At 49.0% G+C, this 144,179-nt stretch overlaps 1 protein-coding gene and 1 long non-coding RNA gene across 3 annotated transcripts; one reads left to right on the top strand and one right to left on the bottom strand.

Annotated features, from left to right (window-relative positions):
* Positions 1 to 48,006: 48,006 nt before the first annotated feature.
* LOC147123975 (uncharacterized) lies at positions 48,007 to 69,776 on the top strand. Of its 2 annotated transcripts, none has more exons than XR_015074653.1 (2): positions 48,007 to 48,178; positions 69,577 to 69,776. It is a non-coding gene; the product is annotated as an uncharacterized LOC147123975 (long non-coding RNA). The 2 variants fall into 2 exon arrangements; XR_015074650.1 differs by lacking the exon at positions 48,007 to 48,178 and adding an exon at positions 48,217 to 48,897.
* tnip2 (TNFAIP3 interacting protein 2) lies at positions 69,733 to 104,379 on the bottom strand. The gene is made up of 6 exons (XM_085973968.1): positions 103,173 to 104,379; positions 91,580 to 91,888; positions 83,251 to 83,331; positions 81,213 to 81,542; positions 77,263 to 77,382; positions 69,733 to 76,057 (listed from the first exon to the last, which is right to left on the bottom strand). The coding sequence occupies exons 1-6, from the start codon at positions 103,539 to 103,541 to the stop codon at positions 75,794 to 75,796; spliced, it is 1,473 nt and encodes a 490-aa protein (XP_085830094.1). The 5' UTR covers positions 103,542 to 104,379; the 3' UTR covers positions 69,733 to 75,793.
* Positions 104,380 to 144,179: the final 39,800 nt, after the last annotated feature.

Raw genomic sequence — 144,179 nt, forward strand, 5'->3', positions numbered from 1 at the left:
ATTATGAGGGGCATAGATAGGGTAGATAGAAAGGAACTTTTCCCCTTAGTAGAGGGGTCAGTAACCAGGGGGCATAGTTTCAAGGTAAGGGGCAGGAGGTTTAGAGGGGATTTGAGGAATAACATTTTCACCCAGTGGGTGGATGGAATCCGGAGTTCACTGCCTGAAAGGGTGGCAGAGGCAGGAACCCTCACAACATTCAAGAAGCATTTAGATGAGCACTTGAAATGCCATAGCATACAAGACTACGGACCAAGTGCTGAAATGGAATTAGAATAGACAGGGCTTGATGGCTGGCGCGGACATGATGGGCCAAAGGGCCTCTTTCTGTGCTGTATAACTCTATGACTATGACTCTAACAACTAGAAATGAAAAATAAAATAATAAATAGCATGGACTTCAAAAGGGAAAGTCTTGCTTGACCAGTTTATTGAATTTTTTGAAGCGGTAACAGAGAGTAGACAAAGGTAATGGAGTAGATGTAATTTATCTAGATTTTCAAAAGGCCTTCGATAAGGTACGGCAGAATAGACTAATGAATAAGGTCAGAGAATGCGGAGTCAGGGCAAGTAGCAGAATGGATAGCCAGCTAGCTGGCTTCAAGACAGAAAGCAGAGATTAGGGGTAAAGGGAAGCTGTTCAGAGTGGCAGAAGGTAGGAAGTGGTGTCCCACAAGGATCAGTGCTGGGACCACTGTTGTTCACAATTTATATTAACGATTTAGACTTTGGAATCAAGAACACAATTTCTAAATTTGTGGATGACACCAAATTGGGGGGGATAGTCAATACTGAGGAGGACTGCAACAAATTATAAGACAACATTAATAAACTTGCAGAATTGGCAAATGAAATTCAACACAGAAAAATGTGAGGTATTACATTTTGTTAAGAACAATCGGGAGGTCACATATTGGAAAATAAGAATCTAAATGGGGTAGAGGAACAAAGGTATCTCGGAGTACAAATACACAAATCACTAAAAGTTGTGACACAGGTTAACAAGGCCATAAAAAAGCAAGCCAAGCACTAGGGTTTATTTCTAGAGGGATAGAATTGAAAAGTAGTGAAGTTATGCTAAACTTGTATCGCACCATGGTTAGACCGCACTTGGAGTACTGTGTGCAATTCTGGTCGCCATATTATTAAAAGGGTATAGAGGCACTGGAGAGGGTGCAGAGTAGATTTACAAGGATGGTAGAAATGCTAGCGCACACCTATCGGGAAAGGATGAACAGGCTGGGTCTCCTCTTGAAAAGAGAAGGCTGAGGGGTGACCAAATAGAGGTCTTCAAAATTATGAAAGGTTTTGATACAGTGGATACAGAGAGAATGTTTCCACTTGTGGGGAAGAGCAAAACTAGAGGCCATCAATATAAGATAGTCACCAAAAAATCAAATAGGGAATTCAGAAGAAACTTCTTCACCCAAAGAGTGGTGAGATGTGGAACTCGCTACCACAGGGAGTGGTTGAAGCGAATAGTATAGATGCATTTAAGGGGTGGTTAGATAAGCATATGAGGGAAAAGGGAATAGAGGGTTATGCTGATAGGATTAGATGAGGAAAGACAGGAGGAGGCTCGAGTGGAGCATAAACACCGGCATAGACTGGTTGGGCCAAATGCCCTGTTTCTGTGCTGTGTATCCTATGTAAGATGCTGCCAAAATCATAGTGAAAGAGGAGGTAGTTGAGTTACTGGATGGGATAAAAATTGATAGAGGGGGTACTAAAATGGCTGGCTGTACTTACAGTGGATAAGTCACCAGGACCGGATGGGATGCCTGCTTAGATGCTGAGGGAGGTAAGGGTGGAAATTGCTGAGGTACTGGCCATAATCTTCCAATCCTCCCCAGATACAGGGGTGGTGCCAGAGCACTGGAGAATTGCAAATGTTACACTCTTATTCAAAAAAGTGGATAAGGATAAACCCAGCAACTACAGACCAGCCAGTTTAACCTCGGTAGTGGGGAAGCTTTTAGAAACGATAATCCGGGACAAAATTAACAATCACTGGGGCAAGTGTGGATTAATTAAGGAAAGCCAAATCGTGTTTAACTAACTTGATTGAGCTTTCTGATGAGGTAACAGAGAGGGTTGATGAGGGCAATGCAGTTGATGTGGTGTACATGGACTTCTAAAAGATATTTGATGAAGTGCCACATAATAGGCTTACCAGCAAAGTTGAAGCCCATGGAATAAAAGGGACAGTGGCAGCATGGATACGGAATTGGCTAAGTGGCAGGAAACAGAGAGTAGTGGTGAACGGTTGTTTATCAGACTGGAGGAAGGTTAACAGTGGGGTTCCTGAGGGGTCGGTACTAGGACCACTGCTTTTCTTGATATATATTAATGATTTGGACGTGGGTGTACAGGGCACAATTTCAAAATTTGCAGATGACACAAAACTTGGAAGTATAGTGAACAGTGAGGAGGAGAGTGATAGACTTCAAGAGAACGTAGACAGGCTGGTGGAATGGGCGGACACGTAGCAGATGAAATTTAACGCAGAAAAGTGCAAAGTGATACATTTTGGCAGGAGGAACGAGGAAAGGCAATATAAACTAAAGGGTACAATCCTAAAGGGGGTGCATGAACAGAGAGACCTGGGGGTATAATGGCACAAATTGTTGAAGGTGGCAGGGCAGGTTGAGAAAGCGGTTAAAAAAGTATATGGGATCCTGGGCTTCATAAATAGAGGCACAGAGTACAAAAGCAAGGAAGTTATGGTGAACCTTTATAAAACACCGGTTCGGCCTCAACTGGAGTATTGTGTCCAATTCTGGGCACCGCACTTTATGAAGGATGTGAAGGTCTCAGAGAGGGTGCAGAAAAGATTTACAAGAATGGTTCCAGGAATGAGGGACCTCAGTTATGTGGATAGATTGGAGAAGCTGGGGTTGTTCTCCTTAGAGCAGAGAAGGTTGAGAGGAGATTTGACAGAGTTGTTCAAAATCATGAGGGGTCTGGACAGAGTAGATAGAGAGAAACTGTTCCCACTGGCGGAAGGGTCGAGAACCAGAGGACACAGATTTAAGGTGATTGGCAGAAGAACCAAAGGCGACATGAGGAAAAACTGTTTTTCGCAGCGAGTGGTTATGATCTGGAATGCACTGCCTGAAAGGGTGGTGGAGGCAGACTCAATCGTGGCTTTCAAAAGGGAGTTGGATAAATAGCTGAAGGAAAAAAATTTGCAGGGCTATGGGGAAAGGGCGGGGGAGTGGGACTAGCTGAAGTGCTCTTGCAGAGAGCTGGCATGGGCTCGACAGGCCGAATGGCCTCCTTCTGTGCTGTAACCATTCTATGAAAATAGACCTAACCACCCAACTGGAGAACAGCAGGAGAGACTTCCTAAAACATGCCCAAGCTTAGGAACAGAGGAACAGGAGTAAGCCATTCAGCCCCTCGAGCCTGTTCCGCCATTCAGTTCAATCATGGCTGATCTGTATCTTAGCTCCACAACTAAAAGGGTAGATGACCACCAAAAGAAATCTACTCTTCCGGTTAAACCAATACCACCGTGAGATTCTCTCTGTTTATTAACTTGTGTAAGTCCATAATCGAATGAGCATTCGATATATAAAGGAGGAAAAAAAGGGAAATTCATTTCCGTCTCTGCCTCCGACATTACAATAGTACTTCATTGGCAATAAAGCACTTTGGGACATCTTGAGGTCGTGAAAGCTGCTTATAGAGATTGCAAGTTCCTTTTTTTTTTCCTCCTCTGTTCTCTGGATCCCCTTTTTTTTCTCAACCTTTACAGTTAACTGGTCTGTACTGGGTTAGTGTTAGTGGTATTAGTGAAGTAACGTCCTACTGTAGTAACAGATTTGGAGATGTTACGAATCACGTGGTTTCTCTTCAATCTAAAGAATGACTCCTGTGGGTATTTTCATGACTCCTGTGGGTATTTTGCCTGCCTGACCTAGCATGTACTCAAGGGTAGCATCCTGTTGGTGATGTGGGAGGGTTATGGTAAGCAAATTCTAAGAATATTACCTTTCTCGCCCACTCACCTTATTTACCGGGCAGGTTATGCAGTCCTGATGCTGAGTTAGTCACGTATTCAAGAGGCATCTCATAGAAGGAGGCCGTTCTGCCCATCGTGCCTGTGCCGGCTCTTTGAAAGAGCTATCCAATTAATCCCACTCCCCTGCTCTTTCCCCATAGTCCTGCAGTTTGCACTCAAATTTTCCCAATCTGTTTTTGTTTGTTGTTCATGGCCTTGGAGGTATTGAGTCTGCTTCCACCACCCTTTCAGGCAGCGCATTCCAGATCATCATAACTGGCTGCATTAAAAAAAATTATCTCATTTAATTCTTTTATCTGCTCAGTGGAGTGGAGTCTTGTCTGGCTGCAAATCAGGGGAAGTTTATTTCCATGCGCTTTTGGGTCAGTAGAGCCCAGCCAATGGCAGATGTAGCTTTTTTTTATTCGTTTATGGGATGTGGGCATCGCTGGCAAGGCCAGCATTTATTGCCCACCTCTAATTGCCCTTGAGAAGGCGGTGGTGAGCCGCCGCCTTGAACCGCTGCAGTCCGTGTGGTGAAGGTGCTCCCACAGTGCTGTGAGGGAGGGAGTTCCAGGATTTTGACCCAGCGACGATGAAGGATCGGCGATATAATTCCAAGTCAGGTTGGTGTGTGACTTGGAGGTGGTGGTGTTCTCATGCGCCTGCTGCCCTTTCCTTCTAGGTGGAAGAGGTCGCGGGTTTGGGAGGTGCTGCCAAATAAGCCTTGGCGAGTTGCTGCAGTGCATCTTGTCGATGGTACACACTGCAGCCACGGTACGCCGGTGATGGAGGGAGTGAATGTTTAAGGTGGTAGATGGGGTGCCAATCAAGCGGGCTGCTTTGTCCTGGATGGTGTCGAGCTTCTTGAATGTTGTTGGAGCTGCACTCATCCAGGCAAGTGGAGAGTATTCCATCACACTCCTGACTTGTGCCTTGTAGATGGTAGAAAGGCTTTGGGGAGTCAGGAAGTGAGACGCTCGCCGCAGAATACCTGGCCTCCAATTAAGTTTCTGACCCCCCACGATGTTGATGGTGGGGGATTCGGCGATGGTAATGCCATTGAATGTCAAGGGGCGGTGGTTATTGATAGTCATTACCTGGCACTTCTGTGGCGCGAATGTTACCTGCCACTTATCAACCCAAACCTGAACGTCGTCCAGGTCTTGTTGCATGCGGGCATGGACTACTTCATTATCTGAGGAGTTGTGAATGGCACTGAACACTGCAGTCATCAGTAAAATCCCCATTTCTGACCTTATGTTGGAGGGAAGGTCATTGATGAAGCAGCTGAAGATGGTTGAGCCTCGGTCACTGCCCCGAGGAACTCCTGCAGCGATATCCTGGGCCTATGATGATTGACCTTCAATCACCACAACCATCTTCCTTTGTGCTAGGTATGACTCCAGCCAGTGGAGAGTTTTCCCCCCGATTCCCATTGAGTTCAGTTATCCTAGGGCTCCTTGATGCCACACTCGGTCAAATGCTGTCTTGATGTCTAAGGCAGTCGCTCTCGCCTCACCCCTGGAATTCAGCTCCTTTGTTCATGTTTGGACCAAGGCTGTATTGAGGTCAGGAGCCGAGTGGTCTTGGTAGAACCCAAACTGGGCATCAGTGAGCAGGTTATTGGTGAGTAAGTGCCGCTTGATAACACTGTCGATGATACCTTCCATCACTTTGCTGATGATTGAGAGTAGACTGATGGGGCGGTAATTGGCCGGATTGGATTTGTCCTGCTTTTTGTGGACAGGACATACCTGGGCAGTTTTCCACATTGTCGGAGAGATGCCAGTGTTGTAGCTATACTGGAACAGCTTGGCTAGAGGTGCGGCTAGTTCTGGAGCACAAGTCTTCAGCACGATAACCGGGATGTTGTCGGGGCCCGTAGCCTTTTCTGTATCCAGTGCGTTCAGCTGTTTCTTGACATCACGTGGAGTGAATCGCATTGGCTGAAGACTGGCTTCTGTGATGGTGGGGACCTCAGGAGTAGGCAGATATGGATCATCCACTCGGCACTTCTGGCTGAAGATGGTTGCAAACGCTTCAGCCTTGTCTTTTGCACTCGTGCTGGGCTCCATCATCATTGAGGATGGGGATATTCATGGCGCCTTCTCCTCCTGTTAGTTGTTTAATGGCCCACCACCATTCACGACTGGATGTGGCAGGACTGCAGAGCTTTGATCTGATCCGTTAATTGTGGGATCGCTTAGCTCTGTTTATAGCATGCTGCTTCCACTTTTTAGCATGCATGTAGCCCTGTGTCACAGCTTCCCCAGGTTGGCACCTCATTTTTAGGTATGCCTGGTGCTGCTCCTGGCATGCTCTTCTACACTCCTTATTGAACCAGGGTTGGTCCCCTGGCTTGGTGGTAATGGTAGAGTGTGGGATATGCCGGGCCATGAGGTTACAGATTGTGGTGGAATACAATTCTGCTGCTGCTGATGGCCCACAGCGCCTCATGGATGCCCAGTTTTGAGCTGCTAGATCTGTTCTGAATCTATCCCATTTAGCACGTTGGAAGTGCCACACAACACGATGGAGGGTGTCCTCAGTGTGAAGATGGGACTTCGTCTCCACAGTGACTGTGCGGTGGTCACAGCTACCAATACTGTCATGGACAGATGCATCTGCAACAGGTAGATTGGTGAGGACGAGGTCAAGTAGATTTTTCCCCTCGTATTGGTTCTCTTACCACCTGTCGCAGGCCCAGACTGGCAGCTATGTCCTTCAGGACTCGGTCAGTCATGGTGCTACATAGCCACTCTTGGTGATGGACATTGACGTCTGCAGTGGTAAGAAAAGAAAGAGTTGCATTTTTATAGCACCTTTCACGGCCACCAAATGTCCCAAAGCGCTTTACAGACAATGAAGTACTTTTTGAAATGTCGGAAACATGGCAGCTAATTTGCGCACAGCAAGCTCCCACAAACAGCAATGTGATAATGACCAGATAATCTGTTTTTGTTATGTTGATTGAGGGATAAATAGTGGCCCCAGGACACCGGGGAGAACTCCCCTGCTCTTCTTCGTAGTGCCATGGGATCTTATACATCCACCTGAGCGAGCAGACCGAGCCTCGGTTTAATGCCTCATCCGAAAGACGACGACACCAACAGTGCAGCACTCCCTCCGCACTGCAATGGGGCGTGTCGGCCGACATTTTGTGCTGAAGTTTCTGGGGTGGGACTTGAACCCACAACCTTCTGATTCAGAGGCGAGAGCGCTACCCACTGAGCCACGGCTGACACGGTAAATATAATCGGCTTGGTCTTTGTTGTTGCGGTGGCATCAGAGACCCGGATGTTTAGGGGGGTCATAGAAACATAGAAAAATAGGAGCAGGAGTAGGCCATTCAGCCCTTCGAGCCTGCTCCGCCATTCAGTATGATCATGGTTGATCCTCTATCTCAATATATCATATATGTCATTGAGTCTCCATTTGAAAGTACAAGCCCAAAGCCAGATTCCCTGGTTTGTAGCGAGGAGAATAGTTGGACTTGGGCACCAATGGGTTTTCCTTAGAATTGGCAACACTGGGTAAAATAAACAAGAAATGAGGAAGTTGCATTTATTCAGGTCACAGCTAGAGTACTGCGAACAGTTCTGGTCACCACATTACAGGAAAGATGTGATTGCAGTAGAGAGGGTACAGAGGAGATTTACAAGAATGTTGCCTGGACTGGGGAATTGCAGCTTATGAGGAAAGATTGGATAGACTGGGGTTGTTTTCTTTGGAACAGAGGAGACTGAGGGGAGACTTGCTTGAGGTGTGTAAAATTATGAGGGGCCTAGATAGAGTGGATAGGAAGGACCTATTTCCCTTAGCAGAGAAGTCAGTAACCAGGGGACATAGATTTAAAGTAATTGGTAGAAAGATTAGAGGGGGTCTGGAGCTCACTGCCTGAAAGCGTGGTAGAGGCAGAAACCCTAAGCACATTTAAAAAGTACTTGGATATGCACTTGAGGTGCTGCAACCTACTAGGCTACAGACCAAGAGCTGGAAAGTGGGATTAGGCTGGATAGCTCTTTGTCTGCTGGCAAGGACAGGATGGGCCGAATGGCCTCCTTCTGTGCCGTAAATTTCTATGATTCTGTGATCTAGCGCCTTTCACAACCTCGAGCTGCCCCAAAGCGCTTCACAGCCAATGAAGTACTTTTGAAGTGTACTCACTGTTGTAATGTAGGAAATGCGGCAGCCAATTTATCCACAGACAGTTGTGGGAGAAATATTGGCCAGGACACCGGGGGGGGGGAGAACGCCCCTGCTCTTCTCCACGGGATCTTTTACTGAAGATGCTGCTGGCGGCAAGGCTGGCATTTATTGCTCATCCCGAGTCGCCCTGAGAAGGTGGTAACTGAGTGGCTTGCTGGGCCACTTCAGAGGGCAGTTAAGAGTCAAACACGTTGGTGTGGGATTGGGGTCACACAAAGGCCCAGACCGGGTAAGGACATCCGTGAACCAGTTGGGTTTTTACAACAATCCGACAGTTTCACGGTCACTTTTACTGATACCAGCTTTTTATTTATTTCGGGTTTTTTTTTTAAACTGAGTTCAAATTCTCTAACGGCCAGGCTAGGATTTGAATTCTCTTGTCTAGTAACATAACCACTACTCTACCCTACATGGAACCACCAGCACTGGCAGTGGCCCACAAACAGTAATATTTGTGGTGGTGTTGGATGTGGGAGGATTGTTGGCCAGGGCACTGCGGGGGGGGGTGGGGGCGGGGGAACACTCCCTGCTCCCTGTTATATCATGTTGTGGGATCTTTCATACACTCACTTGACGGGCGCCTTGGTTCAAAGGGTCAAAGCTATGACATCTTAATCTGGACCTTTGTGATTTGTTTGGAAGAGGTTGTTGGACTCTGAGCAAACTGGAAAATCCTGCTGATGAAATTCAGAAAATTCCCCCTTTCCAAAAAAAAGAACAATATAAGTCCAGTGCAGCACAACCAGAAAAACAAGCGAGGAATGTCGGTAAAAGTGACTCAGTGGAGGGCAGATTGACTGAAAATCTTGCCAGTAAAGCTGAGCTCAGCCCAAGCTGATTAACTGATTGCATAAGTCTTTGACGGCATAGCAGACAACACTCAGTCGAGTTCATTTAGAATGGAATTGTGACTGCTTCCTGTATCCGAATTCGCACCAAGTCCCCTTCACCCATCACTCCGTGTGCTCACTGACCTACATCGGCTCCTGGTCCAGCTACGCCTCGATTTTAAAATTCTCATCCTTGTTTTCAAATGCCTCCATGGCCATGCCCCTCCCTATCTCTGTAACCTCCCCCAGCCCCACAACTGTATGAGATCTTTGCACTCCTTCAACTCCGGCCTCTTCAGCACCCTTGATTTCCATCTTCTTAGGCAGTCCCTCGGAAACGAAAATGACTTGCTTCCACATTAAAAATGAGTTCTCAGGTGACTGTTGAGTCCGACGCGGGACCTACAGTCTCAGTCACAGGTGGGGCAGACGGTGGTTGAAGGGGCGGGTGGGTGGGGTGCTTGGGTTGACGTGCGCTCCTTGCGCTGCCTGCGCTTGGCTTCCACTTGTTCCCGGCGAAGAGACTCGAGGTATTTGGCGCCTTCCCGGATGCTTCTCCTCCACTTTGTGCGGTCTTGGGCCAGGGATTCCCAGGTGTAGGTGGGGATGTTGCACTTTTTCAAGGAGGCTTTGAGGCTGTCCTTGAAGCATTTCCTCTGCCCACCTGGGGCTCTTTTGCCGTGCCGGAGCTCCGAGTAGAGCGCTTGTTTTGGGAGTCTCGTATCGGGCATGCAGACAATGTGACCCGTCCATCGGAGCTGATTGAGTGTGGTCAAAGCTTCGATGCTGGGGATGTTGGCCTGAGCGAGAACACTGACGTTGGTGCACCTATCCTGCCAATGGATTTGCAGGAACTTGCGGAGGCAGCGTTGGTGGTACCTCTCCAGTGCTTTGAGGTGCCTGCTGTACATGGTCCATGTCTCTGAGGCATACAGCAGGGCGGGTATCGCTGCTGCTCTGTAGACCATGAGCTTAGTGCCGGGTTTGAAGTCCTGGTCTTCAAACACACTTCCTCAGGCGACCGAAGGCTGCACTGGCACACTGAAGGCGGTGTTGGACTTCGTCGACGTCTGCCCTTGTTGACAGTAGGCTCCCGAGGTATGGAAAGTGGTTCACGTTGTCCAAGGCCTTGTCGTGGATTTTGATAATCTGGGGGCAGTACTGTGCAGCAGGGACAGGTTCGTAGAGGACCTTTGTCTTACGGATGTTTAGTGTAAGGCCCATGCTCTCGTACGCTTCGGTGAAGGTGTTAACGATGGTTTGGAGTTCGACCTATGAGTGTGCGCAGACGCAAGCATCGTCTGCATACTGTAATTCAATGACAGAGGATGGGACGACCTTGGATCTGGACTGGAGGCGACGGAAGTTGAACAGTTTCCCGTTTGTTCTGTAAATTAGCTCCACTCCAGTGGGGAGCTTACTGAGGGTGAGATGGTGCATTGCAGCAAGGAAGATCGAGAAGAGCGGTGGTGTGATGACACAGCCTTGCTTGACCCCGGTTCGTACATGAATTGGGTCTGTGGTGGAACCGTTGGTCAAGATCACGGCTTGCATGTCATCATGAAGCAGGCGGAGGATAGTGACAAACTTTTGAGGGCAGCCGAATTTGAGGAGGACACTCCATAATCCCTCACAGTTGACAGTGTCGAAGGCCTTTGTGAGATCAAAGAAGGCCATGTACAGTGGTTGGTGCTGTTCCCTGCATTTCTCTTGTAATTGACGTGCGGTGAAGATCATGTCCATTGCGCCTCTTAGTGGGCGGAATCCGCATTGCGACTCTGGGAGGAGCTCTTCTGTGGTGTATGTAACCTGTTCCACCTTAAGAGAACTACTTTAAGAGATGTACTACTTTCTCTTGGCTGCTGTATACTGTAATACCGGTGGTGACCACACCGGTATATAAGTGTTGTGTAAGGGTTTGCTGGGCAGTTCAGCCCTGACCTCCGAATAGTAAAGACCTGTTATAAGTTATTCTTGTTGTCTGTGTCCAGTGATTGATCCTAAATATAACTGGAACACACAGACTCAACAGTGACGACGACTGGAAGAAGGCGATTAAGGACCCCTGATTTATTAAGCACCCCTGATTTCCATCACCCTACTCATGTTGGCTGTGCTTTCAGCTGCCCTGGGTCCCAAGTTCTGGAATTCCCTCCCCAAACACCTCTACCTCTCTCTCTCCTCCTTTAAGACGCTCCTTAAAACCTACCTCTTTCACCTGCCCTAATATCTCCTTGAGTCAGTGTCAGCTGTGGCTCAGTTGGTAGCGCACTCGCCTCTGAGTCAGAAGGTTGCGAGTTCAAGTCCCACTCCAGGAATTTGAGCACATGAATCAAGGCTGACAGTGCAGTGCTGAGGGAGTGCTGCACTGTCGGAGGTGCCATCTTTTGAATGAGACGTTAAACCGAGACCCTGTCTGCTCTCTCAGGTGGGCGTAAAAGATCCCATGGCACTATTTCGAAGAAGAGCAGGGGAGTTCTCCCTGATGTCCTGGCCAATATTTATCCTTCAACTAACATAACAAAAACAGATTATCTGGTCATTATCACATTGCTGTTTTTGGGACCTTGCTGTGCACAAATTGGCTGCTGAGTTTCTCACATTACAACAGTGACATCACTTCAAAAGTACTTCATTGGCTGTAAAACGCTTTGAGACGTCCGGTGGTCCTGAAAGGCGCTATAGAAATGGAAGTCTGTCTTATGTAGCTCAGTGTCGCATTTTGTCGAATTAGTTTCCTATATAAATGCAGGTTGTTACTGTTCTGTAATCTTTGAATGTTGCAGTTTCCATTACAACATGAGTCCTTCCTTCTGTTCGCAGCCTCCATCTATCTCCCTCGCCAATTATCTCTCCTCTCCTGAAGGATAGTTGACTCCGCCCTCTCGTACCTTGCCCCAGTTCTTCTCCTCAGTGGGTGGTGAGCGTTGGCAGGGCAGCCGATCACGGGGGGGTTGGGGGGTTGGCAGGATCATCGCAGCCGAGCCCATCGCTACTTTCATCCGAGGTTCATGCATGCGTTTTCCAGCAGGGGTCACTGGATAGCGATAAGGAGCAGGAGCCCTCCCCAACCTAGGGCCAATTCCTTGAGATCAGCCAACTCACTACAGGCCAGGGATTAAACCTGGACCTCCCGCACTAGATCGCTGCACGAACTTGATGAGCCAACAGGGGAAATATTCTCCCTCCCCCAAACCTTTTATTTTTTGTTTTTCATAAACAAATTTTATAGAATGGCACCAGGAATGAGGGACTTCAGTGACGTGAAGAACAGCCCCTCATCTTCCGATTCGGCACTCTGCAGCCTTCCGGACTCGATATCGAGTTCAACAATTTCAGATCATAACCTCGGCCCCTATATTACATTTTTTCTTGTAATTTTTCCACTCCTTTCCCCCCCCCCCTTTCCTTTTGTTTCTCTCTCTCACCTGGCAGCTATCTCTTGCCCTGCCAGTACACTTTACACCTAATCTCAGCCATCTCGTCTAGCTTCGAATACCTTTTATTGTCTCTTTTACTTCTTTTGTTTCTTTCACTCCTTTTGTCCGATCGCAGCCCTGCCTTTGAACTATTTTCTTTTCTTTCCAGTTTTGAAGAAGGGTTCGACCCGAAACGTCAACTCAAATTTCTCTCCACGGATGTTGCCTGACCTGCTGAGTTTTTCCAGCATTTTCTGTTGTTATTTCGGATTTCCAACATCTGCAGTATTTTGCTATCGTACTGGAGAAGCTGGGGTTGTTCGCCTTCGAGCAGAGAAGGTTAAGAGGAGATTCAATAGAGGCGTTCAAAATGGTTTTGATAGAGTAAATAAGGAGAAACTGTTTCAAGTGGCAGAAGGGTTGGTAAATAGAGGACACGGATTTAATGCAATAGGCAAGAAAAACAGAGGTGAGATGAGGGGAATTTTTATTTTTTACGCAGCGAGTTGTGATCTGGAATGCACTGCCTGAAAGGGCGGTGGAAGTAGATTCAACAGTAACTTTCCAAAGAGGAATTGGATAAATACTTGAAGGGGAAAAATCTGTCGAGCGATGGGGAAAGAGCAGAGGGGAGTGGGACTAATTGGGAGAGCTCTCAAAGAGCCGGCACAGGCACGATGGGCCGAATGGCCTCCTGCTGTGCTGTAAGATTCTGTGAAATTTACAAAAGTATCATTTGTTTTGTTTTAATAAAGATACACTATATATAATGGAAGTGTGAACCAGTCTTGTCATGATTGACAGACATTTGAACTACAAGGGAGTCGAGGGGCATGGGGAGAGAGCGGGAAAGTGGTGTTGAGGACAAGATTGGATCAGCCTGGATCTTATTGAATGGCGGAGCAGACGCGAGGGTCCAATTGGCCTACTCCTGCTCCTGTTTCTTATGTTCTTATGAGCCTGTCAATGGCGACCTGGTTTTCGAGAGGAAGGAGTTCATCATGTGGCTAAGTGTAGCTTTGTTTCTCCATGTTGTGTAGGCGTAGGAAGTGCTGTGACTCATCTGAAACAATGAGAAAAGAATAGAGCGTCTCTCCTTATTTGGAAAATAAATAGTGCGTTGAGGTTCTTCAAATGCAATTTGATTAAGTAAGTGTGGTTTCACCTCCAGTACTTAATTTTTAATTGAGAAAGCCTAGAACAATAGTGCAGGATGTTACCATGGCAAGTGGCGGAGAGACGAGGTGAATCGAGAAGCAGTAGATTAGGCGGGACTGAAAGGGATGGATAGAGGGGCAGAGTAAATACAGGGGCAGGCAACCTGCCCAGGACGTTGGGGCACCCTGGCCTATGGTGGGACTATGATGATCCACAAAGATCTGTCAGCCATTTTTATGGAGGGCTCCTCCCAGGAGAGATGAGCCTATACCAGGGTTGAGGGACTTCAATTATGTGGAGATACTAGAGAAGCTGGGATTGTTCACCTTCGAGAAGAGAAGATTAAGGCGAGATTGAACAAGAACCACAAATAGCACCTTCAACATAGTAAAATGTTCCAAAGCACTTCACGGAGCATTATCGTACAAAATTTGATATCGAGCCATGGTCCAGAGCTTAGAACATAAGAAATAAGAGCAGGAGTAGGCCATACAGCCCCTTGAGCCTGCTCCGCCATTCAATAAGATCATGGCTGATCATCGAATTCAACTCCACTTTCCCGCCCGATCTCCATATCCTTTGATTCCCCCAGAGTCCAAAAATCTATCGATCTCAGCCTTGAATATATTCAATGATTCAGCATCCACTGCCCTTTGGGGTAGAGAATTCCAAAGATTCACAACCCTCTGAATGAAGAAATTCCTCCTCATCTCAGTCTTACATGGCCGACCCCTCATCCTGAGACTATACCCCCTAGTTCTGGATACTCCAAATAGGGGAAACATCCTCTCTCCCGCCCCACCCCCGATTGCCGACCCCCCCCCCGCAATCCGTCCCCCAGACCGGTCCCTTGTTTCTGATGCCTACCCGCCTGCAGCCAGCCCAGCCTCTCAATCTGGCTGCCTGCGGCCAGGAATCCGAGGCCTCACATTCTAATCATGCCCTGCCGTTAAAGTTGGCAGGGCCCACCTCGGAAGTCCCCTACCCCCAACCCGCCTCCTTTGAGGGAATTCCGGCCATGGTGTTCAGGAAAGATGGGGAAGGAAAGAAAGGAGGTGGGCTGGCAGTATTGATTAAGGAGACTATGACAGTGCTGGAGAGAGAGGGTGCCCTGGCGAGGTCAAGGATACAATCTATTTGGTTAGAGTTAAGAAACCATACAGGTGCCATTACACTACTAGGTATATTCTATAGGTTACCAACTAGTGGGAAGGATATAGAGAAGCAAATTTGCAGGGAAATTACAGAGAGGTGCAAGAACTATAGAGCAGTGATATTGGGAGATGTCAGTTATCCTAATATAGACTGGAATAGAACATAAGAACTAAGAGCAGGAGTAGGCCATATGGCCCCTCGAGCCTGCTCCGCCATTCAATAAGATCATGGCTGATCATCAACCTCAACTCCACTTTCCCGCCCCATCTCCATATCCCTTCATTCCCCTGGAGTCCAAAAATCTATCTATCTCAGCCTTGAATATACTCAAAAACTGAGCATTCACAGCCCTCTGGGGCAGAGAATTCCAAAGATTCACCACCCCCTGAGTGAAGAAATTCCTCCTCATTTCAGTCTTAAATGTCCGACCCCTTATCCTGAGACTGTGCCCCCTAGTTCTAGACACTCCAGCCAGGGGGAAACAACCTCTCAGCATCTACCCTGTCAATCCCCTTCAGAATCTTGTATGCTTCAATGAGATCACCTCATTCTTCTAAACTCCAGAAAGTATAGACCCATTCTACACAATCTCTCATCATAGCACAGCCCTCTCATCCCAGGAATCAATCTAGTGAACCTTCGTTGCACCGCCTCCAAGGCAAGTATATCCTTCCTCAGATAAGGAGACCAAAACTGTGCACAGTACTCCAGGTGTGGTCTCACCAAGGCCCTGTACAAGGCCAGGGCAGCATCCGTGGAGAGAGAACCAGAGTTAACATTTCAGGTCAAAGACCCTTCGTCAAAACTGGAAAAAAAGCAGGAAAAGGGATAGATTTTAAAGCAAGTGGGGTCTGGGAAAAGGGGGAGGGATGAAAGAACAAAAGGGAAGGTCAGAGATAGGATAGAAAGCAGGAGAGATTAAGAGACACTGAGAGATATTCAAGGAACAAAGGATGGCTCTGGATGAAGGACAGCTGCCATGTGGGAGGGAAGAAAAAAGCCCAGACGAAAGTGTGGATTAAAAAAAAAAGGGAAAATATATATACATATGTGATAGGGGCCAAGGATATGATCTGAAATTGTTGAACTCTGTGTTGAGTCCGGAGGGCTGTAGAGTGCCTAATCGAAAGATGAGGTGCTGTTCCTCGAGCTTATGCTGAGCTTCCGTGGAACAATGCAAGAGTCCGAGGACGGTGAGGTCTAGAAACATAGAAGATAGGAGCAGGAGTAGGCCATTCAGCCCCTCGAGCCTGCTCCGCCATTCAATGAGATCATGGCTGATCATCCAAATTCAGTACCCTGTCCCTGCCTTCTCCCCATATCCCTTGATCCCTTTAGCCTTAAAAAAATATTCTAACTCCTTCTTGAATATATTTAATGACTTGGCCTCAACTGCCTTCTGTGGTAGAGAATTCCACAGGTTCACCACTCTCTGGGTGAAGAAATTCCTCCTCATCTCTGTCCTAAATGGCTTACCCCTTAGACTGTGACCCCTGGTTCTGGACTCCCCGGCCATCGGGAACATCCTTCCTGCATCTAGTCTGTCTAGTCCTGTTAGAATTTTATAAGTTTCAATGAGATCCCCTCTCATTCTTCTAAACTCCAGCGAGTATAAGCCCAATCAACCCAATCTCTCCTCATACGTCATTCCTGCCATCCCAGGTATCAGTCTGGTGAATCTTCGCTGCACTCCCTCCATGGCAAGAACATCCTTCCTCAGATAAGGCCATCAAAACTGCACACAATACTCAAGGTGTGGTCTCACCAAGGCCCTGTACAACTGCAGCAAGACATCCTTGTTCCTGTACTGGAACTCTCTCGTTACAAAGGCCAACATACCATTTGCCTTCTTAACTGCTTGCTGCACCTGCATGCTTACCTTCAGCGACTGGTGCACAAGGACACCCAGGTCTTGTTGCACTTCCCCTTCTCCCAATCTATTGCCGTTCAGATAATCTGCCGCCTTGTTTTTGCCACCAAAGTGGATAACCTCGCATTTATCCACATTATACTGTATCTGCCCAATCACCCAACCTGTCCAAATCATCCTGGAGTTTTTCGGCATCCTCCTCACAGTACACACACCCACCCAGCTTTGTGGGTCATCTGCAAATTTGGAGATATTACATCTAGTTCCCTCGTCTAGATCATTAATATATATTGTGAATAGCTGGGGTCCTAGGACCGATCCCAGCGGTACCCCACTAGTCGCTGCCTGCCACTTGGAAAAGACCCGTTTATTCCAACTCTTTGCTTTCTGTCTGCCAGCCAGTTCTCTATCCAAGTCCGTACCTTGCCCCCAATCCCATGTGCCTTAACTTTACGCGCTAATCTCTTATGTGGGACCTTATCGAAAGCCTTCTGAAAGTCCAAATACACCACATCCACTGGTTCTCCCTTATCTATTTTACCAGTTACATCCTCAAAAAATTCCAGTAGATTAGTCAAGCACGATTTACCTTTTGTAAATCAATGTTGACTTTGTCCGATCCTGTCACTGTTTTCCAAGTGCTCTGCTATTACATGTTTTATAATGGACTCTAGCATTTTCCCCACTACCGATGTCAGGCTTACCGGTCTATAATTCCCCGTTTTCTCTTTACCACCTTTTATGAATAGTGGGGTAACATTAGCTACCCTCCAATCCATGGGAACTGTTCCAGAGTCTGAGTGGGAATGGGGCAGTGAATTAAAGTGACAGGCCACCTGGATCTTGGGGTCCCCCTTACGGACTGAACGGCGATCTCAGATCCAACCCCGACATTGTCATGAAACCTGCTGACAAGGGTGGTGCTGTTGTTTGGCGAATCGACCTCTACCTAGCGGAAGCTGCACACCAACTCTCCGACACCACCTCCTACCTCCACCTGGACCATGACCCCACTACCGAACATCAAGCCACCGTTTCCAAGACTCACTGACCTCATCTCCTCTGGAGATCTTCCCGCCACGGCCGCCAACTTTATAGTTCCCCAACCTCGCACAGCCCGCTTCTACCTCCTTCCCAAGATCCACAAACAGGACTGCCCTGGTAGACCCATCGTTTCAGCCTGTTCTTGCCCCACGGAACTTATCTCTTCCTATCTCGACTCTATTTTCTCCTCCCCTTGTCCAGTCTCTTCCCACCTACATCCGCGACTCTTCTGACGCCCTCCGCCATTTTAACAGTTTCGAGTTTCCTGGCTCCAACCGCTTCCTTTTCACTGTGGACATACAATCCCTCTACACATCCATCCCCCACCAGGATGACCTGAGGGCGCTCCGCTTCTTCCTTGAACAGAGGCCCAACCAGCCCCCATCCACCACCACCCTCCTCCGCCTGGCTGAACTTGTTCTCACATTGAACAACTTCTCCTTTGACTCCACTCATTTCCTCCAAATCAAAGGTGTTGCTATGGGTACCCGCATGGGTCCTAGCTATGCCTGCCTTTTCGTGCGCTATGTGGAACATTCTTTATTCCAGTCCTACTCTGGTCCCCTCCCGCACCTCTTTTTCTGGTACATTGATGACTGTATCAGTGCTGTCTCCTGCTCTCGCCCTGAACTAGATCATTTCATTCACTTTGCTTCCAATTTCCACCCTTCCCTTCCCTTCCCTTCACATGGTCCATCTCCGACTCTTCCCTTCCCTTCCTCGACTCTCCGTCTCCATCTCTGGAGATAGGTTATTGACAAACATTCACTACAAACCCACTGACTCCCACAGCTACCTGGACTACACTTCCTCCCACCCCGCCTCCTGTAAGGAATCTATTCCATTCTCCCAGTTTCTCTGTCTCCGCTGCATCTGCTCTGACGATGCCACCTTCCATACCAGTGCTTCCGACATGTCTTCCTTTTTCCTCAACCGAGGATTCCCCTCTACTGTGGTTGACATAGAATGGACATGGCCGAGGGCCATCTCCCGCACTTCTGCCCTCACCCCTGTCCCTCCCTCCCGGAACCACGATAGAGTTCCCCTTGTCCTCACCTTTCACCCCACCAGCCTCCACATTCAACGGATCCTCCGCCATTACCGCCACCTCCAGCGTGATCCCACCACCAAATGCATCTCCCCCTCGCCTCCCCTTTCAGCATTCTGTAGGGACCGCTCCCTCTGCGATACCCTATCCCACTCTACCACCCCCAGCACCCCTTCCCCTTCGCCCGGCACCTTCCCGTGCAAGTGCAGGAGATGCAACACATGCCCTTATACCTTCCCACTGTCCAGGGCCCCAAACGCCCCTTCCAGGTGAAACAGCGATTTACTTGTACTTCCTGCAATCTAGTATACTGTATTCGCTGCTCACGATGTGGTCTCCTCTACATTGGGGAGACCAAACGCAGATTGGGTGACCGCTTTGCGGAACACCACCGTTCAGTCCGTAAGGGGGACCCCGAGCTCTCGGTGGCCTGTCACTTTAATTCTCCGCTTCACTCCCACTCAGACCTCACCGTCCTCGGCCCCTTGCATTGTTCCACGGAAGCTCAGCATAAGCTCGAGGAACAGCACCTCATCTTCCGATTAGGCACTTTACAGCCTTCCGGACTCAATATAGAGTTCAACAATTTCAGATCATAACCTCGGCCCCTATCACATATATAATAATATATATTTTCCCTTTTTTTAATCCATGCTTTTGTCTGGGCTTTTTTCTTCCCTCCCACATGGCAGCTGTCCTTCACTCTGCCAGCGCCATTCACACTTCATCTAGAGCCATCCTTTGTTCCTTGAATATCTCTTAATGTCTCTCCGTGTCTCTTAATCCCTCCTGCTTTCTATCCTATCACTGACCTTCCCTTTTCTTCTTTCATCCCCCTCCCCCTTTTCCCAGCCCATACTTGCTTTAAAATCTATCCCTTTTCCTGCTTTTTTTTTCCAGTTCTGACGAGGGGTCTTCGCCCTGAAACGTTAACTCTGTTTCTCTCTCCACCGATGCTGCCCTGGCCTGCTGAGTTTTTCCAGCGTTTTCTGTTGTTATTTCGGATTTCCAGCATCCGCAGTATTTTGCTACCTGTACAATTGTAGCAAGACTTCCTCGCTCTTTGACCAAGCTTTTGGTCACCTGTCCTAATATCTCCTTCTGTGGCTGGATGTCAGGTTTTTTTTGTCTGATTAGGTCCTGTGAAGCGCCTTGGAAACATTTTACTATGTTAAAGGTGCTATATAAATGCAAGTTCCTGTTGTAAGACTCTGTTCGGGTTGTGTGTGGAACCAGTCTGAATAAGACTGAAGAGAGAGCCGCTCCCTCTATAGGATTACCGTGCTTGTCTGTCCAACAGCTGCTTTCTAACATGTTGACCACCAGCCAAGAGTTTAACCAATGAATGATGGAGAGGAAATGGGATGATTGGCCGTGATCGTCGGTCACCATTCGGAGCAGAATGTCGCGCTGAGATCCCCTTTTCTGTTTCCAAGCGATGCTTCATTAGTGTGGTTAGCACCCCATCCACCACCTTAAACATTCACTCCCTCCACCACCGGCGTACCGTGGCTGCAGTGTGTACCATCTACAAGATGCACTGCAGCAACTCGCCAAGGCTTCTTCGACAACACCTCCCAAACCCGCGACCTCTGCCACCTAGAAGGACAAGGGCAGCAGGCGCATGGGAACACCACCACCTCCAAGTCTCACTCCATCCTGTTTTAGAAGTACCTGTATATTGCCGATCCTTCATCGTCGCTGGGTCAAAATCTTGGAACTCCCTCCCTAACAGCACTACCTTCACCACACGGACTGTAGCAGTTCAAGAAGGCGGCTCCCCACTACCTTCTCGAGGGCAATTAGGGATGCTCACATCCCAGGAACGAATATTTTAAAAAAAAGCACTGCTCAGTCCCTGAAGTCTCTGCTTTAATAACCCCCTACCCCAACACACACATCGTAAGACGTGTAGCTTGTTTTTCCCACTTAAGGACGATGAAAGACTGATTTGGACCCTGCTGGGATCCGAAGTCAAGGTCTCGAATTAGTGTCCAAATGATCTACCGGCAGGTGACGGACAGCATCACTCGCTGCAGCTACTGGATGTTGCACATGATATAGTCTTAAACACGACAGGAGCACAGCAGCAATAAGGATCTACCAAAGTGGTAAGAAAGTGTGCGTATACCTGAATCAGTGTCTCAAATTCCCTAAAAATACCACCAATTGGGTTATTTTGGCAACGACAAAAGAAAAAGGTTGGTGGTTTTTATTTCAAAGTGCGTGAGTTGGTGGGGGAACTGCGAGTCTAGCCAGCAGCGCTGGGGTCTGTGCTCTCTTCCTGTTTTAGGGGATTAGCTTTCTCATTTCCTGTAGTTGTCCGCAATGACCTTTTAAGAAAAGTAAAGATCAGCGGTGGTTGTCTTCAATAAGCCCAGTGCTACGGGGGAAGAGAGGAGAAGGAGGGGTGGGTTGGGGTGCAGTGGGGGAGGGCAAAATGTGTTCAATACCACAGGAGAGGGCGCTGGGCACTGCCATCCAGATCTGCCTCTGATTGGTCACGGTTGTAATATCGAGGAGACGTCATAGAAACATAGAAGATAGGAGCAGGAGTAGGCCATTCGGCCCCTTCGAGCCTGCTCCGCCATTCAATGAGATCATGGCTGATCATCCAAATTCAGTACCCTGTCCCTGCCTTCTCCCCATATCCCTTGATCCCTTTAGCCTTAAGAAATATATCCAACTCTTTCTTGAATATATTTAATGAACTGGCCTCCACTGCCCTCTGTGGCAGAGAATTCCACAGGTTCACCACACTCTGGGTGAAGAATTAAGATTTTTTTTTAAATTATGTGAGGTTTTGATGGAGTAAATAAGGAGAAACTAATTTCACTGGCAGGAGGGTCGGTAACCAGAGGACACAAATGTAAGGTAATTGCTAAACGAACCAGAGGGGAGAGGAGATTTATTTTACGCCGTGTTGTGGTGATCTGGAATGCGCTGCCTGAAAGGGCGGTGGAAGCAGATTCAATAGTAACATTCAAAAGGGAATTGGATAAATTGTTGAAGGGAAAAGCATTGCAGGGCTTTTGGAGGAAAGAGCAGGGCGGAGTGGGACTAATTGGATAGAGCCGGCACAGGCACGATGGGCCGAATGGTCTCCTTCTGTACTATGATTCTCAGAAAGCCCGCCAGTCCACAGAGGAGAATAGGTCATGCTGTAGGAACTCCTAGTTGGTGAGGATTCTTTCCTATTTCAGTCGATGGAATGTCATGTTCTAGATAAATCACGTGGTTTATAATGAGCTGGCCAGCTTCAGGGGGTTTTTAGATGGGGATCATCCCTGTCACTGGATAACATCACTTTTGGAAACTTCTTTTATTTCCCTTGTCAGCTTCCATTAGTTGCTAAGTACCTGGAGCGGTCATTGAGCCTGGGCGGGTGGTGTAAGCAGTGGCTCAGTAGGTAGCACTCTCTCCTCCGAGTCTGAAGACTGTGAGTTCAAGTCCCACTTAAGCACTCGAGTGCAGTGCTGAGGGAGTGCTGCACTGTCGGAGGTGCCGTCTTTCAGATGAGACGTTAAACCGAGGCCCCGTCTGCCCTCTCAGTGGACGTTAAAAGATCCCACAGCTACTATTTCGAAGAGGAGCAGGGGAGTTCTCCCCGGTGTCCTGGCCAATATTTATCCCTAAACCAACATCACTAAAACAGATTATTTGGTTATTATCTCATTGCTGTTTGTGGGAGCTTTCTGTGCGCAAATTGGCACCGCATTTCCTACATTACAACAGTAACTGTACTTCAAAAGTATTTCATTGGCTGTAAAGCGCTTTGGGATGTCCAGTAGTCGTGAAAGGCGCTATGTTATTGCTGGTCTTTTTTTGCCATTGTTTACAGGTTCTGGCAATAACTAGTGCCGCAGGTACTTCTGTTACTCTGCCCTCTCCCAGGATAAAGACCAGGCAGTTTTCCCCTTGGCCTGATGGAGATTTTTTATTCACTTGTGCCAAGCTCAACCCTGGCCCCCACCCCACTTAATGTCGTAAAACGTCCCAAGGCACTTGACAGGAGTGATTAGCAAACAAAATTTGACACCGAGCCACATAAGGAGATATTAGAAAAAGTGACCAAAAGTTTGGCCAAAGAGGTAAGTTTTAGGAGGGCCTCAAAGGAGAAAAGAGGGGTTTAGGGAGGGAATTCCAGAGCTTAGGGCCTCGGCAGCTGAAGGCACGGCCACCAATGGTGGAGCGATGGAAATCGGGGATGCGCAAGAGGCCAGAATTGGAGGAGCGCAGAGATCTCGGAGGGTTGTAGGGATGGAGGAGGTTACAGAGGTGGGGAGAGGTGAGGCCATGGATGTAGTGTCCGTGTGTAGATAAAGACACTGAAGACAGGAGTTGGTTCATAGGTATTTACTAAGCAAGTCTGGGGGGGGGTTTCTAAAGGATATACACAATACACAGGCTTATATAGCCAAGTGGCAATTACCGGCATTACGCACACCTGGGGCTCTTAAAGGCACATACACCATAATTGCTCTTAAAGGCACATACACCACAATGGAGGGATTTGAACACAAGGATGAGAATTTTTAAATCCCTAAACCATGGAGGCTAAACATATTCCCTCCAGCTAAGGTCAGCACTGACTGAGGGGGGAGGGAAATCGAATGTTGGCGGTTTCCTTTCTGTATTTGGTCAGCTATCTTAACTGGATGAACTCACTGACTTCGGGGGAACTGTGTATTGATTTTTCTTTTAGCCTTACCAGTAAATGAGACAATGAGTATGCATCTGAGAACACATAATTTACAGGAAGATTAATGAGTCCTTTAACTTAACTATAGAAACACCCACGGAAAGCTACAGGAATCATATTAGATCTCCAGATACAATGTCATTTTTGAATGGCTTACATTTCTACTTCCTCGTGTTGTTTCCCATTTCCTGCCACATGCTTCAGTGCATTTATTTTCTTATCGCAGAACAGATTCCCATCAGCGACCCTGCGGCATAGAAAGAACAAAGAAGACAAGAGTGTGGAAAATCCAGGCAACCTGCTGCCCTGTCGACGTGCCAGAGAAACTCTTTGCAAAGGCCGAGAATGAAACCTGAACCGTTTCTGGCTTGGCTTTCGGACAAAAGTGCGAGGCGCCTGTGGGTGGAGGTCTGTGGGTATTCGTGGGAATGTGGATGGGATTCCACAGGCTTGGGGGTGGGAGGATCCGAAGGCTTGGTGCGATGGCAAGGGAGTTGGCCGTTGCTTGAGAAAGTGTTCAGGGCAAGAATGCATGTGAAGGGGCTGATGCAGATGGTGTCCAGCTTCCTTGCTAGCTGCCCCCCCCCCAGCAGAATGCACAGCAAACTGACTGCAAAGCAGAAAACGAGAGAGTAGGAGTTAAACCTGTGGAAGGTGGGTAGTGGTGTTCCACAGGGACCACTGCTGCCCACCATTTAGAGTAATAGATTTACATAAACAACTTGGGACTCGAAAATCGGAGGTACAATGTCAAAATTTGCAGATGACACCAAATTGGGAGGTATAGTTAATAGTGAGGGAGACTGTGACAAATTACAAGACGACATTCACAAACTTGCAGAATGGGTGTATAAATGACAAATGAATTTCAATATAGATACTTGTGAGGTGGTGCATTTTGGTAAGAGGAATAAGGAGGCCACACACTGCTTGGCAAATAATAGTCTAAATGGGGTAGAAGAACAGAGGGATCTGGGGTACAGATACACATCATTAAAAGTAGCGACACAGGGTTAACAAGACCATAAAAAGTGCAAAACAGAGCACTGGGGTTCATTTCTAGAGGAATAGAATTCAACAGCAGAGAAGGTATGTTAAACTTGTATCGAACTTTGGCTAGACCACGCTTCGAGTATTATGAACAGTTCTGGTCTCCATATTACAAAAAGGATACCAGAACTGAGAGGTTATACCTATCAGGAAAGACTGAACAGGCTGGGGCTCTTTTCTCTAGAAAAGGGAAGACTGAGAGAAGGCCTGATGGAGGTCTTCAAAACTGTGAAGGTTTCACTAGGATAGACGTAGAGAAGAGGTTTCCACTGGTGGGGGAGACCAAAGCTAGAGGCCATAAATATAAGACGGTCACTAATAAATCCAATGAGGAATTATGGAGAAACTTCTTTACCCAGAGAGTGGTGAGAATGTGGAACTCGCTACCACAGGGAGTGGTTGAGGCAAAAAGCGTAGATACATTTAAGGGGAAGCTGGATAAGTACATGAGGGAGAAAGGAATAGAAGGATATGTTGATGGGGTGAGATGAAGAGGGGGTGGGAGGAGGCTCGTGTGGAGCATAAACACCAGCACGGACCAGTTGGGCTGAATGGCCTCGTTCTGTGCTGTAATATTCTCTTCACCTGACGAAGGAGCAGCGCTCCGAAAGCTTGTGATTTCAAATAAAGCTGTTGGACTATAACCTGGTGTTGTGTGATTTCTTACATTTGTCCACCCCAGTCCAACACCGGCATCTCCACACCGTAATATTCTCTGTAATAGGGTTACGGGGACGAAGCCTGCAGTGATACTTGGTAATACCTGATACCTCATGTTCTGGAGGAAGCAGCGGGTGGCAAAACAGGAAGGCAGATTATTATCTGAATGGCAATAGATTGGGAGAAGGGGAAGTGCAACGAGACCTGGGTGTCCTTGTGCACCAGTCGCTGAAGGTAAGCATGCAGGTGCAGCAGGCGGTTAAGAAGGCAAATGGTATGTTGGCCTTCGTAGCGAGAGGATTTGAGTACAGGAGCAAGGATGTCTTGCTGCAGTTGTACAGGGCCTTGGTGAGACCACACCTTGAGTATTGTGTGCAGTTTTGGTCGCCTTATCTGAGGAAGGATGTTCTTAAGGAAAGATTCACCAGGCTGATACCTGGTATGGCAGGAATGACGTATGAGGAGAGATTGGGTCGATTGGGCTTGTACTCGCTGGAGTTTAGAAGAATGAGAGGGGATCTCATTGAAACTTATAAAATTCTGACAGGACTGGACAGACCAGATGCAGGAAGGATGTTCCTGATGGTCGGGGAGTCCAGAACCAGGGGTCACAGTCTAAGGATAAGGGGTAAGCCATTTAGGACAGAGATGAGGAGGAATTTCTTCACCCAGAGAGTGGTGAACCTGTGGAATTCTCTACCACAGAAGACAGTAGAGGCCAATTCATTAAATATATTCAAGAAGGAGTTAGATATATTTCTTCAGGCTAAAGGGATCAAGGGATATGGGGAGAAAGCAGGGACCAGGTACTGAATTTGGATGATCAGCCATGATCGCATTGAATGGCGGAGCAGGCTCGAGGGGCCGAATGGCCTACTCCTGCTCCTATCTTCTATGTTTCCAGGGACTTTAGCACAACAATCTAGGCTGACACTCCCAGTGCAGTGCTGAGGGAGCGTGGCACTGTCTGAGGTGCCGTCTTTCAGATGAGATGTTAAACCGAGGCCCCGTCTGTTTTCTCAGGCGGATGTTAAAGATCCCATGGCCACTATTTCAAAGAAAAGCAGGGGAGTTATCGTAGGGCCAATATTTATCCCTCAATCAACATAACAAAAACAGGATTATCTGGTCATTATCACATTGCTGTTTGTGGGAGCTTGCTGTGCGCAAATTGGCTGCTGTGTTGCCTACATTACAACAGTGACTACACTCCAAAAAGTACTTCATTGGCTGTAAAGCACTTTGAGACGTCCGGTGGTCATGAAAGGCGCTATAGCAATGTAAGTCTGTCTTTTCCTTCCTTTCTTCTTCCGTCTTCTTTCTTTCTTTCTCCTCTTCTTCTCCTCCTTCTCCTCTTTCTCTACCACATGGAGTAATTGAGGCGGATAGCATAGATGTATTAAAGTGGAAGCACACGAGGGAGAAAGGGATAGAAGGATATGCTAAAGGGGTGGCAGGAAATGTTCCCTCTGAATTATCTTTGTGCGCGGACTGTTTATTTCAAAGCGCGGTCTCCTGAAATGTTTGCCCCGTGTGCGGTATTTCAAACGGAAAAGCGTGCGAGCGGCCTGCGCGGGACCCTTGCAGATTACTGCGTGGACGCACTCGCGCGCAGCTTAGAGGGAACATTGGTGGGATGAGGCTCGTGTGGAGCATAAACACCAGCACAGATCAGTTGGGCCGCATGGCCTGTTCCTGTGCTGTAAATTCTGTGTAATACGTAAGAGAGAATCGATGCTAATGGAGAACAGATCGAGCAGCCGCAGTGAAAGCGAATTTAATTTCGATGAGGCCGCTGAAATCATTCATAACACTCTCCTTGCTGCTCCACCCCCCTTGCCACAGTGTCAACCCATTTGCCAGGTTGCCTTGATAACCAGATTTCATTGTATTTGACTCATCAACAGGGGGATTTCTCCATAGCCGCAGTAACACGGATTTTGATAGCGTGAATAAGGAGAAACCGTTTCACTGGCAGAAGGGTGGGTGACCAGAGGGGACAGATTTAAGGTGATTGGCAAAAGAACCAGAGGCGACAGGAGGTGAAATGTTTTTTTACGCTGCGAGTTATGATCTGGAATGCACTGTCCGAAAGGGCGGTGGAAGCAGATTCAATAATAACTTTCAAAAAGGGGAATTGGATAAATATTTGAAAAGGAAAGATTTGCAGGGCTATGGGGGAAAAGACAGATTTTGCATTTATATAGCGCCTTCACGAGCTCAGGACTTGGGTTGCAGTGTAAATCTTTATTCTGTTCGAGTAAGCCTTTGACACATGCAATGTCTCTAAGCAGTAGACATACAGAGAAATAAACGCAATTACCCCATTTTTCCCCCTCTGGGTAGAAACGTAACCTTCCTCGATCCTGACTCTCACTACAAATTGTGACGGAAAGCTCAAGATCTTTATAGGTCTCTAGTTACGTGCGCTATCCTAGAGTGGGCAAAAATTAGGCAGTTGGAGTATATTGCGGGAAAATGTGAGGTTATCCACTTTTTGGTAGGAAAAATAAAACAAATTATTATTTAAATGGAGAGAGGCTACATAATACTGCGGTACAGAGGGATCTTGGGGCTCTAGTACATGAAACACACAAAGTTAGCATGCAGGTACAGCAAGTAATTAGGAAGGCAAATGGAATGTTGGCCTTTATTGCAAGGGGGATGGAGTATAAAAGTAGGGAAGTCCTGCTACAACTGTACAGGGCGTTGGTGAGACCACACCTGGAGTACTGCGTACAGTTTTGGTCTCCTTATTTAAGGAGGGATATACTTGCATTGGAGGTAGTTCCGAGAAGGTTCACTTGGTTAAATCCTGAGATGAAGGGGTTGTCTTATGAGGAAAGGTTTAGCAGGTTGGGCCTATACTCTCTGGAGTTTAGAAGAATGAGAGGTGATCTTATTGAAACATATTAGATTCTGAGGGGGTTGGACAGGATAGATGCAGAGAGGATGTTTCCCCTCATGGGGGAATCTAGAACTAGGGGACATAGTTTCAGAATAAGGGGTCGCCCATTTAAAACGGAGAGGAGGAGGAATTTCCTCTCTGAGGGTCGTGAATCTTTGGAATTCTCTACCCCAGAGGGCTGTGGAGGCGGAGTCATTAAATATATTCAAGGCGGAGATTGACAGACTGTTGAACTACAGGGGAGATCAGGCGGGACAGTGGCGTTGAAGCCAAGATCAGATCAGCCGTGATCTTATTAAATGGCGGGGCAGGCTCAAGGGGCCGAATGGCCTACTCCTGCTCCTATTTCTTATGTTCTTATGATTCATTATATCCTGATAACAGTCATTGTGAACGAGACCCCCAGAAATAAGGTCGTTCCTACAAAACGCCAGGTGGCAACTTGTCCACTATCCTGGCCCAATGTCCTACTTCCTATCGTTATGTTGGGACCATCTCGTTTCACAATGGATTGACGAAGGTTAGTCAAACAGGCACAAATCACACATCCTGCACTTTCAGCAGAAGCTAAACAGCGCAGTCAGCTAAACTGTACCCCGACTCTCTCAACCCTAACGCATCCTGAGAATGAACAGCTTTAACCATTTCATTATTTTTAGCCACAGTACAAATTCACAAGACATTTATAAGTAAAAAGAAAGCAAAACCTCAATCATATGAGATTAAACCAAATCCTAACCCTACGTATATATGTACACACGATTAAGGTATCTTACACAGTCCACTACTGGGCCAGCAATATGAGTGCAACTTGGCCTTAAAGTCAGTGGGTTAGAGAGTGGAAAAGGAACGATAACCCCATTCCTCACTGCTCCCTGGTGACTCGGCTGTGAACGTGTAGGTAAACGTCCCAAGGCACTTCACAGGAGAGTTTTCAGGCAAAAATTAACCAAATCTGCCAAAGAATCTTAACACATCTTAGTTATCAAAGTTTTCGTCCTCAATTTCAAAATTCTCATCCTTGTTTTCAAATCCCTCCATGGCCTCGCCCCTCCCTATCTCTGTAATCTCCAGCCCCACAACAACCCCCCCCCCCCCCCCCGAGATATCCGCGCTCCTCTAATTCCGCTCTCTTGAGTATCCCTGATTATAATCGCTCAGACTTTGGTGCCCGTGTCTTCTGTTGCCGAGGCCCTAAGCTCTGGAATTCCCTGCCAAATCTCTCCGCCTCGCTTACCTCTCTTTCCTCCTTTAAGATGCTGCTTAAAGCCTACCTCTGACCAAACTTTTGGTCACCTGCCCTAATTTATCCTTATGTGGATTGGTGTTAAATTTTTTGTCTTAAAATACTCCTGTGCAGCGCCTTGGGGACGTTTTACTACGCTAAAAGGCGCTATATAAATGCAAGTTGTTGTAGTTGTCAAGATAGGCTACACTTTAGAGAAACGTAGACTTTGGAGGTAATCCGATCAAGGTTTATAGGATGACGAAGGGAATAGATTGTGGTCGAGTTGACAGTTCGTTCCGATTAATGAGGTTGGAGATGTGTATGTAACCTGTTCCACCTTAGAACTACCTTAAGAGAGGTACTACTTTCTCTTGGCTGCTGTATACTGTAGTACCGGTGGTGACCACACCGGTATATAAGCGTTGTGTAGTGATTTACTGGGCAGTTCAGCCCTGACCTCCGAATAGTAAAGACCTGTTAAAGTTATTCTTGTGGTCTGTGCCCAGTGATTTATAATAAGCATAACTGGGACACACAGACTTAACAGTGGCGACGAGTCCGATCTTACCCTGCGGCAGTTTTACATCCAAGGCAGCTTCGTCCTCAGAACGGGCGTCGAGAAGAGGCATCCGCCCTCATCATCCTGCTGAGCACCATCGCACGGGAGGCATCGAGAACCCGGGTTAAAAAGAAAAATTCTGACCACAAAGCCCTCCATCAGCGACAGGCAGTGATCATCCCTTCTACCACGGTGGTGGGTAAGCCGATCAGCGACACGAGCAGAAAGTCGGCTGCGTTGACTGTGGAGTGGGGGAGGGAAAACGGAGGAAAAAGGGCGGAGAACTCGACCACAGCCGGTGAAAAGGGCCGGGCTGCAATCGAGGCCGAGAGGCGCAGCGACTGGGGCAGCTTAAGGCACGAGAGCCACGGAGAACTCAAACGTAGCTGGTGTAAAGGACTGGGCTGCATGCGGGGCTGAGAGGCGCAACAGCAAGGGAAGCGTGAATGCCCACGGGAACCGCGGGGGAGTAAAAGCGGCGTCGGGGAATTGAGAACTGCTGGGGAGGCGAGAACGGCAGCAGCATGGCAATCGCCATTGCAGCCAGCGGGGGAAGAAGGCAAACGCGGGAATCCGCCATTGTAGTCGGCGGGGGAAGAAGACGAGCGCGGGAAAGACCGCCAAGCGCGAGAAGCCGCCATTTTAGTAGGCGGGGAAGAAGACAAGCGCGGGAAGCCGCCATTTTGAGAAAAAGAAAAATTTAAAAACTTGCAAGGATGCCTAAACATGGGAACATTAATACCTTTGATAGCGATATCGAAGATTGGACCACGTATGTAGAACGCATGGAAGTTTATTGTAAAGCAAATAAGGTACCAGATGATGAGAAAGCACTAACCTTATTAAGCTCAATGGGTGCGAAGACATACGGGCTATTGAAGCACCTTCTATCACCAGATAAACCGGCGGATCAGACTTTCACGAATATTGTTACTGTCCTGAAAAATCATTTAAACCCCACACCGCTGATGATAGCGGAACGATTTAAATTTTCCAGAAGAACGCAGCTGAAAGACGAAAGCAACGCTGAATTTTTAATTGAACTGTGTAAGCTATCAAAGTACTGTCAGTTTGGAACAGGACTAGCAGATGCGCTGAGAGATAAATTTGTGTGTGGATTGTTAAAAGAAGGAACACAAAAGCGACTGCTTGAGGAGAATGATCTTACGCTTGATAGCTGTCACTATTGCAGCATCGCACGAAGCCGCAGCGAGAGGCACTGCGGAAATGCAGCTACGGTCACCGGAACTCGGCACCAATCAAATGGTCTTGGGTGCAGTAAAATGTTATCGTTGTGGAAAGACAACGCACGATCAGAACCAGTGCTGGTTCAAAAATCAGGAATGCAGAAAATGTGGCAGGCTTGGTCACATAGCTAAAGTATGCCGGTCAGGAAAGAAGACCAGCAACAAAAAGTCACCGCAGGAAAAGTACAGAAAGGTACACAAGGTGACAAAGAACAGTTCGAACGAACAGAAGTCAGATTCAGACTCCAGCAGTAATGAACTGGGTAGTCTAAGAGTACACAATGCTGGTAAGGAAGCAGACCTCCAAACAATCTGGGTCACACTTCAGATTGCAGGAGTCCAAGTGAAGATGGAATTGGACACTGGATCGGCATTGACGGTCATGAATAAGCAAGATTACAAAAGGTTATTCCCACATATTCCCCTATGGGATACGGAGATTGTATTGAAAACATACACGGGGCAAAGAGTATACCCCATCGGGAAGATAGAGGTAAAGGTGGTCCACAAGGGCAAAGAAAGCCGAGGAATGGACTTATATGTGCTACCTGAGGGAGGTCCACCACTACTGGGACGGGAGTGGATTAGGAAAATAAATATGGACTGGCATTCCTTAAAAGCACTAACGGTAGATTCCGGTAAAAAAGATGTCAAACCTAAACGATTGTCCAGAATATTGGACGATGCTAAAGAGGTGTTCCAACAGGGACTGGGAACACAGAGAGGAATTACGGCAAACATCAAGGTTGAAGAACATGCAAACCTGAAATTTTTCAAAGCCAGACCGGTACCTTATGCGATACGACCTGCTGTGGAAGCTGAGCTGGAAGGGCAAGAACGTTCAGGAGTACTGTCTAAGGTAGACTGGAGTGAGTGGGCCACGCCCATTGTCCCCGTCATGAAGTGTTCATCGAGCAACAAGCCGGGGGAACCGGGGAAGGTTCGCATCTGTGGAGATTTCAAGATCACTGTTAATCCGGTGCTTCACACGGTGCAGTATCCGCTTCCGCGGATTGAGGATATCTTCGCTTCGTTGTCTGGCGGGAAACACTTCACCAAGATAGACCTGGCGCAGGCGTACTTACAGATGGAAGTTGAGGAAGAGTCACGCCAGTATCTCACAATCAACACGCATAGAGGCTTGTACCGGTATAATAGACTGGTTTTTGGAGTGGCATCGGCTCCAGCAATTTGGCAGAGGGCCATGGAGCAGGTATTACAGGGAATTCCAGGCACACAATGTTACCTGGACGATATTCTGATTATAGGAGATGATGACGAGGAACACCTTGCAAATTTGGAACTGGTGCTCACCAGATTGAAAGAATATGGACTTCGAGTTAATCGCCAGAAATGTGAGTTCTTTCAGAAGCGGATCTCGTACTGTGGTCATGTCATTGACCAGGAGGGGCTTCATAAGTCTCCTGACAAGATCGGAGCTGTTGTGAAGGCTCCCGCTCCTGCTAATGTTTCCCAGTTGAGGTCGTTCCTAGGGTTGATTAACTATTACCATAAGTTTCTGCCAAATTTATCCACGGTGCTGCACCCGCTGAACGCTCTTTTGCAGAAGGGAGTACCATGGAAGTGGAGCGAGGACTGTAAGAGGGCCTTTCGCAAAAGCAAGGCATTGATCAGCTCAGAGGAAGTGTTGGCTCACTTCAACCCAACGCTGCCTATTCGTTTGGCTTGTGATGCTTCTCCATATGGTATTGGGGCAGTACTCTCACACAAGTTGCCAAATGGCCTGGAGAGGCCAGTTGCGTTCGCATCCAGATCATTGACCTCCGCTGAGCGCAACTATGCTCAGATAGATAGGGAGGCTCTCAGCCTTGTGTGGGGAGTAAAGAAGTTTAATCATTACCTGCAGGGCCAAAAGTTTATGCTTCTGACAGACCACCAGCCGTTGGTATCCATTTTTAACCCTAAGAAGGGTGTTTCGGTGATGACAGCACAGAGACTCCAGAGATGGTCCCTTTTCCTAGGGGCACATCAATATCAGATCGAATTCAAAGGTACAAAGCAGCATGGTAATGCTGATGGGCTGTCGCGCCTGCCACTACCTACAGAGGAGGAGGCACCGACGGTTGACCCTGTTGAGTTATTTCACTCGACCATCATCGAATGTTTACCAGTCACCAATGCAAGTATTGAAAGAGAAACCAGGAACGACCCGACACTGTCCCGGGTCTACGAAGTGACAGTGAAGGGATGGCCAGCACATGGTGATCCACTGTTACCGGCATTCTCAGCAAGACGAGAACAGCTGTCCGTCTGTCAAGGAACATTGATGTATGGAACAAGGGTGATTATTCCTCCTAAGTTAAGAGAGAGAGTTCTAAAGGAACTGCATGAAGGTCATCTGGGGGGAGTCAAGATGAAAAGCCTTGCTAGGGCTTATGTGTGGTGGCCGGGTATCGACCAACAGATAGAGGATCTGACGAAAAGCTGCTCAGGGTGCCAAAAAGTGCAAAATGCACCTCCGATTGCACCGCTGCATCCATGGGAATGGCCTTCAACCCCATGGCAACGTGTACATATTGACTTTGCTGGTCCATTCATGGACTCCATGTTTTTAATTGCGGTGGACGCACATTCTAAATGGCCAGAAGTGATTAAGATGACTACCACTACCTCGGAAAAGACGATCGCTGTGCTAAGAACGATATTTGCAAGAAATGGATTGCCAGAACAAATATGTTCAGACAGCGGACCGCAGTTCGTGTCAGAAGAATTCCAGAAATTCATGAAGAAGAATGGGGTGAAACATTATACCTCTGCCCCATATCATCCGGCTACAAACGGGCTGGCCGAGAGATTTGTACAAACGTTCAAAAAAAGCAATAAAGGCCATGAGCGAAGATCAGATTCCACTACAACACAAGGTGGACAAATTCCTACTGGCATATCGAAACGCCACTCATGCAGTGACAAACCAAAGTCCTGCCATGATGTTCTATAACAGGAGGTTGCGGTCCAGGTTGGACTTGTTAAAACCAAATGTGCGGAGGGAAGTTGAAAACAAACAGTTCCAGCATATAAATAACAAGACCACTCGGAGTTTCGAAATAGGACCACCAGTGTTAGCCCGGGACTATAAAAATGAGAAATGGCAATCTGGAACAATTTGGGCCAGACAAGGACCCCTGATGTACACGGTAGATATTGGTGAAAATGTAATACGGCGTCATGCTGACCAACTGGTAGAATCGAGAACAAGGGTCGATCCCAGGGTTACGACAGAGACAACCGTGGAAGAAGTTAGTGAACCTGAAGCATCTACCTCAGAAGTGAATGTACCTGATGATGATGTCCAATCCATAAGAGATCAACTAGTTGAGTCACCCCAGCAACGAGAATCAGAGACCCCTGAAAGGCGTTATCCAACTCGAATCAGGAGGCCTCCTCAGAGACTGAATCTTTGAACTGTTTTGCATGAAGTTGTATATATATATATATCTATATATGTTATTATGTTATGTTAAATGGGGATATAACTGTTAAGCTAAAAAGGGAGGATTGTGGTGTATGTAACCTGTTCCACCTTAAGAGAACTACCTTAAGAGATGTACTACTTTCTCTTGGCTGCTGTATACTGTAGTACCGGTGGTGACCACACCGGTATATAAGCGTTGTGTAGTGATTTACTGGGCAGTTCAGCCCTGACCTCCGAATAGTAAAGACCTGTTAAAGTTATTCTTGTGGTCTGTGTCCAGTGATTTATAATAAGCATAACTGGGACACACAGACTTAACAAGAGAGGACCAGGGCTCACAATTTTAAGTTTTGTAAGCCCAGATCTAGGTTAGATGTCAGGAGGTGGTTCTTTACCCAGAGAATAGTGGAACAGGCTGCCGTCCTGTGTGATGAACGCTGATTTGATGAATTTCTTTAGTCGAGAGCTGCACCTTATTTTGGCTGGAGCGGAGATCACCTCGTAGAAAAGGTAGGTAGTGCATAGAATTATCAGAGCCAGAGTGATCTCCTGAACTAGTTTTGTTTGCTTAGATGGATCAGAGAGGAATTTCCGTGATTTCGCGCCCCCCACCCCCCCAAATTGGCCTGGGTTTTTATTTGTTTTTTCACCTCTCCCAGGAGATCACATGGTTTCAGGTGGGGTGGAGTGTATATGTTGTGCTACACAAGGTATTGCAGTTGTGTGCGACAGGCTGGATGGACCAGAGGGTCTTTACCTGTCCGCCATTGTTCATATGTTCGGTTATGACAGAAGATGGGGTGGGTGGTCAAAGAGGTGAGTTTTAAGAAGGGATTCAGAGGAGAGAGAGAGGCAGAGAGGTTGAGGGAGGGAATTCCAGAGCTTAGGGCCCAGGCAGCTGAAGGCACGGCCGCCAATGGTGGAGCGAAGGGAATCGGGGAATGTATAAGAGGCCAGAATTGGAGGAGCGCAGAGATCTCGGAGGGTTGTAAGGCTGGAGGAGGTTACGGAGATGGAAAGGGGGCGAGGCCACAGAGGGATTTGAACACAAGGATGAGAATTATAAAATCGAGGCGTTGCCGGACCGGGAGCCAATGTAGGTCAGCGAGCACAGGGGGTGATGGGTGAACGGGGCCTAGTGCGAGTTAGGAACCGGGTACCAGAGTTTTGGATGAGCTCAAGTTTATGGAGGGAGAGGGGCCAGCTGGGATACCTTTTTAACCATAAGTAGTAGAAGCACTTATTACAGGAAACTCTCGTTTAAACGGCACTGAAATATCCGGAATTCTCTACAGGTAGACTATCCTTTATCCGAAAACCTCGGGACCAGCCGAGTTTCGGATAAAGGAGAATTTCGGATTTCGGAAGGTGGGTCGGCGGGGGGGTCGTGCGCACGACTTACGCTGACGCTCAGCGTAAGTCAGTCGGGGTCCGCGGGGGGGTCGGCGGTTGTCGGGGCTGGCGGGGTCCGCGGAGGGGGTCGGCGGTTGTCGGGGCTGGCGGGGTCAGCAGTTGTCGGGGCCGGCGGGGTCCGCGGGGGGGTCGACGGTTGTCGGGGCTGGCGGGGTCGGCGGGGGGTCGTGCGCACGACTTACCCTTTATCCGAACTTCCGCAACCGGAACCCTCTAAAAACCGAAGGTTTTTTCGTTCAGCGTAAGTCGTACGCACGACTTACGCTGAAGGAAAAAACCTTCGGTTTTTAGAGGGTTTCGGTTTTCGGAAGTCCGGATAAAGGGTAGTCTACCTGTATTAACCAGCAAAATTCATACTCCAAAAACAACACCTCAATAACCGGCAATGTTGCCAAGTCCGAGTCTCCCGCGGTGGCCACGTTAGTCAGTGGGGGTAGTTCTCCAAACTGCCACTACTCGGCTTCTTGGCGCTGTCGGAAGTAATTAAAGAGTTATGGATTACCCTCGACTGGCAGTACTGTACTTAATCAAGCATCTTCCACCATCCATTTAACACAACATTCTGTAGGTGAGTACCCAATTACTGTATACTGCACATTTCTTGATTTTTTAATTTTTGTTTGTTAAAAATAGCCTCGTTAGATAACCCTCTCTGTCATCCGGAATTTTTGATCAACCGACACCATCCCGGTCCTGTCGGTGCCGGATAAAGAAATAGGCAACACAGCGAGCTACAAGAAATAGGTCTTTACTCCAACTCTCACAATACAGTACTGAATTCGTAAAGACCGCGAACCTGTGATGACTCACGGATTGGTCACCTGCTGGAACCTGATTGGTTTTCCTTCTCTCAGCAACAGGCAAGTCTGAACATGCCTTATTCCTCTCAGCTTGCAACTGTCTTGCGGGGGGAGGGGAATACAGCAGTTAAAAGGGGATTATACAGGTTTATCTACATACACACAGTGTTTCCCCAACTGTATTACTAAAGGCTGTCCTCATCCTCCCCACAATCTCAGCCTTGGAGCTCATAAAGCGAGGTGGAGAATCTACGCCCCAAGCTCAGAAACAGGCACTAACTGAGCTGTTAGCACTGGAGCAATCTGGTGTGAGCATTCTCAATGCCCAGCTGTGCGGTAGAGACATAAAACCATGGGCAGAAACCTTGGAACTGCTTACCTGACCGCGCTGTGGGAGTGCCTTCACCACGTGGACTGCAGTGGTTCAAGAGGCAGGCTCACCACCACCTTCTCAAGGCCAACTAGTGATGTGGAATAAATGCTGGCCGTGCCACATCTCGGGAATGAATAAATAAAAGCGGAAGGCTTCACCTGCCACAGAACCACAGGTTACTAGCAAATGCCATCAATTCATTTCTTTCTCGCTTTTTCCTTTTCTCTCTCTCTCTATCATCAAACTCCGCCGGGGAATAGCAATCCAACTCAGAAGGCTCTCCAAGTACCTGACGGGGTTTCTTTAGCAAATGTAGAGCAGAGATATGATTTTTTTTATTCGTTCCGGGATGTGGGCATCGCTGGTAAAGCCGGCATTTATTGCCCATCCCTAGTTGCCATTGAGAAGGTGGTGGTGAGCCGTCTTCTTGAACCGCTGCAGTCTGTGTGGTGAAGGTACTCCCACAGTGCTGTTAGGGAGGGAAGTTACTAGTTAAGACGATGAAGGAACGGCGATATATTTCCAAGTCAGGATGGTGGGTGACTTGGAGGGGAACTTGGAGGTGGTGGTGTTCCCATGCGCCTGCTGCCCTTGTCCTTCTAGGTGGAAGAGGTCGCGGGTTTGGGAGGTGCTGCCGAAGAAGCCTTGGCGAGTTGCTGCAGTGCATCTTGTAGATGGTACACACTGCAGCCACGGTGCGCCGGTGGTGGAGGGAGTGAATGTTTAAGGTGGTGGATGGGGTGCCAATCAAGCGAGCTGCTTTGTCCTGGATGGTGTTGAGCTTCTTGAGTGTTGTTGGAGCTGCACTCATCCAGGCAAGTGGAGAGTATTCCATCACACTCCTGACTTGCGCCTTGTAGATGGTGGAAAGGCTTTGGGGAGTCAGGAGGTGTTTAAAATGATGGGAGACCTTTGATAGAGTAAATAAGGAGAAACGGTTTCCACTGGTGGGTGGGTCGATAACCAAAGGACACAGATTTAAGGTAATTGGCAAAGGAGCCAGAGGGGAGATGAAGAGTTTTTTTTTATGCAGCGAGTTGTGATCTGGAATTCCCTGCCTGAAAGAGCAGTGGAAGAAGATTCAATCGTAACTTTCAAAAGGGAATTGGATAAATACTTGAAAAGGAAAAATTTGCAGGGCTGCAGGGAAAGAGTTGGACTAATTGGATCGCTCTTTGAAAGAGCCGGCAATAGGGGCGATGGGCCGAATGGCCTCCTGTGCTGTATGATTCTATGAACAGTCACATGTCTGTCACTTTGTGCTATGAAATGGGCAGGAAGGTATTTGGGACAGGAAGTATATGCCTTTTAAGGAATGGAATTCTTAAATTAAAAAACACACACAACATGCTTGATGAGCAAAGAGGATAAATAATTGTATAGGTTTGCCAAAGGGTCACAATCTTAAAATTAGAGCTAGGACAATCGGGAGTGAAATCAGGAAGAACGTTTTCACACAAAGGGTAGTAGAAATCTGGAACTCACTTCCCCGCCCCCCCACCACCACCCCAAAGGCAGTGGTTGCTGAGAGGTCAGTTGGAACTTTCAAGACTAAAACAGATGGATTTTTGTTGGTTAAGGGTATCGAGGGATATGGAGCTAAGGTGGGTAAATGGAGTTGAGATGCAGACCAGCCGTGATCGGACTGAATGGCCTGCTCCTGTTCTGATTTTCCTAGGTACAAGACTGTTTGGGTCTCCCTATGAATCCACCAAGGGAAGTTCGGTAGTTACATTATCAACAAGCAATGCGTCAGACTTTAGCGTCTAACCACTTCCTGGCAGCTTAAAAGGGAAGTTACTAGTTAAGATGGTGCTCAAAAGGCACAAGTTATTGCTGCGTCTCTTTGTATGCAACATGAACCAGATGAGGGAGACTTTGAAGTGTTTATTAGATAAATACTTGAAGGGAAAATATTTATCGGGTGGTGGGGAAAGAGCAGAGGGGAGCGGGACTAATTGGATCGCTCTTTCAAAGAGCCGGCACAGGCACAGTGGGCCGAATGGCCGCGATACTCTATTCTAATCCTGAGCAGTAACCTGGAGTCCATTCTGTTTTTCTCACTTAAAAAAAACTTTCTCCATTCGCTGTAACCGCTGTGTACCTGTCCATAATACCTGGTGAGGAACATAAACCCTGCCAGTCAGTGCAGTTAATAATGCAACTACTGGGCCCCTCTCCCTCTCTCGCCCACCCCTTCCTCTCCCCTCTCCCTCTCTCACCCACCTCTTCCTCTGCAATCCCTCTCCTCCCATCCCTCCACTCACCACCCCCCTCCATCTCTCTCACACTACCCTCCCTCCCTCCCGGCCCCCCTCCCGTCTCCCCCTCTCCTCTCCCCTCTCCCTCTCTCACCCACCTCTTCCTCTGCAATCCCTCCCCGCCCCTCTCTCCTCCCATCCCTCCACTCACCACCCCTCCCCTCCATCTCTCTCACACTACCCTCCCTCCCTCCCTCCCGGCCCCCCTCCCGTCTCCCTCTCTCCCCTCTCCCTCTCTCACCCACCTCTTCCTCTGCAATCCCTCCCCACCCCTCTCCTCCCATCCCTTAACTCACCACCCCCCCTCCATCTCTCTCTCACCTCTCCCCTCTCCCTCTCTTGCTCACCCCTTCCTCTCCCATCCCTCCACTCACCACCTCCCCTCAATCTTCCCCCCCCCCCACTCCCCTCTCCATCTCTCTCACACTACTCTCCCTCCCTCCCTTTTCCCTCCTCTGCCCTCTCCCACCTCCTCTCTTCCTCCCCCTCCCCGCCATTTATAGAGGTCACTGCGTGTACTTCCTTAACCTGCACTACCAATGGCCAAAGATTACAGCCATCTTTAAGTTTTATGCTATGAGAATATTTTAGACAGTGGCTGTGGGCACTCCTCACATTAGCCAGTCGGCAGTGTCCGTACACATGTACGTTGCTTGCTAGAACTAGCAGTTTCATCTTCCCAGTGGACTATCGGTGTCGGATTGATGGGACCCTGCAGTTCTACAGAGTGACGGATTCCGAAGGTAATTCCAGAGATGTAGATTGGACTTTAGTGACCGAACCTGCTCCTTTGAACAATGCCGGATGTACAAAAGGAGTTTATTCTCACAATATAGAAAGAAAGACTTGCATTCATGTAGCGCCTTTCACGACATCACAAAGTGCTTTACAGCCAATGAAGTACTTTTTTCTGAAGTGTAGTCGCTCTTGTAATGTAGGAAACACGGCAGCAACTTTGCGCACAGCAAGCTCCCACAAACAGCAATGTGATCATGACCAGATAGTGATGTTGGTTGAGGGGTAATTGTTAGCCAGGAAACTGGGGCGAACTCTTTCCCCCGCCCACCCCACCCCGCACCTCTTTGAAATAGTGCCATGTGATCTTTTACTTCCACCTGAGAGGGCAGACGAGGCCTCAGTTTAACGTCTCATCTGAAAGACAGCACCTCCGACAGTGCAGCACTCCCTCGGCACTGCACTGGGAGTGTCAGTTGTGGATTATGTGCTTAAGTCTCTGGTGCGGGACATAATACAATGTTTTACGACCTGCCGCCCCACATCACGCACTGAGCGCCCGCTTCCCGGGGAGTTGTCATGACTCCTTCACTTCAAAGCAGTCCACTATGTCAGCATTCATGCCTCTAGAAAGACATGTGTCTGCTTGCCTTGGGTTGGCCGCGGCAGCCTGTGGCTCATTGACAGCTGTGCAGCTTCCCTGAACACCAGGTTAGGATCATCTATCTTGGTAGAAAGAATGAGGAGAGAATATATAAACTAAATGGTACAATCCTGAAGTGGGTGCAGGAACAGAGAGACCTGGGGGTATGTGTGCACAAATCGTTAAAGGTGGCAGGGCAGGTTGAGAAAGTGGTTAAAAAGGCTTACGGGATCCTGGGCTTCATAAATAGAGGCATAGAATACAAAAGTATGGAAATTATGATGAACCTGTATAAAACACCGGTTCAGCCCCAACTGGAGTATTGTGTCCAATTCTGGGCACCACACTTTCGGAAGGATGGGACAGCCTTAGAGAGGGTGCAGAAAAGATTTGCGAGAATAATTCCAGGGATGAGGGACTTCAGTTACGTGGCTAGACTGGAGAAGCTGGGATTGTTCTCCTTGGAGCAGAGAAGATTGAGAGGAGATTTGATAGAGGTATTCAAAATCATGAGGGGTCTGGACAGAGTAGAAAGAGAGAAACTGTTCCCATTGGCAGAAGGGTCGAGAACCAGAGGACACAGATTTAAGGTGATTGGCAGAAGAACCAAAGGCGACGTAAGAAAAACTTTTTTTACACAGCGAGTGGTTAGGATCCGGAATGCACTGCCTGAAAGGGTGGTGGAGGCAGATTCAAAAGGGAATTAGATAAGTATCTGAAGGAAATAAATTTTCAGGGCTACGGGGAAAGGGTGGAGGAGTGGGACTAACTGAAGTGCTCTTGCAGAGAGCCGGCACGGGCTCGACGGGCCGAATGGCCTTCTGTGCTGTAACCATTCTTGGATTCTATCCTTATAAATGTATAAGTAATTCTTCAAGAGATTAGGGCTCAAAGGCATTTATTGGCTTTCATAGGAATTAACACAATGAGAACCATTATTACCACTACCTACACATAGACACAGGAGGAGGCCATTCATTCCCTCGAGCCTGTTCTGCCATTTAGTTAGATCATGGCTGATCTGTATTGTAACTCCATCTTGGTTCCATAACCCTTGATACCCCGACCTAACAAAAATCTATCAATCTCAGTTTTGACATTTTCAATTGACCCCCAGCCTCAACAGCTTTTTGGGGGAGTTATACAATGATAACTATTATTAATAATAATCACACATATACTTGAGACACTTGCAAGGTACCGGTGAATTCACCGCTCGCGGGTGTCAGGCTCAAGGGGATTGGCTGTCGAAGCCTCGTCAAATTCTGAAGTATCTGTTCTAACTCCCCCCATCTTGTATACCTTTCACTCTACGTCTACGTGAGAATCCGCCTGTTTCACAGTATTACCTTACCTCCTCCAATTAGCTGGACTTCAGTTTTGACAAGCATAGCTCCCCAAGCTGTCACCGTGATGGAACTGTCAATTAAGTAATTCAGCTGGAGACAGTTATAAAAAGAAATATTTGCATTTATATCGCACCGTTCACAACCTCAGGATGTCCCAAAGCGCTTTACAGCCAATGAGGTACTTTTTTTTGGAGTGTAGTCACTGTTCTAATGTAGGAAACGCGGCAGCCAATTTGCACACAGCAAGCTCCCACAATCAGCAAACATAGAAGATAGGAGCAGGAGTAGGCCATTCGGCCCCTTGAGCCTGCTCTGCCATTCAATGAGATCATGGCTGATCATCCAAATTCAGTACCCTGTCCCTGCCTTCTCCCCATATCACAGAATCACAGAATCTACAGTGCAGATAGAGGCCATTTCGGCCCATCAAGCCTGCATATCCCTTGATCCCTTTAGCCTTAAGAAATATATCCAACTCCTTCTTGAATATATTTAATGAATTGGCCTCCACTGCCTTCTGTGGTAGAGAATTCCACAGGTTCACCACTCTCTGGGTGAAGAAATTCCTCCTCATCTCAGTCCTAAATGGCTTACCCCTTATCCTTAGACTATGATCCCTAGTTCTGGACTCCCCAGCCATCAGGAACATCCTTCCTGCATCTAGTCTGTCCAGGCCTGACAGAATTTTATAAGTTTCAATGAGATCCCCTCTCAATCTTCTAAACTCCAGTGAGTACAAGCCCAATCGACACAATCTCTCCTCATACGTCATTCCTGCCATCCCAGGTATCAGCCTGGTGAATCTTCGCTGCACTCCTTCCATGGCAAGAACATCCTTCCTCGGATAAGGCGACCAAAACTGCACACAATACTCAAGGTGCGGTCTCACCAAGGCCCTGTACAACTGCAGCAAGACATCCTTGTTCCTGTACTCGAACCCTCTCGCTACGAAGGCCAACATACCTTTTGCCTTCTTAACCGCCTGCTGCACCTGCATGCTTACCTTCAGCGACTGGTGCAGAAGAACACCCAGGTCTCTTTGCACTTCCCCTTTTCCCAATCTATTGCCATTCAAATAATAATCTGCTTTCCTGTTTTTGCCACCAAAGTGGATAACCTCACATTTATCCACATTATACTGCATTTGCCATGTTTCTGCCCAATCACCCAACCTGTCCAAATCATACTGGAGTTTCACGACATCCTCCTCACAGCATACATGCCCACCCAGCTTTGTGTCGTCTGCAAATTTGGAGATACTACATCCAATTCCCTCATCCAGATCATTAATATATATTGTGAACAGCTAGGGTCCCAGGACCGATCCTTGCGGTACCCCACTAGTCACTGCCTGCCACTCGGAAAATGACCCGTTTATTCCAACTCTTTGCTTTCTATCTGCCAACCAGTTCTCTATCCAAGTCAATACCTTGCCCCCAATCCCATGTGCCTTAATTTTACAAGCTAATCTCTTATGCGGGACCTTATCGAAAGCCTTCTGAAAGTCCAAATACACCACATCCACTGGTTCTCCCTTATCTATTTTACCAGTTACATCCTCAAAAAAATTCCAGTAGATTCGTCAAGCACGATTTACCTTTTGTAAATCCATGTTTGTCCGATCCTGTCACTGCTTTCGAAGTGCTCTGCTATTACATCTTTTGTAAGAAATCACACAACACCAGGTTATAGTCCAACAGCTTTATTTGAAATCACAAGCTTTCGGAGCGCTGCTCCTTCTTCAGGTGAAGTGGAGAAATGCATAAAGACACAGCTTATATAGTCAGAGAATCATGTCAGATGTTTACAGGTGACCTTTCCAACTGCCATTTATCGCACCTCGGCAGAGAGATAATCACAGCAGTCAAAGGTGTGAATGGTGTCCAAACAGGTCAGTCAGGGAAACATTACATCAAAGAACAATGAGGTGGGGTCACAAGGGGTCAAATATTGCAGATGCTGGGGTCTGTGTGATTTCTTACATTTGTCCACCCCAGTCCAACTCCGGCATCTCCACACCATTACATCTTTTATAATGGACTCTAGCATTTTCCCCACTACCTGTAGTGTCCAAGTATCAATAATACACGGACTGCAGGAGAACAATAAAACAGGTATTTACTGAACAGAGGGTAAACGTCAGACTGAAGTACAGAAGCCTGCTAGGGCTTTTTATACAGGTGTGGTCACTGCCGGTACTGCAGTATAAAATCAGTTCTTCTCTTAAAGGTACATACACAACACTACCGATGTCAGGCTTACCTGTCTATAATTCCCCGCTTTTTCTCTACCACCTTTTTTGAATAGTGGGGTAACATTAGCTACCTTCCAATCCATGGGTACTGTTCCAGAGTCTATCGAGTTCTGGAAGATGATCAGCAATGCATCTACTATCTCCAGGGCCACTTCCTTAAGTACCCTAGGATGTAGATTATCAGGCCCTGGGGATTTATCGGCCTTCAATCCCATCAACTTCCCCAACACCATTTCCCTACAAATGCTGATTTTTTTCAGTTCCTCCCTCTCATTAGTCCCTATGTTTCCCGACATCTCTGGGAGGTTATTTGTGTCTTCCTTTGTGAAGACAGAACCAAAACATGTATTTAATTGGTCCGCCATTTCTTTGTTCCCCATTATAAATTCCCCTGATTCTGACTGCAGGGGACCTACGCTTGACTTCACCAATCTTTTTCTCTTCACATATCTATAAAAGCTTTTAGTCAGTTTTTATGTTCCCTGCAAGCTTACTTTCATAATCTATTTTCCCCCTCTTAATTAATCCCTTTGTCCTCCTTTGCTGAATCCTAAACTGCTCCCAATCCTCAGGTTTGCTGCTTTTTTTGGCCAATTTATATGTCCTCTCCTTGGATCTTATGTTATCCCTAATTTCCCTTGTTAGCCACGGTTGAGTCACCTTTTTTGATTTATTTTTATGCCAAACTGGGATAAACAAAGTCTGTAGTTCATCCATGTGATCTTTGAATGTTTGCCATTGCCTATCCACCGTCAACCCTTTAAGTTACGTTCCCCAATCAATCCTACCCAACTCACATCTCATACCATCATAGCAATGTGATAATGACCAGATAATCTGTTGTTTTTTAGTAGAGGGATAAATATTGGCCAGGACACCGGGGATAACTCCCCTGCTCTTCTTAGAAATAGTGGCAATGGGATATTTTACGTCCACCTGAGAGAGCAGACGGAGCCTCAGTTTAACATCTCATCCAAAAGACGGCCCCTCCGACAGTGCGGCGCTCCCTCAGCACTGCACTGGAGTATCAGCCTGGATTTTTGTGCTCAAGTCTCTGGAGTGAGTAGGACTTGAACCTATAACCTTCTGACTTGGAGGCAAGAGTGCTACCCACTGAGCCACGGCTGACACATGGGCCCAAGACTAGTTACCGCTTGCCTTATGCAGATGTGTCCTTGGAGGAGTTGATCCCTCGGTGGAAAATTGCTAGGACAAAAAGCTGGTGGCTGAATGCTCATCAATTCAAGTCTCTGTCTGGCAACTCTTTAATTTCACGTGTATTTCCAGCCTTCTAACAACTGACGTTGATATAATTAACCATTTCCTTACAATGGGTTGAGTGCCTGTATTAAGGTCCATTGATGAACCTGCGTAATTATTGAACTCACTAACGGTGACCTCAGGCCAGCCCTTGAGACTTGAGGGTTGAAGAGGTTCGGAGATCCTTGAGAAAAGAACCTCAAAGGTTGTCCGCCTTGTGCTGGTAGTGAAGCCCATAGCTTCCCGTAAATAGGCGAGAGTACAGACCTATCCTGCTATCTGACACGGCCAGTGGGCCGGGTGATATGTGGCGGGGAGCTCCCGCACAGAGGGGAAAAAAAACACAACCCAATCGTATTTGGGTTTCCAAAATAACCCCCACACCCATTTGTTCGAAACAGAAACTGCCGACCCCAAACCATTGCCAGATCCCCAAATACTTTTAGCAAATTCCCCTCTCACTTGTCAACCGGGCTGTGATATCCATCCCACCACTCGCTTTCATGTCGACAAAAATCAGGAAATCCCCACCCCCTCCCCCGCACACAGCCTGGGCCCACTACTGGCATCCTCTTTCCGGGGGCTGATTGTGGCTTTCAACAAAGGCTTCTAGAACTTTCATTTACAGATAAGTGATTTAATTGGTTCCACGAGATCTGCCACCGCTGAAGTTCGAACAGCTCATAAATCCTTTTGCCTTAAAGGTATCTATTCTGAAATACAAGGGACTGAGGTACACACACACATCCTCACACACACACACACACACACACACACATTCCCTTACACACGCTCACATTCCCTTACACACGCTCACATTCCCTTACACACGCTCACATTCCCTTACACACACTCACATTCCCTTACACTCACATTCCCTTACACACACTCACATTCCCTTACACACACACACGTTCTCACACACACGTACACACACACATCCTCTCACATACACATTCTCGCAGACACACGCACGTTCTCACACACGCACGCACGTTCTCACGCACGCATGTTCTTGCACACGTTCTCTCACATTCTCTCACACACACACACATTCTCTTTCACGCATTCTCATGCACACTTGCATGCATGCACACATACATACACACACACGCACTCTCACAATGCACATGCACTTCTCACGCACACACAACACACCCGCACATACTCACACAACACACACACACACATTTATACACACACATACTCACACAACACGCACGCACAGGCACACACTATGTTGCATAACGCAGCGCCTTCAATGAGAGATTGTGTTCCAGACCACTCTGCAAAGAGAAATTCAGCAGAACAACTGAGCAAATGTATTTCTACACTGACAAAATCATTTCAACGTATAATCCTTTCCTTTACCTTACAGACTGATGAGGTGACTTTAAACACAGATTGTTTGTCAGCACTCACTAGCCAGGGGCCACGTATTTCTTTCCTCTTGGGATGTGGCCAACACTGGTAGACCGTATCTTATGGGCTGGCACCAGAAAGAAATGTAAAAACCCACTGGTTCACTCGTGACCTTCAGGGACGGGAACCTGGCCTACTTGTGACTCCAGTCCCAAACCCCGCGGTTGACTAGTGAATTTAACCTAAGTTTCCTCAGTCTCTTATCATAGCTTAGTCCCGCCACCCCAGGTAGCATCCTGGTTAATTGGACTTTCTCCAAGGCAAGTATATCGTTCCTAAGGTGGGGAACCCAAAGCTTAACATAATCTACTGAAGTCTGACCAGCACTCTGTATCATTACAGTAGCACTTCCTTGCCTTTATATCCCTCTTGGCATGAATCCTGTTGGCATTTTGCTTGCTTTTTACATCATGAGCTAACTTTTAATGACCATGTACCTGGGGTCCCTGAAGCTCTTTGTTCACCCATTCATTCCCCAGTGTTTTCCCAATATTGCTATTCCCATCCAACATCTTGGCCTAGAAATTGGTCCACCCACCACTCATTTTTCAGGCGCTAACTCAGACTGGCTAAGATCCGAATATGGCGGGTAAGAAGCGTGCACACATTTCCGATCGGACATGCTATAGGGTAAGGATGCCAAACAAGAGGCGTCCTTTACCCACACTTGCAGCAGACGCTCGTCCCTTTGCTTGTGCCAAGAGGGGCCCTAACGCCTACTTGAGGCACCCTTTCCAAATTTGGCCCCAACCCCCCCACCCCCGCTGGACCCGTGCACCCTAAAAATGGGCACGCTCGAATATCGAGGCCCTTATGACCATAGTGAGCTACCTCGCACTTTGTTAGGTTAAGCTGCACCTGGGCGTGGGTTGTGCCCACTCATTTAATTCATGGGGAGCGCGCCTTTGGCCTCGCGGTAGCATCCCTGCCTCCGAAGGTGCGGGGTTCAAACCGCCGCTCCAGACAGTCCCGGCGGGCGTAGCTCTGACTCTGAATCGCGTCTTCCATACTCGCGTCCGGTAGGTGCGGGCGGTCACACCCATTCCCCCTCTCCCCCCCTCATCATATGGAACATAAACCAAAAATCCTGGAAACTCAGCAGCACCTGTGGAGAGAGAGAAAGAGAGTTAACGTTTCAGGTCGGTGACCTTTCGTCAGAACTGGAAAAAGTTGGAGATGCAAGTGTAGGGGCAGGGAGAGGAGAGGAAAGAACAAAAGGAAAGATCTATGATAGGATGGAAGGCGGGAGAGATTAAGAGACAAGAGGGATGATGGTGCGAGGCAAAAGGAGATGGTAATGGGACAAGTTAAGAAACAAAAGATGGCTCGAGGAGGTGGAAATGGGAATGGCAGAATCATTACCAGCACCTGCTGTCCTGGGGAAAAATGGGAGCGACGGTTATGATCTGAAATTGCAGAACTCACTGAGTCCAGAAGGCTGTAATTGAAGGATGAGGTGCTGTTCCTCGAGCTTCCACTGAGCTTCAGCGGAACAGTGTAGGAGGCCGAGGATAGTGAAGTCAGAGTGGGAGTGCGGCGGAGAATTAAAAATGGCAAACGACTGGAATCTCGGGGTCACACTCATCGTATGGGTTGGAGGAGGCCCTAAAACCCTCTCGCCGTATACGACTAACCACCCTATCGGCTGGTATAAAGATGGTCAGGTGGCTATGGTCACAGAATGAACACAGTTAAACAGCTTGTGAATATTCTCGGGGACGCCTGCGTCGCTGGCAAAGCCGGCTTTTATCGCCTATCCCATTTGATACAACTGAGTGGTTTGCTCGGCCACCTCAGAGGGCAGATAAGAGTCAACCACGTTGGTGTGGGACTGGAGTCACATATAGGCCCAGACCAGGTAAGGATTTTTTCCCCAAAGGACATTTATCCATTCGTACGAATTAAGCAGTTTAAGCTAGGTATTCTGCGGCGAGTGTCTCACCTCCTGACTCCCCAAAGCCTTTCCACCATCTACAAGGCACAAGTCAGGAGTGTGATGGAATACTCTCCACTTGCCTGGATGAGTGCAGCTCCAATAACACTCAAGAAGCTCAACACCATCCAGGACAAAGCAGCCCGCTTGATTGGCACCCCATCCACCACCTTAAACATTCCCTCCCTCCACCACTGGCGTACCGGGGCTGCAGTGTGTACCATCTACAAGATGCACTGCAGCAACTCGCCAAGGCTTCTTCGGCAGCATCTCCCAAACCCGCGACCTCTTCCACCTCGAAGGACAAGGGCAGCAGGCACATGGGAACACCACCACCTCCAAGTCACACACCATCCTGACTTGGAAGTATATCGACGATCCTTCATCGTCGCTGGGTCAAAATCCTGGAACTCCCTCACTAACAGCACTGTGGGAGCACCTTCACCACACGGACTGCAGCAGTTCAAGAAGGCGGCTCACCGCCACCTCAAGGGTAACTAGGGATGGGCAATAAATGCTGGCCTTGCCAGCGACGCTCACATCCCAGGAACAAACAAAAATTAAACGGCACAGGAGGAGATATTTTTGCCCAATTTTAATTTGGATTAACGGAGCAAACATTTATACCGTCTAAGCAAAATCTAAAAATGTTACAGTTCTTTCCCCTCTCTCCTTCCCCAAACTGGCCTCCAACAGGAATTTCTCTGCTGTAATTGGATTTTCCAATTCATTCTATCTCTATCCGATCTCTCATGTTCCAACACGAGTGCCCAATAATTGGTACTCTTATCAGACAGCAGGAAACTCCCGGGATTTCTCAGTTTCATTTCCCGCTCCTGTTTGCTTTTGCCTTTTTCTGCATCTTTAGCAGGATGCCGGGGCTTTGACCCTAAGAGCTGTCATCGGATCCTTTTCTCTCCCCCCCACCCCCCGAATGCTCCACAGATTAACGCCGATATTCTACAACCAGAGATCTCATTGAGACATCCCTTGGCAGCTTACGGGGTAGGAATTGGTACGTGCTGTGCCTGTTTAACTGGCGTAGAACGGGCACAAGTGCAGGCGTTGGTCCCACTGCTAAATTTGTGGGGCCCTTTTTTTTTTTTAGGCATCCCAGGTGGTCACCTAATACCATCATTAGGCCCTTATTGGTGTTGTCAACCCTCAGGAATTAAATAATAATCACCAGGACACAGCCACAGGCAACACTCGGGAGAAAGAAAGACTTGCATTGCTATAGCGCCTTTAACGACCACCGGATCTCTCAAAGCGCTTTACAGCCAATGAAGTACTTTTGGAGTGTAGTCACTGTTGTAATGTAGGAAACGCGACATCCAATTTGCGCACAGCAAGCTCCCACAAACAGCAATGTGATAATGACCAGATAATCTGTTTTTAGTGATGTTGATTGAGGGATAAGTATTGGCCAGGACACCGGGGAGAACTCCCCCATCTCTTCTTCAAAATAGTGGCCGTGGGATCTTTTACGTCCACTTGAGAGAGCAGATGGGGGCCTCGGTTTAACGTCTCATCCGAAAGACGGCACCTCCGACAGTGCGGCACTCCCTCGGCACTGCACTGGGAGATTTTTTGTGCTCAAGTCTCTGGAGTGGGACTTGAACCCACGACCTTCTGACCCAGGGGCGAGTGTGCTACCCACTGAGCCACGGCTGACACTCAGGAGAAAAATCATAAGAACATTTTTTTTTGGTGCTTTTTTTGCCATTTTCTTTGAAAACTTTAATTTCTCACTTTTTAAAAACGCTGGACATTGGGGGGGGGGGGAAAAACGGCTGTTTCACTGTTAAGTATCATCCAGAGGATCATGAAGAGCCTTATCGCTTTCCAATTGGCTGGGGGTTGTCGTGAGGATGGACATATCCGGTGACCCATGGCGGGAGCGTGGGGAGGTTGGAGGTGAGAGGTCATGTGATGAAACCTCCAGGAATACGTCCAATCAGTGTTGGCGACCCTCGGCTCCTTAAATATGTAAATTAGAGGCCTATAGCCTGGCGAGGGACTCCATCCAGAAATCAGTCGTCGCTGAGCGGGGGAGGCATCGGGCTGGCCATGAACCCTTGTCTAACAAAAATCTATCCGTCTCACTTTTGAAATTTTGAATTGACCCCCTCAGACTCGACAGCTTTTTGGGGGAGAGAGTTCCAGATTTTCACTGCCCTTTGTGTGAAGAAGTGCTTCCTGACGTCACCCCTGAACAGCCTGGCTCTAATTTTAAGGTTATGCCCCCTTGTTCTGGACTACCCCGCCCCCCCCCCCACCCCCAACCAGAGGAATTAGTTCCTCTCTATCCACCCTATCAACTCTGTTAACAGGCGGTTATCAGTGATTATTATTTTTAACCTAGCGGGCCACTGCAACTAATGGCAATGAAAAGCCTTCTTGCAAAATTCCCCCAAGTTGATGACAACATCCATTAGCGTGCCGGCTGAGTTAAGAACATAAGAATTAGGAGCTGGAGTCGGCCATACGGCCCCTCGAGCCTGCTCCGCCATTCAGTAAGATCATGGCTGAACATTCTACATCAACTCCACTTTCCCGCCCTATCCCTATATCCCTTGATTCCCTTAGTTCCCAAAAATCTATCGCTCTCAGTCTTGAATATACTCAACGGCTGAGCCTCCACAGCCCTCTGGGGTAGAGAATTCCAAAGATTCCCCACCCTCTGTGTGAAGAAATTCCTCCTTAGCTCAGTCCTAAATGGCCGACACCTTAGCCTAAAACTATGACCCCTAGTTCTAGACACTCCAGCCAGGGGGAAACAGCTTCTCAGCATCTACCCTGTCAAGCCCTCTAAGAATGTTATATGTTTCAATGAGATCGCCTCTCATTCTTCTAAACTCCAGAGAAAGGCCCAATCCACTCAATCTCTCCTCCTAGGACAATCCCCCCAATCCCAGGAATCAATCTGGTGAACCTTTGGTGAACACTCTCTCTGAGGCAAGTATATCCTTCCTCAGATAAGGAGACCAAAGCTCTGCACAGTACTCCAGGTGGTCTCACCAAAGTCCTGTACAATTGCAGCAAGACTTCCTTACTCTTATACTCCAATCCCTCTGTAATAAAGGCTATAACATACCATTTACTTTCCTAATTGCTTGCTGTACCTGCATGTTAACTTACTGAGAGTCGTGTACAAGGATCCCCAAATCTCTGTGAACACCAACATTCACTGGTCTGTCACCTTCCTCTTTAACAAGAGGTTAACAGCACAGATTCAATCGGTTACTGCCTGGAATGAGGAAATACAAAATTAAAAGAAAGTTTGAAAAATTGCAGCTGCTTTTGTCAGAACAGAGGAAATTAATCTGCGATTTGATAGAGATGTTTAAAATATTGAAAAGGTGGGATGTCCAGGAGAAGGCGGAGCTCTCTGTAACCCATTAGGGAGCGGGTAGGGCTAAAGGGGGACACGAGTGAGCGTGACAACACTGCGAGAGGGGAGACTCGATCATAAGTCACCTTACCTTTCCTCAAAACCTCATTAAGGGGCATTTAATCCCTCGGGCAGTTCATTAATTTTTTTACAGGCTTGGTAAAGAAACTGTCGCCCCCTCAGAAGGGTTAATAAGAAAGACTTGCATTTATATAGCACCTTTCACAACCTCAATGTCCCAAAGCGCTTTACAGCCAATAAAGTACTTTGTTGAAGTGCGGTCACTGTTGCAATGTAGGAAACGCAGCAGCCAATTTGCGCACAGCAAGCTCCCACAGCAGCAATGTGATAATGACCGGATAATCTGTTTTTTAGTGAAGTTGGTTGAGGGATAAATATTGACTAGGACTCCCCTGCTCCTCTTCGCAATAGTGCCTTGGGATCTATTGCGTCCACCTGAGAGGGCAAACAAAAGGCCTCGGTTTAACGTCTCGTCCGAAAAACAGCACCTCCGACAGTGCAGCACTCCTTGAGCACGACACTGGAGTGTCAGCCTGGGTTATGTGCTCAAGCCTCTGGAGTGGGACTTGAACCCACGGCCTACTGACTCAGAGACGAGAGTGCTGCCCACTGAGCCACGGCTGATAAACTCGAGATATTCCGCAAGTTAAATTTTTTAAAACATGCGGTTATATCAAAAAAACTATCAAATAATCTCAAGCTTCTAATCTCTTGATGATTAATAATGAATTTCACTGATCAGTATCGGCAGTGAGATGCCTATCAGGCCCCCTCGGAGCTGTGTGTCTGAGCCGTGCAGCAGCCAGTCTGACGCAAGTCTTTCGTTTTAAGTGTGCCCGAGGGGTGGGGTGAGGGCAGAACCGAATCGGGCTGCGCTGGGCTGCCTACCGAGGCCTGTGCGTAACGAATGGCTGCTTGGGGGAGTTACAGGAGGACGTCCCGGGGTCGAGCGAGAATGAGGAACTGAGAAATTAGTATTAGTAAAAAAAAAATAGTACTGGAGAAATTAATGGGACTGAGCTGGTAAATCCCCTGGGCCTGACGGTCTGCATCCTCGGGTTTTAAAAGAGGTGGCTATAGGGATAGTGGATGCATTGGTTGTCATTTTCCAAAACTCCATAGATTCTAGAACGGTTCTCGCGGATTGGAAGGTGGCAAATGTAACCCCACTATTTAAGAAAGGAGGGAGAGAGAAAACGGGGAACTACAGACCAGCTAGCCTGACATCTGTAAAGTCTGTAGGTATTATGACGAATTAATACACAGACTACAAGAGTAACTTTAACAGGACTTTACTATTCGAAGGTCAGGGCGAATCTGCCCAATAAATCCTGACACAGCACTTATATACCGGTGTGGTCACCGTCGGTATTACAGTATACAGCAGCCAAGATCAAATAGTGCCACACCTAAAATAGTTCTCTTAAAGGGGGACGGTTACATACAATAGTTCTCTTAAAGGTAGAACAGTTACATACACTATAATCCTCCCTTTTTAGCTTACAACATACTTATTCCCCATTAAACATAACATATATTCACTTCATGTAAAAACAGTTCACAGATATAGTCTCTGCGGAAAACAGTTCACAGATTTAGTCTGCGGAAAACAGTTCACAGATTCAGTCTCTGCGGGAAACAGTTCACAGATTCAGTCTCTGTGGAGGCGTCTCCTGTGCTTCTTGACTCGGTCCGGACAATGCCTCCGTGGTGTAGCAGTTCCTTGTGGGGTAGTCGGTTCACGTTGCTGGAGTGACTCATCCAATAGTCCTTCCCTAACTTAACAGCTTGAACTTCCTTCACTTCTGAACCAGCATTGTTGACTTTTACAAACAGCTAGATTGCCTTGGGAAGTTTCTCTATGTGGTAAACCACGTTCACTATCGTATCACTGTTAGTAGTTAGCACTGTTCACCACTGTTCGTTATAACTGTATCACTGACCACTATTGTATCACGGTACGAGGTCGCCTCTTGCCACACTGCTATACCTGGGATGACCACTGCCGACTCCGCCTTGGCTCCACCCACCAGGCCAGGTATAAAGGTGAGCGACTGGCTGGTATTCCTCCTGCTTGGATCGGATCACCCACGAGAGTGGGCTCTGTTATTTAGTCAATAAAAACCTTTAGTCACCTTCGTAACTCTTCGCCTTTTATTGGAGGAATTGATAGGTATATCAATTTTATTGACTAAATTTAATGATGTCCGACAACGAGTCACAACCGGCGGAGGAGCCACCAGCGCAGCTCCCAGGAGCACAGCCACACCAGCCAGCTTGGCTGCGAGCCCTCAGACCGCCGTACCTGGACCTGAACCCACGAGCAGCAAACTCAGCCGCAGACTTTAAACACTGGCTGGTCTGTTTCGAATCATACCTGAGAGAATCCAGCGTCCCTCAGGCATCCAAACTAAGTGTCCTGCAGGCACAACTGAGCCCGAGAGTATACACTCTCATCGAGGACATGACTACCTACGAGACCGCCATCAACCTGCTGAAACAGAAGTACCGGACCCCGGTAAACTACATGTACGCTAGGCACCTCCTAAGATCACGGCCGCAACAGCCAGGAGAATCAGTAGCCGAATTCTCACAGGCGCTATATGCACTCGCCAGGAACTGTGACTTTAAATCGGTGTCGGCAGCCGAAAATACTGAAGATAATATCCGCGACGCATTCCTGAAAGGCCTACGGTCCGAGTACTCACGGCAAAGACTGCTGGAAGCTAAAGACCTCAGCATGGAAAAAGCTGAAGCCCTCGCTATCTCCCTGGAAGTGGCCCACCAAGATCAGGAAGCATTCACCAGGTACTGCTCGCGACCCTGGGACTCGGGCCCGACCCCTACCACAGCACCCTTCCCAGCGCCGCCCCCGGGACCTACCTCTGCGTCGGCGTCCCGGACCCGACCGGCCCCGCCACCCCCGGCACCGGCCCCGACATCGGGCATCCGCGATCGGGCCGCCGGCTGTTTTTTTTGTGGCCAGGAGAAGCACCCGAGGTCGCGCTGCCCAGCCAAGAACTCCATATGTAAAACCTGCCTGAAGAAAGGCCACTTCTCCAAGGCCTGCAGGAGCGGATCCTCAGAGGCCAGCAGTGCCGCATGCGAACTATGGGGGCGGCCATCTTCGTTTAGGGCAACTGAGGCCAGCATCCCCACACATGAGTCATGGGGGCGGCCATCTTTGTTTAGGGCAACTGAGGCCAGCATCCCCACACATGAGTCATGGGGGCGGCCATCTTTGTTTAGGGCAACTGAGGCCAGCATCCCCACACATGAGTCATGGGGGCGGCCATCTTTGATTAAGGCAACCGACCCCAATAGTGCCTCATGGGGCCCTACCTCGTGGGAGACGCCATTTTACTCACCACGCCCGACCGCCTCGCCCGCAGATGACAACGACTCGCTCAGCTACACACTAGCTTCCGTCACCCTGGACCAAGCCCGCCCGCACCATCTGTCCAAGTCAATGATGGACATCAAAGTGAACGGCCACGCCACGACCTGCCTGTTCGACAGCGGAAGCACGGAGAGCTTCATCCACCCAGACACGGTGAGCCACTACTCCCTCTCTGTCCTACCAACGCGCAGCCGAATCTCGATGGCATCGAGGTCCCACGCCACGGACATCAGCGGCTACTGTGTCGTGACCCTGTCGGTTAAGGGCACGGAGTATAAAAACTTTAAACTCCTCGTCCTCCCCCATCTCTGCGCTGCCGTCCTACTAGGGCTGGACTTCCAATCCCACCTCCAAAGCGTAACCCTAGCATACGGTGGACCCCTCCCCCCACTCACAGTCAACAACCAGCAAACGTTAAACCGCCCACCGCGTAACACCTGCAGCCTCTCCACCCTCAAGGTCCCGCCACCCTCTCTGTTTGCTAACCTTACCCCTGACTGCAAACCCGTCGCTACCAAGAGCAGGCGGTATAGCGCCGGGGACAGAGCCTTCATTAGCTCTGAGGTGCGGCGCCTCCTGAAAGAGGGCATTATCGAGGGGAGCAGCAGCCCCTGGCGTGCCCAGGTCGTAGTCGTAAAGACCGGCGATAAAAACCGCCTGGTCATCGACTACAGCCAGACCATAAACAGATATACCCAGCTGGACGCATACCCCCTCCCCCGCATATCTGACATGGTCAATCAGATTGCACAGTATAAAGTATTCTCGACCATCGACCTGAAGTCGGCCTACCACCAACTCCCTATCCACCCTGAGGACCGCCAGTATACCGCCTTCGAGGCGAATGGGCGCCTATACCACTTCCTTAGGGTCCCCTTCGGTGTCACTAATGGGGTCTCGGTCTTCCAAAGGGAGATGGACCAGATGGTTGACCAGAACGAACTGCAGGCTACATTCCCCTACCTAGATAACGTCACTATCTGCGGCCGCGACCGGCAGGAACATGACGCGAATCTGGAGAAATTCCTCCGTACGGCCCAACGGCTGAACCTCACCTACAATAAGGAGAAATGCGTGTTTAACACCACGCGCCTTGCCATCCTCGGCTGCGTAGTGGAGAACGGAATCATCGGCCCCGACCCAGAAAGAATGCGCCCCCTCATGGAGCTACCCCTCCCCCACTGCCCTAAAGCACTTAGGAGAACCCTGGGGCTTTTCGCCTACTATGCCCAATGGGTACCCAATTACGCGGACAAAGCCAGACCCCTCCTGAAAGCCACTTCCTTCCCCCTCACGGAGGAGGCGTGCGCGGCCTTCTCCCTCATTAAGGGAGACATAGCCAAGGCCACGATGCACGCAGTGGACGAGTCCATCCCCTTTCAGGTGGAGAGCGACGCATCCGACTTCGCCTTAGCCGCCACCCTAAACCAGGAGGGGAGGCCAGTGGCCTTCTTCTCAAGGACCCTACAGGGCCCCGAGATCCGACATTCGTCGGTCGAGAAAGAGGCCCAGGCGATCGTGGAGGCAGTACGGCGCTGGAGGCACTACCTGGCAGGCAAACGATTTACCCTCCTCACCGACCAGCGTTCGGTGGCTTTCATGTTTAATAACAAGCTGAAGGGCAAAATCAAGAATGACAAGATTTTGAGATGGAGAATCGAGCTCTCCACCTACGATTATGAGATCTTGTACCGGCCAGGCAAGCTGAACGAATCCCCTGATGCCCTTTCACGAATGACATGCGCCAGCGCGCATATCGATAGGCTTCAGACCCTCCACGACCAGCTCTGCCACCCCGGAGTCACCAGACTCTACCATTTCATTAAGGCCCGCAACCTGACCTACTCCATCGAGGAGGTCAGGACCATGACCAGGAACTGCCAGACCTGTGCGGAGTGCAAACCGCACTTCTATAGGCCGGACCGAGCAAGCCTGATCAAGGCCACCCGCCCCTTCGAGCGCCTGAGCATCGACTTTAAGGGGCCCCTCCCGTCCTCTGACCGTAATGTGTACTTCCTCAACATCGTTGATGAGTACTCCCGTTTCCCCTTTGCCTTCCCCTGCCCCGACATGACCAGTAGCACGGTCATTAAGTGCCTGAATGCCCTCTTCGCCTTGTTCGGGTTCCCGAACTATATACACAGCGACCGGGGCTCCTCCTTCATGAGCGAGGAACTCCGGCAATTCCTCCTAGAGAGAGGTATTGCAGCAAGCAGGACCACCAGCTACAACCCCAGAGGTAACGGTCAGGTGGAAAGAGAGAACGCGACGGTATGGAAGGCCGTCCTCTTAGCCTTAAAGTCTAAGGGCCTCCCAACCTCCCGCTGGCAAGAAGTCCTCCCGACAGCGCTGCACTCCATCCGGTCATTACTTTGCACGGCCACTAACACCACCCCCCATGAACGAATGTTCGTTTTCCCCAGGAAGTCGACTACGGGAACCACTCTACCAACCTGGCTGACCGCCCCGGGGCCGGTCTGGCTGCGGAAACACGTGAGGACCCATAAAACGGACCCCCTGGTCGAGAGGGTGAACCTCCTGCACGCCAACCCCCAGTACGCCTACGTGGCGTACCCAGACGGGCGGGAGGACACTGTCTCCCTACGAGACCTCGCACCCTCAGCCGATCCGGAAACACCGCCACCACCCCCCCCAACCTCAGTCCAGGTAGACGGCATGCCGGAACCCCACGAGCCCTCGCCGACCACGCAAACACCAGCATCAACACCGGATAAGGCACCAGCACCGGATAAGGCAACACCACCGCTGCGGCGATCGGAGAGGCTTACGAAGCCTCCGGACAGACTGACCTACCAGAATTGGTAGTACACTTCACCCCGCCGGACTTAATTCTAAACAAGGGGTGAATGTGGTAAACCACGTTCACTATCGTATCACTGTTAGTAGTTAGCACTGTTCACCACTGTTCGTTATAACTGTATCACTGACCACTATTGTATCACGGTACGAGGTCGCCTCTTGCCACACTGCTATACCTGGGATGACCACTGCCGACTCCGCCTTGGCTCCACCCACCAGGCCAGGTATAAAGGTGAGCGACTGGCTGGTATTCCTCCTGCTTGGATCGGATCACCCACGAGAGTGGGCTCTGTTATTTAGTCAATAAAAACCTTTAGTCACCTTCGTAACTCTTCGCCTTTTATTGGAGGAATTGATAGGTATATCACTCTACTTCCCAACTGATTTGGCTCCGTTCGGAGGGACTACGTGCGTGATCTGGTAGAGGTGATAATGGTTCAGATGGTCATCGTCTTCTGCTTCGTCTTTTCCTTTTCTGCTTCCTGGAGACTCTCTGGGCTCCACTGTCAGCTGCCAGCTGCATGCACAGTTCCTCCCTCTCATCCTCCTTTTCCCGTAGTAGCGCCACCATCTCCCGATGTTCCTTAGACTTTAGGTGATTCATCATGGTTTCGGCACTTTGGGAGTTTTCAGCACAAGCTGGGCAGACCAGGTCATCGTAATATTCAGTATCGCTCAACAGGTCATGGTAATATTCGGTGTCGTCCTGAGCTAGACCAGCGAGAGGGTCTTCTATTTCCTCCTTACCCAGCTGGACGTTAGCCAACTTTTGTTCCAAATCCAGACATCTTTCCTGAAGAGACTTCTTCATGCGTTCAGCTTCATCCCGCTTTTCCTGGGCTTCCTGCAAGTCTTTTACTAATGACCTCATTTGTGATTTCAATACTTCAACTTCATTCGGAGATTGATTGATCGGACTATTCAATCCTTCTACTGAAGTAGCTGTTTCAGCATTCCGTTGTTCTACATTGACGCGAGTCAGCGTACTTTTGGCATCCAAGGGCTGCTCTGCTGCAGTCTTCTCAGTCTGTGTTGCCACCTCAGCTATTTCAATAACTTTTGAGAGCTCCGAACCCCTTTTCTTTGAAGATTGAGGCTCGTGTTCCAGTTTTTTCCATTTTAGAGTCTTGTCCCTCAGCATATGAAGGAGTTGGCTGACTGTTAATTCTTCTGCCATCATCCGTTTCCCATTAGCTGCAGGGCTGTTTATAACCTTGCCCTGGGGCTCCTTTGCTGTTTCTACTTCGCCATCATCCGCAGCCTCCACCATTCGAATTTCCACAATTGAATCGTCCGGTGATGCTGCACCCAACTTGAGTAGGAGCTCGGAAGTCATGTCGACCAACTCAGCCTTTTCTGCCTGCAACCTGCTAACAAGCGCCTTCAGTTGCTGAACATCATGTTCCACCAGATTAGAGCACGCACCTTCAGAACCCGAATCAGCTTTGATTCGTTTGGCCTCCTCGCGCAGACGGTTTGTGTGCTCCTGCTCCCTTTTCTCCCTCAGCTGCTTCTGTTGTCTTTCCAGATTCTCCCATTCGGTGTCCAAGAACTTTTGCATTGCTTTCATCTCTTGCTCGAGACGGCAACTCAATTGTTCTAATTGCTGTCGTAATTTGCAATGGAGTTGAGTTCGAGCTCGGTGTTCCTCAGTAATGTATATGTCTGTAACCTGGACAGACTCAGAATTCGCTGTCAAACTATGTTGTTGTTGTTCAGTGGAATTCTGTTCTGCAACTTTGTTCTCCTCTGGAGCATAAGCATTTATGCACGCCTTCGTTTTTCCAACCTTAGTCAGCAAGTCCATTTTAGACTTGTCTTTCGTACTTGGGCTGGTCTTATCGTCATCCGTTTCAGAGTCTGAGCTGATTGGCTGCACCGAGTCCTCACTCGTTATTGCTTTTAGGTAGTGCCATTCCATGTTTATTTTCTTGATCCACTCCCATCCTAGAAGTGGTGGTCCTCCCTCAGGTAGTACATATAAATCCATTCCTGGGTGTTCTTTGCCCCTGTCTCTCACCTTGACTCTTATCTTTCCCATGGGGTATACTTTATGCCCCGTGTATGTCTGCAATACAAACTTAGTATCTCTCAAGGGTATATGTGAGAATAGCCGGTTGTAATCCTTTCGATTTATGACTGATAGGGCTGATCCTGTGTCCAATTCCATTTTCACTCGGACTCCGGCTATTTTTAGCATGACCCATATAGTTTGTAGGTCAGTTTCTTTACTCACATTGTGAATTCTCAGACTACCCAGTTCCTGGCCGTTTGGGTCTGAATCCGAATTCTGTTCATCTGAACTCTTCTCAGCCACCTTGTGTAGCTTGTTGTACTTTTCCTGCGGTGACTTTTTTTTGTTGTTGTTGGTCTTCTTCCCTGACCGGCATACCTTAGCTATGTGACCAAGCTTGCCATATTTTCTACATTCCTGGTTTTTAAACCAGCATTGGTTCTGGTCGTGTGTTGTCTTCCCACAACGATAACATTTCGATGTACCCGAAGTAATTTGATCCACACTGAGTACCGCTGCCTTCAGCTGCATTTCCGCTGTGCCTCTCGCTGCGGCTTCATGCGATGCTGCAATAAGGACAGCCCTATCAAGTGTAAGATCGTTTTCTTCGAGCAGACGCTTTTGTGTTCCTTCCTTCGACAACCCGCACACGAACTTGTCTTTCAATGCCTCTGTCAGATTTTCCCCAAACTGGCAGTATTTCGCTAGTCTACGCAGTTCGACCAAGTATTCCGCGTTGCTTTCCTCTTTCCGTTGTGTTCTCGCATAGAATTTGAATCGTTCCGCCAACATCAGTGGTGTGGGGTTCAAATGATCCTTCAGGGCAGTAACAATATTAGCGAAAGTCTGATCCGCCGGTTTAGCTGGTGATAGAAGATGCTTCAATAGCCCGTATGTCTTGGCCCCCATTGCGTTTAATAAGGTGAGAGCTTTATCATCATCTGCTATTTTATTGGCCTCACAATATATCTCAATATGTTCTACGTACGTGGCCCAATCTTCCACCTCGGAATCGAAGTTGTTGATGTTACCATGCTTAGGCATCTTCACTATCTCTCACTATCTTTCTGCGAAACAACAACGAATTTGTTCGTTAACTTTTTTTTTTCAAAATGGCGGTTTCCCGCGCTTGTCGTCTTCCCCGCCTACTGGCAAAATGGCGGTTTCCCGCGCTTGTCTTCTCCTGGCGGGAGGGTAAGCTTTTTCCCTCGGGCGACGACCGCTGGCTTTCGGGGTTTGCAGCCTGCGTGTCGGCTTCAGTGCGTTCTTTGTTCCCTTTTCTCGGCAGGGCAACTGGCGCTGGGGACAACCCGTTGACGGCGAACAGTTCCAGCCGCGGGCTGGATCTCGCTCAGTCTCCCTCGCTCGGGCTCTGTCTCTCCCGCTCGCTCGGGCTCTGTCTCTCCCTCAGCGGCTTCCAATCGCCCCTCCCAGCCCTCTCGCAGTCCGGTGCTTTCCTCCCCGGCTGCGGCTGAGTTCTCCGCGATTTATTTATTTTTATATCTTCCCGCGCCTTACGATCCCGGTCGCAGCGCTTCGTGGCCTCGGTCGCTGCCCGGCCTTTTTCGCCGGTCGCGGTCTAGCTGTCTCACGACGCCGTTGCGTCTCCCAGCCCGCTTGTACCGCGGCTTCCGTGCTCCACGCTGCCCCAGTCTCAGCGCCTCTGGGCCCGACTTCTGTCCGGCTCCTTTCCCCCGACCGTGGTCGAGTTCACCGCCCTTATCCTCCGTTTATTTTTTTATTTTCCCTTTACTCACAGTCACCATGGCCGACTTGCTTCTCGTGCGGATCGGCTCACTCACCACCGTGGCAGAAGGGACAATCAGTGCCTGTTGCTGATGGAAGGCTTCGTGTCTGAATTCTTCCTTCTTCCTTGCTCTGCAGACTCGAGTTTTCTCTCAGCAGAACGACGAGGGCGGGTGCCTCTTCTCGACGCTCGTTAACTGCTTCGGAAGTATTGTTGCCGCAGGGTAAGATCGAACTCGTCGCCACTGTAAAGTCTGTAGGTATTATGTTGAATTAATACACAGACTACAAGAGTAACTTTAACAGGACTTTACTATTCGAAGGTCAGGGCGAATCTGCCCAATAAATCCTGACACAGCACTTATATACCGGTGTGGTCACCGTCGGTATTACAGTATACAGCAGCCAAGATCAAATAGTGCCACACCTAAAATAGTTCTCTTAAAGGGGGACGGTTACATACAATAGTTCTCTTAAAGGTAGAACAGTTACATACACTACAACATCAGTAGTAGGGAAAATGCTAGAATCTATCATTAAGGACGTGGTAACAGGGCACTTGGAAAATAATAATAGGATTGGGCAGAATCAACACGGATTTATGAAAGGGAAACCGTGTTTGACAAATCTGTTAGAATTTTTTGAGGTTGTAACTAGCAGAACAGATAAGGGGGGAGCAGTGGATGTGGATTTTCAGAAGGCATTCGATAAGGTGCCACACAAGAGGTTATTAAACAAAATTAGGGCTCATGGGATTGGGGTAATATACTAGCATGGATTGAGGATTGGTTAATGGACAGAAAACATAAATGGGTCATTTTCGGGTTGGCAGGCTGTAACTAGTGGGGTACCGCAAGGATCAGTGCTTGGGCCTCAGCTATTCACAATCTACAACAATGATTTGGATGAGGGGACCAAATGTAATATATCCAAGTTTGCTGATGATACAAAGCTGGGTGGGAATGTAAGTTGTGAGGAGGATGCAAAGAGGCTTCAAGGGGATATAGACAAGCTAAGTGAGTGGGCAAGAACATGGCAAATGGAATATAATGTGGAGAAATGTGAAGAACATAAGAAACAGGAGCAGGAGTCGGCCAATCGGCCCCTCGAGCCTGCTCCGCCATTCAATAAGATCCTGGCTGATCCAATATCGGCCTCAACACCACTTTCCCACTCTCTCCCCAGACCCCTCGACTCCCCTGTAGTTCAAATGTCTGTCAATCTCCGCCTTGAATATATTCACTGACTCCGCCTCCACAGCTCTCTGGGGTAGAGAATTCCAAAGATTCACGACCCTCTGAGAGGAGAAATTCCTCCTCATCTCCGTCTTAAATGGGCTATGCCCCCTAGTTCTAGATAACCCCACTCGGGGAAACATCCTTTCAGCATCCACCCTGTCAATCCCCATCAGAATCTTATATGTTTCCATAAGATCACCTCGCATTCTTCTAAACTCCAATGAGTATAGGCCCAACCTGCTCAAACTTTAGTCATACGTCAACCCCTTCATCCCAGGAATCAACCTAGTGAACCTTCCCTGAACTGCCTCCAGTGCAAGTATATCCTTCCTTAAATGTGGAGACCAAAACTGTACGCAGTACTCCAGGTGTGGTCTCACCAGCGCCCTGTAAAGTTGCATCAAAACTTCCCTACTTTTATACTCCATACCCACTAAAGGCCAACATTCCATTAGCCTTCCTAATTATTGCTGTACCTGCATGGTAACTTTTTGTGTTTCATGTACTAGGACCCCCAGATCTCTCTGTACCGCAACATTCTGTAGTCTCACTCCATTTATATAATTTGCTTTTTCATTCTTCCTTCCAAAATGAATAACCTCACATTTTCCCACATTATATTCCATCTGACAAATTTTTGCCCACTCACTTAACCTATCCATATCCCTTTGCAGACTCTATGGGCTGGATTTTCCAAGCCCCGAGGAGGCGGGCATGGAGGCGGGACAGCACGTAAAATCAGAGAAACGGGGGGCGGGTGGCAAACCCGCCCCCATCCCGCCTCCGTGCCCTTTTGCCAGGAGGCGGGAGGATGTGCAGCTTCGGGTCCCAGCTCCTGGAGGCGGGAAAGGCTTTTAATCCTTTTAACTGCCTGTTAACAGGTAGTTAACAGGCAGAAAATGGGATTAGTGCCATTTTACCTTCACAGGTGAAGACTTCCCGACCTCGGAGAACCCCGCCGGGTTGGAGGAGACGTGGAGGAGGTCTGCGGTGGTCGGAGGCACCTGGAAGTAAGGTGTAGAGGTGAGTGATGGGTGCAAGTGTGGAGTGGTAAGTATGCAAGGTTGGTGATAAGTTTAAAAAAGTGTTCACTTACCTTTTTTCACTTCTATAGCCAATCCCCTATCCATGCCAATATATTACCCCCAAACCCATGCGCTCTTATCTTGTGTAGTAACCTTTTATGTGGCACCTTATCGAATGCCTTCTGGAAATCCAAATACACTCCTATATACTCCTATAAGAAAAGGAGTGAATCTCCCACCTTTGACACCAACCAGAAATAAAACGTTGCTGCCAGCTAGATCACCAAGAGCATCAGCGATCCACGTTCTCATGGGTCCCACCCTTGTCAGCAGGTTTAATGACAATGTTAGGGTTGGATCGGAGAGAACGGAGTGCTGCAAGTTCAGAGGGAGGTAGGTTGGAGTGAGTGAGGGGAGCTGAGAAATTGAGACCGCCCATGTCACGCCGGCAGTTAGCAATGAAAAGATCTAGAGAGGGTAAGAGGCCGGGGGAGGGGTGCAGGTGGAACGAGAATTCTGAAAGTGGGAGAAAGGATCTGCTGTGTGGGGCAAAGACTCCTGGCCAAAGAAGTGGGCACGGAGACGAAGGCGACGGAAAAAGAGCTCAGCGTCGTGCCGAGCTCGAAATTCATTTGAGAAGTTATCCATTTTGGTAGGAAAAATAGAAAAGCAGAGTATTATTTAAATGGTGAGAGATTGGGAAATGGTGGTGTTCAGAGGGACCTGGGAGTCCTTGTACACGAACCACTGAAAGTTAACATGCAGATACAGCAAACAATTAGGAAAGCAAATCGTATGTTGGCCTTTATTACAAGAGGATTTGAGTATAAGAGTCAAGATGTCTTACTGCAATTATATAGGGCCCTGGTGAGACCACACCTGGAGTATTGTGTACAGTTCTGGTCTCCTTACCTAAGGAAGGATATATCTGCCATAGAGGGAGTGCAACGAAGGTTCACCAGACTGGTTCCTGGGATGGGGGGATTGTCCTATGAGGAGAGATTGAGTAGACTAGGCCTATATTTGTATTGATTTCTTTGTGGGTTCAATGACGAGACATTTATGAAAGAGAATGTCTTTTAATCTAAAGTTTGTTCAACTCTGGTTAACAGCCTTACAGGAGACACCATGCTAGAAATCCATCTAAAACGAAACCAAAACTAAACTCCTTGTCTCTGTCACATGCCCTCTGCTGGTCAGGCATAAGTAATCAATACATGCAAACATGCTGGTAAGGCATCATAATCAAACAGGCAAATACCATCACTATTTGCTGATATCATTACAATATTCTCTAGAGTTTAGAAGAATGAGAGGTAATCTCACTGAAACATACAAAATTCTTACAGGGTAGATGCAGGGTGGATGTTTCCCCTGGCTGGGGAGTCTAGAACCAGGGGTCACAGTCTCAGAATAAGGGGTCGGCCATTTAGGACTGAGATGAGGAGAAATGTCTTCACTCAGAGGGTGGTGAATCTTTGGAATTCTCTACCTCAGAGGGCTGTGGAGGCTCAGTCGTTGAGTATATTCAAGACAGAGATCGATAGATTTTTGGATATTAAGGGAATCAAGGGATATGGGGATAGTCCAGGGAAGTGGAGTTGAGGTAGAAGATCAGCCATGATCTTATTGAATGGCGGAACAGGCTCGAGGGGCCAAATGGCCAACTCCTGCTCCTATTTCTTATGTTCTTATGTCTTCAAAAGTTCAAGATCAGTGCCGTGAGGTTATAGTAAAGGTTAAGACTATTGCTAGAACAGTACCATATAAAAAAATCAGTGTCCTGTCTTTGTACAACACCTTGGTTAGACCTCATAAAATCATAAAATGATACAGCACAGAATGTGGCCATTCGGCCCATCGTGCCTGTGCTGGCTCTTTGAAAGAGCTCTCCAATTAGACCCACTCCCCCCTGCTCTTTCCCCATAGCCCTGCAAATTTTCCCTTTTCACGTATATATCCAATTCCCTTTTGAAAGTTACTGTTCTATCTGCTTCCACCGCCCTTTCAGGCAGCGCATTCCAGATCATAACCACTCGCTGCGTTTAAAAAAAAAAAACCTCAACTTCCCTCTTTTTTTTGCCAATGACCTTAAATCTGTGTCCTCTGGTTACCGACCCTCCTGCCACTGGAAACCGTTTCTCCTCATTTACTCCATCAAAACCCCTCAATTTTGAGCACCTCTGTTAAATGTCCCCTTAACCTTCTCTGGTCTGAGGAGAACAATCCCAGCTTCTCCACTAACACACACCTTCGTGACCATCTTTTTCCAACAGAGCTTTACAAGTCGGAGGATTGCCATTCGGAAGAAGCAGGAGATGTTTGAGTGCATTCCTTCAGTGAAGGATGGGGGGGTGGGGGGTGGGGGGTGAAGAGAAGTGGTTATATACGGGCTGGTATGAAAGATCCGATTAACTTGAGTGCAGTAGGTGGGGAAAACCCTGGCCTCAGCTTTAAGAAGAGTCCTGTGACCTGTTTAATCATGGAACACGTCTTATTTGAATATTAAATGAGGTGTAGTTTGGTCGGTGCTGCGTTAACTAATCTCTGGCAGGGGCAGCGGCCTGGGGGGGGAGGGTTGGAGAAGACGACTACTTAAATTTATATAGCGCCTTTCACGACCACCGGATGTCTCAAAACACTTTACAGCCAATGAAGTACTTTTGAAGTGTTGTCACTGTTGTAATGTAGGAAACACGGCAGCCAATTTGCGCACAGCAAGCTCCCACAATCAGCAATGTGATAATGACCAGATAATCTATTTTTGTTATGTTGGTTGAGGGACAAATATTGGCCAGGACACCGGGGATAACTCCCCTGCTCTTCTTCGAAATAGTGGCCACAGGATCTTTTACGTCCACCTGAGAGAGCAGACTCGGTTTAACGTCTCATCCGAAAGACGGCACCTCCGACAGTGCAGCACTCCCTCAGCACTGCACTGGGATTGTCAGCCTAGCTTTGTGTGCTCGAGTCCCTGGAATGACTCAGAGGCGAGAGTGCTACCCACTGAGCCACAGCTGACACAACAAGAAACACAACAATTGGCCTTGGGATGAGACGTTAATCCAAGGCCCCCATCTGCCGTTGGTAGTTGAAAGTGGATGTGAAAGATTCCACGGCACTACTGGAAGATGAGCAGGGGCGTTCCTGCCCCCGGCATCCTGGCCAATATTCCTCCCGCACTACCAGAACACAAACCCAGGGGGTAACGTTACCCGAACACCGCCTGGCGGGAAACTGACCGAATCGGATTGGTCATCCGTATTACACCACCGCCACATTTTACGTTCTGTCGACTTCAATGATTAATTCATTGATCCGATCCCAGGCCAGTTAGTTTAAAGTTGCACCCAAAATATGCAGGATCATGCTGTGCGGAAAAATAACTCTTGTGTTTAGTATAACGACAATCGTTGTACTGTACGTGATGCACGTGAGATGTTTCTGAGATACATTGTAAAAGAAAGTATTTGCATTTATACAGCGCCTTTCACAACCACCGGACGTCCCAAAGGGCTTTACAGCCAATGAAGTGTAGCGTAACAGCAATGTAATGTGGGAAACGCGGCAGCCAATTTGCGCACGGCAAGGTCCCACAAACAGCAATGAGATAATGACCAGATAATTTGTTTTTTAGTTGTGTTGGTTGAGAGATAAATATTGGCCAGGACGCCAGGCAGTCCTTCGAAATATGGGATCTGTTGCGTCTACCCGAGAGGGCAGGCGGGGCCTCGGCTTAACGTCTCATCCAAAAGATGGCACCTCTGACAATACAGCACTCCCTCGGCACTGCACTGGGAGTGTCAGCCTGGATTTTTTGTTCAAGTCTCTGGAGTGGGACTGGAACCCATGACTGTCTGACTCAGAGGCGAGAGTGCTACCCACTGAACCACAGCTGACACATAAGGCCATGCTGTTACAAAACTGAACTAGATTGATTCCTGAGATGAGAGGCCTGCTCTCTGAGGAGAGATTGAGTAGATTGGGCCTATATTCTCTGGAGTTTAGAAGAATGAGAGGTGATCTCATTGAGACATATAAAATTCTTACAGGACTTGACAGAGTAGAAGCAGGGAGGATGTTTCCCCTGGCTGGGGAGTGTAGAACCAGGGGTCCTAAATGGCTTACCCCTTATCCTTAGACTATGACCCCTGGTTCTGGACTCCCCGGCCATCATAAACATCCTTCCTGCATCTAGTCTGTCCAGGCCTGACAGAATTTTATAAGTTTCGATGAGATCCCCTCTCAATCTTCTAAACTCCAGTGAGTATAAGCCCAATCGACACAATCTCTCCTCATACGTCATTCCTGCCATCCCAGGTATCAGCCTGGTGAATCTTCGCTGCACTCCTTCCATGGCAAGAACGTCCTTCCTCAGGTAAGGCGACCAAAACTGCACACAATACTCGAGGTGCGGTCTCACCAAGGCCCTGTACAACTGTAGCAAGACATCCTTGTTCCTGTACTCGAACCCTCTTGCTACGAAGGCCAACATACTATTTGCCTTCTTAACCGCCAGCTGCACCTGCATGCTTACCTTCAGCGACTGGTGCACAAGAACACCCAGGTCTCTTTGCACTTCCCCTTCTCCCAATCTATTGCCATTCAAATAATAATCTGCCTTCCTGTTTTTGCCACCAAAGTGGATAACCTCACATTTATCTACATTATAGTGCATTTGCCATGTTTCTGCCCAATCACTCAATCTGTCCAAATCGTACTGGAGTTTCACGACATCTTCCTCACAGCTTTGTGTCGTCTGCAAATTTGGAGATATTACATCCAATTCCCTCGTACAGATCATTAATATATATTGTGAACAGCTGGGGTCCTAGGACCGATCCTTGCGGTACCCCACTAGTCACTGCCTGCCACTCGGAAAACGACCCGTTTATTCCAACTCTTTGCTTCCTGTCCATTAACTCCATTTCTCTCTCTCTCCGCAGACGCTGCCTGATCTGAGCGGTTCCAGCATTTTCCATTTGTATTTCAGATTTCCAGCCATCTGCAGTGTTTTGCTTTAGAACCAGAAGATGGGGGGTTGGGCGCGGGGGGTTTGAACTTGTGAAACGGCGCCTGGTACAACATTTCAACAACACCAGAACTTTTCAAAAATGATTTTAATATAAAAATAATTTAAACACTGTGTACAGTGTCATATTTAACAGTTTCAAATAAAGTTACTCCGCGCAAAGGAAAAAAAGCAGGAATTTCAACAAGTGGAAATTCCGTCAAACAAATGAAACATACAAAAAAGGGAGGGTGGGAAAGAATACACCACGAGTAACAGAATTAGAACAATCTTAAACTAAAACCTGGCACAATTGAAACATTGTGCGATATAGAATGATCACTGGCGACCACACTGTGTACTGGTCCAATAAATGGAGTCGGACCCAATTTGTGTTGTGAACACTTGCTCACACACACACACAATCCACTCTTTTGTGTTCTTGTAAGTAAAATCCTGGAAATATAAGTTTGGAATTCCCAGAATTCTTATAAAGTAATTTACTGTCCCCACAAGGTGTTTAAGATGATTAAAGGATTTGCTCGGGTAAAATTTTTTTTTCCTTTATTCATTCACGGGATGTGGGCGTCGCTGGCAAGGCCAGCATTTATTGCCCATCCCTGATTGCCCTTTAACTGAGTGGCTTGCTGGGCCATTTCAGGAGCAGTTAAGAGTCAACCACACTGCTGCTGTGGGTCTGGAGTCGCATATCGGCCAGACCGGATTAGGATGGCAGATTTCCTTCTCTAATGGACATTAGTGAACCAGATGGGTTTTTTCAACAATCTGGTAGTTACCTGGTAGTTATTCCAGATTTATTTATTAACGGAATTTAAATTCCCCAGCTGCGGTGGTGGGATTTGAACTAGTGTCGTCCAAGATCTTTAGTCCAGGCCTCGGGATTACGAGTCCTGTAACATAACCACCGTATAGAACTATTTCTTCTGCGGGGTGGGGGGGGGGTAGGGGTATAGAACTATTTCTTCTGGGGGGGGTATAGAACTATTTCTTCGGGGGGGGGGGGGCGGGGAGAGAGAAGGGGAAAGGTCCAGAACAGCAGGGGCATAACCTTCAAATTAGAGCTAGATCGTTCAGGGGTGACGTCAGGAAGCACTTCCTCACACAAAGGGTAGTGGAAATTTAGAACACTCTCTCTTCCACCCCCCTCCCCCCCAAAAGCTGTCGCGGCTGGAGGAGTCGATTGAAAATGTCAAAACTGAGATTGAGAGATTTTTGTTAGGTAACGGTATTAAGGGCTAGGGAACCAAGGTGGGTAGACGGAGTTAAGATACAGATCAGCCATGATCTAATTGAATGGCGGAACAGGTTCGAGGGGCTGAATGGCCTCCTCCTGTTTATGGTCCAATTGTAGTAACTCCCTCTCCTACCCATGCCTCAAGTAAGATCAGCAAACTCAGCGCGGGCTGAGGATTGAACCGGTGACCTTGTGGCTTAGCTATTCTCTGGCAAACCTCATCGAGTGACTAGTGGGTTGGGGCTTGTCTGTTTAATTCCGCATGGGCAAACCTCAAAATAAATAAATAACTTGAAATGATGATGACCCCCCCCCCCCCGGACTTGGAGCTCCCGAAACTGTGTGGAAAATTCTAGTCGCAGATCTGGTAACGAGGTGGGCCGGGGAGTGACCGTTCAAGCCCTGGGGCTTGCCCAGCACCCAAACAATAGATTGAGAAGGGGAAGTGCAATGAGACCTGGGTGTCCTTGTGCACCAGTCGCTGAAGGTAAGCATGCAGGTGCAGCAGGCGGTTAAGAAGGCAAATGGTATGTTGGCCTTCATAGCGAGAGGGTTTGAGTACAGGAGCAAGGGTGTCTTGCTGCAGTTGTACAGGGCCTTGGTGAGACCACATCTTGAGTATTGTGTGCAGTTTTGGTCGCCTTATCTGAGGAAGGATGTTCTTGCCATGGAGGGAGTTCAGCGAAGATTCACCAGGCTGATACCTGGGATGGCAGGAATGACGTATGAGGAGAGATTGGGTCGATTGGGCTTATACTCGCTGGAGTTTAGAAGAATGAGAGGGGATCTCATTGAAACTTATAAAATTCTGACAGGACTGGACAGACTAGATGCAGGAAGGATGTTCCCGATGGTCGGGGAGTCCAGAACCAGGGGTCACAGTCTAAGGATAAGGGGTAGGCCATTTAGGACAGAGATGAGGAGGAATTTCTTCACCCAGAGAGTGGTGAACCTGTGGAATTCTCTACCACAGAAGGCAGTAGAGGCCAATTCATTAAATATATTCAAGAAGGAGTTAGATATATTTCTTAAGGCTAAAGGGGTCAAGGGATATGGGGAGAAAGCAGGGACAGGGTACTGAATTTGGATGATCAGCCATGATCTCATTGAATGGCGGAGCAGGCTTGAGGGGCCGAGTGGCCTACTCCTGCTCCTATCTGCTATGTTTCAAATGTAGGTCGACGGATCTCATCCCCCCACCACCCTCCTCACCTACCCCAGAATCGGTCTGCCATGGTCTACCGACACAAAACAACACCAGGAGCCCAGACTGGCTCAACCTCCCAGCGAGAGAACAAAAAAAAAGGAAAAGAAAATAGATTCCCCAAAGTCTCCAGCGGTTGTACCAGCCTGCGATCTCGGGCAGTTGTCCCAGAGAAGAGGTACGTTAAAACACGGGGGGGGTGGGGGGGTTGCAGGGATAGGGATACAAAGATAATGAGGTGAAGCTTCAGTTGGTCAGGCCCCGGAGGGGGTGCAGCGCAGGTTCACCAGAATGAAACTGGGGCTTAAAAGGGTTAAATCCCGAGGACAGATTGCATAAACTTGACTTCTATTTCCACCCCCCGAGTTTAAGAAGGTTGAGGGATGATCTGATCGAGGTGTTTAAAATGTTAAAAAGGATTCGACAGAGTAGATATAGAATAGTACAGCACAGAAGGAGGCCATTCGGCCCATCGAGTCTGCGCCGGCTCTTTCCGAGAGTAATCCAGTCAGTCCCACTCTTCCCATATCCCTGCAATTTTTTCTCCTCTCTTTTGAAAGCTGTATGGGGAAACTATTTCCCCTGGTGGGGTGGGTGGGGAGGGACTTCCAGAACGAGGGGAGGTCATTTTAAAACTAGAGCTAGGCCATTCAGGAGGGAAATCAGGAAGCAATTTTTCCATAAAAGGGTTAGTGGAAATCTGGAACTCTCCTCAAAAGACTGGAGGGTCAGTGGGAGCTTCCAAGACTGAAATCGGTAAGATTTATTTGTTAGGTAAGGGCATCGAGGCAAATGGTGCAAAGGCCAGTAAATGAAATTGAGGTACAGATCAGCCATGATCTAATTGAATGGTGGAACAGAACAGGAACTCTGCTCGGAGGCTGGGACCCTTACTTCCAACCTCAGATCCTATGTCCATCACTGCAGATTTACAGAAAAGGGGACAACTGATGCTGTACAGCGAGAGCAGACACCCACCATCGTCACGGCGATTTCCCCCCCCCCCCCATCCCCCCTCCTGTGCGCGGTTAAATCCCAAAGCCAATGTCCGCCATCTTTGTGAAACCTTAAACAAAGAGTCACTTTTGGCACGTTTTACCCACAACACAGCAAGAGGCCAATTATACCATCCGACGGACCAGTTCAGAGGTCGCTCGAGCTGGAGCTTCCCCCGCACATGGGAGCCAGGTGTCTCGAACCAGACTTTCAGCAATATCAGAAGGTAGGGCAGGTGTGAAGGGGACGGATTGCTCTTTAGGGCTTCTACACTACAGACAGCAAAGAATCTCCCGTCGCCATCACATATTGGATTGTAAGTACAGGCACAGTGCGGTTTCATGTCAAGGAGAAGGAATCTTTGATTACCAGCCTAAAACAACGCCAGTTTTCAACGAGCCTTAAACCCAGCCAGTGCAAAAATGCTAAACACTTGTTTAAATAGTTCAATAAATATGTTTAAGATCAAAGATCGTGGTTTATGCATTCCTCAACATTTCCTTAGAGTTACACTGGTTTTTGAATAAGAGTCACGTTTGCACGACTATGCAGCAGGCTCGTCGATGTGCGACACGCTCATTTAAGTCGGCACTGGTGAGGTAATCCCGGTTCTAGAATAACCTCGGAGCGTTGGACAGCTGGCTCCCGGTTCTGCCTTCACCCGAGGCCGTGTCACGCACTTGACCCCGTCGCCCATTCGGGTGATGTCACAGCGTCCAGGTTCCAGCAGGGGCCAACGCCACTTTCCACGGAAGCGAAGTTCAGCCACCGCTCGATCTCCCCCGGGGAAAGGGAAGCTACGGCAAGTCAAGTTCACCCAGCGGCCCAGGTATCAGAAACAATAGGAGGCGCTCATCTCAGAAAATAACATGGTGAGGATACTGAATGAGTAATTTGGGACATAACCAGTGGTAAGTGTAGGGTTCTCGGGAGGAACAAGTTCCTCTGGCGTTTAGAAGACTGAGAGGTGATCTCATGGAAACTTATAGAATTCTTAGCATCTACCCTGTCAAGCCCTCGGAGAGGTTATTTCCCTTGGCTGGGGAGTCTAGAACTAGGGGGCGCAATCTCAGGATAAGGGGTCGGCCATTTAGGACTGAGCCGAGGAGGAATTTCTTCACTCGGGGTTGTGAATTTTTGGAATTCTCTACCCCAGAGGGCTGTGGCTGCTGAATCGTTGAGTATATTCAAGGCTGAGATCGATAGATTTTTGGACTCTAGGGGAAATCAAGGGCTATGGGGATTGGGCGGGCAAGTGGAGTTGAGGTCGATGATCAGCCATGATCTTATTGAATGGCGGAGCAGGCTTGAAGGGCCGCGTGGCTGACTCCTGCTCCTAATTCTTGTTATGTTTCAGGGTTCCCAAAGCTCTCCACCACTAGGTGTTTTCCTCACCTCATGTCTGGGTCTGTTGTAGACTAATTGGTAGAGATTGATTGCTATAATTAGTCGACAACTCCATTATTGTTGTATCACGTGACTACCAAGATGGTTAGATGGCAACCATGGCTTTTTTTTTTGGTAATGAGCCTACAACTATATTGCAGCAGCCCTGGAGAACTGCCAGCAGCCATGCAGGGAGGCCGAGACGGAATTATTGCCCAGTGTCTGTGTTGGATTCATGCTGCACTCTACCCCGGTTACCATCACCCCTTGACCTCTCCTACACATCAATACCTCCAGGTTCGAATGTCTTCACCACTTTCTCATGGTTATGCGTCAGAAATCACCTCCTTATCTCTGCTAGCGGCTGTTTGTACAGTGTTTCCTTTTTATTTCATTTCACGTATTTCTCAGTCTCTCCCCTCATTTCTTAATCTAAATCCCATCGCTCTTGTCCCTGGCCTTCCTCTCGCACTCCCATTAACCCCCCTCCCTTCTTTCTCTTTCTCTTCCCTCTTTAGCTCTTTTCCAATCCCTATCCAGTTCCATATTTTGAAGTACAGCGATATACTTCGGCTTGGAATAACCTACTCTAGGTGTCCAGGCAGTGACCGTAGAGGCAGTACTCGTGCTGTGCCTTGCCTTGTGTTCTTGGCTCCACCAACTGTGCAACTACAATGAATGAGAGAGTTGGATTTTACTTTTCCTTTGTGGGGATTGTTTAAGGCCAGTGTTTTTTTTTTTTCTTAACAGCTTGCAACACAACCTGCAAAAATGACTTGGATTTATTCGTCGTCTTTCACGACCACCGGACATCCCCAAGCGCTTTACAGCCAATGAAGTACTTTTTGAAGTGGAGTCACTGTTGTAACTCAGCAGCCAATTTGCTCACAGCAAGATCCCACAAACAGCAATGTGATAACGGCCAAATAATTTGTTTTTATGATGTTGGTTGAGGGATAAATATTGGCCAAGACACTGGGGAGAACTCCCCCCTGCTCTTCTTCGAATAGTGGCCGCGGGATCTTTTATGTTCACTCGAGAGGCGCAGACGGGGCCTCGGGTTAACGTCTCATCCGAAAGACGGCACCTCCGACGGGGCAGCACTCCCTCGGCACTGCACTGGGAGTGTCAGCCTAGATACCATCTCTCTCGTACCTGGGAACAGTCTTGTTTTAATGTAGCCCTCCCCACTCCACTGCAAAGCTTTTTTGTCGATCCAAGATGTGCGCTGGTTGCGGTGAGCCGATGGGGAAAAAATCTTGCAGTGGAGCCCTGGCCGTCGGCGTAGTCTGACCTGAGGGTCGGCTGGGTTCACTGGCAGCATTCCGAGATGTGCCTGAGGCATTCGTCACCGACCTCGTCGTTGAAGAGCCTCATGCACTTGGGGCACTGCAGAAATCCTTGCTGTCTTGCCTCGGCCCCTGGGTGGCTGCTCGGCCAGGAGATCTCCGGCGACGGTGAGCTGCCCCCCCGGTGCGTCGAGGGCGGCTCCGATCCATTACCGAGCAATGGCTCCGCCGTGTCCGTCCCTAGGTAGTGGGTGTTCGCGTTGCCGTGGCGATGGGCAGCTGGGTCCTGCAAAGCAAAAGCCGTCATTATTACCTGTTCGGTGACTTGACTCAGCCTTTATACAACATCCCCGTCGCATCTACGTTACAACAGTGACGACACTTCAAAACAAGGTACTTCATTGGCTGTAAAGCGCTTTGGGACCTCCTGAGGCGGCGAAAGGTGCTACAGAAATGCAGGCCTTTCTTTTTCTATCTCAGAAACTTCCCAGAGATTGAATTTATTGATGTAGTCAAAATGCAAAGGCACAGCAAGATCCCACAAACAAACAGCGGGGGTTTTCTTTTATTACTGTTGGGACGAGGGGGATACGGGCAAGGCAGTATTAAAAGAACACTTTGTTTTTTCTTCCCTCCCTTCAGATGTCCTTCATTCCGCCAGCGCAATTCACACCCCATCTAGTTCCTTAACCTGTCCCATTTCCACCTCCTCTCGCCTTGAATATCTCTTAATGTCTCTCACTCTCTCCTGCTTTCTATCCTATCACTGACCTTCCCTTTTGTTCTTTCATCCCCTCCCCCTTTTCCCAGCCCCCAAACTTGCTTTCCATTTCCTGCTTTTTTTCCCAGTTCTGACGAAAGGTCATCGACCTGAAACGTTAACTCCGTTTCTCTCTCTCCACCGATGCTGCCTGGCCTGCTGAGTTTTTCCAGCGTTTCCTGTTGTTATTTCGGATTTCCAGCATCCGCAGTATTTTGCTATCGTATTAAAAGAAAGAACTTGCATTTACAGAGCGCCTTTCAGGACATCCCAAAGCGCTTTACGGCCAGTACTTTTTTTGAAGTGTGGTCACTGTGGGAAAGGTGGCAGCCAATTTGCGCACAGCAAGGTCCCACAAACAGCAATGAAATATCTGACCAGATAATCTGTTTTAGTGATGTTGGGTGAGGGATAAATATTGGCCCAGGACACCGGGGATAACTCCCCTGTTCTTCTTTGCAATGGTGGCCGTGGGATCTTTTACATCCACCCGAGAGGACAGACAGGGCCTCGGTTTAACGTCTCATCCGAAAGACGGCACCTCCGACAGTGCCGCACTCCCTCAGCACTGCACTGGGAGTGTCGGTCTGGATTATGGGGCTCAAGTATCTGGAGTGGGACTTGAACCCACAACCTTCAGCCCACTGAGCCACAGCTGACACCCAACCACAGTACAGGGAGCTGCACTTCTGTTCTGCCGCTGTGCACTTCCACCCCCTCCCGTTTTTTACCTGTTTCCTGGGCAACTGCAGCCTCAGACGAGCCAATTCTTCCTCCAGCTCCTGAATCCTGCTTTGAGCTCGCTCTCGGTCTTCTCGCTCTGATTTGAAATCGTCCTTATAGACCAGGACCTAGAACCAACAACACAGTTTTGTTTAGGAGGTATAGATTGCCCTGGGGGTGGGGGTGGGTGGGAGACAACATATAAATGGTGGACATGTCAACAATAGAAACACAACAGAAAATGCCGGCAGTACACAGCAGGTCCATCGGCAGCGGAGAGAAGGTGCGGATTAGGTAGAGGCCCATCCGATCCCCAGGCTCATTCATCCCAGTGGGATCTGGATCCTCTCTGATCTTGTTTGGCTGATGATGGCTCTGTGCGTACTCCCAGTATTTTTTTAGAGTTTATTTGTACTATTCCAGTTAGGTGACTGGAAAAAAAACACAAAACATTTAGTAGATATAATCCTGCAACCCAACCCCCACCCCCCAGGGTCCGTCTGGGGGGCAGCGACAGGGGGCAGGGAAGCTGTGTCAGGCACAGCCATGTTGTCTCTTAACAAAATGGAAAGCTCAAACAGTTCACTGAAATCCTACTGCAGGCTAACGAAGATATCTGAACCCCTCGGATGAGATTACTGCCTTGAGATTCCTTTCAGGAAATGAGACCTGAGACACTGGTTAAACTGGTCTGCTGGTTAAACAAAGGCCCCGTCTGCTGTATCAGCTGGGCGTAAAAGATCCATGGCCACTGTTTCGAAGAAGAGCAGGGGAGTTATCCCCGGTGTCCTGGCCAATATTTATCCTATAATGTTGGCTGCAGGGAAAGCATGCAAGGTTCAAGATTAGATTGTCCTAAAACACTATCTACAAAATGAAGAGTACTACGCTGAGGCTATACCTGTCTCTGGTATTGTGTCCGGTTTTGGTCCCCATACATGGTGGAAGAGAGAGAGAGAGAGAGAGGGGGGGGGGGGGAGGGGAAAAGAGAGAGGGGGGGGAGGGGAAAAGAGAGAGGGGGGGAAGAGAGAGAGAGAGCGAGAGAGAGGGGGGGGAAAGAGAGAGAGAGAGGGGGTGGGAAGAGAGAGAGGGGGGTGGGAAGAGAGAGAGGGGGGGAAGAGAGAGAGGGGGGAAGAGAGAGAGGGGGGGGGAAGAGAGAGAGGGGGGGGGGGAAGAGAGAGAGGGGGGGAAGAGAGAGGGGGGAAGAGAGAGAGGGGGGGAAGAGAGAGAGGGGGGGAAGAGAGAGAGGGGGGGGAAGAGAGAGGAGAGGGGAAGAGAGAGGGGGGGAAGAGAGAGAGGGGGGGAAGAGAGAGGGGGGAAGAGAGAGGGGGGGAAGAGAGAGAGGGGGGGAAGAGAGAGAGAGAGGGGGAAGAGAGAGAGAGGGGGGGAAAGAGAGAGAGAGGGGGGGAAGAGAGAGGGGGAAGAGAGAGGGGGGGAAGAGAGAGAGGGGAAGAGAGAGAGGGGGAAGAGAGAGAGGGGGGAAAGAGAGAGAGGGGGGAAAAGAGAGAGAGGGGGGGAAAAGAGAGAGAGGGGGGGAAAGAGGGGGGGAAAGAGAGAGAGGGGGGAAGAGAGAGAGGGGAAGAGAGGGGGGTGGAAGAGAGAGAGGGGGGAAAGAGAGCGAGAGAGAGAGGGGGGGGAAGAGAGAGAGAGGGGGGAAGAGGGGGGAAAGAGAGAGGGGGGGAGAGAGAGAGGGAGGGGGAAGAGAGGGGGGAAAGAGAGAGAGAGAGAGAGAGGGGGGGGAAGAGAGAGAGAGAGGGGGTGAAGAGAGAGAGGGGGGGAGAGAGGGGGGGGAAGAGAGAGAGAGAGAGAGAGAGGGGGGGAAAGAGAGAGAGAGAGGGGGGGAAAGAGAGAGAGAGGGGGGAAAGAGAGAGGGGGGGAAGAGAGGGGGGGAAGAGAGAGAGAGGGGGAAGAGAGAGAGAGGGGGAGAAAGAGAGGGGGGGAAAGAGAGAGAGAGGGGGTGGGGGGGAGAGAGAGAAAGAGACTTGCATTTCTATAGCGCCTTTCACCACCTCAGTGCGTCCCAAAGCACTTTCCAGCCAATGAAGCACTATTGAAGTGTAGTCACTGTTGTAATGTAGGAAATGCAGCAGCCAATTTGCGCACAGCAAGCTCCCATAAACAGTAATGTGATAATGACCAGATAGTGTTTTTTTTAGTGATGTTGATTGAGGGATAAATATTGGCCCAGGACAGTAGAGAGATTCTGGAGAGAGTGCAGAGAATGGAGACCAGGATGATGATGAGTTATGAATATAGGCTCCAATTCTCACTTTGGAGAATGCAAGTTTTGAGCAGTTACGATTGAGGTTTTATAATTTCGAAGGGATTGGACTAGTCCATTGGGATAGCCTATTTGAGTCGTCAGTATCAGCACTCTCGCCTCTGAGTCAGAAGATCATAGGTTCAAGACCCACTCCAGAGAATTGAGCACAAAAATCTAGGGTGACACTCCCAGTGCAGTACTGAGGGAGCTCCGCACTGTTGGAGGAGCTGTCTTTCAGATGCGATGTTAAACCGAGGCCCCGTCTACTCTCAGGTGGATGTAAAAGATCCCACGGCCACTATTTCAAAGAAGACCAGGGGGAGTTCTCCCCGGTGTCCTGGGGCCAATATTTATCCCTCAATCAACATCACAAACAGATTATCTGGTCATTATCACATTGCTGTTTTTGGGATCTGCTGTGTGCAAATTGGCTGCCACATTTCCTACATTACAACAGTGACTACACTTCAAAAAGTACTTCATTGGCTGTAAAGCGCTTTGGGACATCCAGAGGTGGTGAAAGGTGCTATAGAAATGCAAGTTCTTTCAAGCCGTTCTTTATTGGCAGAGATGGAAGGGGAATGATGGGGGGGGGGGTGGTGACAGAGAGCACGTCCAGAGTAACGGTGGGGAACGGTCGCGATTCAATGGCAGGAAGTATTCCTTTTTACAGAGAAGTCACTGGACCAAAGTGCCAAGATGTGTGGTGAGTCACTTCAGTCCTATTTTTTAAAAAAAACCAAAAAAGGGAACTTGGCAAGTTCCTGATAGAGGACATTTCCAGTCATTCGCTAGTTGTAACTGCGATGAGTCATGAGTAGCCACATCTCCTGGCGTCTCAGAGAGTCGGAGAGGAATTTCCCGGAATTTTTCCCGAATTGGCCGCTGATTTTGCCCCACGAGATTGTGTGGTTAGTGGGGGCGAGGCGGGGCGTGGAAGCTGCATCAGCAACTGACGGGGTCAGGCTCGACGGGTCCGATGGTCTTTCCTCGGCCGCATTCTTTGTACGTTCATATATCATCGCTCCCCCTCTCTGTATTTCTCTCTGGACTTGGGTGTACAGGGCACAATTGACAGGAAACTCGCCAATATAGTCAACAGTGAGGAGGACAGTAACAGACTTCAGAAGGACATAGACAGACTGGTGAAATGGGCAGACACATGGCAGGTGAAACTTAACCCAGGGAAGCGATTCATTTTTTGCAGGAAGAATGAGGCGAGGCAATGTAAGCTAAACGGTACAATTTTAAAAGGGGGTGCAGGAAGAGAGCGAGAGACCCCTGGGGCTTGTATGTACACAAATCTTTGAAGATGTCCCGGACAATCTGGTCAATATCACATGGGATCTTTTGCGGGATCTTGCTGTGCGCAAATTGGCTGCCGCGTTTCCTACATTACAACAGTGACCCCACTTCAAACAAGTACCTCATTGAGAAAGGCCAGTTCATTAAATATATTCAAGAAGGAGTTGGATATATTTCTTAAGGCTAAAGGGATCAAGGGATATGGGGAGAAGGCAGGGACAGGGTACTGAGTTTGGAAGATCAGCCATGATCTCATTGAATGGTGGAGCAGGCTCGAGGGGCCGAATGGCCTACTCCCGCTCCTATCTTCTATGTCTATGTTTCTATGTGTAAAGCGCTTTGGGACTTCCTGAGGCCGCTTCAGAAACACAAGTCCTTTTCTTTTAGTACCTGTTGCTCCAGCATCTGCATTCTCTCTTGAGCGGCCCCTCCAGCCGCCCGCGCGCCCTCCAGCTCCTCGCGTAGCTTCTGCGCCATCGCCCTCTCCTCCAGCCCGTCCCTGTATCCCGCCAGGCGGGCACAGTCCTTCATCTTCTCCTCCAGCAGCCGGTTGAGCCGCAGGATCTCCTGCCGCAGGATGTCCGCACCGGCCTGAGCGGGGCCAAATCCCGCCGGCTGCTCAAGCCGTGACCGCAGATCCTTCAGCTGGTGGTGAAGCCTTTTCACGTACTCCTCTCGGCTGACGTCGTATTTCTGCCACTTGGCGTTGAGGTCTTCCACCTGCACAGGGAATTAAAGAGCGAGGAAAGGTCAAAGGGCGCACGCTCCCTCGGGCCTTACGATGTGTGCGCCATCTACAAAACGCATTGCAGCGACTCGCAGCACCTCCCAAACCCGCGACCTCTTCCACCTAGAAGGGCAAGGGCAGCAGGCGCGTGGGAACACCACCACCTCCAAGTTCCCCTCCCAAGTCACACACCATCCTGACTTTGACATACATATATTGGCCGTTCCTTCGTCGTCGCTGCATCACAATCTTGAAACTCCCGACCCAACAGCACTGGTAGCACCTTCACCGCACGGTTCAAGAAGATGGCGGCCTACCAGTTAAAAGTAAACCACGTCGGTGTGGGACTGGAGTCACACACATAGATCGGCCAGACCGGGTAAGGACGGCAGGTTTCCTTCCCTAAAGAAGGACAGGAGTGAACCCGTTGGGTTTTTACGACATTCCGACAGTCTCGTGATCACTTTTAATGATACCAGTTTTTTATTTCCAGATTTAAAAAAAAAAAATTTTTTTAAAACTTAATTAAAATTCTCAAGCTACTATGGTGGGATTTGAACCTGCGTTCTACTGGATCATTAGTCCAGGCCTCTAGATTACTAGTCCAGTAACAGCCCCACTAATTGTAGAGCAATCACCAAACAGAAGATGCATGTTTATCAATAATCTGCACAGTTCTGGGGAAATCACTTGGGATTTTATACTGGGTTAAACCTGCCATGGTGGGATTTGAATTCCTGTTGTCTAGATTATATGAGTCCAGGCCTCTGGATTACTGGTCCACTACAATACTGCACCTCCCAAACCCGCAACCTCTTCCACCTAGAAGGACAAGGGCAGCAGGCGCACGGGAACACCACCACCTCCAAGTTCCCCTCCAAGTCACACACCATCCTGACTTGGAAGTATATCGCCGCTCCTTCATCGTCGCTGGGTCAAAATCCTGGAACTCCTTCCCTCACCACCACCTTCTCGAGGGCAATTCGGGAGGGGCAATAAATACTGGCCTTGCCAGCGCCGCCCACATCCCAGGAATGAATATTAAAGAGACGGGTTTGGGAGGGCACAACAGACAGCCATTGCTCAAGTACTGCCTGGCAGGAAGTAGTGACAACGAATCACCAACACCGCGGCAACGCTGCCAGTAGCTTAAAACCATCGGGGAACCTGGATGTTTGGAACAGTCTATGGCTGTGGTTGACATTCCTAATTGGGAAGCAATCCAACCTTCCCAAGTATTAAGATCCACTCAAAGGTTCAGGAGCTTTAAGTGCGTGTAGTAGCGAACTTGTAGCTCCAGTCAACAGCATTTATACAGAGCCTTTAACATAGCAAAAACGTCCCAAGGCGCATCACAGGAGCATCGGGAAACTAAATTTTACACCGAGCCACACGGAAATATTAGGGCAGATGGCCGAAAGCTCGGTCAAAGAGGTCGGTTTTAAGGAGCGTCTTAAAGGAGAAGAGAGAGGCGGAGAGGTTTAGGGAGGGAATTCCAGAGCTCGGGGCCTCGGCATCTGAAGACACGGCCGCCAATGGTGGGGCGAAGGAAATCGGGGATGAACAAGAGGGCTGGAGGAGGTTACAGGGAGGGGGAGGGAAGAGGGATTTGAAAACAAGGATGAGAATTTTAAAACAAAAGAAGAAAAAAAACGGGTGCCATTGACCGCGGGGTGAAAGGAACACGTTGAACCTACTCACGTAAATGACTTTCTGTTTCAGCGCTTGGTTCTCCTCTTGCAGTTCGCACGTGTTGGTCTCAGGTGAATCCGCTTGATGTAGCTGTCGAGAGCAAGGCAACGTTGTGAGGGGTTTGTCCGTACTAGAGCAGATTCCGGTCCTGAACCTTGGGCTGAGCGCGGACGTTGCTACGGGAACACGCCGTGAAGTTATTCATCTGCTTTCTCATGGCAGTGCTTATGGCGAGTGGGAAAAGACTTGGGTACGAGTGATCATCGCATCAGAAGATTTAGATTAGCAATGGAGAGGAGCAAGTAACAATCTGAACTGGAATAGGGCTAACTGATGCATGTCAGGTGAATTCTTCAAGGGAGAACCAGACCAAATACAGTAAGTTGAAAGGGGAAGTGAAGATGGAAATAAGATTGGCAAAGAGAGAATATGAGAGTAGAATGGCGGTTAACATAAAAGGGAACCCAAAAATCTTCTACCAGCATGTAAACAGTAAGCGGGTAGCAAGAGGCAGGGTGGGGCCTATTAGGGCCAAAGAAGGTGATAAATGCTTAGAGGCGCAGGGCAAGGCTAGAATACTCAATGAGTAATTTGTATTGGTGTTTACTAAGGAGGTGGATGCTGACAAAATATCAGTCGAAGTGGAAAAGGTAGAAGCAATTGATAAGGGAAATTATTGGAAAAAATTCTGAGGGACAGAATTAGTCTCCACTTGGAGAGGCAAGGATTAATCAGGGATAGTCAGCATGGCTTTGTCAAGGGAAGATCATGTCTGACTAATTTGATTGAATTTTTCGAGGGGGTGACTAGGTGTGTGGATGAGGTATACATGGATTTCAGTAAGGCTTTCGATAAGGTCCCGCATAGGAGACTGGTCAAGAAGGTAAGAGCCCATGGGATCCAGGGTGCCTTGGCACATTGGATCCAAAACTGGCTTAGTGGCAGAAGGCAGAGGGTGATGGTCGAAGGTTGTTTTTGTGACTGGAAGCCTGTGTCCAGTGGGGTACCGCAGGGATCGGTGCTGGGTCCCTTGCTGTTTGTGGTCTACATTAATGATTTGGATGTGAATGTAAAAGGTATGATCAGTAAGTTCGCAGATGACACGAAAATTGGTGGGGTGGTAAATAGCGAGGAGGGTAGCCTCAGTCTGCAGGACGATATAGATGGGTTGGTCAGATGGGCGGAACAGTGGCAAATGGAATTTAACCCTGAAAAGTGTGAGGTGATGCATTTTGGAGGGACTAACAAGGCAAGGGAATACACAATGAATGGTAAGACCCTAGGAAAGACAGAGGATCAGAGGGACCTTGGTGTGCATGTACATAGATCCCTGAAGGCAGCAGAACAGGTGGATAAGGTGGTTAAAAAGGCATATGGGATACTTGCCTTCATTAGCCGAGGCATAGAATATAAGAGCAGGGAGGTTATGATGGAGCTGTACAAAACGCTGGTTAGGCCACAGCTGGAATACTGTGTGCAGTTCTGGTCGCCACACTATAGGAAGGATGTGATTGCTTTGGAGAGGGTGCAGAGGAGATTCACCAGGATGTTACCTGGGCTGGAGCGCTTCAGCTATGAAGAAAGACTGGACAGGCTGGGGTTGTTTTCCTTGGAGCAGAGAAAGCTGAAGGGGGACCTGATTGAGGTGTACAAAATTATGAGGGGCATAGATAGGGTAGATAGAAAGGAACTTTTTCCCTTAATAGAGGGGTCAATAACAAGGGGGCATAGATTCAAGGTAAGTGGCAGGAGGTTTAGAGGGGATTTGAGGAAGAACTTTTTCCACCCAGAGGGTGGTTGGAATCTGGAACTCACTGCCTGAAAGGGTGGTAGAGGCAGGAACCCTCACAACATTCAAGAAGCATTTGGATGAGCACTTGAAATGCCATAGCATACAAGGCTACGGACCAAATGCTGGAAAATGGGATTAGATTAGACAGGGCTTGATGGCTGGCACGGACGCGATGGGCCAAAGGGCCTCTTTCTGTGCTGTATAACTCTGTGACAGGATGTACTAAAAAGGCTGGGTATGCTTAGAGTGGAAAAGTCGCCTGGTCCAGATGGCTTGTATCCCAGGTTGCTAAGGGAATTGGGGGAGGAGATAGCAGAAGGGCTTGCCATAATTTTCCAATCTTTCCTAGATGCGGGGGAGGTGCCCGAGGATTGGAAAGTGGCAAATGTGACACCATTGTTCAAGAAAGGGTGTAAGGATAATCCTAGTAACTACAGGCCGGTCAGTTTAACATCAGTGGTGGGTAAAGTTTTAGAAACAATAATCAAGGAAAAAATTAATGGGCACTTGGAGAGGTTTAAGCTAATTAAGGAGTGCCAACATGGATTTGTAAAAGGCAGATCGCGTTTGACTAATCTAATTGAATTTTTTGATGAAGTTACAGGGAGGATTGATGAAGGGAATGCAATGGATATTGTCTACATGGATTTTAGGAAGGCATTTGACAAAGTACCACATAGAAGGCTGGTTAACAAAATTGAGGCTCATAGAATAGGTGGGTAAGGAATTGGCTTAAGGACAGAAAACTGAGTTGTGGTAAATGTCTGTTTTTCAGACTGGAGGATGGTAGACAGTGGTGTTCCCCAAGGGTCAGTGCTGGGGCCACTGCTTTTTTTGATATATAAATGACTTGGATATTGGAATACAGAGTGGAATTTCTAAATTTGCCGATGACACCAATCTTGGGGGTGTGGCAAACAGTGAGGATGATACCAATCGACTACAACAGGACATAGAAAGGCTAGCAGAATGGGCAGACAAGTGGCAGATGGAAATTAATACAGAGAAGTGTGAGGTGATGCATTTTGGCAGAAGGAACAGGGAGGGGTAATATACACTTAATGGCACAGTTTTAAAGAGTGTGCAGGGACAGTGGGATCTGGGAGTTAATTTACATAGGTCCCTGAAGGTTGCAGGACATATTGAGAGAGTGGTTAACAAAGCATATGGGATCTTGGGCTTCATAAATAGAGGTATTGAGTACAAAAGTAGAGAAGTTATGCTGAACCTTTATAAAGCGCTGATTAGGTCACAACTGGAGTATTGCATCCAGTTCTGGTCACCACACTTTAGGAAGGATGTGAAGGCCCTTGAGAGGGTGCAGAGGAGATTTACCAGAATGGTTCCAGGGATGGGGGATCTTAGCTACAAGGACAGGTTGGAGAAGCTGGATTTGTTTTCATTAGAGCAAAGGAGGTTGAGGGGTGATTTGATAGAGGTGTACAAGATTATGACGGGTTTGGATAGGCTAGACAGGGAAAGGCTGTTCCCACTAGTTGATAGCACAAGGACTAGGGGACACAGATTTAAGGTTTTGGGCAAGAGACGCAGCGAGTGGTGATGACCTGGAACTCGCTGCCAACGGAAGTGGTGGAAGCGGAGACACTCAATGTTTTCAAGGGGAGACTGGATAGGCACTTGAGGGAAATAACTTGCAGGGCTACGGGGATAGAGCGGGGGAATGGAACTGACTGGATTGCTCTACAGAGAGCCGGCACCGACTCGATGGGCCAAATGGCCTCCTTCTTCTATGACTTGTCAGTGAGGGAGCTGGGGGTCACCACCAACCCTCCAGGATTGTCCTGGAGTCTCCAGGAATTAAAGTCTAAACTCCAGGACACCACTGCGAGCAACACCCAGGGAGAAAAAATCACAGTGGAATTTTTTTTTATTTTTTTAATTGCGTTAAAAAAAAAAAAAATTCTTTGAACACTTTTGCTCCTTGGTTATAAAGATATCGGACACGGGAATAATGCCTGTTTGACCGCCAGTCGAGCATCATCCAATCAGGTGATGAAGAGTCTATTCGCTTCCCGATTGGCTGGGGGAAGGTCCACGGCGAGGATGGACACGTCGGGCCACCAATGGCAGGAACGTGGGGTCGGGGCGATTGGAGGTCATGTGATGAAACCTACAGGAATCGGAGTTGCCGTGCTTCTTAGAGAGTGTTGGAAAAATGACCTAACCTGAACAAGTCACTTTCTCTTGGCTTAATGGGATGGGCCCATTTGACCTGGAGAGGCAAAGTGCGCATGAACTTCTCTGAACTGATCTTAGCACTGGGCTCCATAGCATCCTCCTCTCAGTCTGACTCTGTCTTTCACAACCACTCTCTCTCCCTCCATTGCATGGCATTTCCCCCTCTCTTTCTTTCTCTCTCTCTCTCCCTCCCTCCTTAATCCCCAGTGATTTCTGGTCACACTACTTATATCTACACGTTAAACCCTGCACACCTCCTGCCCCGCCTCACTGGCGGTGCAGCCTTCAGCTCTCTTGGTCCCACTCCCGGGAACTCCCTCCGTTTCGCTTCCTCTCTCACCACTCTGACACGGCCGTCTCAGACGCTACCCATCTGACCAGTCGCCTCTCCCATCTCCGCTACGCATCCTCAGTTTTTTCTCCTCTACAGAGCACCTCGGGATTTATATTTTAAATGTTCAAGGCGCAATGCAAACACAAGCTTCCCGGTGTTGTGAACCAAATAATTTCTGGGGGAGGAGGCCAATCAAGCGGAATCTCATCTCCATTTTATTCCACACATTTTATTAAAGAGTGCATCTCCGTTCACAGACTCCTCTATTTCTTCATGGCGGACTTGTTTTAGGGTTCATTACATAGACGCTAACAAACTTCATCTTGCAGGCTGCTGTCTCGTGCAGAGTCAATCTAACCAGTTCCATTGATCACCAAGGGAACGTCACTCGGTTACACGCTGGAACATGATATAAAACACTGCTCCTTGCTGAAGTGTGTGCGTTGAACCAGCGGGGGGGGAAATCTTCACCTGACACCCCCCCCCCCATTTATTTTTTTGTTTTCCAAAACAAATTTACTAGATAGGTACCAGGGATGAGGGATTTCATAGAAACATAGAAGCAGGAGTAGGCCATTCGGCCCTTCGAGCCTGCTCCGCCACTCAATGTGATCATGGCTGATCCTCTATCTCAATACCATATTCCCACTCCCCTCCCCATACCCCTTGATGCCCTTTGTGTCTAGAAATCTATCTTTCTTCTTCTTAAATATATTCAGTGACTTGGCCTCCACAGCCTTCTGTGGTAGAGAATTCCACAGGTTCCCCACCCTCTGAGTGAAGAAATTTCTCCTCATCAGTCCCTAAATGTCCTACCCCGTATCCTGAGACTGTGACCCCTTCGTTCTAGACCCCCCAGCCAGGGGAAACATCCTCCCTGCATCCAGTCTGTCTAGCCCTGTCAGAATTTTATACGTTTCAATGAGATCCCCTCTCATTCTTCTAAACTCCAGTGAATACAGGCCTAGTCGACCCAATCTCTCCTCATACGACAGTCCTGCCATCCCAGGAATCAGTCGGGTGAACCTTCGCTGTACTCCCTCTATGACAGGTATAATTCAGTTACGTGGAGAGACTAGAGAAGATGGGGTTGTTCTCCTTAGGGCAGAGAAGGTTAAGAGGAGATTTAATAGAGGTGTTCAAAATCATGAAGGGTTTTGATAGAGTAAATAAGGAGAAACTGTTTCCAGTGGCAGGAGGGTCGGTAACCAGAGGACAGAGATTTAAGGTGATTGGCAAAAGAACCAGAGGGTGAAACGTGGAGAATGTTTTTTACGCAGCGAGTTGTTGTGACCTGTAATGCGCTGCCTGAAAGGGCGGTGGAAGTAGATTCAATAGTAACTTTCAAAAGGGAATTGGATAAATAGTTGAGGGAGAACATTGCAGGGCTACGGGGAAAGAGCGGGGGGGGGGGGGGGGGGGAAGAGTGCGACTCATTGGAGAGCTCTTTCAAAGAGCTGGCACAGGCACGATGGGCCGAATGGCCTCCTTCTGTGCTGTACGATTCTATGAACATCTATAAATGATTATACTATATAGTTACAATTAAACTTGCAGAAAATTGCAGGGAAAAAAAAGGTTCTTGTTAACAAACAAATTCAGTTAAAAGGAGTGGAAGACAGACGCGATCAAAACCACGTCACCAGGAAGGTTCAGATAACTTGGCGTGTGCCACCGTTACATTTACAACCATTTTTGTGTAACCTTTTTTTCTCCTGTTGCTGGAAAGTCCCAACATTAATCAAATCAGATCAAGATTAAGGACGGGAAAGTCCACACTTCACATCACGAGGCAACCTCAGACAGCAGCTCACTGGTGATAAATCTCTCACGTCCTCGCTCGGGAAATTTCAAACCTATCCCTTGGGAAACATATTTGAGGCGAGACTTTCGCTGCTTGCTAAATCCACCCTTTCAAAAGATTGCGAGGAGAGCCTCAAGGCCAAATAGCTCAGAAAATCCAGGAGAGACGTGTAGGCGGCGAGTGAATGTTTTGGGATGAGGTTCTGGGGGGGGCAGCAGGATGTGGGCTCCATGGACGGTCCAGTGTACGAGGCTGTGGGGTCAGACAGTCTGTAGGTCTGGGCAGAGTCTGGGGGCTGCAGGCTGTGGGGTCAGACAGACTGTAGGTCTGGACAGAGTCTGGGGGCTGTGGGGTCAGACAGTCTGTAGGTCTGGGGGCTGTAGGATGTGGGGTCAGACAGTCTGTAGGTCTGTGCAGAGTCTGGGGGCTGCAGGCTGTGGGCCGAGAGGTCAAAGAGTCTATAGGTCTCCGAGAGGTCAGAGAGTCTATAGTTCTGGGGGACTTTCTGCATTTCACCCTCACTGACCAAAGTGCCTTTCCACAATTCTCATGCTGGAAAAAAACAGAAGTGGATGCCGAGTCCTGTTCCTACAACAACAACAACTTGCATTTATATAGCACCATTACCTTTGTAAACCTTCCCAAGGTGCTTCTCACAGGTGAGTTATCAAAACAAAATTTGAAAGCAAGCCACATAAGGAGTTATTAGGCCAGCACAAAGGCATCTTCATAGAATGACAGACATTTACAGCACAGAGGGAGGTCATTCGGCCCATCTTGTCTGTGCCGGCTGACAGTCCAGCCTAATCCCACTTTCCAGCTCTTGGTCCGTATCCTTGCAGTTTACCCCACTTCAGGTGCATATCCAAGTACTTTTTAAATGCGCTGAGGGTTTCTGCCTCTCCCACCCTTTCAGGCAGTGAGTTCCAGACCCCAACCACCCTCTGGGTGAAGAAATTTCCCCTCAAATCCCCTCTGAACCTCCGACCAATTATTTTAAATCTATGCCCCCTGGTTATCGACCCATCTGCTAAGGGAAATAGGTCCTTCCTATCCACTCTATCTAGGCCCCCTCATAATTTTATACACCTCAATTAAGTCTCCCCTCAGCCTCCTCTGTTCCAAAGAAAACAACCCCAGCCTATCCAATCGTTCCTCATAAGCTAAAATTCCCCAGCCCAGCCAACATTCTTGTAAATCTCCTCTGCACCCTCTCTAGTGCATCTTAAAAAGGAGAGAGCGGTAGAGAGGCGGAGAGGTTTAGGGAGGGAATTCCAGAACTTAGGGCCTAGGCAGCTGAAGGCACGGCCACCAATGGTGGGGCGATGCAAACTGGGGATGTGCAAGAGGCCAGAATTGAAGGAACGCAGAGATCTCGGAGGGTTGTAAGGCTGGAGGAGATAGGGAGGAACGAGGCCATGGAGGGATTTCAACACTATGATGAGAATTTTTAAATCGTGTCGTTGCCGGTCCGGGAGCCAATGTAGGTCAGTGGGCACAGGGGGTGATGGGTGAACGGGACTGGTTGCGAGTTGACCCTTAGTGCCCTCTGAAGTGACCTAGCTAGCCAATCAGCTGTAAATTGACGTATGAGGAGAGATTGGGTCGATTGGGCTTATATTCGCCAGAGTTTAGAAGAATGAGAGGGGATCTCATTGAAACTTATAAAATTCTAACAGGACTAGACAGACTAGATGCAGGAAGGCTGTTCCCGATGGTCGGGGAGTCCAGAACCAGGGGTCACAGTCTAAGGATAAGGGGTAAGCCATTTAGGACTGAGATGAGGAGGAATTTCTTCACCCAGAGAGTGGTGAACCTGTGGAATTCTCTACCACAGAAGGCCGTTGAGGCCAATTCATTAAATATATTCAAGAAGGAGTTAGATATATTTCTTAAGGCTAAGGGGATCAAGGGATATGGGGAGAAAGCAGGGACAGGGTACTGAATTTGGATGATCAGCCATGATCGCATTGAATGGCGGAGCAGGCTCGAGGGGCTGAATGGCCTACTCCTGCTCCTATCTTCTATGTTTCTATGTTTCTAAATACGGCAAATGGCTACAGCAAAGGAGTCCCACCACCACCTTCTTAGGACAACGAGGGATGGGCAATATGCGTTGCCCACATCGCAAGAAATCTGGGGCATTCCTCTCTGGCCCCCTGCTTTAGCCGATCGGAACTAGTCCAGGATGCAACAACACCGTCAATACCTCAACGTCCTGCTCCGCGGGACTGGGTTCCTTCTCCGTCCCGCGCCCGGTCTTTGCCCGCTGCTCCTCCAGCTGCCGGGCGAGCTGCTGGCACATGTCGGCGGTCCCAGCCAGGCGGAGCTGCAGCTGCTCGGCCTCGTCTGCCAGCGAGCGGCACCACAGCTCCCGGGTGGCGTGGAGCCGCTCCTTCTCCCCCAGGGCCCGGTGCAGCCTGGCGATCTCGCCGTCCTTCTCGTGCTGCGGGCTGCCCACAATCCGCTCCACCTCTCGCTCCTTCTCCCTCAGCCGCAGCACAACCTTCTGCAGCTCCTGCCCGGGAGGGGGTTCAAGAAGAAACAAACCAATTAATATCATTTGACATCCACCCGTGTGGCTCAGTGGGCAGCACTCTCACCTCAGAGTCAGAAGGTTGTGGGTTCAAGTCCCCACTCCATGAGACTAGAGCACAAAAATCCAGGCTGACACGCCAGTGCAGTGCTGAGGGAGTGCTGCACAGTCGGAGGTGCCGTCTTTTGGATGGGACGTTAAACCGAGGCCCCGTCTGTCCTGTCTGCCAGACGTAAAAGATCCCATGGCCACTATTTCGAAGAAGAGCAGGGGAGTTCTCCCCGGTGTCCTGGGGCCATTATTTATCCCACAATCAACATCACTAAAACAGATTATCTGGTCATTATCACGTTGCTGTTTGTGCGCAATTTGGCTGCCGGCTTTCTTACATTACAACAGTGACAACACTTCAACAAGTTTATTGGCTGTAAAGCGATTTGGGACATCCAGTGGTCGTGAAAGACGCTACAGAAATGAAAGTCTTTCTGTCTAAAGAAAAAAGCCCCAACCTGTTATAATCTTTCCTGATAGCTGTGATCCTGTGAGAGTGCTGTGTCTGAGGAGTGTGATCCTGTGTATGGGGAATGTGACCCTGTGAGAGTGCTGTGTATGGGGAGTGTGACCCTGTGTATGGGGAGTGTGATCCTGTGAGAGTGCTGTGTATGGGGAGTGTGATCCTGTGAGAGTGCTGTGTATGGGGAGTGCGATCCTGTGAGAGTGCTGTGTATGGGGAGTGCGATCCTGTGAGAGTGCTGTGTATGGGGAGTGCGATCCTGTGAGAGTGCTGTGTATGGGGAGTGCGATCCTGTGAGAGTGCTGTGTATGGGGAGTGCGATCCTGTGAGAGTGCTGTGTATGGGGAGTGCGATCCTGTGAGAGTGCTGTGTATGGGGAGTGCGATCCTGTGAGAGTGCTGTGTATGGGGAGTGCGATCCTGTGAGAGTGCTGTGTATGGGGAGTGCGATCCTGTGAGAGTGCTGTGTATGGGGCGTGCGATCCTGTGAGAGTGCTGTGTATGGGGAGTGCGATCCTGTGAGAGTGCTGTGTATGGGGAGTGCGATCCTGTGAGAGTGCTGTGTATGGGGGGTGCGATCCTGTGAGAGTGCTGTGTACGGAGTGTGATCCTGTGAGAGTGCTGTGTGTGGAGTGTGATCCTGTGAGAGTGCTGTGTGTGAAGTGTGATCCTGTGAGAGTGCTGTGTATGGGGAGTGTGACCCTGTGAGTGCGCTGTGTATGGAGTGTGATCCTGTGAGAGTGCTGTGTGTGGAGTGTGATCCTGTGAGAGTGCTGTGTATGGGGAGTGCGATCCTGTGAGAGTGCTGTGTATGGGGAGTGCGATCCTATGAGAGTGCTGTGTATGGGGGGTGCGATCCTGTGAGAGTGCTGTGTGTGGAGTGTAATCCTGTGAGAGTGCTGTGTATGGGGAGTGTGACCCTGTGAGAGTGCTGTGTATGGAGTGTGATCCTGTGAGAGTGCTGTGTGTGGAGTGTGATCCTGTGAGAGTGCTGTGTGTGGAGTGTGATCCTGTGAGAGTGCTGTGTGTGGAGTGTGATCCTGTGAGAGTGCTGTGTATGGGGAGTGCGATCCTGTGAGAGTGCTGTGTATGGGGAGTGCGATCCTGTGAGAGTGCTGTGTATGGGGGGTGCGATCCTGTGAGAGTGCTGTGTGTGGAGTGTGATCCTGTGAGAGTGCTGTGTGTGAAGTGTGATCCTGTGAGAGTGCTGTGTATGGGGAGTGCGATCCTGTGAGAGTGCTGTGTATGGGGGGTGCGATCCTGTGAGAGTGCTGTGTGTGGAGTGTGACCCTGTGAGAGTGCTGTGTATGGGGAGTGCGATCCTGTGAGAGTGCTGTGTATGGGGAGTGTGATCCTGTGAGAGTGCTGTGTATGGAGTGTGATCCTGTGAGAGTGCTGTGTGTGAAGTGTGATCCTGTGAGAGTGCTGTGTATGGGGAGTGTGATCCTGTGAGAGTGCTGTGTATGGGGAGTGCGATCCTGTGAGAGTGCTGTGTATGGGGAGTGTGATCCTGTGAGAGTGCTGTGTGTGAAGTGTGATCCTGTGAGAGTGCTGTGTATGGGGAGTGCGATCCTGTGAGAGTGCTGTGTATGGAGTGTGATCCTGTGAGAGTGCTGTGTATGGAGTGTGATCCTGTGAGAGTGCTGTGTGTGAAGTGTGATCCTGTGAGAGTGCTGTGTGTGGCGAGTGCGATCCTGTGAGAGTGCTGTGTATGGGGAGTGCGATCCTGTGAGAGTGCTGTGTATGGGGAGTGCGATCCTGTGAGAGTGCTGTGTATGGGGGGTGCGATCCTGTGAGAGTGCTGTGTGTGGAGTGTGATCCTGTGAGAGTGCTGTGTGTGGAGTGTGATCCTGTGAGAGTGCCGTGTGTGAAGTGTGACCCTGTGAGAGTGCTGTGTATGGAGTGTGATCCTGTGAGAGTGCTGTGTGTGGAGTGTGATCCTGTGAGAGTGCTGTGTGTGGGGAGTGCGATCCTGTGAGAGTGCTGTGTATGAGGAGTGTGATCCTGTGAGAGTGCTGTGTATGGGGAGTGTGATCCTGTGAGAGTGCTGTGTCTGGGGCGTGTGATCCTGTGAGAGTGCTGTGTATGAGGAGTGTGATCCTGTGAGAGTGCTGTGTATGGGGAGTGTGATCCTGTGAGAGTGCTGTGTATGGAGTGTGATCCTGTGAGAGTGCTGTGTATGGAGTGTGATCCTGTGAGAGTGCTGTGTATGGAGTGTGATCCTGTGAGAGTGCTGTGTATGGGGAGTGTGATCCTGTGAGAGTGCTGTGTATGGAGTGTGATCCTGTGAGAGTGCTGTGTATGGGGAGTGTGATCCTGTGAGAGTGCTGTGTATGGAGTGTGATCCTGTGAGTGCTGTGTATGGAGTGTGATCCTGTGAGAGTGCTGTGTCTGGGGCGTGTGATCCTGTGAGAGTGCTGTGTATGGAGTGTGATCCTGTGAGAGTGCTGTCTATGGAGTGTGATCCTGTGAGAGTGCTGTCTATGGAGTGTGATCCTGTGAGAGTGCTGTCTATGGAGTGTGATCCTGTGAGAGTGCTGTCTATGGAGTGTGATCCTGTGAGAGTGCTGTGTATGGGGAGTGTGATCCTGTGAGAGTGCTGTGTATGGGGAGTTGATCCTGTGAGAGTGCTGTCTATGGAGTGTGATCCTGTGAGAGTGCTGTGTATGGAGTGTGATCCTGTGAGAGTGCTGTGTATGAAGTGTGATCCTGTGAGAGTGCTGTGTATGAAGTGTGATCCTGTGAGAGTGCTGTGTATGGAGTATGATCCTGTGAGAGTGCTGTGTATGGGGAGTGTGATCCTGTGAGAGTGCCGTGTATGGGGAGTTGATCCTGTGAGAGTGCTGTCTATGGAGTGTGATCCTGTGAGAGTGCTGTGTATGGGGAGTTGATCCTGTGAGAGTGCTGTCTATGGAGTGTGATCCTGTGAGAGTGCTGTGTATGGGGAGTGTGACCCTGTGAGAGTGCTGTGTATGGGGAGTGCGATCCTGTGAGAGTGCTGTGTATTGGGAGTGTGATCCTGTGAGAGTGCTGTGTATGGGGAGTTGATGCTGTGAGAGTGCTGTCTACGGAGTGTGATCCTGTGAGAGTGCTGTGTATGGGGAGTGTGATCCTGTGAGAGTGCTGTGTATGGGGAGTTGATCCTGTGAGAGTGCTGTCTATGGAGTGTGATCCTGTGAGAGTGCTGTCTATGGAGTGTGATCCTGTGAGAGTGCTGTCTATGGAGTGTGATCCTGTGAGAGTGTTGTGTATGAGGTGTGATCCTGTGAGAGTGCTGTGTATTGGGAGTTGATCCTGTGAGTGTGCGGTCTATGGCGTGTGATCCTGTGAGAGTGCTATGTATGAGATGGTGGGAGGTGAGCAGACTGCACTGCAAGTGGTGCTCTTCAGGAAAAACCATGAAACGCATTGCTCGTCCTGTTCTCACGCCTGAAGGCAGCAGCCCAGGTGGCCTTTTCGACAACATCTGTCGCACGAGAGGCAGCAATGCGCAGGGGTTGAGCTGGACATTAATTGGGGAACAAGGGGTCAACCGCGGCTCAGTGGGCAGCACCCTTGCCTCCGCGTCAGAGGGTCGTGGGTTCAAGTTCCACTCCAGAGACGAGAGCCAAACTCCAAAAAAAATAAGCTGCTACTGCACGGGGACACATCGTGGATCATCTATTTTGAGAAAGCCGAGTGCGGAGAGAGCCAGCTTAGGACGTTCTGATCAGATGCCACATTCAGCAACTTCCAAAACTCCCAGGATGACCTCGGCCTTTATCACTGTTGCCACCCTGAGCCACATCCAGCCCTTCCCATGGCTTCTCATCGCACTGAAAATACATGTCCCAAGTTGGCTCCAGACTGTGTAACCCACTCATTAAGCCAGATACTTATTCCTCTGTTGTAAGTCAACCTATTTATTTTTAAATCATCATCTTGTTATGTAGTTTCACTTGTCTGACTAGAATGTTAATTCAATTACCCGTGGCCAAGAATCCCCCTTTATATAGAACCTTATACACAAGAACTGTGGGCAGTGCAAAAAGACAGTGTTGGCAGCAGTTATTTGATGTGTTCGATTTGAAACACTTAAACCGGTAAAGAACAAACTTATACAACACCTTTCACATCCCCAGGATGTCCCAAAGCACCTCACAGCCAATCAATTGAAGTGCAGTCACTGTTGTTTCATAGACAACAAGGGGCAGCCAATTTTCAGTCAGCAAGCTTCCACAAACAGCAGTTGACGGAGGGATAAATATTGACAAGGACATCCAGGGAGAACTCCCCGACTCCTCTTCAATATAGTGCCACGGGATCTTTTGCATCCACCCGAGAGGTCAGCCTCGGTTTGAGGTCTCATCCGAAAGACGGCACCTCTGACCACTGTGGTGCCCCCTCAGTACCGTGCCGCACTGGAGTGTCAGCCGAGATGATCTGCTCAAGTCCGCAAGTGGAGCTTGCACCCACGACCTTCTGACTGGGAAGCGAGAGTGCCGCTACCGGGCCAAGCTGACACACTACATTCTACTGAATTCAAAGCCATTTATTGCCCACAAAAAAAACGGAATTATCCAATCATTTAAATCAAGCAATGCAAATACTGTACAAAGAATGACATAGAATATACAGCACAGAAACAGGCCATTCAGCCCAACTGGTCTGTGCCAGTGTTTATGCTCCCCACGAGCCTCCTCCCACCCCTCTTCATCTCTCCCGATCAGTATATCCTTCTACTGCTTTCTCCCTCGTCTGTTTATCTGTCTTCCCCTTAAAGGCATCTATGCTAGTCGCCTTAACTTCTCCCTGTGGTAGCGAGTTCCACATTCTCGCCACTCTCTGGGTAAAGAAGTGCTTAAAAAAAAAATTCAGATCATTTGAGTTAATCGACTTCGGATGAGGAGTCTTCAGTGTTGTGCCAGTGTGTTTCCTGCGTGATACCTCAAACTGCTCCCTCACCACCACATCAGTGCTTTACCCTCAGGATTGAGGCCGACAGGAGTATTAATAGATCTGTTTGATTCGCATGTGGTTAGGAATAGAGGCCTTGTGGGAGGGGGAAATCCATGATGGAGGCGGTCATGCATTGACTGTGGAAGGAACAGAACCTGATGCCCAAAATGCTCTCTGTAGGCACAAACCAATTTTGGATGGGCGAAGTCTATATTTGTACTGTTGGTTCTGTTGACATAGTTTGGAGAGGCCACAAATTCAGCTGACCCGCTGAGTATTTCCCACATTTTCTGCTTTTATATCACATCAGCTGTGGCTCAGTGGGCAGCACCCTCACCTCCGAGTCAGAATGGTTGTGGGTTCAAATCCCACTCCATGGGACTCGAGCACAAAAATCCAGGCTGACACTCCAGTGCAATGCTGAGGAAATGCTGCACTGTCGGAGGTGCCGTCTTTCGGATGAGACATTAGAGCAGATGGGGCCTCGGTTTCTCAGGTGGACGTAAAAGATCCCATGGCCACTATTTCGAAGAGGAGCAGGGGGGAGTTATCCCCGGTGTTCTCGGGCCAATATTTAATCCTCAAATCAACAATCTGGTTATTATCACATTGCTGTTTGTGGGAGCTTGCTGTGCGCAAATTGGCTGCCGTGTTTCCTACATTACAACAGTGACTACACTTCACAAAGTACTTCATTGGCTGTAAAATGCTTTGGTACGTGCGGTGGTCGTGAAAGGTGCTATATAAATGCAAGTCTTTCTTTCACATCACTACGTATTTGAAACATGACCAAGGTGATTGACTATTAACTGCTCTCTGATGTGGCCTAGCAAGCCACTCAGTTGTAGCAAACCGTCACCAACGGTTCAAGGGGGCTCACCACCACCTTTTCAGGGCAACTTGGGATAGGCACTAAAATGCCAGCCTTGCCCGCGATGCTCACATCTTGAGAATGAATATATATATTTTTTTTAAAGGACGGTAGGGTTGATGCCTGCCAGATATTCTGGGCAAGGAGGATGTTGAGCATCAGTTGGTCGGCTAGTGACCGGCCGTGAAGCCATGAGGAGGAGTGGAGTACATGGAGCAACAAAGATGATTTCAACACAGCACGTGCACTATAGTGCTGAAGACTGGTACCGTCAGAACACAATGGGATAGAAAAAAACCAAATGATTGGCCAACGGTGAGATGGTTGGTCAGCCGGAGCTCAGCTGGTAGCACTCTTGGTCTCCAAATCAGAAAGTCGCGGGTTCAACTCCCACTAGAGATTTGAGCACGAAATCTAAGCTGACACTGCACTGCAGCACTGAGACAGTGCTGCACTGTCGGAGGTGCTGCCTTTCTGATGTGGCATTAAACTGAGGCCCCATCTGCTCTCTCAGGTGGGCATAAAAGATAACACAAGAACTAGGAGGAGTCGGCCACACGGCCCCTCGAGCCTGCTCCGCCATTCAATACGATCATGGCTGATATTCCATCTCAACTCCACTTTTCCGCCCGATCACCATATCCCTAGAGTCCAAAAATGTATCTACCTCAGCCTTGAATATACTCAATGACTCAGCATCCAAAGCCCTTTGGGGTAGAGAATTCCAAAGATTCACAACCCTCTGAGTGAAGAAATTCCTCCTCATCTCGGTCTTAAATGGCCGCCCCCTTATCCTGAGTCTATGCCCCCTAGTTCTAGACTCCAGCCAGGGGAAACAACCTCTCAGCATCTACCCTGTCAATCTACCCATGGCCACTATTCAAAGAAGAGCAGGATAGCTCTCCTCAGTAATAACAACAGAAAATGCTGGAAAAACTCAGCAGGCCAGGCAACATCCATGGAGAGAGAAATAGAGTCAACGTTTCAGGTAGAAACCCTTTATCAAAGGGTCTTGACGAAGGGTTTCGACCTGAAACGCTGACTCTATTTCTCTCTCCATGGATGTTGCCTGGCCTGCTGAGTTTTTCCAGCATTTTCTGTTGGTATTTCGGATTTCCAGCATCCGCAGCAGTTCTCCTCTGTGTCCTGGACAATATGTATCCCTCAACCAACATCGCCAAAATAGAATATCTGGTCATTATCTCATTGCTGTGTGTGGGACCTTGCAGTGTGCAAACTGGCTGCCGCATTTCCTACATTACAAGTGATGACACTTCAAAAGAACCTCAAAAGCGCTTTGGGACGTCCTGAGGTCGTGAAAGGCGCTACATAAATGCAAATTCTCTTTCTTTCTATGAGAAAACTTGACATTGGCTGCGAGTGCTGACAGAAGGAAATGTGCTATGATGAGATCTTGTGGTATTTATGGTCAGCCTGGTTAGTATGACTAGGATGGTAACAAGTAATAATGAATGGGTGTTTACCAGAAAACGAGTGCCTTCACTTGATATTAGTCATTAGATCAAATAGTCCGAATATCATTCATTCTCAGGTTATGTTGTTGCCCAAACATCATTCCCCTGACAAAGCAGACAACCCACTCCAGGGCGTTTGAGCGGGGGTGCAGGGTGGCTCAATCTCAGATTTTCTGTCTCTCCTCTTCCCGTCCACTCCCCTAAGGGAACTGTCCCACCCTCAGCCTTGCTGTGAAGAGCAATCCCTTTTATTGGGTGGGGCTCTTTTCTCTAGAAAAGGAGTGATCTAATAGAGGCCTTGAAAATTATCAAAGAGGGTTGATAGGGTAGACATGAAGATGATGTTTCCACTTACTTTTTTTTTGGCGGGTGTGGGGGGTGGTTTAGTCAGAAGTAGGGGCCATAAATAGAAGGTGGTCACTAATAAATCCAATCGGCAATTCAGGAGAAACTTCTTTACCCAGGGAGAGGTTAGAATGTGGAACTCGCTACCACAAGGAGTGGTTGAGGTGACGAGCATAGATGCATTTAAGAGGAGGCTAGATAAACACGTGAGGGAGAAAGGAATAGAGGGTATGCTGAGATGAAGCAGGGTAGGAGGAGGCTCGTGTGGAGCAGAAACACCGGCGTGGACCAGTTGGGCCGAGGGGCCTGTCTCTGTGCTGTGAATTCTATGTAATTGTATGTTTTTGGAACTGAATATTAAGACTCTGCGATTATCTTTCCACCTTTATTCCCATCCTTTCCTCTGGCGATTTGATTTCTCTTCATTAATTTGATAGGCAGGCAGATAGAACCAAGCCTAGTTAAATGTCTGTCACACCTCTGGGCTTATTTGAGACGTTGGTTCCAACACACCATAGGAAATATAGGACTTAAGCCAATACAAATCTTGTGATACGCTCCTAACGCATCACCAGCACAGGCGAGATGGGCTGAATGGTTCTTTCTGTGCTGTAAGATTCTATGAATTGCTTCCCCCACTAGCACCACCAATAGCAGCTCTGTACCTACCAGTCCCACTGGTGTTATTCAGCTCCCTTGAAAAACACAAAGCGCAGGTTTGGAAAGACAGAATCAATAACTGTGCTGCTGGGTGCGGTGTTTTTTTTAAACACTTTAATTGAACACAATGGGGAGGTTCCACAGGCCCGTCGCTAGGTCTTACTGAAATCAATCTGATCACGACGACAAGGAAAATAGCTTCATCCCCCCTTGGGGTTGTGTGTGAAAATACTCCCAGTACATTCTGTTCTTTCATTAATTGGCTCCATTGAGGATAGAATTCAGAAATCACTGGCAAAGTCTCATGTGGACTGTTCCACATCCTGAAAGTATTTCGGTCCATTACGAGCCTGTGGGCCGCACACACGGACCAGTCAGTGGGCTCCCCCTTGCAAAGTGGCCCGGCCGGGGGCGGGGGGAGACCCACTGTGGAATTTAGGGAAATGTAATCTACAGGGTTCCCCGACATCAGGGGCTCCAGGCAACAAATTAAGCCTGTGGGAAAGATACAACTCTACATAAGCGGTGTGCTTATTAATTATGTACATCCACAGGGATTGTCGACCTCATTCTGCACGATGGGTGATGTTACGCACAAGCCTCAGTGAATCACAAACAATGGGGACCAGCTGCCACCTGCTCCCATTGAAATGACAGCCGTGGCTCAGCGCTACCCCACTCGCCTCTGGGTTCAAGTCCCACTCCAGAGACTCGAGCGCATAATCTAGGCTGGCACTCGCCGGTGCCAGTACTGAGGGAGCGCTGCACTGTCGGAGATGCCGTCTTTTGAATCGGATGTTAACCCGAAGCCCCATCTGATGCAAAAGATCCCACGGCCACTATTTCGAAAATGAGCAGGGGGAGTTCTCCCCGGTGTCCTGGGCCAATATTTATCCCACAATGAACATCACTAAAACGGATTATTTGGTCATTATCACATTGCTGTTTGTGGGAGCTTGCTGTGCGCAAATTGGCTGCCGCATTTCCCACATTACAACAAAGACTACACTTCAAAAAGTACTTCATTGGCTGTAAAGCACTTGGGACATCCTGAAAGGGGGGGGGGGGGGGGTGAAAGGCGCTATAGAAATGCAAGTCCTTTCTTTTTCTGATGGGCAAAACCAAGTAATAATTTTTTTTTGCATGAACCTTAATCTGGCTGACATTTGAATAAGGAAGAGAAAATGCAACAACTTCTCTTTTAAGATGCCTTTAAAAAAGAATTTCTGTTTCTTCCTGCTCGGGATGTGGGCGTCGCTGGAAAGGTTGGCATTTATTGCCCATTCCTCAGAAGGTGGTGCTGGGCCTTTTTGAATCGCTGGTAGTGGCTTGGTCCAACTGAGTGGCTTGCTGGGCCTCGTCAGAGGGCAGTTAGGAGTCAAACACGTTGGTGTGGGGCAGGAGTCACATAAGGATGGCAGATTTCCTTCCCTAAAAAGGACATTAGTGAACCAGTGGGGGAGTTTTCTTTGCATTTATATAGCGCCTCGACCCCCCAGGACTATCTCAAAGTGCTTCACATACAATTAGTTAAAGTGGTTATAGAGACCCCTCCATATATACACACGCATGGTGTCGTAAATCAGGACTACTGGTTTAGTGACGGGGAAAAAAGGAAATTCCATTGTTGTAATGTCAGCCGAGACCCATGCTGTGTATCAGGAGCCAAAGCTACTCGAGCAGTAGGCAGATTACGGCATTTTTTAAACTAGTGATCTGAGGAATCGAATTCCATAATTTTGTCTGTTTTCCTCTGCGTTATATGAGGACCACCAAACTTTACAGGACAAGAGGCCATTTGGCCCATCCAGCCTGTGCTCGCTCTCGGAAAGACCTGTCCACTCAGAGACCTGTCCACTCAGTCCAATTCTCCATGCCCATTTAATTTGTTTTCGTCAAATACTGACCCACTTCCCTTTTAAAAGCCAGTACAGATCCACCACTGTTCCCAAGTAGAATTATTCCTTGTCCTAACAGTGGGGTTTTTGTTAACTGTAAATCAGAATGTACTGTAATACAGAAATCATAGTAATTTACGGCACCAAAGGAGGCCATTTGGCCCATCATGTCTGTGCCGGCCGAGAAAGAGCTATCCAGCCTAATCCCACTTTCCAGCTCTTGGTTTGTAGCCTTGAAGGTTACGGCACTTCAAGTGAATATACAATACAAGCACTTTATAAATGTGATGAGGGTTTCTGCCTCTCCCACCCTTTCAGCCAGTGAGTTCCAGACCCCCACCATCCTCAGGGGGAAAAAAAGTTCTCCTCAACTCCCCTCTAATCCTACTACCAAAAATATATATTTTTTATATCCTTCTACCAATTACTTTAAATCTCTGCCCCCTGGTTATTGACCTCTCTGCTAAGGGAAATAGGTCCACTCTATTCTAGGCCCCTCATAATTTTATGCACCTCAATCAAGTCTCCTCCTCTGTTCCAAAGGGCAGGTTTAATTGTTGCATTACCTCTTGGAGCTGGTCTTTCTCCTGTTGCCAGTTCCTCGCCGAATCCGCCATCTCCTTTTTGACTTTCCCCATCTCCTCCAGCAGACTGTCCAGCAGCGAGCCCGAGGGTCCGAAGCGGGCGGCGGTGCCCTGGTAGGCGGCCAGGCGATCCTGCAGCTGGCGGACCACGCCGTCCTTCACCGCGACCTGCCGGCTCAGGTGGCTCAGCTCCTGGCTGGCTTCGTGGTAAAAAGTGCCAATGCTGCCGTAGCTTTCCAGCTTGGTCTTCAGGATCCGATTCTCCTTCTGCAGTTTATCCACCAGGTCCTGCAACTGGCTGAAACTCAGCTTCACCACCAGCCGCCCCGCACTCTCATTATCCACAGACATGACGGTCCGTAAAAAATGCTCAAAATTTGTGTATTTAAAAAAAAAAATCCGTAAATCACCCTCTTTTTAAAAAAACCTACTAAAAGCTATGCAATCAGTGTAAAAGTCTGTAACACTGATTAAACATTGTATAAAGTATCAAATAAAATGTAGCCAAAAAAATAGTAAATCCCCGACCGTAGTCTTTCAAATATATTAAAGGGTAAGTAATAAATAGAAGAAAATGTGTCTAAATCTTGGTTCAGACATTGTATAAAGTGTCGAATTAAAAATGCTACAAAATATATCCCAGTGTCAGTAAATCAGCGCACAGTTGGAAAAAAGTATATTAAAAGCACCGTGCACTTAAATTATTATTTTTTTTTAAAGGTATATTAAAAGCCAAGAAGCCGCTGAGTGTAAACTGTAAACTTCTGTCGGGAGTGAGACTGCAGACTTCAGGCGAAGCAGGTCGGTGGATGCGCCGCCCAGGTTAGACCCTGTCCTCGGGGCACTGGATGAATGTAGCCATTCCGCCCGCTTCGTCTCATTTCACAATCGGCGTATTTCCATCGAAGAGGGAATTTCCTCCCGGGGATTCCCCTCCTCTCTCTCTTTCTCTCTCTCTCTCTCGCTCTGTGTCTCTTCGGATTTTTCTCGTACTTTTTTTCTTTCTTTCTCTCTCACTCGCTCTCAAACAAAAAAAAAACTTAAAACTTGCTAGGTTGGCTTGTACGTGTCCGTCTTGTTCTGATTAATGATTTCTTGTCAAGGCCCCTCTCCCCCCAAAAAAAGCTCCAGTAAAGTCATTTTGTCATCATAGAAATAAGATAAAAGGCAACAACATTCTTTACATATTAAAAAAATATGTACACGCCTCTAACAGAAAGGAAGTACTTGTTTCATGTGACGTTCCGATGCTTCCTGTCCCCCCCCCAATAAAATTTATTTTGAACAAGGGATTTACCATTTTTAAATATGGTCTTTTTCAAAAAGTCTTTGCCTCGTTCCAAACAAATTTCAAAAACACATATATCTTTGTTTAACGCGATTTAGTAGCCCGAATAGGCGTCGCAGCGGCTACAGCCTCATATTTTTCTTTGTCTTTATTTCAAGTTTCATCTGAGAAAGAAGAGGGGGGGGGGGGGGGGAACACACAACAACCAACGGGACATCTCCCGGGAAATGAGCGGGTGGCGGGGGTGGGTGGGATTGTGTGAGCGGGCCGTTTCTCTGCCGAGTTTTACTGGAATGATACGCAAATAAACCCACCCATTTCTAAAGGGGTTTCTCAAAAGTAGACGCTTTAGGTGCACGACTTTTTTCTCTCTCTCGCGTCTTCTCATCAATTCCAGGAAGTGATACTGAGTTTGGACAACGCCCCCCCTGGAACCCTGGTTATAATTCTTACAGAGAATATTACAGCACAGAAACAGGCCATTCGGCCCAACTGGCCCCTGCGTTTATTCTCCACACCAGCCTCCTCCCACCCCTCTTCATCTCTCCCGATCAGCCTATCCTTCTATTCCTTTCTCCCTCATGTGTTTATCCAGCTTCCCCTTAAATGCATCTATACTATTCCCCTCAACCACTCCCTGTGGATATATTTCTTAAGGCTAAAGGGATCAAGGGATATGGGGAGAAGGCAGGGACAGGGTACTGAATTTGGATGATCAGCCATGATCGCATTGAATGGCGGAGCAGGCTCGAGGGGCCGAATGGCCTACTCCTGCTCCTATCTTCTATGTAGTGAGTTCCACATTCTCACCACTCTCTAGGTAAAGAAGTTTCTCCTGAATTCCTTATTGGATTTATTAGCGACTATCTTATATTGATGGCCTCTAGTTTTTGGACTTCCCTCACAAGTGGAGTCGTCCTCTCTAATTCTGGTTAGATATCTTGGCTTTGTAGATGGTGCAACAATGGGTGACTAGATTGAACATACGAATTAGGAGCAGGAGTCGGCCCCTCGAGCCTGCTCCGCCATTCAATAAGATCTTGGCTGATCTGATTACTCCACATTCCCGCCTACCCCCGATAACCTTTCACCCCCTTGCTTATCAAGAATCTATCTACCTCTGCCTTAAAAATATTCAAAGACTCTGCTTCCACCGCCCTCTGAGGAAGAGAGTTCCAAAGACTCTCTGACCCTCTGAGAAAAAAAATTCTCCTCATCTCTGTCTTAAATGGGTGATTTTTAAACAGTGACCCCTAGTTCTAGATTCTCCCACAAGAGGAAACATCCTCTCCACATCCACCCTGTCCAGGTCCCTCAGGATCTTATATGTTTCAATCAAGTCACCTCTTACTCTTCTAAACTCCAGCTGATACAAGCCTAGCCTGTCCGACCTTTCCTCATAAGACAACCCGCCCATTCCAGGTATTAGTCTAGTAAACCTTCTCTGAACCCTGGGTAAGGCACAGGGGTTACAAGAAGTGGCTGTGAAAAGTGGGCATATTTACACGAGAAGAGGGATTCAGCGCAGATCTCATTGAAGTATTCAACATCTTAACCGGTACCAACAAACTCAACCCTGCTCCAGGACTGCACGGAAGGAGGCCTTTCAGCCCATCGTGCCTGTGCCGGCTCTTTGAAAGAGCTCTCCAATTTGTCCCATTCCCCCCTGCTCTTTCCCCGTAGCCCTGCAAATTTTTTTCCTTTTCCGGTATTTATCCAATTCTCTGCTGAATGTTACTATTGAATCTGCTTCCACCGCCCTTTCAGACAGCGCATTCCAGATCACAACAACTCGCTGCGTAAAAAAAATTCTCCTCATCTCCCCCAAGCTATGTGTCATCTGCAAGCTTTGAAATTATCCCCTCTATACCCAGTTCCAGGTCATCAATATATCAAATATAGCAGTGGTCCTAATACAGACGAACGAACCGGGGTCAAGCAAGGCTGTGTCATCACACCACCGCTCTTCTCGATCTTCCTTGCTGCAATGCTCCATCTCACCCTCAGTAAGCTCCCCGCTGGAGTGGAGCTAATTTACAGAACAAACGGGAAACTGTTCAACTTCCGTCGCCTCCAGTCCAGATCCAAGGTCGTCCCATCCTCTGTCGTCGAATTACAGTATGCAGATGATGCTTGTGTCTGCGTTCACTCGGAGTTCGAACTCCAAACCATCGTCAACACCTTCACCGAAGCGTACGAGAGCATAGGCCTTACACTAAACATCCATAAGACAAAGGTCCTCTACCACCTGCCCCCGCCACAGTGCTGCCCCCCGATTATCAAAATCCATGACGAGGCCTTGGACAACATGGACCACTTTCCATACCTCGGGAGTCGACTGTCAACAAGGGCAGACGTCGACGACGATGTCCAACACCGCCTTCAGTGTGCCAATGCAGCCTTCGGTCGCCTGAGGAAGAGAGTGTTTGAAGACCAGGACCTCAAACCCGGCACTAAGCTCATGGTCTACAGAGCAGCAGTGATACCCGCCCTGCTGTATGCCTCAGAGCCATGGACCATATACAGCAGGCACCTCAAAGCACTGGAGAGGTACCACCAACACTGCCGCCGCAAGATCCTGCAAATCCATTGGCAGGATAGGTGCACCAACGTCAATGTTTTTGCTCAGGCCAACATCCCCAGCATCGAAGCTTTGACCATGCTCGATCAGCTCCGATGGACGAGTCACATTGTCCACCTGCCCGATACGAGACTCCCAAAACAAGCGCTCTACTCGGAGCTCCGGCACGGCAAGAGAGCCCCAGGTGGGCAGAGGAAACGCTTCAAGGACACCCTCAAAGCCTCTGAAAAAGTGCAACATCCCCACCGACACCTGGGAATCCCTGGCCCAAGGCCGCACAAAGTGGAGGAGAAGCATCCGGGAAGGCGCCAAACACCTCGAGTCTCTTCGCCGGGAGCAAGCGGAAGCCAAGCGCAAGGAGCGCACGTCAACCCAAGCACCCCACCCACCCACCCCTTCAACCACCGTCTGCCCCACCTGTGACAGAGACTGTAGGTCCTGCATTGGACTCATCAGTCACCTGAGAACTCATTTTTAATGTGGAAGCAAGTCATCCTCAGTTCCGAGGGACTGCCTAAGAAGAAGAAGAAGGTGGTCCTAATTCCTGCTGTAGATACTCACACACTCATATAGACATGCGTACGAAGCTGGACCTAAAATACATGCACTCATAGAAATCTATCTGGGTGAAACATTTGGGAATAGCTGTGAATTTCCAACATTAAAGCAGAGTTGGTGCAATGTCTAGATACTATAATCAGCAGGTTTCAATTGACCAGCTTTGCTTCAAAAAAACATAAGACCCAAACTGTTGTACACATTTCCTCCGTGTGGTATTTTGAATGCTGCAACACTTTATCACCTACATAAGAACATAAGAAATAAGAGCAGGAGTCGGCCATGCAGCCCCTTGAGTCTGCTTCTCCATTCAATAAGATCACGGCTGATCATCGACCTCAACTCCACTTTCCCGCCCCATCTCCTTGATTCCCCTAGAATCCAAAAATCTATCGATCTCAGCCTTGAATATACTCAAAGACTCAGCATTCGCAGCCCTCTGGGGCAGAGAATTCCAAAGATTCACAACCCTCTGAGTGAAGAAATTCCTCCTCATCTCAGTCTTAAATGGCTTATCCTGAGACTATGCCCCCTAGTTCTAGACACTCCAGCCAGGGGGAAACAACCTCTCCGCATCTACCCTGTCAATCCCCTTCAGAATCTTGTATGTTTCAATGAGATCACCTCATTCTTCTAAACTCCAGAGAGTATAGGCCCATTCTACACAATCTCTCCTCATAGGACAGCCCTCTCATCCCAGGGATCAATCTAGTGAACCTTCGTCGCACCGCCTCCAAGGCAAGTATATCCTTCCTTAGATAAGGAGACCAAAACTGTGCACAGTACTCCAGGTGTGGTCTCACCAAGGCCCTGTACAATTGTAGCAAGACTTCCTCACTCTTATACTCCAACCCCCTTACAATAAAGGACAATATGCCATTTACCTTCCTTATCGCTTGCTGTACCTGCACGCTAGCTTTCTGTGTTTCTTGCACGAGGACACCCAAATCGCTCTCAACACCAACATTTGAAAGTTTCTCACCATTTACTGTTTTTCTATTCTTCCTACCACAGTGAATAACCTCACATTTCCACACATTATACTCCATCTACCACCTTACTGCCCACTCACTGAGTCTATCTATATCCCTTTGCAGACTCTGTGTCTTCTCCTCACAGCTTGTGATAACACTTGCGATAATGATTTTTCCTGTCGCCTAATTTAGCCCCAGCCTACACCTTGTTGATCTTGTCATTCTCAGATAGCTGCCGATTATACCATAGCAACTGCTTAAAAACATATGCAACTGACCATCCCCATTCTAGTTTAAGAAAAAATCATTCTTGGGATGTGGGCGTCACTGGGCAATTCCCACCAGATTTTACCCCCCCCCCCCCGCCCCCCACCACCCCTGTCCCCCGGGGAGTGAAATTAAAAATTACCCCCAGAATGTGGAGTAAAACATAGTAACAGGAATCGGCCATTCAGCCCTTCGAGCTTGTTCCACCATTCAATTAGATTGTGGCCGATCTGTACCCCAACTCCATTTACCCACCCTAGCTCCATATCCCTGGATACCCTCACCCAACAAAACATCTATCCATCTCACTGTTGAAAGCTCCAAATGTCCCCAGCATCCTCAGCCTTTTGGGGGGCGCGAGTTCCAGATTTCCACTACCCTTTCTGTGAAAAAGTGCTTCCTGATTTCCCCCCTGAATGGCCTGGCTCTAAATTTATGCCCCTTGTTCTCGATTCCCCACCCGAGGAAACAGTTTCACTTTAGCTACCCTATCGAATCCCTTTATCTTTTTAAACAGCTCGATCAGATCACTCCCTCAACCTCAAAATGTTGGCAAAAACAGGAAGGCAGATTATTATCTGAATGGCAATAGATTGGGAGAAGGGGAAGTGCAACGAGACCTGGGTGTCCTTGTGCACCAGTCGCTGAAGGTAAGCATGCAGGTGCAGCAGGTGGTTAAGAAGGCAAATGGTATGTTGGCCTTCGTAGCGAGAGGATTCGAGTACAGGAACAAGGATGTCCTGCTGCAGTTGTACAGGGCCTTGGTGAGACCACACCTTAAGTATTGTGTGCAGTTTTGGTCACCTTATCTGAGGAAGGATGTTCTTGCCATGGAGGGAGTGCGGCGAAGATTCACCAGGCTGATACCTGGGATGGCAGGTATGACGTATGAAGAGAGATTGGGTCGATTAGGCTTATATTCGCTAGAGTTTAGAAGAATGAGAGGGGATCTCATTGAAACTTATAAAATTCTAACAGGACTAGACAGACTAGATGCAGGAAGGATGTTCCCGATGGCCGGGGAGTCCAGAACTAGGGGTCACAGTCTAAGGATAAGGGGTAAGCCATTTAGGACAGAGATGAGGAGGAATTTCTTCACCCAGAGAGTGGTGAACCTGTGGAATTCTCTACCACAGAAGACAGTTGAGGCCAATTCATTAAATATATTCAAGAAGGAGTTGGATATATTTCTTAAGGCTAAGGGGATCAAGGGGTATGGGGAGAAAGCAGGGACAGGGTACTGAATTTGGATGATCAGCCATGATCGCATTGAATGGCAGAGCAGGCTCGAGGGGCCGAATGGCCTACTCCTGCTCCTATCTTCTATGTTTCTATGATTTCTTTGCCGATTCGAAAAGGATTGTGAAAACAGTAATCGAAGGCGCGGAGAGGTCACTGAGGGCTCGGGTTGCCAACCATCCAGGGTGCCCTGAAGTCTCCAGGAATTAACGAGCAACCCAGGAGAAAAATCATAGTGACATTAAAACAAATGGTGTGCTTTCTTCATTTTCTTTGAACACATTCTTTTATTAGTTATAAAAATATTAGAGACGGGGTGAAAAAGCTGTTTGGTTGGGCGGGGCGGTTGGAAGCAGGAGGTCATGTGATGAGACCTCCAGTAATATGTCCACCCTGAGTTGGCAACATTACAGGGAGGCGAGTCTGGGCGATATCGAGGACACCCGCCCCAACCGGCATAACCTGGCTCTCACCTTTCCAGATGTGGACTGACCCCACTGTGCATTGCCAGAACTTTCTGTTTTTATTTCGCCACTCAAAGTCTTCTGTGGAGTTTCTGGCCGGTTTCAGCCTCAGTAGCACTCCTGCCCGCCACCCCCCGCCCCCCCCCCCCACCCCCCGCAAGTCAGAAAAGTTCAAATCCTGCTCTAGAGACTTGAGCACGTAACCCAAGGCTGGCCAGCCACAGCCACAGCCACAGCATCTGAACAAATTTTGTTTTTTAATTGAAAAAAAAAGACTTGCATTTATATAGCGCCTGTCGCAACCACCGGACGTCCCAAAGCGCTTTACAGCCAATGAAGTGTAGTCACTGTTGTAATGTAGGAAACGTGGCAGCCAATTTGCACACGGCAAGATCCCACAAACAGCAATGTGATCAATGACCAGATAATCTGTTTTAGTGATGTTGATTGAGGGATAAATATTGGCCCAGGGCAGCGGGGAAAAACTCCCCTGCTCTTCTTCGAAATAGTGGCCATGGGATCTTTTACGTCCACCTGAGAGGGCAGACGGGGCCTCGGTTTAACGTCTCATCCGAAAGACGGCACCTCCGACAGCGCAGCGCGCCCTCGGCACTGCACTGGGAGTGTCGGCCTAGATTTCTGTGCTCGAGTCTCTGGAGCGGGGACTTGAACCCACAACCTCGGAGGCGAGGGCGCTACCCACGGAGCCACAGCTGACCCTACAAAAGTGAAGTAAAGCCACTGCTCCGTGCCATCAATGTACAATTTCTCACGTGAAGCGCCTTGCAATCTGAGGGCAATTAATAATATAAATCTTTCTCATACCGCCGGAGGCAAAAAAAAGGTTTTGAGAAAACCCCAGTGATTCAGTTCCTGTTTTAGTCTTTCAAGACTGAATCTGACACCTCGTCCTTTGTGTGATTTTTTTATTTTTACCCGGTGTGACGTGATCAGAAAAGGCGCAAATCAGAAAACCTCTCGTCCTAGCAATTCAGTCTGAAACTGAGCCAATAGAAGGCTGTCTATTGGTTGAGCTGTGATTAGTGAAAGAGTGTAACCCACACTTCTCACAGCAGCAACTGCACCTGAGCAAACTCTGGAGGCAGTGCCGGTGATGTCATGCACAATGCAGTCAGTGGAAATGATGCCTTACACTTTCCAAATTACAAACTGTATGAGCGCAATGACATTTTAATAAGCGGGCAAGGTCCAGCTCATTTCACTTCTGATCAATTAGAGAATTACTTTTCTTTGTTCTTCCTTCTCCCTCAGTGGGCAGCACCTTCTCTCGCCTCTGAGTCAGAAGGTTGTGGGTTCAAGTCCCCACTCCAGGGACTTGAGCACAAAAAGCTAAGCTGACACTCCCAGTGCAGGACTGAGGGAGTGCCGCACTGTCGGAGGTGCCGTCTTACGAATGAGAGGGTAAACCGAGGCCCCGTCTGCCCTCTCAGCAGATCCCACGGCCATTATTTCTAAGAAGAGCAGGGGAGTTACCCCCAGGGTCCTGGGCCAATATTTATCCCTCATTCAACATCACTAATAAACAGATTATCTGGTCATTGCTGTTTGTGGGAGCTTGCTGTGTTTTTTTTTATTCGTTCAAGGGATGTGGGCATTGCTGACAAGGCCAGCATTTATTGCCCATCCCTAATTGTCCTGGAGAAGGTGGTGGTGAGCCGCCTTCTTGAACTGCTGCAGTCATAGTCATAAGTCATAGAGTCATAATGGCACAGAAGGAGGCCATTCGGCCCATCGAGTCCGTGCCAAGTCCTTGTGGTGAAGGTACTCCCACAGTGCTGTTAGGGAGGGAGTTCCAGGATTTTGACCCAGCGACGATGAAGGATCGGCGATATATTTCCAAGTCAGGATGGTGTGTGGCTTGGAGGGGAACTTGGAGGTGGTGGTGTTCCCATGCGTCTGCTGCCCTTGTCCTTCTAGGTGCTAGAGGTCACAGGTTTGAGAGGTGCTGCCGAAGAAGCCTTGGCGAGTTGCTGCAATGTATCTTGTAGATGGTACACACTGCAGCCACGGTACGCCGGTGGTGGAGGGAGTGAATGTTTAAGGTGGTGGATGGGGTGTCAATCAAGCGGGCTGCTTTGTCCTGGATGGTGTCGAGCTTCTTGAGTGCTGTTGGAGCTGCATTCATCCAGGCAAGTGGAGAGTATTCCATCACACTCCTTACTTGTGCCTTGTAGATGGTGGAAAGGCTTTGGGGAGTCAGGAGGTGAGACACTCGCTGCAGAATACCCAGCCTCTGTCCCTGCGCTTGTTGCCACAGTATTTACGTGGCTGGTCCAGTTAAGTTTCTGGTCAATGGTGACCCCCAGGATGTTGTTGTTGGGGGATTCGACGATGAATGTCAAGGGGAGGTGGTTAGACTCTCGCTTGTTGGAGATAGTCATTGCCTGGCACTTGTGTGGCGCGAATGTTACTTGCCACTTATCAGCCCAAACCTGAACGTCGTCCAGGACTTGCTGCATGCGGGCACGGATTGCTTCATTATCTGAGGAGTTGCGAATGGCATTGAACACTGTGCAGTCATCAGCGAACATCCCCACTTCTGATCTTATGATGGAGGGAAGGTCATTGATGTAGCAGCTGAAGATGGTTGGGCCTAGGACACTGCCCTGAGGAACTCCTGCAGCGATGCCCTGGGGCTGAGATGATTGACCTCCAACCACCACAACCATCTTCCTTTGTGCTAGGTATGACTCCAGCCAATGGAGCGTTTCCCCCCCCGATTCCCATTGGCTTCAGTTTTACTGGGGCTCCTTGATGCCACACTCGGTCAAATGCTGCCTTGATGTCAAGGGCAGTCACTCTCACCTCACCTCTGGAATTCAGCTCTTTTGTCCATGTTTGGACCGAGACTGTAATGAGGTTGGGAGCCGAGTGGTCCGGACGGACGGAACCTGTGCGCCAACTGGCGGTCGCGTTTCCTACATTACAACAGTGACCACACTTCAAAAAGTGCTTCATTGGCTGTAAAGCACTCTGGGACATCTTTCCTTATTGCCACGAGACGTGAGTGGCTCAGACTGCGCCTGCGTTATCGCGGTGTTTATTTGCCTGGCGCCACAACACAAACTGACTGGCGGAGGACGACACGGAGCCGATCAAGCTCTCTCGATGTGCCGCCTTCCCTGTGGTTTTCTTTTTATGCCTCGTTCGAAACTCGGCTGCCCGTGTCCTAACTCGCGCCAAGTCCCGTTCACCCATCACTCCCAGTGCTTGCTGACCAGCATTGGCTCCTGCTCCGGCAACACCACAGATTTAAAATTCTCATCCTTGTTATCAAATCCTTCCATGGCCTCGCTCCTCCCTATCTCTGTAGACCTCCTCCAGCCCCACAACCCCCCCGAGATCTCCGCGCTCCTCCAATTCTGGCCTCTTGCGCATCCCTGATTTTAATGGCTCCACCATTGGCGGCCGTGCCTTCAGCTGCCGAGGCCCTAAGCTCTGGAATTCCTTCCCTAAACCTCTCCGCCTCTCTAGGTGTATATAGCACCTTTCACGATGTCCCAAAATGCTTTACAACCAATGAAATACTTTTGAAGTGTAGTCACAGTTGTAATGTAGGAAATGCGGCAGCAAATTTGCGCTCAGCAAGCTCCCACAAACAGCAGTGCGATAATGACAGGGTACACCGCACGTCAATTACAAGAGAAATGCAGGGAACAGCACCAACCGCTGTACATGGCCTTCTTTGATCTCACAAAGGCCTTCGACACTGTCAACTGTGAGGGATTATGGAGTGTCCTCCTCAAATTCGGCTGCCCTCAAAAGTTTGTCACCATCCTCCGCCTGCTTCACGACGACATGCAAGCCGTGATCCTGACCAACGGTTCCACCACAGACCCAATTCACGTACGGTCTGGGGTCAAACAAGGCTGTGTCATCGCACCAACGCTCTTCTCGATCTTCCTTGCTGCAATACTCCATCTCACCCTCAGTAAGCTTCCCGCTGGAGTGGAGCTAATTTACAGAACAAACGGGAAACTGTTCAACCTCCGTCACCTCCAGTCCAGATCCAAGGTCGTCCCATCCTCTGTCGTCGAATTACAGTATGCAGACGACGCTTGTGTCTGCGCTCACTCGGAAGTCGAACTCCAAACCATCGTTAACACCTTCACCCAAGCATACGAGAGCATGGGCCTTACACTAAACACCCGTAAGACAAAGGTCCTCTACCAACCTGCCCCCCGATTATCAAAATCCATGACAAGGCCTTGGACAACGTGGACCACTTTCCATACCTCGGGAGCCTACTGTCAACAAGGACAGACGTCGACGACGAAGTCCAACACCGCCTTCAGTGTGCCAGTGCAGCCTTCGGTCACCTGAGGAAGAGAGTGTTTGAAGACCAGGACCTCAAACCCGGAACTAAGCTCATGGTCTACAGAGCAGCAGTGATACCCGCCCTGCTGTATGCCTCAGAGACATGGACCATGTACAGCAGGCACCTCAAAGCACTGGAGAGGTACCACCAATGCTGCCTCCGCAAGATCCTGCAAATCCATTGGCAGGATAGGCGCACCAACGTCAGTGTTCTTGCTCAGGCCAACATCCCCAGCATCGAAGCTCTGACCACGCTCAATCAGCTCCGATGGACGGGTCACATTGTCCGCATGCCCGGTACGAGACTCCCAAAACAAGCGCTCTACTCGGAGCTCCGGCACGGCAAGAGAGCCCCAGGTGGGCAGAGGAAACGCTTCAAGGACACCCTCCTTGAAAAAGTGTAACATCCCCACTGACACCTGGGAATCCCTGGCCCAAAACCGCACAAAGTGGAGGAGAAGCATCCGGGAAGGCGCCGAACACCTCGAGTCTCTTCGCCGGGAGCAAGCGGAAGCCAAGTGCAAGGAGCGCACGTCAACCCAAGCACCCCACCCACCCGCCCCTTCAACCACCGTCTGCCCCACCTGTGACAGAGACTGTAGGTCCCGCATTGGACTCATCAGTCACCTGCAAACTCATTTTTAGTGTGGAAGCAAGTCATCCTCGGTTCCGAGGGACTGCCTAAGAAGAAGAATGACAGGGTGAACGGGACTTGGTGCGAGTTAGAACACGGGCAGCCGAGCTTTGGATGACCTCAAGTTTACATGGGTTAGAATGTGGGAGGCCAGCCAGGAGTGCGTTGGAATAGTCAAGTCTAGAGGTAACAAAGGCAAGGATTTTACATATATATATATCAGTTGCGTTTGCGTTTTGCTAAAAAAAATGTTAAAGCTATATGAATTATTTTCTCCCATCTTGCCTTCACCATGCTTTCCCTGGACTCGGGGCCATTCTAGCCAAGAGGCAGGGACACTAATTTAACCCCCAGGCCTTTGGGCCGTGATGTTCCATGGGTGGCCACCAGGAGGTGTGTGAGAGCTGCCCAGGGTGACTCGCAGTGACCGAATGGCTTCCCTTTTCCAATTCCAATTCCAATTCAAATGCTTTATTGGCATGAAAGTTTACAGAGAACCATATTGCCAAAGCTTACATAGCAAAAAGGTACAGTTTTCCAACATTCTGTAGGTGTCAATCGATTTGACATTTGTTGGGTACATACAATATTACTTTTAAACAATATTAATTTTAAACAGTCTTTGTACTTCATTTGGTACGTTCAATATTAATTTTAAACAGTCTTAATTTTAAACAGTCCTCAGGTTGTGACATGTTGTTACATATTTGGCCCCAAGGTATGGTCTGTCTCCTTCTCCCAGGACTAATCTCAATTTTGACAGGTCATCCAATTCCTTGAAATCTGGGGTTGTTTGGCTTAGCTTGTTGAATAATATGTTTCTTAATGTGTTGAATTTTTCGCATTTTAGGAGGAAATGCATTTCTGTTTCAACCTCGCCGGCCAGACATTGATCGCATATTCTATTCTCTCTAGGCTGCCAGAATTTCTTGTATCTGCCTTTTTCAATTTCCAGTTGGTGGTCGCTTAGTCTGTACCTGGTGAGGGTCTGTCTCTGTTTTGTGTCTCTGATGGTCGTGAGGTAGTCTGCCAGTTTATATTCTCTTTTTAGGGCCCGGTAACATTCTAATCTGCTTTGGCTTTCGGTTATTTTGTTCCAATGTTCCAGGTAGGTTTCTTTGCATTGTTTAATGATTTGGTTCACTCGGATTGGTGTTTGGACGGCTGTGTTGGTCTGGGGCTGGTCAGGGTCCGGCTGAGTACTTAGTTTCTCCCACTCCAGTCCAAAGCTCTCCCAATACACGGTCTGATAAAGCAGAGCCTCGGAACTCCGGTTACTTTAGAGGGCTGCCATCTGGTGGTAGATCTGAGAAATGGCTGCGGCATTTCAGCAGGAGAATTTTCTGGGATTCCCACCCACAACAGCTTTACTTGGCTTTAAGGGGCAAGAAATGGCCAGTCAACTGATTGAAGCCGATCTCACGCAACAACTCTCCCACCTTGACATCAGTGTACTTTGAGTAACATCGTGTTTTTGCCTCTTTAACCTTTATTCCTGATTGTAGATTATAAATTAGATTGTTGTAGGCTGCGTCTTTTTTCTCTAGAAAAGAGAAGACCTGATGACCTGATCTTGAAAATTATGAAGAGGTTTGATAGGGTAGACATAGAGAAGATGCTTCCACTTGTGGGGAGGGGGGAGTCCAAAACTAGGGGCCATAAATATAAGATAGTCACTAATAAATCCAATACGGAATTTAGGAGAAACGTCTTTACTCAGAGTGGTGAGAATGTGGAATTCTCTACCACAGGGAGTGGTTGAGGTGAATAGCACAGATACATTAAGGGGAAGCTAAAGAACATTAGAAGGATTTTTTTTATTTGTTCATGGGATGTGGGCATCGCTGGCAAGACCGGCATTTATTACCCATCCCTAATTGCCCTTGAGAAGGTGGTGGTGAGTCGCCTTCTTGAACCACAGAGGGGCGGTTAAGAGTCAACCACATAGCTGTGGGTCTGGAATGACCTATCGGCCAGACCGGGTAAGGGCAGCAGATTTCCTTCCCTAAAGGACATTAGTGAACCAGATGAGTTTTTACGACAATCCAGTAGTTTCACGGGCACTAGTTTTTTATTCCAGATTTATTTAATTAACTGAATTTAAATTCCCTGCGCTGCCGTGGTGGGATTTGAACTCACGTCTCTATGGATCATTAGCCCAGGCCTCTGGATTACTAACCCAGTGACATAACCACATGCTCCCGTTCCTGCACGAAGGATATGCTGATAGGGTGCGATGAAGTAGGGTGGGAGGAGGCTCGTGTGGAGCATAAACACCGGCTCAGACCAAATGGCCTGTTTCTGTGCTGTAAAATTCTATGTAAATCTCTGTAACCTAAACCTCTAATCCTCCCTCCCTAAACCTCTCTGCCTCTCTACTGCTCTCTCCTCCTCCTTTAAGACGCTCCTTAAAACCGAACCTCTTTGACCAAGCTTTTGGTCACCTGTCTTAATATCTCCCTTATTTTGCTCCTGTGAAGCGCCTTGGGATGTTTTACTAAGTTAAAGGCGCCATATAAATTCAAGTTGTTGTTGTATTTCTCCATGGTTACCATTTCATTGTCATTGTACAGGAAACACTGAAAGTTAACATGCAGGTACAGCAAGCAGTGAAGAAAGCAAATGGTATGTTGGCCTTTATTACAAGAGGATTTGAGTATAAGAGTAAAGACGTCTTACTGCAATTATATAATTTCTTCACTCAGAGTGGGGTGAATCTTTGGAATTCTCTACCCCAGAGGGCTGTGGAGGCTCAATCGTTGAGTATATTCAAGACAGGGATCGATAGATTTTTGGATATTAAGGGAATTAAGGGTTATGGGGATAGTGCAGGAAAGTGGAGTTGAGGTAGAAGATCAGCCATGATCTTATCGAATGGTGGAGCAGGCTCGAGGGGCCGAATGGCCGACTCCTGCTTCTATTTCTTATGTTCTTATGTCATCATTCCGTGGGGCTACGAGGGATATTTGAACAAGTTCGAATAATTGCAAAGGGGACGGTAGCATAGTGGTAATGTTACTGGACTCGTAACCCAGAGTTCCAATCTCACCACGGCAGCTGGGGAATTTAAATTCAGTTAATTTAAGTTCATTAATTAAATCTGGAATCAAAAAGTCTGGTAATGACCATGAAACTACTGGATTGTCATTAAAAACCCATCTGGTTCACCAATGTCCTTTAGGGAAGGAAATCTGCCGCCCTTACCCGGTCTGGCCGATATGTGACTCCAGACCCACAGCAATGTTGGCTGACTCTTAACTGCCCTCTGAAATGGCCTAACAAATCACTCGAGGGCAATTAGGGATGGGCAATAAATGCTGGCCTTGCCAGCGACGCCCACATCTCTGTGAACTAATAAAAAGAGTGTTTTTATAGTGCCGTATCATGTTGAACACGTAACAGCAACAGTAACAACTTACATTTATATAACACCTTTAATGTAGTAAAACAGCATGAATTATATTTCAGATTCAGATTCAGATTAGATTTATTTGCCATATGTAACAAGTACAATGGAATGCTTGTTCCCCGTGGGGACGCGTCAGCTGTACATACAGCGCCGCGTTCAGAGTCAATACAATGGCTTCCCGTGGCAGTGGGAGCACAATGTCCCTCAGCCGCTCCGTCCTCCTCTTCACCGCGGCCTCCTCCTCACTGTTGCCGGCTCCACGTGTGGTGGCCTGCTTCTCCCGCTCTGGCCACCATGCCCGGCTCCCCTCCTCCCATCTGGACTGCGAGTTACCCGAAATGGAGCTGCCGGCCGACGTGCTGCAGCGTGTCGCGAGTCTGCTGCTGCTGCTCGTTGCGCTGTGCTCCTCCGCCCGACTCGCCGAACACATCGTCGGGATGTGAATGCTCCAATTCAGCCTCCTCTTCACCGTCGCCGGCTCCACGCTCCACGGCCCAGGGCCTACTTCTCTCTCTTCACGGGTCGGTCTCTGGCCGCCATGCTCGGCTCCCCTCCTCCCAGTCGGAATTCCTTCCCGCCGTTATTTGAAGTGCAGACTCTGATAATACACAGACACAGCAGCCAATTTTATATATCTAAAAACATTCATTCTGTAAAAAAATTAAAGAACACCAAATGAGATAAATCACCAGTTAATCTGTTTGTGCTGGCGTTGGTTGAAGGATGAATATTGGCCTGGACATCAAACACCTTTTCTCTAGAAAGGAAAGTATCCTTCTCTGATCTTTCCTCAATGTTCGTCCTTATTGCACTTTTGCCTGATTACTGTTTTCTGCGCCCTGTCCAATATTTTCTGTGGTGATGTGCGCCTACCTCCACCTCCGTAACATCGCCAGACTCCGCCCTTGCCTCAGCTCATCCGCTGCTGAAACCCTCATCCGTGTCTTTTTACCTCCAGACTCGGACTATTCCAACACACTATTCCAACAGAGGTGAGGTGAGAGAGACTGCCCTTGACATCAAGGCAGCATTTGATCGAGTGTGACATCAAGGAGCCCTAGCAAAACTGAAGTCAATGGGAATCAAGGGGAAAACTCTCCATTGGTTGGAATCATGCCTAGCACGAAGGAAGTTGGCTGTGGTTGTTGGAGGTTATTCATCTCAATCACATGACATCACTGCAGGAGTTCCTCAGGGCAATGTCCTAGGCCCAACCATCTTCAGCTGTTTCATCAATGACCTTCCCTCCATCATAAGGTCAGAAGTGGGGATGTTCGCTGATGATTGCACACTGTTCAGCACCATTCGAGACTCGTCAGATACTGACGCAGTCCATGTCCATATGCAGCAAGACCTGGACAACATTCAGACTTGGGCTGACAAGTGGCAAGTAACATTCACACCACACAAGTGCCAGGCAATGACCATCTCCAACAAGCGAGACTCTAACTATCTCCCCTTGACATTCAATGGCATTACCATCGCTGAATCCCCCACTATCAACATCCTGGGGGTTACCATTGATCAGAAACTGAACTGGACCAGCCATATAAATACAGTGGCTACAAGAGCAGGCCAGAGGCTGGGAATTCTGCGGCGAGTGTCTCACCTCCTGACTCCCCAAAGCCTTTCCACCATCTACAAGACACAAGTCAGGAGTGTAATGGAATACTCTCCACTTGCCTGGATGAGTACAGCTCCAACAACACTCAAGAAGCTCGACACCATTCAGGATAAAGCAGCCCGCTTGATTGGCACTCCATCCACCACCTTCAACATTCACTCCCTCCACCACCGGCGCACTGTGGCTGCAGTGTGTACCATCTACAAGATGCACTGCAGCAACTCGCCAAAGCTCCTTCAACAGCACCTTCCAAACCCGCGACCTCTACCACTTAGAAGGACAAGGGCAGCAGACGCATGGGAACATCACCACCTACAAGTTCCCCTCCAAGCCACACACCATCCTGACTTGGACCTGTATCGCCATTCCTTCACTGTCGCTGGGCCAAAATCCTGGAACTCCCTTCCTAACAGCATTGTGGGTGAACCTACACTATATGGACTGCAGCGGTTCAAGAAGGCGGCTCACCACCATCTTCTCAAGGGCAATTAGGGATGGGCACTAAATGCAGGCCTAGCCAGCCAGTGACGCCCACATCCCATCAATGAATTAAAAAAAATTTTTTTTTAAAACTCCCGGCCAGCCTCCCACCTTGCCCTTGAGCCCATGCAAAAACTCAGCTGCCCGTGTCCTAACTCGCACCAAGCCCCGTTCGCCCATTACGCCCGGGGCCCAAATCTCTGGAATTCCCTCCTTAAACCTCTCCGCCTCTCTCTTTAAAACGCTCCTTAAAACCTACATCTTTGACCAAGCTTTTGCTCACCTGTTCTACTATCTCCTTGTGTGGCTCCTGTCAAGTGCCTTGGGATGTTTTACTATGTTAAAGGCATCATATAAATGGAAATTGTTGTTGTATTTCTCCACGGTTACCATTTTAGAACGTAAGAAATAAGAGCAGGAACAGGCCACTTGGCCCCTCGAGCCTGCTCCGCCATTCAATAAGATCATGGCTGATCTTGGGCTCAAAGCCACTTCCCTGCCCGCTCCCCATAACCCTTCACTCCCTTATCTTGCAAAAATCTGTCTATCTCCACCTTAAATGTATTTAATGACCCAGCCTCCACGGCTCTCTGGGGCAGAGAATTCCACAGATTTACGACCCTCTGAGAGAAGAAATTCCTCCTCATCTCAGTTCTAAAAGGGCGACCCTTTATTCTGAGACTGTGCCCCCGAGTTCTAGATATCCCCACGAGGGGAAACATCCTCTCGGCATCTACCTTGTCTAGCCCCCTCAGTATCTTACATGTTTCAATAAGATCACCTCTCATTCTTCTAAATTCCAATGAGTATAGGCCCAACCTACTCAACCTTTCCCCATAAGTCAAACCCCTTCATCTCCGGAATCAACCGAGCGAATCGTCTCTGAACTGCCTCATTGTCAACATTCAGTGGGGCAACGAAGGATATTTGAACAAGTTCGAACAGTTGCAAAGTTTAAAAAAGAAAGCATTTATGTCGTGCCGTACTATGTTGAACACTCTCAACAGCATGAATTATATTTGAAGTGCAGACACTGACACCACACAGGCGTAAACAGCAGCCAAGCTGCAGCAGTGGTGAGATAAATGACCATTTAATCTTGTTTTTCTAATGATCGTTGAGGGAGGAACATTGGCCAGGACACTGGGAGAGCGCCCCCTGCTGCTCTTCAAATAGTTCAACGGGATCTTTATAGATGTTACAGCACAGAAACAGGCCATTCGGCCCAACCAGTCCGTGCCGGCGTTTAACATAAGAACATCAGAAAGAGGAGCAGGAGTCGGCCATTCGGCCCCTCGGGCCTGCTCCGCCATTCAATAAGATCATGGCCGATCTTCTACCTCATCTCCACTTTCCTGCGCTATCCCCATATCCCTTGATTCCCTTAATATCCAAAAATCTATCGATCTCTGCCTTGAATATACTCAACCTCAACCCAATGATAGTCTAATCACACTTTACTGCAAGGGGGTTGGAGTATAAAAGCAGGGAAGTCCTGCTACAACTGTAAAGGGTATTGGTGAGACCACACCCGGAGTACTGTGTACAGATTTGGTCTCCTTATTTAAGGAAGGATATACTTGCATTGGAGGCAGTTCAGAGACGATTCACTCGGTTAATTCCAGCGATGAGGGGGATGACTTATGAGGAAAGGTTGAGCAGGTTGGGCCTGTATTCATTGGAATTTAGAAGAATGAGAGTTGTGTTATGAATCTCATCATCATGAAGAAACGACTCATGAAATAACACTGAACGGCCAGCTGGTGGCACCGTCCAAGGAGTATAAATACTCGGGCGTGGGCCCAGCTTGCTCAGGGACATTCTGTAAGACAGGAACTAGTGAAGTACAACTAGACCTCTGTAGGAATGGCTAGATTCCTAACTAAAGAACTGAGGTCGAGTCAGTTTATCAAACAAATGATGTTTAATACTAATCAACAGAGTTTAAAACGAAAACACAGGAGAACTACATTACAGGTCTGTACTCTTTGCTGGCTCCCCGAGGACTGGCTAGGGTGGCTCCCCAGCCTGACATCATGACGTCATGACGTCTTCCCGCCGCTGGAGGATCACGTGATCAACGTGATGACGTCATCGCATTTGGTCTCATTCTTAAAGGGACCGCGCTATGTACATGCAATGATATGAACAAAGATACAGATTCATTCTGTAGCTAATAATTTGTTAAAGATAATTATGTACATTAGATCAGAGTCCCCCTGGTGGCTCCGCCACATGCGCCCCCCCAGAATTGTCTTTAACAGTAAAAGTCAATCAACTAGGAGGTCTGACAAGCCTGTCAGAGTGACTCCTGTATTCTTGGAGTGGACGTTGTTGAACAGCTGGCAGGCTGGCGGATGGAAGCCTTCGGTCTGGCGTGGATGCAGCGGGAGGTCGACCACGTCGTGGTGGCTGTGCAGTCTCTACTGGCCGGTCGGTGTTCAGGTGTGCCGGTTTGAGACGGTCAATGGATATGTGGTCGGGTTTACCACCGATGTCTACAGAGAAACTCTTGTCGCCTGTCTCCAGTACGCGAAAAGGGCCTGTGTAAGGGGCCTTGAGCGGATCCCTGTGGGCATCATGACGAATGAATACAAATTCAGCATTCTTCAGCTCCGCTGGTACGTGTGAAGATGGAAGGCCGTGATGCGAAGCTGGGATAGGCGCAAAAGCCCTGGCTGTTTCCCGGTGGCTGCTGAGTTGTTCGGCTGCGGACCACGGCTCAGTTGGAAGCGGCAGGAAATCTCCCGGTACGCGGAGTGGCTGGCCGTACACGAGCTCCGTGGCGGACGATTGCAGGTCCTCTTTGGGTGCCGTGCGGAGACCCAACATGACCCACGGAAGATTGTCCACCCATCCGGCGCCTTGGAGGCTGGCCCTCAGCAATGCCTTTAACGATCTGTGGAAACGTTCGCACAAACCATTTGCTTGCGAGTGATAGGCCGTGGTGCGGTGAAGCTTGGTGCCGAGACCCTGGGCCACAGCGTTCCAGAGCTTGGAAGAGAACTGTGGACCGCGGTCTGAAGAAATGTCCGCCGGAACGCCGAAACGTGTGACCCACGAGGAGAAGAATGCTCTGGCGACATCAGCAGACGTAGTAGACGCCAGAGGAACTGCCTCTGGCCATCTAGTAGTACGATCGACCATGGTGAGGATGTGTGTGAACCCCTTCGACGGTGGAAGCGGCCCGACGAGGTCCACGTTGACATGGTCGAATCGACGTTCTGGTACTGCGAACATGGCCAATGGGGCCTTAACGTGACGTTGCACCTTAGACGTTTGACAGACGACGCAGGTGTTAGCCCAGTCGCGGATATCCTTACGCATTCCTCTCCAGACGAACTTAGCCAACATTAATTTTTGAGATGCCTTCATGCCAGGATGCGAAAGCCCATGTATGGCGTCGAAAACTTTGCGGCGCCAGGCGACTGGAACGATCGGGCGGGGATCTCCCATGGAGACATCGCAGAGTAACGAGGTGCCTGCAGCGTGGAATTGCACATCGGTCGGGTGGAGGCTAGAGGTGTCGGTGCGATACGCCTGTGTTTCAGGGTTGGATGCCTGATCGGTAGCCATGAGGGCATAATCGATGCCCAGCTGGACCGCCCGTACGGTCGCGCGAGAAAGGCAATCAGCTACCAAGTTGTCCTTGCCAGCTACGTGTTGGACGTCTGTCTTGAATCCTGAAATAAAAGTTAGCTGTCGCTGCTGTCGAGCCGACCACGGTTCGGCGGTCTTGGCCATGGCGAAGGTCAGTGGTTTGTGATCTACAAATGCAGTGAAGGGACGTCCTTCTAACAAAAAACGGAAATGGCGGATAGCCAGAAACAGCGCCAGCAACTCCCGGTCGAAAGTGCTGTATTTGCGTTCGTTGCGCCGGAGTTGGCGGCTGAAAAATGCCAGTGGTTGCCACGTCCCGTTGACCCACTGTTCCTGCACAGCGCCTATGGCATAGTCAGAAGCGTCGGTGGTAAGGGCGATGGTGGCACCTGGCAGAGGGTGCGCCAACATAGTTGCATTGGCTAGAGCGGTTTTTGTGTTGTCGAAAGTGTTGTCCATTTCGACCGTCCAGGCTATTGTATCCTTTCCGGCCTTGCCTTTGAGGGCCTCGTAGAGGGGCTGCATGAGTCGTGCTGCCTTGGGCACAAAGCGGTGGTAGAAATTCACCATGCCCAGGAATTCTTGAAGAGCCTCGGTGGACTGCGGCCTTGGGAATGCCGTAATTGCTTCGACCTTTGACTGCAGCGGAATTGCGCCCTCCGAAGTAATGCGGTGGCCCAAGAAGTCAATCTGTTGTAGGCCGAACTGACACTTGGCCGGGTTGATTATGAGGCCATGTTGGCTGAGGCGCCGAAAGAGGGTGCGGAGATGGCAGACGTGTTCCTCTTTGGTAGAGCTGGCTATCAGGATGTCATCAAGGTAGACAAATAAAAAGAGAAGATCCCGCAGGACCGAGTCCATTAGTTGTTGAAAAGCCTGTGCGGCGTTCTTGAGCCCAAATGGCATCCGTAGAAACTCGAACAGTCCAAAGGGAGTGATGACAGCCGTTTTATGGACGTCCTGCGGGTGTACGGGAACTTGGTGGTAGCCATGGACGAGGTCGACCTTGGAGAAGATTGAGTTTCCCGCCAAATGGGCGGAGAAATCCTGTATATGCAGGATCGGGTACCGATCGGGAGTAGTGGCGTCATTAAGGCGTCGGTAGTCCCCGCATGGCCGCCATCCACCGCCGGGCTTCGGGACGATGTGGAGAGGCGAGGACCAGGGACTATTGGACCGACGAATAATCCCCAGCCGTTCCATCGTGGCAAACTCTGCCTTCGCAGCCGCGAGCTTGCCGGGTTCCAGGCGCCGAGCTCGTGCGTAAACTGAAGAGCCAGTCGTAGTAATGTGGTGTTCGACACCATGCTTAGTGGCCGAGGAGGAGAAAGTGGGCTTGGTCAGCTCCGGGAATTCACCTAATAGGCGAGTGAACTCGTCTGGCGAGGGCAACGCGCAGGAGACAGTGTGTGACGTTGCAGAACTGCGGAAGCAAGGGATGGAGTGGAAGGTGGCCGCGTTGACCAATCGACGATTTCTTACATCCACCAAGAAGCTGTTGGCGCATAAGAAATCCGCGCCGTGGATGGCTTGCAAAACCTTGGCTGTAATAAATTCCCACTGAAACCGTTGCCTGCCGAAGCACACCTAGACCCGCCGTTTGCCAAAGGAACGAATGGCCCCGCCATTAGCTGCCACGAGGGAGAGGCTGTGCATCCCAGACTGAATATCGAGTGCTGAGGCAGGAAGGATGCTGCACTGCGCCCCGGTGTCGCATAAAAAGCGCCGGTCTGAGAGGGAATCTGTAATGTAGAGGAGCTTCCCGGATTTCCAATCGCCATCGCGGCCGCGGAACGTCCCTCAGACTCGGTCCTCCTTTTCTGGAGTTGCTGCTGGTGTTGATGTCGGGTTTTTTTTAGGCGCGAAACTGCAGGGAGGGCGGCAGCCTCTGGCTTTCGCGCCGAAACGGGCGTGGTAAAAACACAAGCTGGGGGATGGAGGCGTCGGGGCGGCGTTTGCGGGGGAGGGGTGCCTCGTGACGGCGCAGGATTGCTGCGTGACCGCATAAATCGTATCTGCTTCTGCAGCAAGTGCTGCGCAATCTGTGGCTTCCGATCTGGCGAGGGCAGCCTGAACCTGCTCGGGTAGTTGACTCAGGAATAACTCCCGAAAGAGGAAACATTGTGGTTCTGAGCCAAGGAGCATGAGCATCTGGCTCATTAACTCAGATGGCTTGGAATCGCCAAGCCCGGGCAAAGCGAGTAGCCGACGGGCACGCTCCGCCTTCGTGAGCCCGAAGACCTGTATTAACCACGCTTTGAGAGTATTATACTTGCTGTCAACCGGGGGGTTTTCGAGCAGGCTGATGATCCATGAGGCCGTGGAGCTGTCGAGTGCGGAGACCATGTAAAGGTAACGGGTCTGATCCGCAACGATGTTTCGGAGATCGAATTGTGCTTCTGCTCGGACGAACCGGGAGGCCGCCTGTTTTTCAAAGCCACGGAGTTCGCATCCATGTTTCGTCGCGCTTCGCTTCTTCCGCGAAAATTGTTCACGAAAATTCAGGGTCACCACTGTAGGAATGGCTAGATTCCTAACTAAAGGACTGAGGTCGAGTCAGTCTATCAAACAAACGATGTTTAATACTAATCAACAGAGTTTAAGACGAAAACACAGGAGAACTATATTACAGGTCTGTACTCTTTGCTGGCTCCACGAGGACTGGCTAGGGCGGCTCCCCAGCCTGACGTCATGACGTCATCACGTTTTCCCGCCGCTGGAGGATCACGTGATCAACGTGATGACGTCATCGCGTTTGGTCTCATTCTTAAAGGGACCGCGCTATGTACATGCAATGATATGAACAAAGATACAGATTCATTCTGTAACTAATAATTTGTTAAAGATAATTATGTACATTAGATCAGAGTCCCCCTGGTGGCTCTGCCACACCTCCATGTTTTGAAACAAGTTGATTAAAGCCTTGCTTTATACTTGAACCAAGTGCATAGTGAGTCTTATTACGTCAAGTTGGTCTTATTGAAACATATAAGTTACTGAGGGGGCTCGACAAGGCAGATGCAGAGAGGATGTTTCCCCTCGTGGGGAAATCTAGAACTCGGGGGCATAGTTTCAGAATAATGGGTCGCCCTTTCAGAACTGAGATGAGGAGGAATTTCTTCTCACAGAGGGTCGTAAATCTGTGGAATTCTCTGCCCCAGAGAGCCGTGGAGGCTGGGTCATTAAATACATTTAAGGTGGGGATAGACAGATTTTTGCAAGATAAGGCAGTGAAGGGTTATGGGGAGTGGGCAGGGAAGTATTGAGTGGCGGAGCAGGCTCGAGGGGCCAACTGGCCTATTCCTGCTCCTATTTCTTATGTTCTTATGTTCTTAACCGCCCTGATCCCACATCCCTTCATCCCCTGGACAATGAGGCTGGATTTGTGGGAGGGGAGACTGTACACCACCAGACCTGATGTATTGGGAGACTGTACGATGAGGATAGGAAATACTAAAGGAGCACTAACCAGAGACGTATCGGTAAAATGGAGAGAGACAAGAAAGCTTCCAACAGAACGAAGGAGGAGGGTTTCATGTGGTTTCATTGCCCACGGTTTCCCCCCAGGGTCGGTTAGCAATCTCAGCCTTGGAAGATATCCATCGAAGGTCAGGACTTTCCTGAGGGGGAGACAACCGGACCACCCACTTGTACTGACTGGTTGAGAGGGACGTTGGGTTAGGTGATCCCTCTCAGCCAGCGGTGCTGTGGGGAGGGGGCAGGGGGATGGTGGGGGTGGGGGGGGGGAGAAGAGGGGAGATTCCAGAAACAGACTTAGAAAGTAGAAACCTTACTCAATCAAAATTAAAAAGCTCCCTGAATAGATGACATTATCATAGACTAGCACAGCACAGAAGGAGGCCATTCGGCCCATCGAGTCTGCACCAGGCTCTTTCGAAGAGCAATCCAGTTAGTCCCACTCCCCCGCTCTTTCCCCATATCCCTGCAATTTTTTCTCCTTCAAGTATGATATACCTATCAATTCGTCCAATGAAAAGCGACGAGTTAGGAAAGTAACTATAGGTTTTTATTGACTAAATAACAGAGCCCACCCTCATGGGTGATCGGATCCAACAAGGAGGAATACCAGCCAGTCGACTACCTTTATACCTGGGCAGGTAGGTGGAGCCATGGGCGGAGTCAGTGATGGTCAGCCCAGGTATAACAGCGTGACAAGAGGCGACCTCGTATAGTGATACAACAGTGAGAACAGTGATAACAATATAACAGTGATAACTATAGTGTAACGATAGTGAACGATAAAAGTGGTTTACCACATTCACCCCTTCTTTAGATTTGAGTCCGGCGGGGTGAAGTGTACTACCAGTTCTGGTATGTCAGTCTGTCCGGAGGCCTCGTAAGCCTCCCCGATCGTCGCAGCGGCGGTGTTGCATTATCCGGTGTTAATGCTGGTGTCTGCGTGGTCGGCGAAGGCTCGTGGGGTTCCGGCATGCCGTCTACCTGGGCTGGGATTGGGGGGGTGGTGGGGGGGGGGTGAAGGTGGTGTCTCAGGGGTGCCCGAGGGTGCGAGGTCTCGTAAGGAGACAGTATCCTCCCGCCCGTCTGGGTAGGCCACGTAGGCGTACTGGGGGTTGGCGTGCAGGAGGTCCACCCTCTCGACCAGGGGGTCCATTTTATGGGCCCTCACGTGCTTTCGCAGCAAGACGGGCCCCGGAGAGGTCAGCCAGGTTGGTAGCGTGGTTCCCGTAGTCGACTTCCTGGGGAAAACAAACATTCGTTCATGGGGGGTGGCGTTAACGGCAGTGCAAAGTAGTGACCGGATGGAATGCAGCGCTGTCGGGAGGACTTCCTGCCAGCGGGAGGTTGGGAGGCCCTTAGACTTTAGGGCTAAGAGGACGGCCTTCCATACCGTCGCGTTCTCTCTTTCCACCTGGCCGTTCCCTCGGGGGTTGTAGCTGGTGGTCCTGCTTGCAGCAATACCTCTCACTAGCAGGAACTGATGGAGTTCCTCGCTCATGAAGGAGGAGCCCCGGTCACTATGTATATAGTTTGGGAACCCGAACAAGGCGAAGAGGTCGTTCAGGCATTTAATGACCGTGGTGCTGGTCATGTCTGGGCAGGGGAAGGCAAAGGGGAAACGGGTGTACTCATCAACGATGTTGAGGAAGTACACATTACGGTCAGAGGACGGGAGGGGCCCCTTAAAGTCGATGCTCAGGCGCTCGAAGGGGCGGGTGGCCTTGATCAGGCTTGCTCTGTCCGGCCTAAAGAAGTGCGGTTTGCACTCGGCACAGGTCTGGCAGTTCCTGGTCATGGTCCTGACCTCCTCGATGGAGAATGGCAGGTTGCGGGCCTTAATGAAGTGGTAAAGTCTGGTGACCCCGGGGTGGCAGAGGTCGTTGTGGAGGGTCTGAAGTCTATCACTTTGCGCGCTGGCGCATGTAATTCGTGACAGAGCATCAGGGGGATCGTTCAGCTTACCTGGCCGGTACAAGATATCATAATCATAGGTGGATAGTTCGATTCTCCACCTCAATATCTTGTCATTCTTGATTTTGCCCCTCAGCTTGTTATTAAACATAAAAGCGACCGAACGCTGGTCGGTGAGGAGGGTAAATCATTTGCCTGCCAGGTAATGCCTCCAGCGTCGTACCGCCTCCACAATCGCTTGGGCCTCCTTCTCGACCGACGAGTGTCGGATCTCAGGGCCCTGTAGGGTCCTTGAGAAGAAGGCCACTGGTCTCCCCTCCTGGTTAAGGGTAGCGGCTAGGGCGAAGTCGGATGCATCGCTCTCCACTTGGAAGGGGATGGACTCGTCCACTGCGTGCATTGTGGCCTTGGCGATGTCTCCCTTAATGAGGGAGAAGGCTGCGCACGCTTCCTCCGTAAGGGGGAAGGATGTGGACTTCATGAGGGGTCTGGCTTTGTCTGCATAATTGGGCACCCATTGGGCATAGTAGGCGAAGAGCCCCAGGGTTCTCTTCAGAGCCTTTGGACAGTGGGGGAGGGGTAGCTCCATGAGGGGATGCATTCTTTCGGGGTCGGGGCCGATGACTCCGTTCTCTACTACACAGCCGAGGATGGCAAGGCGCGAGGTGTTAAACACACATTTCTCCTTATTGTAGGTGAGGTTCAGCCGTTGGGCCGTACGGGGGAATCTCTCCAGATTAACGTCATGGTCCTGCCGGTCGCGGCCGCAGATGGTGACGTTATCTAGGTAGGGGAACGTGGCATGCAGCCCGTTCTGGTCAACCATCCGGTCCATCTCCCTTTGGAAGACCGAAACCCCGTTGGTGACGCCGAAGGGAACCCTAAGGAAGTGGTAGAGGCGGCCGTTCGCCTCGAAGGCTGTATACTGGCGGTCCTCAGGGCGGATAGGGAGTTGGTGGTAGGCCGACTTAAGGTCGATGGTCGAGAATACTCGGTATTGTGCAACCTGATTGACCATGTCAGATATGCGGGGGAGGGGGTATGCGTCCAGCTGGGTGTACCTGTTTATGGTCTGGCTGTAGTCGATGACCAGGCGATTTTTATCGCCGGTCTTAACGACCACGACCTGGGCACGCCAGGGGCTGCTGCTCCCCTCGATAATGCCCTCTTTCAGGAGGCGCCGCACCTCATAGCTAATGAAGGCTCTGTCCCCGGCGCTGTACCGCCTGCTCTTGGTAGCGACGGGTTTGCAGTCGGGGGTTAGGTTAGCGAACAGGGAAGGTGGCGGGACCTTGAGGGTGGATAGGCTGCAGGTGTTACGCGGTGGGCGGTTTAACATTCGCTGGTTGTCGACTGTGAGTGGGGGGAGGGGTCCACCGTATGCTAGGGTGACACTTTGGAGGTGGGATTGGAAGTCCAGCCCTAGTAGGACGGCAGCGCAGAGCTGGGGGAGGACGAGGAGTTTAAAGTTTTTATACTCCGTACCCTTAGCCGACAGGGTCACAGCACAGTAGCCGCTGATGTCCGTGGCGTGGGACCTCGATGCCATCGAGATTCGGTTGCGCGGTGGCAGGACAGGGAGGGAGTAGTGGCTCACCGTGTCTGGGTGGATGAAGCTCTCCGTGCTTCCGCTGTCGAACAGGCAGGTCATGGCGTGGCCGTTTACTTTGATGTCCATCATCGACTTGGACAGGTGATGCGGGCGGGCTTGATCCAGAGTGACGGAGGCTAGTGTGTAGTTGAGCGAGTCGTTGTCGTCTGCGGGTGAGGCGGTCGTCGGGTCCGGAGGCACGGTGGCAGTCGAGCGTGGTGGGTAAAATGGCGTCTCCCACGAGGTTGGACAAAATGGCTGCCCCCATAACTCACATGAGGCACTATTGGTGTCGGTTGCCTTGATCAAAGATGGCCACCCCCATGACTCACGTGTGGGGATGCTGGCCTCTGTTGCCTTGAAGGAAGATGGCCGCCCCCACAGTTCGCACGAGGCACTGCTGGCCTCTGAAGATCCACTCCTGCAGGCCTTAGCAAAATGGCCTTTCTTCCTGCAGGTTGAGCAGGTGGAGTTCCTAGCTGGGCAGCGCGGCCTCGGGTGTTTCTCCTGGCCGCAGAAAAAGCAGCTGCGGGGGTCCGATGTCGGAGCCGGTACCGGGGGTGGCGGTCCCGATCGGGTCCGGGACGCCGACGCTGAGGTAGGTCCCGGGGGCGGCGCGGTGAAGGGTATTGTGGTAGGGGTCGGGCCCGAGTCCCAGTACCTGGAAAACGCCTCCTGGTCCCGATGGGCCACCTCCAGGGAGAGAGCGAGGGCTGCAGCTTTGTCCAGGTCGAGGTCCCTTGCTTCCAGTAATCGCTGCCGTGAGTAGTCGGACCGTAGGCCTTTCACGAAGGCATCGCGGACGTTGTCTTCCGTATTTTCTGCCGCCGTTACTGCTTTAAAGTTACAGTCTCTGCCGAGTGCTTGTAGCACCCGTAAAAATTCCTCCACCGGCTCCCCTGGCAGTTGTGGGCGGGACCTTAGGAGGTGCCTGGTATACATGGGGTTTACCGGGGTTTGGTACTGTCTTTTCAGCCGGTTGATGGCGTCCTCGTATGTTTTAAGGTCCCGGATGAGCGCGAATACTTTAGGGCTCAGTTGGGCGTTCAGGACTCTTAGCTTGGATCTCTGAGGCACGCTGGACTCTTCCAGGTAGGCTTCAAAGCAGCCCAGCCAGTGATCGAAGTCGAGGGCTGAGTTCGCTGCCCCTGGATTTAGATCCAGGTACGGTGGTCTGAGGGCTCGCAGCCAAGCCGGCTGCTGTGACTGTTGTGGCTCGGCGTCTGAAGGCTGTTGTGGCTGGGCGTCTGGCTGGTCAAACATCTTAAAATTTAGTCAATAAAATTGATATACCTATCAATTCGTCCAATGAAAAGCGACGAGTTAGGAAAGTAACTATAGGTTTTTATTGACTAAATAACAGAGCCCACCCTCATGGGTGATCGGATCCAACAAGGAGGAATACCAGCCAGTCGACTACCTTTATACCTGGGCAGGTAGGTGGAGCCATGGGCGGAGTCAGTGATGGTCAGCCCAGGTATAACAGCGTGACAAGAGGCGACCTCGTATAGTGATACAACAGTGAGAACAGTGAGAACAATATAACAGTGATAACTATAGTGTAACAATAGTGAACGATAAAAGTGGTTTACCACAAAGTATTTATCCAATTCCCTTTTGAAGGCTACTATTGAATCTGTATCCACCACCCTATCCTGCTGAGTTTCTCCCCAAGTCCTTGCTCCAGTATAGTCCCACCGGCACCAGGTTTCCTCAGCTGCCCCACCTGACTGCCCGTTCTTCATGTGCGAGCTTCGACAGTGAATCTGGGTGGGCCATTCTCCCATGAGGGGCATCACAGTCGAGCTGGATCCTGCCCTCGGCTGACACACTTCCAGCCGGGTTCACTAGTCAGTGATCAGGATGGCCGATTTCTGCCCTCCCTAACCCGGCGGGGGAGGGAGGGGGGGCACTAGACCAGCTGTGGTGCCCTCGAGTGTCAGCTGTGGCTCAGTGGGCAGCACCCTCACCTCTGAGTCAGCAGGTTCTGGGTTCAAGCCCCCACTCCAGGGACTCGAGCACATAAATCTAGGCTGACACTCCAGTGCAGTGCTGTTGGAGGTGATGTCTTTCGGATGAGACCGAGGCCCCGTCTGCTCGCTCAAGTGGACGTAAAAGATCCCATGGCCACTATTTCGAAGAAGAGCAGGGGAGTTATCCCTGGTGTCCTGGCCAATATTTATCCCTCAATCAACATTACAAAAACAGATTATCTGGTCATTATCACATTGTTGTTTGTGAGAGCTTGCTGTGCGCAAATTGGCTGCCGCGTTTCCCACATTACAACAGTGACTACAATTCAAAAAAAGTACTTCATTGGCTATAAAGCACTTTGAGATGTCCGGTGGTCGTGAAAGGTGCTATAGAAAGGCAAGCCTTTCTTTCTCTTTGGGTAAAGAAGTTTCTTCTGAATTCCCTATTGGATTTCTTGGTGACTATCTTATATTGATGGCCTCTAGTTATGCTCTTCCCCACAAGTGGAAACACTCTCTCTGTATCCACTCCATCAAAACCTTTCATAATTTTAAAGACCTCTATTAGGTCCCTCCTCAGCCTTCTTTTTTTCAAGATTGAACCAGGGACAGTCACGGCCTGTATGGCAGTGGGGGGGAGTTACAGCATCTCTTTTCGCAAGGAGACGGAATGATTTCGTTATTGGAGACTGAAGACATGCCTTGAACCTCAGTCGTGTGACCTCAGTCGTACTTAACTGGCTCCCCTGAGAGTTCCCACTCAAACGTCATGAGTTAAAGAGAAACAGGCAAATGAGCAGAGTGTTGAATCAGTGGGGAACTCCCTCGGCATTTCGAGAAGCGCCCTCTGCGGTACTCGCACTCTGTCCACCAACAGTGGAAGGTACAGAACTTTCCACAAGTCCTCAGAGTGCGACTGTGAACTGGTAAATACTCCACACGGCCCGTGGCTTCGCCAAGAGATTTTGAGATCGAGCCCCTGTCCACCTCAACCATTATCTGCTTAGACAACAACAGCAACTTGCATTTATATAGCACCTTTATCATAGTAAAACGTCCCAAGACGCTTCACAGGAGCGATTATCAAACAGAATTTGACACCGAACCACATAAGGGGATATTAGGACAGATGACCAAAAGCCTGGTCAAAGAGGTAGGTTTTAAGGAGCGTCTTAAAGGAGGAAAGAGAGGCGGAGAGGTTTAGGGAGGGAATTCCAGAGCTTAGGGCCTCGGCAGCTGAAGGCACGGCCACCAATGGTTGAGCGATTAAAATCAGGGATGCTCAAGAGGCCATAATTAGAGGTGCAGCTATCTTGGGAGGGGTTGTTGGGTTGGAGGTGATTACGGAGATAGGGAAGGGCGAGGCTATGGAGGGATTTGAAAACAAGTATGAGAATTTTAAAATCGAGCCGTTGCTTAAGCGGGTGCCAATGTAGGTCAGCGAGCACAGGGGCAATGGGTGAACGGGACTTGGTGCGAGTTAGGACATGGGCAGCAGAGTTTTGGATGACCTCAAGTTTATGTAGGGTAGAACGTGTGAGGCCAGCCAGGAGTGCATTGGATATAGTCATGTCTAGAGGTAACAAAGGCATGGATGAGGATTTCAGTAGCAGATGAGCTGTGGCGGGGCGGAGACGGGCGATGTTACGGAGGTGGAAATAGGCAGTCTTAGTTATAGCATGGATATGTGGTCGGAAGCTCATTTCAGGGTCAAATATGACATCAAGGTTATGAACAGTCTGGTTCAGATGCTAGAGAGAGGGATGGAGTCAGTGGCTAGGGAACGGAGTTTGTGGCAGGGACTGAAGACAATGGCTTCGGTCTTCCCAATATTTAGTTGGAGGAAATTTCTGCTCATCCAGCAATGGATGTTGGACAAGCAGTGTGGCAGTTTAGACACCGTGGCGGGGTCAAGAGAAGAGGTGGTGAGGTAGAGCTGGGTGTCGTCAGCGTACATGTGGAAACTGACGCTGTGTTTTTGGATGATGTCGCCAAGGGGCAACATGTAGATGAGAAATAGGAGGAGGCCGAGGATAGATCCTTGGGGGCACCAGAGGTAACGATGCGGTAACTCTTCAAAGTGTGGATGGTGACCTTCATCCTCACTCAACCCTCCATGAAGTCAGCGGGACGTTGCTGACACAGAATGGCTACCCACCTGACAACACGCGCTGCAATTCAAATATAAGTCAAATCTTTTAAGGGGCCAAATCTTGTTCGAGAGGCCTATCTCGCGGCGTGCGCCATTAATTAGACTTTTTCCCTGCACCCTTCAGCTGGAATAGATTTTGCGCCGTAACTTGCTGGAAGTGCGAGCTGGCGGAGCGAGGGCAACGGGAATGGGGCTTCTAGGACCTCGGTGAACGACGGGACCAACCGTCTTATCTCCTTAACCAATGAGATTTAAGGACTGAGAAAGAAACAAGAGGGACGACTGTGAAGGAAATAGTGTGAATTAGAGTCAAATCAGGTACAGCATGAGAAATCGAGGGAAAGAAAGATTGGATTAAGAGAGAGAGAAAAAAAAGAGACAGGAAAAGTAAGAGAATAAAGTTATTAATTGTTCCCTCCCTGGGCCGGAGAGATTGACTGGCATTGCATTAACAATTATCGTGTCGTTAAAAGGGCACTTATGATTTTAATTATGAGCCACGTTCTGTTTAAGATGCGAGGCCATGCAGTGCTCAGTAGGCCCCGCGCAGCCGGCGCGCCAGCGTTAAAATAGAAGAACCGCACATGCGCGGGATTTTGAATGGCCCACGGAGCCCGTTAAAGGGGTGGTCTCCTCCACGTTGGGGAGCCCAAGCGCAGATTGGGTGACCGCTTTTGCGGAACACCTCCGTTCAGTCCGTAAGGGTGACCCCCGAGCTTCCGGTCGCCCTGTCACTTTAAATCTCCGCTCCGCTCCCACTCAGGCCCCTCTCCTGTAATGTATGTACCTTTAAGGGGAGAACTACTTTTTACAGCTCCTGTATACTGTAGTACCGGCAGTGACCACACCTGTATATAAACCCTGAGTGGGGATCTGTACAGTTAGTTCTAGAGTAACCCTCATTCAGTAAACACCTGTTGAATCGTTCCCTGCAGTCTGGTTGTCTAATTATTGAAGGACACAACATCAAGATACACGGATCTAACATTGGCGACGAGGATGGGATATGCACACGGCAGGGGCCACTAATGTACACAGTGGATGTTGGGGAGAACATCGTGAGACGCCATGCTGACCAGATCCTAGAGTCACAGGAACAAGTCAACCCCATGCCTCGCCCATACGTACCTGGTGATGAACCCGACGTACAGGTCGCATCTACCCCAGAAACAGTAGCATCGGAAGCTGATGAACCAACCGACGACAGGGGGCCAGAATCGCCTCCGCACCAAGAGCAAGAGACTCGGGAAAGGCGTTATCCAGAAAGGATCAGGAAGCCTCCCCAAAGACTGAATATATAAATAGACTATTTTCAGCTAATGTTGCATGTTAAAAGTGTTAATTGTAATTAGTTTGATATTTAATTGTTAAATGAGTGTTATGGACTGTTAATCTAAAAGGGGAGGAATTGTAATGTATGTACCTTTAAGGGGAGAACTACTTTTTACAGCTCCTGTATACTGTAGTACCGGCAGTGACCACACCTGTATATAAACCCTGAGTAGTGATCTGTATAGTTAGTTCCAGCGTAACCCTCATTCAGTAAACATCTGTTGATCGTTCCCTGCAGTCTCTTGTCTAATTATTGAAGGACACAACATCAAGATACACGGATCTAACATCTCCGTCCTCCGCCTCTTGCATTGTTCCAATGAAGCTCAACGTAAGCTCGAGGAACAGCACCTCATCTTTCGATTGGGCACTTTACAGCCTTCTGGACTCTACATCGAGTTCAACAATTTCAGATCGGAACCTCTGCCCCATCCTTTTTTCCTCTTTTTTTTTCTGTCTCTCACATGGCAGCTGTCGATCATTCTGCCATCGCCATTTACACTTCAGCTAGAGCCATCTTTTGTTTCTTAACTTGTCCCATTACCATCTCCTCTTGCTTTGCACCATCATCCCTTTTGTCTCTTAATCTCTCCCGCCTTCCAGCCTATCACAGACCTTCCCTTTTGTTCTTCCCTCCCCTCCCCCCTTTCCCTACCCGTACACTTGCTTAAAAACCTTTTACATCTCCAGCTTTTTCCAGTTCTGACGAAGGGTCATCGACCTGAAACGTTAACTCTGTTTCTCTCTCTACAAATGCTGCCCGACCAGCTGAGTATTTCCAGCATTTTCTGTTTTTATTCCAGTAACGGGGCCGTCTGGGCCAAAACAAAATTAGAGGGAACATTGATTATGAGCCCGAACTTTCTGTGGCGAGTTTAATGGGCAATTACTGTGCAAATCCTTAAAAATAACGGGGAGGCTGAGGGCGAGGTGCCGTTTGTGTCTGGCAAATGGCAAAAACCGACCAGCGAGTACTGGAGATTTGCAACTCAAGGCGTGTCTCTTCATCCCCTGAACTCGCTGGCCGATTTGTGCATTAATAACGGCGTGCGTCGTCGACACGCCGTTCTTTTTCCATGAAGATTTTTGGCCCAAGGCGTTCGAAGGTGAAAAGGCGCCACGCAAATGGAAGTCTTAGATTGGCGCTTGTCAACAATCTGTCGAGGTGGCATTTCCTAAAGCCTCAACTTGAGTTTGTTTGGAGCTTTTAACGTAAACAGAAAATGTTGCAAGATGCTTCACATCGGGAGGAGAACAAAAAAACAGACAGATAAAAAGGGCGTCGAGTGGCGGAGAGAGAGTTCGGAGATGGTGCCTGAACGCTTGGTCCAGAAGATGGGTCTTGAGAAGGTGCTTTAAAAGTAGACAGCGAGTTGGAGAGGTGGAGGTTGTTGAGGGAGGGGGCAGAGAGTAGGACTGAGGCAGCTAAAGGTTGTGCGATCAATCGTGGGGTGAGAGAAGGGCGAATTCATAAAAACAAGTTCCGAGTCAGAGGATTGAAGGGTGCAGGGAGGGAGGGGGTTATAAGATTGGGGAAGTTGCAGAGATAGGGTGGGGGTGGTGGGGGTTGGTGGGGCGGGGGGGGGGGCAGGCCATGGAAGGATTTGGAGCTGAGGACAAGGATGTTACATTTAATGCACTGGGGGGGACAGAGATCCACTGTGGGTTAGTGGGGATGGGAGTGATGGGGAAATGGGACCCGGTGAAGGACAGGATAAGATTTGAACCTGTTGGAGTTTATTGAGGGTAGAGGATGGGAGGCTGTAAGATTGTATTAAACGTACCCAAAGGTGACAACTGTAAAGTCCGCGCCTCAATAATACACGGACTTCGGGAGAACAGTTTAACAGGTACTTTACTGAACAGGAGGGCAACGTCAGACTGAAATACAGAAGCCTGTTAGGGCCTTTTATACAGGGGTGGTCACTGCCGGTACTGCAGTCTAAAACCAGTTCTTCCCTTAAAGGTGCATACACAACAATTCCCCTTTTAGATAAACAGTACATAACATTCATTTAACAACTAAATAATAACTAATTACAACTTTCTGGATATTATATACATCAACTGAAATAATCATTTATAAGTTCAGTCTTTGAGGAGGCTTCCTGATCCTGACTGGATAGCGCCTTTCTCGAGTATCCTGTTCTTGCGGCGAAGCTGATTCTGGTTCATGGTCACTGGTTGGTTCGTCAGCTTCCAATACCACTGCTTCTGAGGTAGATGCAATCTGTACTTCAGGTTGATTACCAGGTGCACCTGCTCATGGTATGGGTTTGGCTTGTTCCTGTGACTCTAGAATCTGGTCAGCATGGCGCCTCACAATGCTCTCTCCAATGTCCACTGTGTACATTAGTGGTCCCTGCTGTGTGCATATCGTTCCTGGCTGCCATTTTTCTGTTCGGTAGTCGCGGGCCAAGACTGGTTGCCCTACCTTGAAGCTCCGGGTTGGCTTCTCATTTATGTGCTGGAATTGCTTATCCTCAACATCTCGTCTTATGTTTGGTTTGAGCAAATCCAGGCGACATCTTAGCCTTCGGTTGAAGAACAGTACGGCTGGAGCTTGGTTGGTTACTGCATGTGTCGCATTCCGGTAAGCAAACAAGAAACTATCCACCTTGTGTTGTAGTGGTATGTCGTCATTATACATTGCCTTTATGGCCTTTTTAAAGGTCTGAACAAACCTCTCAGCCAATCCATTTGTGGCTGGATGATATGGGGCAGATGTGTAATGTTTCACCCCATTATTCTTCAGGAACCTCTGGAAATCCTCAGACACAAACTGTGGCCCATTGTCGGAGCAAATCTGTTCTGGCAACCCATTCCTGGCGAAGATGGTCCTTAGGACTGCAATAGTTTTCTCCGTGGTGGTGGAGGACATTTTAATGACCTCTGGCCATTTCGAATGGGCGTCCACAGCGATTAGAAACATTGAGTCCATAAATGGACCAGCAAAATCAATGTGTACCCATTGCCATGGAGATGAGGGCCACTCCCATGGATGTAGCGGGGCCTGTGGTGGAGCGTTTTGGACCTTCTGGCAGCCTGTGCATCTCTTGGTCATATCCTCGATTTCTTTATCGATTCCCGGCCACCACACAAACGCCCTGGCTAGGCTCTTCATTTTTACCTCTCCCAGATGACCCTCATGAAGCTCATTGAGCACTCTATCTCTCAACTTGGGTGGAATTACCACTCGGGATCCACACATCAAGGTTCCCCGGCACACTGACAGCTGTTCTCTCCTTGGCGAGAATGCTGGCAACAGTGAGTCGCCATATGCTGGCCATCCCTTCACCGTCAAATCGAGTTTGTAACAGGCAAACATTCGACTATGGTCGCATGGAATATCTCAACAGGGTCCACTGCAGGTGTTTCTTCTACCGTGGGCAACGGTAGGCGCGACAGCCCATCAGCATTTCCATGCTGTTTCGTACCCTTGTACTCTATGTCGTACTGATGTGCCCCTAGAAAAAGTGACCATCTTTGCAGCCGTTGCGCCGTCATCACTGGAACGCCCTTCTTTGGGTTAAAAATGGAGACCAGGGGCTGATGATCAGTCAGTAGAGTGAATTTCTGCCCATGCAGATAGTGATTGAACTTCTTCACCCCCCACACCAGGCTGAGGACCTCCCTGTCAATCTGGGCGTCGTTATGCTCAGCTGAGGTTAGCGAGCGCGACGTAAAGGCTATTGGCCTCTCTGAACCGTCACGGAATTTGTGTGACAGTACCGCTCCAATGCCGTAGGGTGACGCATCACATGCCAACCAAATCGGTAGTGTTGGGTTGTAGTGGGCCAATACTTCTTTTGAAGCGATTAGGCCTTTACATTCCTGAAAGGCACGCTTACATTCATCACTCCATTTCCATGTCACTCCAGTTTGCAGCAGGGCGTTCAGTGGGTGCAGAATTGTAGATAAATTCGGCAAGAACTTATGGTAGTAGTTCACCAACCCGAGGAACGACCTCAGTTGCGACACATTTTCCGGTGCTGGAGCCTTGACTACAGCCTCAATCTTGTCCGGCGACTTATGCAACCCTTCCTCATCAATCATGTGGCCACAATACGAGATTTGTCTCCTGAAGAACTCGCATTTAGGGCGGTTGGCTCGTAGCCCATATTCCTGTAATCTCGTGAGCACCTGCTCCAGGTTGGCAAGGTGTTCATTGTCATTTTCGCCCGTAACCAGGATGTCGTCCAAATAACACTGGGTCCCCGGGATCCCTTGTAGGACTTGTTCCATTGCTCTCTGCCAAATAACCGGGGCCGATGCTACCCCGAATACCAGTCGATTGTACTGGTAAAGGCCTTTGTGAGTGTTTATCGTGAGGTATTTTCTAGATGCTTCTTCCACCTCCATTTGTAGATACGCTTGGGCCAGATCAATCTTTGTAAAACGTTTCCCTCCAGATAGTGAGGCGAAAATATCTTCTATCCGCGGAAGTGGATACTGTACTGTGTGCAGGACTGGGTTCACAGTCACCTTGAAGTCCCCACAGATGCGAACCTTCTTTGGCTCCCCAGGCGTGCTGCTCAATACTTTCTTCATTACAGGAACGATGGGTGTGGCCCACTCGCTCCAGTCCACCTTGGACAGTACACCCGAACGCTCCAGACTCTCCAGTTCAGCTTCAACGGCTGGGCGGATCGCGTAAGGCACCGGTCTGGCCTTGAAAAATTTTGGGTTTGCGTTATCCTCAATCTTTATGGTTGCCTTTACTCCTTTTAGAGTCCCAAGTCCTTGCTGGAACACCTCTTCCGCGTCAGATAGAATTTGTGACAGACGTCCAGGTTCAACGTCATCATCCTTTTTGTCAGTCACAGTTAGCGCCCGAATGGAATGCCAATCCAATTGTATCTTTCGGATCCATTCACGTCCCAATAATGGTGGTCCTCCATCTCGTAGTATATACATATATAGTTTCTGTGTTTCCTTGCCGTTATATTTAACTGGCACCCTTATTTTTCCTCTGGGGTAGATCTTTTGCCCCGTGTATGTCTTCAATACAATGGACGTGTCCTTTAAGGGTATGTGTGAGAATAGCCGCTCATAGTCTTGTCGATTCATGACAGTTAGGGCTGATCCTGTGTCCAATTCCATCTTTACTGGGGACCCTGCTATCATGAGGGTGACGCAAATGGTTTGGTGATCTTCCTTTGCGATCACGTTGTGTAACTTTAGACAACTTTAGACAACAACTCCGATAAGCTCCCGGAGTCCTTATCACTCTCCTGATCTTCCGAACTGCTGTCTGTCAGTTTCTTTACTTTCCTGTACTGTTCCTTAGTAGTTCTTGTCGTGTTGGTTTTCTTTCCCGACCTGCAGACTCTTGCTATATGTCCCATTTTTCCGCATTGCCTGCATACTTTGTCCTTAAACCAGCAGTCACAGAAATCACAGAAATCACAGAAACCCCACAGTGCAGAGAGAGGCCATTTCGGCCCATCGAGCCTGCACCGACACATATCCCACCCGATCCCCGTAACCCCTACACCAACACATATCCCACCCTATCCCCATAACCCCACATATTTAATCCCCCTAACACTAAGGGTCAATTTATCATAGCCAATCAACCTAACCCGCACATCTTTGGTCCTTCTGCTCATGGGTTGTTCTGCTGCAGCGATAGCACTTTTCTGCTCCATACGCCATTTCGTTAGCGCTGTATTCTTGTGGTTTCTGTTGTATTTCCGCAGCTCCCCGTGCTGCTGCTTCATAGGATACTGCCACGCTGAAAGCCTGTTCTAGCGTCAGGTCCTTTTTTGAAAGTAGTTGTTTCTGGGTTCCTTCACTCTGGAGCCCGCAGACAAACTTATCCCGTAAGGTGTCTGCCAGTCCTGCTCCGAACTGGCAGTGCTTCGATAACTTGCGTAGTTCCGTAAGGTAGTCAGCATTGTTCTCATCTTTGTGCTGGTTTCTTTTATGGAACTTGAATCTTTCTGCTATCAGCAGCGGCGTAGGGTTTAGGTGTTTCTGTAATATATTAGCAATTTCCTCAAAACTTTTATCCATTGGTTTAGCTGGGGTAATTAAATTTCGCAATAGGCCGTACGTACTCGCGCCCATCAAATTCAATAATACCGACGCCCTCTTCCCATCGGCCACCTCATTTGCCTCGCAGTACACTTCAATTCTTTCCACATACGTGGTCCAGTCTTCTACCTCGTTGTCGAAAGCAGTGATACTGCCACTTTTCAGCATCTTGGGTGATTTAAAATGGCGCCTCCCGCGCTTTTTCGTCTTCCCCAATGGAATAAAATGGCGCCTCCCGCGCTTTTCCTTCTTCCCCAACGGGATAAAATGGCGCCTCCCGCGCTTTTCCTTCTTCCCCAACGGGATAAAATGGCGCCTCCCGCGCTTTTCCTTCTTCCCCTTGCTGCCGCGCTGCTCCTAGCGTTCTACGGGGTAATGGCGGTGACTCGCGGCTTCGGCGCGTCTCGCTTTCCTTCCCCCCCGTTTATTTTCACTCTGCTGCCCGGTTCTTGAGCACCGACCGTGCCCTGTGCGCTCCACCCTCTCTCTCTCTTGTTTTCTTTTCCCGGCGATGCTGCGCGGCTCGTTTTGTAGAGCCGCTCGATCGAGCTTGAGCCCGCCGCAGTCAGGAAGGGTCAGCGCACTACCTGCCACCAGCACGATTTGCTGGAACACTTTAACTGGGGAGCTAAGCACAGCTCTCCACAGTCTCTCCCGCAATCCTCCGAACACCGATGAATTCTTTGGGCGGTTGCCCACGGTCGACGCCCATTGCTCAGACTATGACCTCCAAGAACCCTCCTCTCAGGGCGAGATCCCCGTGAGATGATGCCACACTGCAGGTGAGTTCGAACTTACTCGTCGCCACTGTAAAGTCCGCGCCTCAATAATACATGGACTTTGGGAGAACAGTTTAACAGGTACTTTACTGAACAGGAGGGCAACGTCAGACTGAAATACAGAAGCCTGCTAGGGCCTTTTATACAGGGGTGGTCACTGCCGGTACTGCAGTCTAAAACCAGTTCTTCCCTTAAAGGTACATACACAACAACAACATTGGATAAAGGTTTGGGTAGGAACACAGGAATATTAGGAACAGGAAAAGGCCATTCAGT

The sequence above is a fragment of the Somniosus microcephalus genome, chromosome 1 (genome assembly GCF_052327205.1).
Source record: "Somniosus microcephalus isolate GS21.2 chromosome 1, FLI_Smic_1.0, whole genome shotgun sequence".
Classification (NCBI taxonomy): Eukaryota; Metazoa; Chordata; class Chondrichthyes; order Squaliformes; family Somniosidae; genus Somniosus; species Somniosus microcephalus.

What these genes read in the sequence shown, in the direction of transcription:
- tnip2 (XM_085973968.1), bottom strand. Translation starts at nt 103,541, where the DNA reads ATGTCTGTGGATAATGAGAGTGCGGGGCGGCTGGTGGTGAAGCTGAGT. An exon ending in AGAAAGACCAGCTCCAAGAG is followed by an intron (nt 91,889 to 103,172) that starts GTAATGCAACAA and finishes CCTCCCGGGCAG; the next exon opens with GAGCTGCAGAAGGTTGTGCT. An exon ending in CCGCGGAGCAGGACGTTGAG is followed by an intron (nt 83,332 to 91,579) that starts GTATTGACGGTG and finishes TGCTCTCGACAG; the next exon opens with CTACATCAAGCGGATTCACC.